Raw genomic sequence first — 144,179 nt, 5'->3', positions numbered from 1 at the left:
ATGCTAGATTCTTCCCTATTTCCAACATTGTCGTGCTTACTTCAAACATGTTTTTACAGTTCTAATCAGAAGGCTGTCCATGGGACAGCAAGGTGACCCAATGGGAATAGGCACTTGTGCCAAACCGGAAGACCTGAGTTTATGCCTGTGATATACACTGTACATTAGTAGACTCCTCCAAGCAGTCGACTAACCAACATGTGTACATGTACCATGGCATGGATGCATGTTCTCTTACACACACAGAATGTAAGTCTGTAAAAGGCGGAAACTACCTTTCCCTGATCTCTTCTAAGAAGCACTTGATGCCCTCATTGCTGCAGGCAGTCTTCTAAGTTAGATGTTGGTCTTGTAAAGCTGGTTATGGGCCCTCGTTACCCTCATTTAATACAGCCAAAGCTCCTAGGCCAAAGTGGCGGTTTAGTCTCTTGATTCCCCAGGAGGAGCCTCAAACACTGTTAAGAGCTTTTGAAAATATCCACCCCCTCAGTAACTGCTGCAGACGGAATTGACAGGCGTTTGGGCCAGCAGCGAGTTGCAGGGCTGCGGCCATGATCCAGGTAAGCACTGCTGAGTTTCCAAGCCTGCCAAGGGCAAGAGGAGAGTAATTCTGGAAATCTTTCAGACACCTTGAAGTCTAGTTTTGTTGACGAGATCTCTGGCTTTGAGTGAAAGTGCCACCTGCTCAGAAGGCTGTACACAGAATGACGTTGGCAGTTAGAAACTCAGGCGAATACTATGGTGGCTGCTGCCTGGATGGGACTAAGAGAATAGAAACAGAGTTGTCTTAAGTCATGGAGACGGGTGAATGTGCCTGGCAAGAACAGGTGGCATTATTATTCATGGCTTGTTTTGCTTTTAAAATCATACTTTAGTTTGCCATATACTTAACAGTCAGCAATACTCTAAAGGAACTAACTGATTTCAACTTCGTGCCAATTTACCTTTTATTTGTTTTCCCTCCTTCGTTTTTGAAGGGCCTTTAAGTTAGAAAAAAAAAAAAAGGCTGTATCAGTTAAAGATGAGGGTTAAGAATTACTTGGCTAGATTTTTCTAACACAGGCTGGTGGCTTCCACATCTTCCCATGCAGGGAAAATGAGTACTCATTTGCCAAAATGGGCCAGGTTTAGAATCTGGGCGTGAAGAATACATACGACTTAGTTCGACACTGAATCAGTTAATCTACCACATTTGCTAGAGTAATTATCCATGATAGCTTAAAAATTGGATGGTGGCCTTACATTTTTTTTTCCCTTAAAATACATCTAAAGGGGTCCATGCAACTCATGGGTGATCAACATGTTAACTTTGACATTGGGACGCTTCCTTTGCTTTTCCAGCCTTAGTTTTCTGTGGGACATAATGCATCAGTATTAAGATGTATAGACCAAAAGGCAGACTATCAAAGCTGGGAATGACTAGTCTGTATAGTCTTACCTTAATAGCAAATTTATATTTGTTGCAACTCATAAACTCTTATCCATTCAAACTCTTGGCCAGTTTCACGACCTTGGTCTAGATGACCCAGTTCAGCCATGCAGTAATATTAGTGGCTTCTGTTGACATTCTTCAACAGAAGCATGTTTCAAAGTGTATCCAGACTTAAAGGTTTATAGTGTAAAATGAACCTCAATATTTTATAAAAATTATAAAATAGAACCAAAGATGAATTTCTCTAGGAGTCACGTGGCCAGTACACAGGGAGCTGGACCTAGAACTGACTGGCCTTGTCTGGTTAATATGTGCAGTGGGACTGTTTCATGTCTTGTAGTCCTCTTTCAAAGGAGATGTTGGGGGCTAGAGATAGGGTTCACTGAAGTTTGGTTCCCAGAACTCACAACCTCCAGTAACTCTAATCCCAGGGGAATCTAGTACTTACTACTGGCTGCCTGGCATATACCACACACATGCACACCCCTCCCTTAAACAAATGAAAGATGTTGGATTTCAGTTTTATTTTCAGCTCTAAGCTGACACTTGAAGAGTTTACTCAGAATTTCTAACTAATCTTAAACTCTAATAACAAGGCCTCCAATTTTCTATTGATATATGTAGATGGTGAACACAAAATAATCATGTCAACCATTATTTTAGAGAATTGTTCTTACATTGTTCTAGGCAGTGGATAATTTTAAAAGTAATTCTGGATGTTTGCCCGGATACTGGGAAAGGGAATAACACTCGAAATGTATATAAGAAATACTCAAGTTAATAAATAAAAAAAAAAAAAGATAAAAAAAAAAAAGTAGTTCTACTTTGAAATGCCTGGATTTCCTTCTCAATGAGCATTTACCAGTTTCATGAAAAGAAGAAAAGCAATATTTGATATCCTTTTTAAAAAGCTAAAATGGAGCACATTTTAAGCAAGAAAGAGTGGGTAGGGCATTCTCTAACCTTAAAAGCCATAGTTCTGATCCAAGCAGGCCAAGATAGTTTCAAGTGTGAGTTGAAAAAAAAAAAAAAAAAAAAAAAAAAAAACCTGATTTTTGAGTCAGTACAGAGAATTCTAACTTTAAAAGAACATGAAATTGTTTTTTTCCCTTTTATTGAATATAGTTCTTTACCACATCTTTTTAAATGTACTTATTATCCTTACTATTATACGTTCATTGGTGTTTTGCCTGCTTGTGTGCCTGTGTTAAGGGTGTCAGAAGCCCTGAAACTAGAGTTACAGACAGGTATGAGCTGCCATAGGGGTGCTGGGAATTAAACCCCAGCCCTCGCCCACCACACCCTCCGAAGTATGTTCTTGATTAGGGTTTCCCTCCCTCAGCTATTCAGTTCCTCCTTACCTCCTCCTAGCCACTCACCCTGTTTCTCTCATTAGAAGGCAAACAGGTTTCTAAGGGTAAAATAAAACATAAGACAGAAAAAAACTAACACATAAGAATTGGACAAAATAACAGAAGGGAGATGGCCCAAGAGAAGGTACAAGAATCAGACCCATTTGTTTGCACTGAGGGATCCCATAAAAACAGTAAACTGGAAACCATAATATACACGTGCAGGCCCTGGGCATGTTCCCAGTCTGATTTCATGAGCTGTGTTTATGTTGATGGAAGAGCTTGCTCTCCTCATGTCCTCCATCCCCTCTGGCTTATATAAACTTGCTCTTACAAGGAGTTCCCTAAGCCTAGCGTCGGGAGGGATTTGATTTAGCACTGAGGAACTCAGTTCTAATAGAGACTGCACTCAATGACTCATAGTGCTCTCATTACTAAATATACTTTAGACCTAGTCTAAATATATTTTAGACTTGGCCAAAAGGCCAAGAAGCAATCAGGTAATTAAGAGACGTATTTTTTTTTTTAAATCCCCAACTTGTTATTTTTAAATACTTTAGGAATATCCAACAAGCTACCCCTTCCTACCCACCATCTAAGAACTACAAGAAACTCCTTTCAAATACAAGTCTGGCCATACATAATATTACCCTCACCGCTATCAGTGACCACTCCTGAGGACATGGTCTTGACTTTGAAGATAATACATTGTTTTGGCACAATTTTCCATCCCACTATGATTTGATGACTGGAGTTTTCGTGGAGAAATGCTGAATTATTACCAATTTTGTCAGGTGAGATGTGTTTTCTTTCCGATAAATATGTCCTTAAAACACCAGCAACTTCTCCGTCCTCCCTTTCTTTTTATGGTAAACCCATCATTGCTTCCATCAAGACTCTTTAGGGTAAGAGTCAGCTTTAACTTAAGGGCTTACGGGATCAACTCATTTTCTCATAGCCTCTCCTGTCTCTAATCTTTTAGCAAATCGTGTTGCCTGTACTTTGTGAGCACTTAATACACAATGGCATAACAAAGCACCAAGTGCAGCCCGGTCACTTTGCTCGGCAAGTCCCAGTGTCCCCCATGCTCCACTCCTGTAAGTCAGAGTCGCGTTCCCTCCACAACCTGTAGCCCCTCATCTGCTTTTGTATCTTTATAGCACTGACTGCCCCCACACCCTCGGCCTGGAAGGTACAGTTTTGTTTACTCCATGATCACTGCTATTTCCAAAATAGATAATCATTTTGCTAATATTTCTGCAGGATTTTGAGACTCTGTCTTTAGCTAAGTCAGGTCATGTACTTGAATCTAGTTGATACAAGCTTCTGAGAGAGGAGCAGTGTACTCTGTAAGACTACAAGAGGAACTTAGCATTTTGCCTTCTTTTCATATTAAACACAGTCACTGTTGCACCGTGACTGAGAGCGCCAGTAGTCCTGGACTTCAGAACCAAGCGGGAACGGCTGGACCCGCTCCCCAACTTCCTAATGAGGCACAATCCCGGCGGCTAAATCGGACTATAACCTTCAGACAGGTAAAAGACAAAGAACATTTTTTATTAATAACTGAACAGGCATTAGTAGAACCGGTAACAAGCACATGTCATATTTATTTGATGCTGTAGAAGTGGGCACACAGTGACTTAAGTTACAAAGGCTTTCACGTAACATCTGTAAGGGAATTCATTTTAAAGTGGTTTTACATGTTAATTACTCTGGATAATTTCTGAACCCTGTTCAGCAGCAAGTCTCCTTTCTTGATGGTCTCTTGGTACTGCCAATTCTTGCTGTCAGGTCTATAAATAAAGTAAAGGGGAAAATGAATTATTTAGCAGCCACACGACTCCATGACAAGAGGTGACCTATTTTACCCCATTCTCAGCAATAACAAACGATAGGTGATAAGGTACCTGTTGGTTTCTACTATTTCATTTACTTTATCGATTTTACAGTGTAGTCTTCCAGCAGCAATAAACCTGGACAGTTCCCTGATTGAGAAAAAGAAAACCCACCATTAGTTTTAGAAAAATGGAACTCTGTCTTACAGGTGAGATCTCATTTCCCTCAAGCCTCAGCTCCCAGACACACAGCAGTGACCTGTTTAAAACTTGTTGCAGTCTTGAGTAAACCTGGTCCTAGAAGTTACAAAAAATAGCACAAGTATAATAAAAGGAAGTGCTCAGAGGAAAATGAGACAGTTAAAGGAATAAACTAGTAAACAAACCCTGCACTGGAAAAGTAGCCAATTTACTGTCCAACACGGTCTGGTTTCTTTCCCTCACTTCTTTATGCTGGCCCAGAACACAGTGAGAAAGAATGCGTGCTCTGAGGCCACTTCTCAGCTCTGAGGCCAAGCTTGCTTCCGCACACCTGCAAGCACCTGGGCTGAGCCTTGCCACCCCCTATTCCTAGTGAGGGCTTAAAGAAACCAAAGGGAGAGCAACTGTAGCCTCAGGTTTCAGGATGCTATGGCAGGATGACGGCTTTCACGGTCCATGTCAGCCAAGGATACAGAAAAACCGACTCATATTCTCTCTCTCTCTCTCTCTCTCTCTCTCTCTCTCTCTCTCTCTCTCTCTCTCTCACACACACACACACACACACACACACACAATTCATTATACAATTTAAAATTTCTTTGAATGTTTTTATAATAAAATGTAATGAAAAAACTAAATGCTACACGAGAGAATGATCAGATTTAAATGAAAACAACTTAATTTTAGCTGTCACTTTTCTATTCTGCATTGTGAACAAACCATCAACATTTATCACACAGACATCTTCAACCACAATAAAATTGTGCTACTGTACAACCCAGCAGTTACCTAGGATTCCTTACTGTGCAAGACACAGGATGTAACCCTGTTGCTCTCATGGTGGAGACCCTCCAATGGCATCCCATACCACACAGACTCAACATCTAAGCTCTATACTATGTACTATAAGGCCCCAAGTCTTGCTATTCCTCATCTGTGGCACAGCCAGGCTGGAATCCAGCTCCTGCCCGCATCTAAGTTTGTTCCCATCCTTAAGCTGTTTTGACTACTTTTCCTTCTCTGCAAATGGAGCTCTTCACATGGCTGACAATATTCAAGCAGAGCAAGCTTCCCTCCTCGGGCGTGCTATATCTAGGCAGACAGTCCCACTGTCTACACTCCTCTCCACACTCCTCTAGTGCTTACTTGAAGTGCAGAGACATCTACAAGAGCACCAATCAGGAACAGAGTTTGTCCAATCAGTGATTCCAGTGTTCTAGTCCCACATTTTGTCACCAACCTGACAAAAATTAACTCCACTGTTATTAGAGGAAATGCCATAAATATAAATTATAACTCCAACATTATCAGATACCACTAAATATAAAATCTGCAGCCCCAATAACTGGTGCAGTCACTCAAGCAGAGTACTCCCATGCCACGCTTTGCTCGTCTCACTGGAAACTGTCCTGAGGAAGGCAGACAAGGAGGCTCCTGTAAAATAATACTTTAGAAATTTTCTTCCCTAAAATTGAGGGAAGCCGTGTAAATTCAGAAAAGGTTGAAAACATACATTAAAAGGCAGTTCGGATGCATAAATCTGTTACTTACTGGTCGATGAATTCCACACCCACACCAAATGCTTCTGCCATATAGCCAAGGGTTAATGACCTATATGACTCCAGCAGCTGGCTGTATGCATGGATCCGCATTTCTCTCACATAGTATCGGTAATGAGGCGCAAAAAGCCAGTCCTTTTTCATCTCCTGCTCTACGACCGCTACAATAAATAAGATGACAAGTCACTACCCTCTCCCACCCAAGACATGAACCCCAGGAGCTCTGAACTCTACATACTGCTGTTCTCTCACCAGCAACGGACAGCAGCAAAGACAGGGTGACAATGAACTGTCACCAGATCATGGCATAGCAACTGGGGAGCATTTTATATAATGAAGCAAAATTCTGTGACTTTCATTTACAATTATAATAAACAGAAAGGACAGTGATAAAGACAAAAGCAAAGTCACAAAGAGTGATAAAGCCTAGTATAAGACAAGTTTAAGGACGAGTTGTTAAAGAGGCTTCTGTAGCAACGGGAGTAAGTTGACAACAATTGAAGAGTAAAGTATATTAGGATATTAATGAGCTATCAGGAATATAAATTATCTCACTAAATACTATATGCTTCTGCTCTGGATACTAAAGCATGATGCAAGATCAATAGTCCTATGAAGAAGAAGGCTGAAGAAGCTTGGGAAGCCCTCCCTGGGGCAGTGGGCAGGAAAGAATTCTGAGAAACTGACTCAGCAGAGAGCATTATTAGACAGCAATGTTAATAGCACAGTCCCAAGGCAGGATAAGAAGTGCAGAAAGGGAGACTGCAAATCTCCCAGGGCAGAGACGAGCGGAACAAGGGACGTGGGCACTGTGTTTACGAGGGTGACGACAGGTGCGAACGTGCGGGACGCTGCTCCAGTGGATCTGCCCAGCAGACTGAGGAGGCATCAGGCACGGCCCTAGCACCCGATGAAGGGTTAGCACTGCAACTAGGAATCTCGGCTGCACACTTTACTCCAGATATGTTACCCAAAAGACAAGAGACAAGGCACAGAAAACCAAAAGCACTCAGTCACTGAGAGGTCTCATGGAAGGGAAGGCCCACAGAAATCCTAAGTGTGTTGTAATAGAGCAGAGCAAACCAGACTGAAAAGTGAGGGGTGTCCAGTAACCGTGAGACAGGGGGAAAGGGAGCACGCCACCACTAAGCTGATGGCTACACTCGCACCAACAATAAAGCACATGTGACCAATAAAATCCCCTTTTGCTTCCCGAACTGCCAAGTTATAAAAATGTGGAGATGGGCTCTTTCAAGTACTATAAACTGGTACAATGTTCCTAGGGGCAGCATGGTCAAGATGTACTGATATTTATGCAAAGTTCAATGTCTTAGACTAAGAGTTCTGTCCGCATGTTCAAAACAGGATGACTTACAAAGCTGACCTGAAATCTCAGGAACTTTCTATCAGAGGATAATAAACTCAGGGACACAGTACACTAAGCATCCCTTAACAACTGGAAGCTCTAAGGAGCTCCACTTGATTGAAAACTATGTACTTAGTCCACAAGCTACTTACGGCCAATAGACTGCACAGCCCACTGCTGGCATAGGACATAAAAAGCCTCTTCATGCTACAGTGTGACGAGAAAAAGCAGCTTGGAGGAAAGAGTATGAAATCTACCCATAATATGTAGATGTCACTAGGTACTTTCTGAATGCCTCTGAAGGACATCCAGAGTCTTGGTGACTGCTGCCCGAAGAGAAACACTTGCGACACCACCTTAGCTAAAGCTGTTTCCTGGTCTACAGGATCCTGTTAGAAAGTTGTCTAGTGTGTACCTAACTGTTTTTAGTTGTTAGGGTATTAAGTACCAGGAAGGACTGTGTAAATAAAGGTCTGAAAGATCGTGAGAGACAACGCTTTTCATTTGGGGTTACACTCAATTTCTAGAAACAGTCACACACTATCTGGCAGGAGTCTATTCTCATTTCAGCTGAGGTGTTTTAAACACATTAGTCTATGAATACTTATAGATCAATCTCACAAAAACCAGCAAGCCTTATATGGCTCAGGAGTGCAAATGAAAGATAAGAATGTTCCATTTCAAACACTTGGGAAGCGTACAGATTTATTAAATCTAAAATCTTCACTCAGAACTATAAATAAAACTATATATGAATATATATTATGAATATATATATATATTATGAATAAAAGGTTGACGGTAAGAAGAGGTGAGTGGAAAGAGCTAAATACCTCACACTCAGTGGCTACTGAAGCCACTCACTCGATCTCACTGGGAAGACAACACCGCCCTACAAGACAGCAGCATCACTTGCCCTCCTATTCTCTACAAAGACCTCTCTAAACAGTAAGTGTTTTCAATCTGTAACAGAAATAAGCGAAGACATCAGTGCATGTTAGGTGCCTGAACAAGTTGTAGGGAAATAATCTGGGAAGGGTGCCTCCTATCATCTTAGTAATCTAGTCACAAGGAGCAAACCAAACAGCCAGGAGGGAACACAGTTCTCATAAAGAGAGCAAATTGGTGTCCACCGGGCTCTGTAAACTATCCATGAAGGAACACAAGCATTTTCTACAGATTAGGTTTTCTTTTTTTTTTTTTTTTTTTTTTTTTTTGGTTCTTTTTTTCGGAGCTGGGGACCGAACCCAGGGCCTTGCGCTTCCTAGGCAAGCGCTCTACCACTGAGCTAAATCCCCAACCCTCCAGATTAGGTTTTCAATTCACACCTAAAAGAAAAACCTTTGAATGCAGGGATGGTTTATTCCCAACATCCTTCACTACACAACTAATTCTAAACTATCTGCTCAAGGTTGGGCAAACACCACATCAAAGGACCAGACAAGACATATTTTCTAGGCTTTGCTAACCACATACCTCTTTGCCACACGTTCCTTTTCTCTTGTTTTAGGCTCTACTTTCAAAAACACAAAACTCAAGCCAGTGAGATAGCTCAGCAGGTAAAGGCATCCACTGCTAAGCCTGATGACCTGAGTCTAATCCCCAGGATTCACATGATAGAAGAGAAGCTACCCTGAAAGCTGTCCTTATGACTTTCACATTTGGGGATTTATAAAATACACCAAGTTTGCTGACCTTGACCAAGCACAACAGGAGAACCTAAGTGAAGACCTGCAGTTCTCAAGCCACTGCATCTCTTACACGTGAGAACCCACAGGACCAGAAGAGGAAGTCAGGAAATCAGTCCTTACCTAACGACTGGAAGAAAACGGAGTAACGGCATTCATAGAGAGAAAACAGATACTGCCGAACTGCCGGGAGACTGTGCAACACTTCAAGAATCTCTGCCCCTTTGATGACCTGGGTATTAAAGCAGAACAGAACAAATCAATCAAACAACAAATGAACACTGCAGTGATGTTTGTATGTTTAAGTTAGGAAAGCATAAAACAGACTTTAAAAGGATACTGAGGATGCCTTTACCTTTTCTCTGAGATCTGGTCTTTCTAAGGCAATCATACTGACATAAACAGTGTAAGTCACAAATGTCTTGTAATCCATGAGCTCATAGGACGTAAATGTAGAAACGGTGTCAAGAAAGAGCTCTGCTGCCTGTTTGAAGTCACGGATAGCCACACAATACAAGCCTTGATACACTTTCAGCCTGTTTCGCCGGTCCCAGTCTCCGCCTTCCTCTATAAGGCTAGCAAATAACACAAGAAACAGGTGAAGCCAATTCTTAGCTATTTTAGAGTATTTAATTCAGTAAGCATGTCAACTATTTGACCAAATGCCACAGTTTTAAGCAAAACAAAAATGGGGAAACGTGGGCCTACCAACTTACTATTAACAGCCCATAACCTCCAGGGTCACACCCACTGCTAACTGTACCTTTTGGCCTTTTCTGTGTTTCGAGTGATGAGGTCATTATCCATATAAAAGAGTCCAATCCTTAGGAGATAGAATACAATATCTAGTCGGTGACCCAGGGCCACAGTCTTATCATATGTCTTGCGAAAGGCTGTCAGAGCTCCCTCCTGTCAAATTTAAATACACAATTTAGCAAAGCCATCAGCTTCCTGGATTTTCCTGAGAGTGGTTGTCGACATAGGAAGTAGAACTGAAGTAAGATGGCAGTGAAGCGATCGCTGCTGTGCTTGGGGTAAAGACCAAGGGCGTTTCTTTAGCTGAGGAAGGTGTAACCAATGCCTAGGGTATACTTCATTCTGAGAACAATGTATGAAAAGCACATAACAGACAATGTGTTTCTGAGAACAATATATGAAAAGCACATAACAGACAATGTGTTTCTGCCTGTAACAATCAACACTACACCCAAGTGAGCCCACTATAAATTCTGAATCATTTTAAGAGGTTCGCGCCACTGGTTAGACCGCTGATTAGACGCATATGAGATCTCATCTCAACTGAGATAGAGTGATTCCGCTGCTTTGCAAGAACACGGATAAAAACACGTTTATACTTGGTGCTTCTTCAGACCATGACTGGTTAGTGTGCTTCACAATTACTAGTCACACTTCATAAAGGAAACGTGTAAAAGGAATTGTCAGAACAGCAGCAGGTGTGCCTGGTAGCCAGACCCAGGAACGGAATGCTGTTCCTTACCAAGGAACCAACCAGGGATTTGGGGAGAAATGGATGACTGCAAGTTTGCAGAGTGAAGTTAAAATGGTAAGTGAATTTATGCCATCATGTATCAAAAATAAAGGGAATCATGAGATTGAATTAAAAGATAACAAGACTGTCTTAAAGGGATCTCCACAAACATCTGCAATGAACTAAGCATCAAAAAATGGATAAATATAAGTAACAATAAAACCACTGCAACCATTAGAAACAGTCAATAAGAGATAAAAACTGAATTTTCTCTCGGGGAGAATGCTGTGAGCCAACACAGAAGGAATATAGCATCAACACGTAAGCACAGCCACCCAATGCTGACTAAGCCACACTGAGTAAATCCAAGACCTGAGCCAAAACCTTCAAGCCACTCAGGCACATATATACTGACTACTCTTCAAAGCAAACCATACTCATACTACTGTTCAGGGGTTTTCCCCTCTATTTCTAAGTTTCTAAAATGACCACTACTAAATTTAAAATAAAAAAGTTGTAAATTAAAAAACAACAGTATCCGGTTGAAGCCCTTCCTTGGGCGCGCAGTTCCAAGCTCTTTCCCTGCATCTTTACCCAGCATCAGGTAGAAGCACGTCACCCACCTCACCTGAGGAGACTGAAGCTGCAGTACTGACGCTGACTGTTCAGGCTGGCATATGGCCCAGGCCATCTGAACCAAGAGCTCACACTGTTTTAAATACTGGAACGCAGAACTAATGGCCACACACAGGAAAATAAATATTCACTCTCCCAGCAATTTCACCTCACAGACTGAACAGTATCCTAAAGAAACACTAGTGTATATGGGCAGTGATGGCCCACGCCTTTAGATCCCAGAGCTTGGGAGGTAGAGGTGAGCAGATCTGTGTGTGTTTGAGGCCAGCCTGGTCTACAGAGATAGTTCCAAGACAGCCAAGACTACACAAAGAAACCCTGTCTCAAAACACACAGAAAAGGAAAAAACAAAAACAAACAAAACAAAAAAACAAAAAAACAAAAGACCAAGGAACAAACCACTATGGTATATACACAAGGAGACATAGGAACATGTTTTTCATCACAGCGACATGTTTAAGAAAAGCCAACTGTTATAGCTGTTAAAGCAAATCCAGCTGAAGCAATCTGTGCACCACGACCAGCTGAACAGACAAGCTACTCAGACAGCGCATGGGGCAGCAGGGAGCCGAAACGTTAACAACGTTCTCCCAGATGCAATGACAGAGGCACGGAAGAGGAGGATTCGTGGACCACACAGTGATCTCATGCACACAAACACACATTCACTGCTCGTATCCCACAGGACATACATACACCAGTGCATAACTGCACAATGAAAGAGCTATGTGAGTTGATTATTTCTCAGGGTATAGAACACAAGAAAGCCAAACATCTGCAGCCCCCGAATGATAAGTATCACTAGTGTAAAATCTTTTAGATTGATTTTATGAATATACTGCCTAAACATGTGTCTGCATGATGATGCTTGCCTGGAGGGGCCAGCAGAGGTCAGAAGGGGTATGGGATCCCCCAGAACTGGAATTAAGGGAGCTGTAAACTGGTATTTGGAGGCTGTGAATCAAACCTGGGTCCTCTTTGCGAGCAACCAACACGCTCAACCCCTGAGCCATCGCTCTAGCCTCCTACCGTAAACCTTTTAAGATGTACAGTAAATGCTTCCCTACCAAATAAATGAACTACTGAGAATGACCCCAATGTTGTAAACAGAGGGGCAAAACCTCTGTGCCCTTGTTTTGTTCTGGAGAAATATTATGTGTATGTGTGTCTGGGGGCACGTGTACATGAATGCACATGCTCTTGGATGCTAGAGGCACCAGACATCTGGGAGCTGCTGTTGTGAACTTCTTGATGCGGGTGGTAGGAACTAAATTCATGTCCTCTCCAAGATGACCTGCAGTATGTGCTCTTAAACCACAGAGCCTCATAGGCATGTTTTTAATGACGCAGAAATGAAGACTAATACACACCTTGCTACTGTTAAGAGCAGGGAATTGGATGTTGCAGCATTAGCCTGTATCTACTGTCTTTGTACTGACTCTTGAATACAGGTGAATATGATTATCCTTCTATTTATCCATGGAGATATTACTCATTTGCACTGAGGTACAACATGAGTCTGTACCTGCAGAAAAGAGGGAGCAACTCTCATCTCCACTGATCCTGTCACCTATCCAGAGAGGACAGAGCACCTCCACAGACCCTGTCACCTATCCAGAGTGGACAGAGCATCTCCACTGACCCTGTCACCTATCCAGAGAGGACAGAGCACCTCCACTGACCTTGTCACCTATCCAGAGAGGACAGAGCATCTCCACTGACCCTGTCACCTATCCAGAGAGGACAGAGCATCTCCACAGACCCTGTCACCTATCCAGAGAGGACAGAGCATCTCCACTGACCTTGTCACCTATCTGACAGAGGTACTCTGCTTTTGCCATCATTGCATCTCGAATTTCACTTTCTCCCAGATTCTTCTCTGCATCCTCCAACTCCTCATCCAGACGTTTCAACTCTTCCTCGTTTGCTTTCTTCATTTTACTGAGGAGATCCATGTCCATCTGCCAGTCGAGGGATTTACACAAGGCTTCATAATAAGGAGCCATATCTAAAAGCCATAAATCACGCACCATGAGGTCACTTGTTAGGGTCAGCTTGCTTTTTTCCCCACCCCATCAAAAGTCAGCTAGCAGGCGCCTACCAACTGTGGGCCTGGAGAGCACAGCTAAGGTTTTGGAGCTAGGAGACCTGCTTGAGAACCAATCTTTACAGGGCTGAACACTACTAAGGCCACAGGAGGGGAATCCTTAGTTTGCTCTGGTAGGCTCCTGTTCCAAAGGAATCCTCACGTCACGGAAAGGACACTTACTAGACGTGTACTGATAGGGACAGAACCCTAACTGCCCCTTGGCAGAGAGTGAAACACTGACAGACATACTGTCAAGACCCTTTGCTGGGAGTCTAAGCGCCACAAGCATCCGAGGCTTCCCGGAACAGCTCGCGGCGAGGAAGAACCCACTAAGACAAGTCCCTCTCGGCTCCAGGAGGGCTCCCTAGGGCTCTCCAAAAAGCCCCAACGGGACGCCCAGCCAGGCACCCGGTCCGCCCCAGCCTAGGCCGCTGACTCGGCGCTCGCGGGCCTCACTGTTTTCCCGGACGGCGGCCATCAGCTCCTCGCGCACCGCCGTGTCCCCGCGGTGCTCCGGCAGGCTAAGCAGAAAGCGCAGCTGCGCGATGCGCAGATCCGGGTTCTTGGGCAGACCCTCTTCCTCTAGGTTTTCTAGCGGCATGGTCACGGTACAAGAGCAAGCTGAGAAAACTGAGAGTAGTCCTGGGCCACCAGCGGAAGCAGGAGGAGTCGTCGCAAGCACCCACAGCCGCCAGCCTGACTTCCGGTCGCGTCTCTGTCTCCGCCGCCTGCAGCGTCCCCTGCTGGACACCGGCGGGAACACCTGGCGCTGTCTGAGCTTGTTACATTTGCAACTTAGAGGATCTGGAAATGCACTAACAGTTTGAAAATACAATACGGATGAGAAAAATCAATAATCATAATCATAATCATAATCATCATCATCATCATCATCATCATCATCATAATAATAATAATAATAATAATAATAATAATAATAAAAACAGTTGTCCAGGGCCATCTTTGTTTTAATACTCTTGAACTAGGGTGGAATTCTTTTGGTACGGATTGTAGGCAAGCAAACTGGGACATAAAGAGGTTTGAAAAAGTGACCGGCTAAGGTTACATAACAGCTACATGGCAAGGCCTGTGTAAAACCTATTTTATTTACCTTTAAAATCCACAGTCTTGCCTGTTCTAAGAAAACCCCATGTTTCCTAGTATTAATTCAATGATTTACATTATTTATTTTTGTGTACACAAGTTGGAGAAGTCTTCAGAGTGGGTAGTAGTTATATAAACTCTACTGTGGTGTAACAATGAGAAATGTCCACCTGAGGGACAGTATTTGAACACATGATCTCCGTTGGTGGTGCTGTTTGGACACATTAAGGAACCGTCAGAAGGTATAAGCCCTGCTGTAGGAAGTAACTCACTGGTGAGAGGCTTTGAGAACTTCTGGCCTCACCCCATTTCCGACTGTCTGTTCTCTCTGTGTGGTGGAAGATGTGGTCGGCCATGTTCTTGTTCCAGCCTACTGTTTCCATGCCTGTTAAGGGCTCTGAGAAAATGCAAGCTCACTGTTAAGGGCTCTGAGAAAATGCAAGCCAAACAAACCTCAGAAGCCGCTTTGGTCATGGCATTTTATCACAGCAAGAAAAAGAACTAATCCATCCACTGCACGGACTTGTTCTCCTCTGCTTTAATTAGGCCCTGCAATTGTGAGGACTGTAAAGGGACTATTCTAAGAAAATCTCACCCACGGGAACTTAAAACCAGGATTTTCATCTCAGATGTTGAATTGCACATCAAAGCACAGACTTCTCCTAGATGTTTACCTTTGAACACAAGCTGAGCTTTTTTCTGTAGCAGATCTCCTGTGCTGGCCTAAAACTCTTCGGGGTTCTGAAATATGATGTCCCATGAAGGATATGCGGATCCAGGAGTCCCACTCTATGTGATGGCTACCGTGTGTCTGATTTGGGAGAGTACAACCCAAAGACATTCTGGAATTGGTGCTGAGGGGGTAATCTCTTTTAGGTTATCAGAATGTTATAACTTTGTATGAATACTGGTCATCAATCTGCACAAGGGAGGTTCTGTAGAGAGCATCCTAAGACATTCGTGAATGGGTTTAGGTCAGGAGGAACCAGAGCTTTAAATCAAGCCCAGTATAGAGATATTTCAAGACTGGGTTCATACTATGTATGGAATATGGATAAAATTGTACCCAAAAATCCACTTGTAAGCAAAATATGTTTATGAAGCCTGAATTCTTAGTTCCAAGAAGCATATTGTGAATAGCCATACCTTTAGCAAAGAAATTCAAGCTTCCACTTTCTACCAAGATCCATCTTGCCAGGCGTTCTCATGTATGCCTTTAGTCCTAGCAACTGGGAAGCAGACGCAGGCAAATTTCTAAGTCTGAGGACAGCCTGGTCTTCATGATGTGTTTCGGGCCATCCAGGGCAAAAGAGTGAGACCCTGACTTTAAAAACAAATTCTGTCTAACAACAATGTCTAGCCAACATCAACTTTTAGTGAGCCTTTTTTATTTACTTTGTGTATAAGTCTGAAGTTCACAGACATAGGGAGAAATCAGAAGGAAGGCCTTAGCTTTGCAGTGCATATGACAGCCCCTACCTGTTTATTAGGTCTACACTCTCAGAGCCCTGTGGCGTGAACCATGGTCTCCCTTCCAAGTAGCAACAGCAGTAGTGACGGAGAACGGAATGGACCCAATCTCGTCCAAAGTATTTGTGCTGGTCACCTCTGACACTGTGATAAAATGCTTGAGGAAGGAAGAAACGGAAAATACTTTTCCTGGCCTGTGATACAGGTATGACTTCAAAAGAATACCACAGTGACTCGATACATTCATCTTTTCTATGGTGGTTTGAAAGAAAATATCCTCCACAGGAACATAGGAAGTAGCACTATAAGGAGGTGTGGCCTTGGAGGGGGTGTGGTCTTGGGGGAGGTGTGGTCTTGGGGGGAGGTGTGGCCTTGGTGGAGGTGTGGCTTTGTCGGAGGAGGTGGACTTAGAAACTAGTTTCACTTCTGCTGCCTGTTGATCCAGATATAGAACGCTCAGCTCCTTCTCCAGCATCCTGTCTGCATGCACACTACCGTGACAATAATGGACTAAACCTCTGAGACTGTAAGCCAGCCGCAATTAAATGTTTCTCTTTATAAGAGTTGCCGTGGTCATGGTGTTTCTTCATAGCAATAGAAACCGTAAATAAAACAGCTTCTAGTACCTCATTCAACTATGAAGTCAGGGCATTAACAAATTGATGGAGTTAGCACCCTTGTGATTCAATCACTTCTCAGCTGCACCAGCAGCCGGGGACCAAGCCTTTTAAAACACGAGCTTTCATAAAGCATGTCGTATCCAAAGGGTAACTACCAAATGCATTGCCTTTATCTTGGGGTCCTAATAGTTTGAGATCTCTCTGACAAAAACTGTGATTGGGCATAGCCATCAAAGTTTCCTCTCCTATTTAGTTGTTTGTTTACAGTGTATGAGTTCTCTGTCCGTACACCTGCATGCCAAAAGAGAGCATCACATTCCTTAATGGGTGGATGTGAGCCACCACATGGTTGCTAGAAATGAACTCGGGACCTCCGGGAGAGCATCCAGTGCTCCTAACTGCTGAGCCATTTCACCAGCCCCCAATTTCCTCGACTTTAATCTAAGGCGCTTTGATTTCTTGCCTGGCAGAAAGACCCACGGTAAGCATAAAAGAACTCTGGTGCCTTAGAGAGTGGTGGCTAAGAGAAGCAGGGACAAATGGAAAAGTATGTAGGGACCAAGTCATTTTCCACACATTCTACATGCAGCTCAACAGCCCAAGCTCCAGGGACTCTGTGAGATCATGAAGACAAACTGCTCTGACCACGGCAGATCTCCCTAGGGGAGAGCTTTGTTTATAAGGTCACCTCCTCCAAGTACACACTTGCTACTGCACGGAGCTCTTCATCTCCTTGGTGACCTGGCTCTTCATGAGTTTTGATGTTCTCTTGGTACTGATTTGGGTTGGCACCTGAGTCCCCAAGTGTACCCAATAGGAAACTTCACCAGGTGCCTGCTTTTGCAAATTATTTTTTCTTGCATATTTTATGTATTTACATTTCAAATGTTACCCCTTCCCCCCTCTCTTGTACCCCCTCCTCCTTCCCCTTACTTCTATGAGGAGTATCCCACTCCCACCCACCCACTCCCAACTCAACACCCTGGCAGTCCCCTACACTGGGGAAATGAGCCTTCACAAGACCAAGGGCCGCTCCTCCCATTGATGCCAGACAATGCCGTCCTCTGCAACATATGTGGCTGGAGCCGTGGGTCCCTCCATGTGTACTCATTGGTTGGTGGTTTAGTCCCTGGAAGCTCTGGTGGGGTCTGGTTGGTTGATATTGTTGTTCTTCCTATGGAGTTGCAAACCCCTTCAGCTCCTTCAGTCTTTTCTCTAACTCCTCCATTGGGGTCCCCTTGTTCAGTCCAATGGTTAGCTGCAACCATCCTCATCTGGCAGAGCCTCTCAGGAGATACCCATATCTGGCTCCTGTCAGCAAGCACTTCTTGGCATCAGCAATAGTAACTGGGTTTGGTGGCTGCATATGGGATGGATCCCCAGGTAGGGCAGTCTCTGGACGACCCTTTCTTCAGTCCCTGCTCCACTCTTTGTCCTTGTGTTTCCTCCTGTGAGGATTTTGTTCTCCCTTCTAAGAAGGACTGAAGCATCCACATTTTGGTCTTCCTTCTTCTTGAGCGTCATATGATCTGCAAATTTTTTCTTAGGTATTCCAAGCTTTTGGGCTAATATCCACTTATCAGTGAGTGCATACCGTGTGTGTGTGTAAATTATTTTCATTGTTGCTATTCATGTGCCACCTTCTGTTTACAATAAATCATATATATGACCCCAAAATAATCTCGGGTCTTCCTATCTGTGTAGGTTCAGTCCATGTGGCATCTCCATAGCACTCAAAAGAACTATAGGTGAAAATAGCTGCCTGGTTTAATTTTACAGAATATGATTCCAGATGAAGAAGGGAGAAGAGGGAGGAGACGGAAGGGAAGAGGGGAGGGGGATTAAAAAAAAAAAGAAGGGAGAATAGCATATCCCAGCTATATGTAGTCAGTAGCCTTCACGTGTAGAACCTAAATATTTTACCTCAGTCTTCTCTGCTTGTGTGGAGGGGAAATGAATCTGTAGAAAGAGTAATGATTCTGAGAAATGCTTCCAATACCCCAGACATTTTTTAATGCATAACGAATTGACTTAAGTAGTTAGCACTGTGGTGTGTGTATGTGTGCTCATATTCATGTGGCTGCATCATATGCTGACGAATGCGAATGTAAATGCTGGAAGTCTGCCTCACATGTTGTTCCTCCGGCTGTAAACCATCCACCATGTTCTATGAGACAGTCTCTCATTGCCCTGGAGATTACCAATTAGGTTGAGCTGTATAGGCCAGAGCACCCAGGACCTGTTTGTTTCTGCTTCTTAAATGTTGGCCTTACACGTGTGTGCTGCCATACCCTGCTTTCATATGTGGGTTCTGAAGCTCACACTCTGGCTGTTGTACTTGCAAGGCAATACCTATTGAGCTTCCTCCTTAGCCTGTGGTTAACAACTTGAGTCTGGAGCTGAGATGTGTATTACACATCCACGTATTTGTTAAGCAAACTTATTTATAACGTAGCTATTATGTGCTTGCATTTTGCTCGTTAGAAAAATTACCAAAATGAGTAAACATGCTGCTGGGAGGCTCATTCACATGTGATCAGTATATGTAAGAGATAAATGTCTTAATGATGGCGCCACTGTTGCCTAGGTCAGACCTATTGCTTGCCCCTGGTGTCTGCCGACAGCACACTCTCAGTTCTTTTGACTTCCTGATCCAGAAGAGCGAGGACAAGAGTCAGCTTGCCTATGTTCTAATTATTTCACTTATAATTTCCTCTGGCAGTTTCAAACCTTCGGGTCTTATATTCACTACTTTGATCTGTTTGAGTTGATTTTGAACATGGTAAAAGATACATGTCTAGTTTCGTTCTTACACATTTTTTCCAAGAACATTTTTTAGAAGAGGCTGTCTTTTTATGATGAATGCCTTTGACAACTTTTTAAAAAACATCAGTGGTTGCAACTGTGTGAATTTTCTTCAGGGTCCTATATTTTACTCCATTAGATTACATATATGATTTATGCCAGTTTCTATTGCTTTTTCCTATGGGTCTGTAGTATCGTTTATGGACATATTTTGATATGAGGTTTCTCATTAGGATTTCTTTGACTATGTATAGCCCTTAGTATTTCTGCCTATATTTTACTTTTCTATTAGAAATGTCGTTGAAATATTGAAGGATTCATTCTGTGCTTTGCCCAAAGAAAAGTAAGGATCCAAGACCATCTTTTCATGAGAAATTTAGTATCTTTCATTTCTTCATTCCTCAAGAGTCACCAACAAAAGTTTTATTTTTTTTTCTGGCTGTTGTACTGAAAAACAATTTGGAGTAAGGAAACCTGGGTTTAAGTCTTAGCTTCTTCATTTTTGAAGTCTGTTGGGCTAGGCCGGGGATAGCTTTTCCAAGTATTTAGTTTCCAAGTCTGTAGAATGAAGATCATAAATCCTTGCTTCTGCCTGTCTTGGTGTGGCCATGAAGACCAGGCAGGCGTGAACGTTTCTGATGGTCTGGAAAGTCTGTGTCGTCAATTTCCACTGATTCTGAGATAGCAGAGGAAACAAATGTTCTCCAGATGAAACGACCGAGCTGGAGACTGCCTTTGCAGGTGAGAAATTAGCTACAGCAATCTATCTAAGATTAAAAATGTTCTTGCAGGAATAGAAACATTATGGAGTACCTCTACATTGTAAGTTTTATGCTTTAAATTATTCTCAAAATAGCAACATGACTAAGTGCTTTTAATGAAGTTGAGGCACAAGATTAGCTGCCAAAATTCATAGAGTTCAATTATGGATTTGAACCCAGGCCTATATCCCTAATTTCTTTTAACTGTCTCAGCTGTTTAGGATGTACTGTGCATCCGGAAATCTCTCCAGGAGACTTTCCACTTACATCTGTAATTGTTCAGATAACAGGTGAAACAGTATCTTTTTTAAAAGATTTATTATATATATTATACATACACACACACACACACACACACACACACACACACTGTAGCTATCTTCAGACACACCAGAAGAGGGCATCAGATCTCATTGCAGATGGTTGTGAGCCACCATGTGGTTACTGGGATTTGAACTCAGGACCTTTGGAAGAGCAGTCAGTGCTCTTAACCACTGAGCCATCTCTCCAGCCCGTGAACAGTATTTTTAAAGAACTTTTCTAAGTAGATTTTCCACATGATATTTCATGACTTCCTTCTGTTCTGGGAAGTCTGCTTGACCAACATGTAGAAGATGGAACAATTTTGTGTCACTGGGCAACCATCTGTGGTTTGGTGAAAACTCATTGGAGTGGCTGCTTGTTTGCTGTACATCTATAGTCAAACTTTCCAAGCCATAGATTTAAATACACTCTTTGTTTTGTTGAAGGCCTGTGTTGGCTAAAGACAGAGAGACTGTAAAAGCATTGCCAGGTACCCTGAGTGAGTAACCACTCTACTGCTTCACCTGCTTGCCCTTTTGTCTTTGTTTTAAAGCCAAGTTGTGTTTGTGTAGAAAGTAATTGTTTCTTAGAAACATGATAATTATCAATGTAGTGTATAATGACACTGCTTCCTATAATTTTACATTTTTGTTACATCCTGCTCTTTGTAAATATTCTCAACACTTTATAATAAAACATATTTTATATCAAAAAGTGATATTGGATGGAAATTATCAATTATTTTGGATAATGTGGATATTTCATTAACATTTTATTATTTTTATTATACTATATAGGACATAATACATAATGTGTAATACAATATTATATATTATTATATGAACATTTTATTATTAATTATTCCAGTTCATGAATAAGCAAGGTCTTTCCATCTTTTCATATCTTCTTCAATTTAATTTTTAAAATAATACTTGTATTTTCCTTTAAATTTCATCCAAAGTATTTTGGCTACATTTATTCCTAACTCCTTCCACATGCTCCCTTTCTTCCATGTCCACCACAATCAAAGAGATAGAATCAATAAATTAAAAAATAAAAGTTAAAAAAGCCCAGGCCCCTCATGAGTCCATACAGAATTATATCACCTTCACAGAGCTAATACTAATATTCCTCACATTTTTCCACAAAATAGAAAAGGAATACTCAAAATTCCTTTTGTGAAGGCAGTATTACCCTGATCCCAAAACCAGACAGCTTCAATAAGGCGAAAGTTATCAACCATTGAATATAAATGCAAAACTGTTCAATAAAATACTTTCAAACAGAATCCAAGAATATGCTAAGTTCTGACCCTTACTGACCCTCAAACCATTTCCACATTCAAAGGCCTACCTGCAAATCAGAAGCTCATGCACTACCTGTCCCTGGCCTTGCTTCAGTCATGAAGCTTTTTCATAAGCCCAGCCTAAGGCAGTCTAGATTCCCAAATCAGACACATAACCAAAGGAAGAAGTACACATGCCCAAGTCATATCCCCATAACACAACATAAAATATCAAGACTATATATCCACTCAAACCTGCTGATCCCATAAAGATGGTCTTCAATGATAATTATGCAAATGAACTCCAAGACTCAGATTTAAAATACTAAATAAATTTCATAAAATAATTCAAGGAATTTAATGAACACAATCCAAAAAAATGGCCCAATGAACTTATACATCGTAACAAATGCCTGGGCAATGTTCAAGAAAACAAAAATATTATAGTTAAAACACTAAATATACAGAACAAAAATAAGGTACTGAAAAAACAGAAACATAAGGAACAAAGGAAAACCCATCAGAATACCTCTGATTTCTCACTGGAAAGATTGGAAAGCAGAAAAGTCTGGAGCAATGCATTTCAAGTTGTTGAAGACCAAGGATGTCAACTTAGACTACAGAACCCACCAAAATTATCTGTCACAGTTGAATGAGAACAAAAAACTTTCTGTAATGTGAAAGGGTTAAAAGAAGCATTACTTGCGCTTCTCACCAAAGAATCTTCCTTTGAAGCCTGAGAACATTACGGAAAGACATAACTGGTTGTAACCTCATTGGCTTCTTTGTGGGTTCTTTTCTTCCACCCTTGTCCATGCTTTTTCCATTCTTTCGATTCCCTAACACTAGATGGGAGATTTTAAAAAAAATAGAAAGACAGGGGGGTGACCTTATTGTTAGAGTATTTCTTGGTGATTAGGGGCATCGAGTTTCTTGGGGGCAAGTTTGAGCTTCACTGTCAGGATATCTAATTTCTTCTTCTTTCTTCTTTGTGCATAATTACTTAACAAACCATGACCAACAACAAACAACAGCAAATAACCAATTACCAACAACCCACGTTGTCTTTCAGGGCCCTAGAGTTTATATACTCTCTGAAAAGTCCTCGGAGTTCCAAAAGTCACACAATTGTAGAAACATTCTTCAACCAGTGAAGATCATGGTTCTGGCATGAAGCAAACCATAGTCAACTGCTGTGGAAAATCTGAAGCAGCCCCATACTCAACACGTGGATTTAAAGTAAAAACACATTCTTACAATATTTCTGTGTTTTGTAAAGAACCCCAAACTCTAAAATTGTCGCTAAACTTCCCCTCTTCTGTTTTAAACCATTAATTGTGCTAATGTAGTGGGAAATTATAAACAGAAGAAATTATTTTAAATGTCTCTCTTGGATCTAAATTCATTGGTCCAATAGCAACCATTGACATATCACCTGCATTCCCCTAGGCCCTCTTTCTGGTTTATATTTAGAAAAAAATAATTAGTTTTAGAGATGCCTAAAACTTGCTCACCATTTTGTTGCAAATGACCATATTTCCCAACTAAAATCAAAGCACCAAGCGTTTTGGGATCTGAAACCTTTAGTAACTTGGTCACAGTCTTTTTGCAAATAATTGAATTTCCTACAATTGAAGCTCTGGGCATTTTGATATTGAAGACGTCTAGCTGTAGCTTGATCTAAGATATTTGCATGGTACAAGTTATAACCAATATCGGTCATATCCCTTATCCCCTTGTCCATAAGGCATGCCAACACCTTTAATGATCTAATAACTTTTTTACATTTGATAATGAATTTTCAAACATCAAGGTTTCTACCAACATATCTTTAGTCAAGATCTGATACAGTTTCATTCACAGGTGAGACTAATGTTTGCCTACACACACTGGGACCTGTGCTGCACAGAGGGCCTTACCCCTTGTGATGGTTTGTATATGTTTGGCCCAGTAAGTATCACTATTTGGAAGTATATCCTTGTTGGGGTAGATGTGTCATTGGAGGTGTGAGTCCTAGCTACCTAGAAGTGAATATTCTGCTAGCAACCTTCAGAGGAAGATGTAGAACTCTCAGCTCCTCCTGCACCATGCCTGCCTGGATGCTGCCACGTTCCCACCTTGATGATAATGGACTGAACCTCTGAACCAGACAGCCCCAATTAAATGCTGTTCTTTATAAAACTTGTCTTGGTCATGGTGTCTGCTCACAGCAGTAAAATCCTTACTAAGACAGAAGTTGGTACCAGGAGTTGGGTATTGCTGTGATAGACATGACCATGCTTTTGTTTGGAAGAATGTGGATTTGGGGACTTTGGATTTGGAAAACAGTGGGATGCTTTAAATGGGTCTTAATGGGCTATCCCATTAAGAAAAACTTTGTTATTGAGAGTGATTTGAATTGTGAAGACATAGCCCAAGAGGTTTCAGTGGAGAATTTCAATATTTGGCCTGCAGACTGTTTCTGTGGTATTTTGGTAAAGAATGTGACTACTTTTTGCCCTTGTCTGAAGCGTCTGCCTGAGGCTAAGGTGAAGAGACTCAGATTAACCGCATTGACAAAGGAAGCCTAAGAAATACCCATCATAGATTTTGTTCTCTGGTTAAGTCTCATGAAGAACATTTTAAACAAGCATAGCAAGCTGAGAAAGAAAAAAATATATAAAAATATATGGTTTGAGTATTAAAAGGATACCAGGAAATGAAATGGAACTGAATCCTATGCTCCAGGAGAGAACAATTTAAGAGAATAGAATGTTGGGGCAAGATCTTACCCAGCTAAGATCCAGGCATGGTGTCATACGCCTTTATCCTAGCATTACAGGATACAGAGCCATGCAGATCTCTGACTTCAGGTCAATCTACAGAGCAAGTTTCAAGAAAGCCAACTGTAGACAGAGAGGGAGTCGGAAAAGAGAAAGGTGGTAAAAGAATAAGGGGAGCCATGTTCCAGTTCCAGCAAGCAGCAGAGCATGACAGCTTCAGCCACATGGCTCTGGCTTTAGAGAGAAAAATAGAAGGGACTTCCGGGACAATTAATGCTGGTTAGCTGGAGCTAAGAAATTAGCACTTAAGAAGAGACCAGTGTCACTGAGGTGAAATCTTCTGGGAAGTGTTTTCTGAAAGCAGAAAGAAGCTGTGTTCCAGAGATAGCCAAGGTTACACCTCATGCTGCAGTTAGCTGTACTTGGTAGTGTGTAAGAGTCACCCAGATGATACTGGTTTTGAAGGCATGAAGGGGTCATGAAGAGCAGCTGAGGCTGGGCACTGTGAGAGGCCATGGAAGGCCATTGGTGAAGGTGCAGCCTCGGTTGCAGTTGATGGCCCAGGATGGACGGGGTCATGCAAAGGAGTTGAGGCTTGGCACCATGAAGAGAGCCTGTGAGAGTCTATTGTTGATGCCTAGTCGCAATTGAGACCCCAGTATATTGGAGATGTCCGTACCATGGGATGATCACCAAGAGCAGCAGCAGCAGTAGAGTGGATCAATTTCCGCTTAGAGCGCTACAGAGGGCAGAGCTGGAGAAGTGATGCCGGCCCTTTGGAGGAGTCCAGAAGAGCATGTGTGGATCCCAGGCATTAGAACAAGAAGCTGTAACATTAAAGTTGCCTTGGAGACTCCAGGATTTTCAAGATGTCAGAGTCATAGTATAACACGTGAGGAAAGCCGCTAACAGGGAGTGGAGCCAGCCCAGGAAAAGAAGTTTGTTGCAGCCAACACAGATGAAAAAGGAGTGGAGATCTGAAGACCGCTTTGACGTCAGCCAAGAGATGCAGAGTTTGGAGTGCACCCAACTGGCTTCTTGTCTTGCCTTGGGGGTTAGAGTTAAGTGGTTGCATGAATCTCAGAAGTGACTTTGAATTTTGGACTTTTGACATTGTTGAGACTTCTATAGACTATGGGGACTTTGGAAGTTGGACTAAATGTACTTTTTTATTATGCTATGGCTAGGTATGCTTCCCACCCCCATACACTCATGTTTGAACAAGCCTATGGAGGCCAGGGAGTGGAATGTGATGGTTTGTATATGCTTGGCCCAGGGAGTGGCACTATTTACAGGTGTGGCCTTGTTAGAGTAGATGTGTCACTGTGGGAGTGGGCTTTAATAACCTAGTCCTAGCTGCCTAGAAGTGAATATTCTGCTAGCAGCCTTCAGAGGAAGATGTAGAGCTCTCAGCTTCTCCTGTACGGTGCCTGCCTGGATGCTGTCCTGTTCCCACCTTTATGATAATGAACTGATCCTTTGAACCAGTAAGCCAGTTCCAATTAAATGCTTTATAAGACTTGCCTTGGTCATGGTGTCTGTTCACAGCAGTAAAACCCTAACTAACACACCCCTCCAGGATACAGGACCCCCAGATGCTCAGAGCAGATAGTTCCTGATGTATATGCCATTTTCCAGTAATGATCTTTACAACTGGAACTTGAAGAACCCTCCATTTTCAGAAAGAAAGAAAGCTTTCACAGGTCTTCTAGATTCAATATTGCTGGCTCACTTGCCCACCTGGGATGATTGTTAGCAGTTGCTCCAGGTTCTGTTCATGACAGAGGAGAGAGAGAGCATTGTGGGAACCACCACAATTGGTTCCAGGAGCCAATGAACTGCCCACTCAAGTCCAGGCTGATCTTGATCAGCCTTTCCTTTGACTTGACCTGACTGGGATCTTAACACTGCTGAAGGTCTACTGCCAGATTCTGATGGGGGTTGGAGGGACTCTTAGAGGCTACCAGATAGTTCACAAATTTATCTAAGGTGAGTCAGGTGATGCAGAGAAAGAATGAGAGCCCCAAGGAATACCTAAAAAGACTTTTTGTAGCCTATAGGACCTACACTCTGTGACCCAGAAGCCAAAGAGCACAAGTCAACTGAGAACATGGCTTTTGTTAACTGACATACATCAGAAGCTTTAGCACCTGGATGGCTTGCCGGGTAAGCAACTGACCAAGTTAGTAGCCATGGCTGAGAAGGTTTTCAACAACCAGAAGACTCGTGAGGATTGACAGAACAGAGGACTAGCGAAGGTGCTATTAGATGGCATGAGCTACAGCTGTTCTGATAAAAGAGAGCTGAAAAACCTAGCTTGTGGAAGGAACAAAATTAAGCCAGCCTCCATTGAAGGAAAAACCTGTCCTCTATTAGAGAGGGAACAATGCACCTATTGCAAGGGAAAAGACCATTAGAAGAATAAGTGCCCTAAGAAAAATCAAAGAGAGAGCCAAAGGTTATGGAATTGGAAAAGCTAGATCACTGAGGGTGTCAGAGCTCAACTTCTCTTCCATGAGCCCTGGGTAATCATAAAGGTAGAGGGGAAAACCATAGATTTTCTGGTGGACATAGGGGTAAAACATTCTGTTTTGAACCAACTGCTGTGGCCATTGACAAATTAAAAAACATGGGTGCAAGGGGCAACCATCACTAAGCCCTATACATGGACTACCCAAAGAAAGGTGGACTTGGGAGAGGAATGGGTAACTCACTCATTTATGACCATCCCTGGGTGTCTTTATCCCCTACAGGAAAGAGACCTCCTCTCCAAAATGGGAGCCTAAATCCATTTTGTACCAGTGGGAGTGAAGTGTTAGATAAGAATGGCTCCATCCATGTTTTGACCTTGGCCCTAGATGAGGAATACAAACTATTACCTCAATCCAACCCATCTCCAAGCCTGTTACTCTGGAGGTCCCTAGCATAGTCCCCAAAGTCTTGGCAGAAAAAATCCAATAGGACTCGCCAAACATTGGACCCCAGTTCTAGTTCAATTAAAAGCTGGAACTACCCCAGCCAAAATCAGGCAATATCCAATGCCCAGAGAAGCCAGAAGAGGGATCTGCCTCACATTAATCAGCTCACAAAGGAAGGGATTTTGATTCCTTGCCAATCAGCATGGAATACTCCCAACTTTCTGGTCAAGAAGCCACATTCTAATGACCATCAGCCTGTGCAGGATTCATGGGAGGCAAATCATAGGATGAAAGACATCCATCCCACCATTCCTAGCCCATACACCCTACTGAGCACCCTCCCTTCTGAGCACACAATGTATACTGTGCTTCACCTGAAGGATGCGTTCTTCAACTTGACCCTGGCACCCAAAAGCCAGCCTCTATTTGCTTTTGAATGGCAAGACTTGGAGAGAGGCTTCAGTGGAAAACTGACTTGGACATGCCTGCCTCAAGGATTCAAGAACTCACCCACTCTCTTTGACTAGGAATTGCATGAGGACTCGAGTGAGTACTGGTGAGCCCACCCCCAAATAACAGTGCTCTAGTATGTAGATGACATCCTGATTTCAGCCTCCTACTTGGAGACATGTCAGGGGGTCACATGAGACCTGCTACAGGAGCTGAGTCAACTTGGCTACTGAGTATCTGCTAAGAAGGCTCAGTTTTATCAACTTGAGATCATCTATTTGGGCTACATACTTAAGGGGATCCAGTTCAGACACCTGGAAGCAAACTATCCTTAGCATTCCAGTTCCATCAACTTGAAGGCAAGTACGGGAATTTCTGGGACCTGCTGGGTTTTGTAGACTTTGGGTGCCAGGGTTCACTGAGATGGCCAAACAATTATATGAGGCCACCAAGGGCCATGAAGACAAAATAGAATGAATCCATGAGATGGACATGACTTTTAAGACTCTAGGAAAAGCCTTATTGGAGGCTCTAGCCTTCGCCTTCCTGAACATTCACAAACCTTTCCACCTGTATGTGGGTCAGAGAAATAGGATAGCAAAGCGGGTGCTCACCCAAACTTTGAGACCATGGAAAAGACCTCTGACTTAATTATCTAAGAAGCTGGACTCAGTAGTCCAAGGATGGCCAGCCTATATCTGGATTATAGCTGCCACTGCCCTACTAGTCACAGATGCTGATAAAGTAACCGTGGCACAGGAACTTGTTATCACTACTCCCCATGTTATTGAGGGGACCCTCAAGATTCCACCCAGCCAATGGCTGTCCAATTCCAGACTGGTGCACTTTCAGGCTCTACTTTTGAATCATCCCTGCATAGATATAACCCATCATCTGCTCTAAACACAGCCACCCTACTACTTGACCCATCCTCAGATGTGCAGCATGATTGTTCTGTAGTTCTAAGCACATCCAGAACACCATGTCAGACTTGACTGATATACCCTGGCCAGACACAGAATGTATCTGCTTCAAGGATGGGAGCAGCTTCATCCTGAATGGAATCAGGTCTGCAGGGGCGGTGGTAATAGACTGGTACTCTGCTATTTGGGCAAATGCTCTGCTGCCGGGAACTTCAGCCTGGAAAACTGAACTAAAGACCCTAAAACTGGCAAAAGGAGCCATAGCTAACATTTACACTGACAGCAAATAGGATTATTAACTGCTGAAGGAAAAACCATCAAAAATAAGGAAGGAATACTTGCTGTATTGGAGACATTATGACTTCCTCTCAAAGTGGCCATAATTCATTGCCCTGGGCATCAGAAATGGACATCAGAAATAGTCAGAGGGAACAGGCTAGCTGATAAAGCCAAAAGGGAGGCCACCCAAGCTTCCACTGCCAATGTCCTTTCGGCTTTGCTGCCCCCTGCACTCCCAGCCATCCCTGAATATACTAATGGGATTTTGAAGACAAATGACATCAGGCAAAATGCCAAAGAATTTACAGAAGAGACAGATGGTTGCTCACCTCTGAAGGCTGCACCATCCTACCCAAGGAGTTGGCTAAGCCACTCATCCATCAGATTCATCAAGCTTCACACCTGGTCACCGAAAAATGAAGGAACTGCTGTAAGGGACAAGGTACAAAATATTTGACTGAGGGCACTTGGTTGATCAAGTAATCTCAGACTGTGCCACCTGGCAGGCTGTGAACGCCTCAGGTCCCACCCAGTCAAGGAGCTGCTCCAGGAACCAGAATCTGGGGGTCAACAGCGAGGAGCTAATTGGGAAATAGATTATACAGAAATAAAACTAGGAACATATGGATACAAGTTTTTGCTAGTTTTTATAGATATATTTTTAGGATTGGTAGAAGTCTACCCTACAAAGGAGACTGAAAATGGAGTGGCGAAGAAGCGTCTGGAAGACATCATATCCAGGTATGGTTTGTCTACCCTGCTTGCATCTGACAATGGACCAGCATTCATCTCTCAGGTAACTTGATCTCCGGCACAGGTTCTGGGGACCAATTAGAAATTATAGTGTGCATACAGATCCCAGAGTTCATGGCAAGTAGAGAGGATAAATCATACTCCAAAGGAGGACTTGAGTAAATTAACCCTTGAAACTGGTGATAACTGGGCTTCTTCCTTACATAGGGCTAGGAATACCCCCTATACTTTAGGTCTCCCCTGTTTTGAGATCGTATATAAGAGGCCCCCTTCCATGCTGCCTAACCTTCAAACTGATATCTTAGCTGAATATGACCAATATATGGTTTTAAAAGTCCTTGGAAGCCCTCCATAGGGTTCAGAAATAACTCTGGCCTTCCTATATATCAATAAAAACATACTGAAGAAGAAATCAATGAAATTATCCCATGTACAACACACACACACACACACACACACACACACACACACACACACACAAATAATAAATAATTTAACCAAGGAAATGAAAGACTTCTATGACAAACTTCTACAGTAAAAACATGAAGACACACAAAAAAAATTGAGGAAGTGCTTTCTAGCTGGCACCCAAACCTCGCTGATCCTGGACCACAGCTCCCTGCTCCCAAACCCCGTGGGAGAGAGAGCTGATCACCCAGACAGGTGGGTACTCCTGAGCCTGCAGGGCAGGAGAGCCTGCCACTTCTGTCCACCTTTGCCCACATCCCTAGCCCAAGAGGGAACTGCATAGTGCCTATGGACACAGGAAGATAGGAGCAGTCAACCTGCAGGAGCCCTGTGATCCAGACGGTGCCGGGATCTGAACTGAACCAAACAGCTCCCTGCACCCATATCCCGTGGTGGGGCAGAGCTAGACCTTCAGAGGGGCAGACACTCCTGGGAAGCCAGAGGAGACTACTCTCTGCCCACATTCCTGACTCAAGAGGAAAACTCTTTGTGCCATCTGTGCTCCCCAACCCCCGTGCATAGGTACTTAGAAGAAGTAGGGTCAGGACCCTTCTGGTTCCTGCCCACAGGGACAGCTAAAAGCCAGTGGACAGGAATGACTACACGCCTGAAAGCAGAACACTGTTACAATAACTGGCTGAAAGAAAACAGGAAAACAGGTCTACAGCAGTCCTGACACACAGGCCTACAGGATGGTCAAGTCACTGTCAGAAACAGCAAGACAAGCTAAAACCAGAGACAAACTGATGGCGAGAGGCAAACACAGGAACCCAAGCAACAGAAAAGAAGACTACTTGGCATCATCAGAGCCCAATTCTCCCACCAAAGCAAACACTGGATATCCAAACACGCCAGAAAAGCAAGATTTGGATTTAAAAGCACATCTCATGATGATGATAGAGAACTTTGAGAAGGACATAAATAACTCCCTTAAGGAAATACAGGACAACACAAGTAAACAACTAGAAGCCCTTAAAGAGGAAACACAAAAGTCCCTTAAGAACTACTGGAAAAAACAACAAAACAGGAGAAGGAAATGAACAAAACCATCCAGGAGTTAAAAGGAGAAATAGAAACAAAAAAGAAAGCACAAAGGGAGACAACTGTAGAGATAGAAAACCTAGGGAAAAGATCAGGAGTCACAGACGCAAGCATCACCAACAGAATACAAGAGATAGAAGACAGAATCTCAGAAGATTACATAGAAAACATCGCCACAACTGTCAAAGATAATGGAAAATGGAAAAAGCTCCTAGCCCAAACATACAGGAAGTCCAATACACAATGAGAAGATCAAACCTAAGGATAATAGGTATAGAAGAGAGTGAAGTCTCACAAATTAAAGGGCCAGTAAATATCTTCTACAAAATCATAGAAGAAAACTTCCCTAACCTAAAGAAAGAGATGCCCATAAACCTACAAGAAGCCTACAGAACTCCAAATAGATTGGACCAAAAATGAAACTCCTCCCATCACATAATAGTCAAAACACCAAATGTACAAAACAAAGAAAGAATATTAAAAGCAGTAAGGGAAAAAGGTCAAGTAACATATAAAGGCAGACCTATCAGAATTACACTGGACTTTTTACCAGAGACTATGAAAGCCAGAAGATCCTGGACAGAGGTCACACAGACCCTAAGAGAACACAAATGCCAGCCCAGGTTACTATATCCAGCAAAACTCTCAATTAACATAGATGGAGAAACCAAGATATTCCATGACAAAACCAAATTTACACAATATCTTTCTACAAATCCAGTCCTACAAAAGATAATAAATGGCAAAGCCCAACCAAAGGAGGCAAGCTACACCCTAGAAAAAACAAGAAACTAATCTTTTTGCAATAAAACAAAGTGAAGAGAAGCACACAAACATAATCTCAACTCCATATATGAAGATAACAGGAAACAACAATCACTATTCCTTAATATCTCTCAACATCAATGGACTCAATACCCCAATAAAAAGACACAGATTAACAAACTGAATACATAATGAGGACCCAGCATTTTGCTGCCTACAGGAAACACACCTCAGAGACAAATACAGACACTACCTCAGAGTAAAAGGCTGGAAAACCACGTTCCAATCAAATGGTCTGAAGAAGCAAGCTGGAGTAGCTATTCTGATATCAAATGAAACAGATTTTCAATCAAAAGTTATCAAAAAAGATAAGGAAGGACACTTCATATTCATCAAAGGAAAAGTCGACCAAGATGAACTCTCAATCCTAAATATCTATGCTCCAAATACAAGGGCACCTACATACATAAAAGAAACCTTACTAAAGCTCAAACCACACATTGCACCACACACAATAGTAGTAGGAGATTTCAACGCCCCACTCTCATCAATGGACAGATCATGGAAACAGAAATTAAACAGAGACATAGACAGACTAACAGAAGTCAGGAACCAAATAGACTTAACAGATATTTATAGAACATTCTATCCTAAAACAAAAGGATATACCTTCTTCTTACCACCTCACGGTACTTTCTCCAAAATTGACCAGATAATCGGTCACAAATCAGGCCTCAACAGGTACAGAAAGATAGAAATAATCCCATGCATCCTATCAAACCACCACGGGCTAAGGCTGGTTTTCAATAACAATAAGGAAAGAATGCCCACATATACATGCAAGTTGAACAGTGCTCTACTCAATGATAACCTGGTCAAGGAAGAAATAAAGTAAGAATTTAAAGACTTCTTAGAATTTAATGAAAATGAAGGCACAACATACCCAAACTTATGGGACACAATGAAAGCTGTGCTAAGAGGAAAACTCATAGCTCTGAGTGCCTGCAGAAAGAAACAGGAGAGAGCATATGTCAGCAGCTTGACAGCATACCTAAAAGCTCTAGAACAAAAAGAAGCAAACATACCCAGGAGGAGTAGAAGGCAGGAAATAATCAAACTCAGAGGTGAAATCAACCAAGTAGAAACAAAAAGGACTATACAAAGAATCACCAGAACCAAAAGTTGGTTCTTTGAAAAAGTCAACAAGATAGATAAACCCTTAGCCAGACTAACCAGAGGGCACAGAGAGTGTGTCCATATTAACAAAATTCAGAAATGAAAGGGGAGACATAACAACAGAATCAGAGGAAATTAAAAAAATCATCAGATCATACTACAAAATCCTATATTCAGCAAAACTTGAAAATCTGGAGGAAATAGACAAATACCAGGTACCAAAGTTAAATCAGGAACAGATAAACCATTTAAACAATCCCATAACTCCTAAAGAAATAGAAGCAGTCATTAAAAGTCTCCCAACCTAAAAGAACCCAGGTCCAGATGGGTTCAGTGCAGAATTCTATCAGACCTTCATAGAAGACCTCATACCAATACTATCCAAACAATTCCATGAAATTGAAACAGGCTGAGCACTCCGAATTCCTTCTATGAAGTCACAATTACTCTTATACCTAAACCATACAAAGACCCAACAAAGAAAGAGAACCAATTTCCCTTATTGACGCAAAAATACTCAATAAAACTCTTGCAAACCGAATCCAAGAACACATCAAAACAATCATCCACCATGATCAAGTAGGCTTCATCCCAGGTATTCAGGGATGGTTTAATATACAGAAAACCATCAATGTAATCCACTATATAAACAAATTGTAAGGTAAAAAGCACATGATTATTTCATTAGATGCTGAGAAAGCATTTGAGAAAATTCAACACCCCTTCTTGATAAAAGTCCTGGAAAGAACAGGAATTCAAGATGATATGATAGTATATTTAAGTGACCCCAAAAGTTCTACCAGAGAACCACTAAACCTGATAAACACCTTCAGCAAAGTGGCTGGGTGTAAAATTAACTCAAACAAATCAGTAGCCTTCCTCTACACAAAAGATAAACACGCTGAAAAAGAAATTAAGGAAATGACACCCTTCATAATAGTTCCAAATAATATAAAATACCTTGGTGTGACTTTAACCAAGCAAGTGAAAGGTCTGTATTACAAGAACTTCAAGTCTCTGAAGAAAGAAATTGAAGAAGATCTCAGAAAATGGAAAGATCTCCCATGCTCATGGATTGGCAGAATTAATATAGTAAAAATGGCCATTTTACCAAAAGCAGTCTACAGATTCAATGTAATCCCCATCAAAATTCCAATCCAATTCTTCAGAGAGTTAGACAGAACAATTTGCAAATTCAGTTAGAATAACAAAATACCCAGGATAACTAAAACTATCCTCAACAATAAAAGGACTTCCGGGGGAATCACCATCCCTGAACTCAAGCAGTATTACAGAGCAATAGTGATAAAAACTGTATGGTATTGGTACAGAGACAGGCAGATAGACCAGTGGAATAGAGTTGAAGACCGAGAAGTGAACCCACACACCTATGGGCACTTGATTTTTGACAAAGGAGCCAAAACCATCCAATGGAAAAAAAGATAGCATTTTCAGCAAATGGTGCTCATTCAACTGGAGGTCAGCACATAAAAGAATGCAAATTGATCCATTCTTATTACCCTGTACAAAGCTTAAGTCCAAGTGGATCAAGGACTTCCATATCAAACCAGATACACTCAAACTAACAGAAGAAAAAGTGAGGAAGAATCTGGAACACATGGGCACTGGAGAAAATTTCCTGAACAAAACAACAATGGCTCATCCTCTAAGATCAAGAATCGACAAATGGGATCTCATAAAGCTACAAAGCTTCTCTAAGGCAAAGGACACTTTCATTAGGACAAACGGCAACCAACAGATTGGGAAAAGGTCTTTTCCAATCCTACAACTGATACAGGGCTTATATCCAAAATACACAAAGAACTCACGAAGTTAGTCTGCAGGGAAACAAATAACCCTATTAAAAATGGGGTTCACAGCTAAATAAAGAATTCACAGCTGAGGAATGCTCAATGGTTGAGAAACACCTAAAGAAATGTTCAACATGTTTAGTCATAAGGAAATGCAAATCAAAACATCCCTGAGATTTCACCTCACACCAGTGAGAATAGCTAAGATCAAATACTCCAGCAACAGCAGATGCTGGTATGGATGTGGAGAAAGAGGAACACTCCTCCATTGTTGGTGGGGTTGTAGACTGGTACAACCATCCTGGAAATCAGTCTGGAGGTTCCTTAGAAAACTGGACATTGCACTACCTGAGGACCCAGCTATACCTCTCTTGGGCATATACGCAAAAGATGCCCCAACATATAACAAAGACACGTGCTCCACTATGTTCATAGCAGCCTTATTTATAATAGCCAGAAGCTGGAAAGAACCCAGATGCCCTTCAACAGAGGAATGGATACAGAACAGGTGGTATATCTATACAAAGGAATATTACTCAGCTATCAAAAACAATGACTTCATGAAATTCATAAGCAAATGGAATGAACTAGAAAATATCATCCTGAGTGAGGTAAGCCAATCACAGAAAAACACACATGGTATGCACTCATTGATAAGTGTATATTAGCCCAAATGCTCAAATTACCCAAGATGCCCAGACCACATGAAACTCAAGAATGATCAAAATGCAGAGGCTTTGCTCCTTCTTTAAAAGGGGAACAAGAATACCCATAGGAGGGGATAGGGAGGCAAAGTTTAGACCAGAGACTGAAGGAACAGCCATTCAGGGCCTGCCCCACATGTGCCCCATATATATACAGTCACCAAACTAGATAAGATGGATGAAGCTCATAAGTGCATCAAAACAACCCTGGAATAATACAAGTACAGGAGCCGGATGTAGATCTCTCCTGAGAGACACAGCCAGAATAGACAAATACAGGGGCTAATGCTAGCAACAAACCACTGAACTGAGAACGGGACCCCCGTTGTTGGAATCAGAGAAAGGACTGAAAGTGCTGAAGGCCTTGAGACCCCATACGAACAACAATGCCAACCAAGCAGAGTTTCCAAGGACTAAGCCACTATCCAAAAACTATACATGGACTGACCCTGGACTCTGACCTCATAGGTAGCAATGAATATCCTAGTAAGAGCACCAGTGGAAGGGGAAGCACTTGGTCCTGCCCAGGCTGGACCCCCAGTGAACAGGATTGTTGAGGGGAGGGCGGTAATGGGGGGAGGGTAGGGAGGGGAACACCCACATAGAAGAGGAGGGAGAGGGGTTAGGGGGATGCTGGCCTGGAAACCGGGAAAGGGAATAACATTTGAAATGTAAACAAGAAATACCCAACTTAATAAAGATGGGGGAAAAAAAGAAAGAAAGAAACAGGTGATAAAAACAGAAAAGAAATTGAGGAAGACACTGGAAGATGAAAAGATCTCCCATGCTTCTGGATTAGATTAATCAATACCATGGAAATGGGCCTTGCTGCAAAAGGTAATCTACAGATTTAATACAGTGGCAATTTGATCCAGCAGATATTCTTAGCAGACACTGAGACAAATCTTCAAAATAATATGGAAACCCCAAAGAACAAGGATAGCCAAAACAATCCTGGAGCCATAGTAATAAAAACAGCATGGTAGTGTCATAAAAGCAGACCCATACTTTAATGGGGTAGAATGGAGGTCTCAGATATAGGTCCTCAAAACCAAAGATACTTGATTTTTAACAAAGAAGCAAAATACATGCATTGAAGAAAATATAGCACCTTCAGCAAATGTTGAGGGAAATCTTGGACAACAACAGTGTAATGAAAATTATGGAATATCGATTTATTTAAAAAACAGAAATTTTATTAAAAAATATGCTTCTGTTTTCATTCCAGATGTGTGGTTATGGGGCTGCTGCAGACTGCCCACAGCAGCTGTTATTTGCCTTGTGCTCCAGCAGGGTCATGATTTTGTCTGCAGCAGATAATTTCTGCGATTGTGTGATGATTGGAATTCTGGGGACTTTTCTTTTTTTACTGGGTTTCCATTTTATTCTGGAAATACACACACACACACACACACACACACACACACACACATATTTAAATAAGCAAAAATGATGTGTATGAGTGTTTTGCCTGCATATACATCTGACTGCCCTTTGTGTGTCTGGTACCCTGGGAAGTCAGAATTGGGTGTCAGATCCCCTGGGATGGGAGGTAAGATGGTTGTGAGCCACCATGTAGGTGCGGGGTTTCAACGCCAACCCTCTGTAAGAGCGTGTGCTCTTAGCTGAGTCCTCTCTCCGGACTCCTGAGGAGAATGAATGGGTAAGTCGTTAGTGACAGGACACGATCAGCCTTACATCTCAGAATGTGTACGGACACGGGACTGAGGGGCAGCATATTCAAAGCAAGAAGGCAGGGAGAAAATTTGCAAGAATATAGTCTCTGAATGTCCAGGAAACAAAATGGAAGGGGGAAGGGACAGGACTGGATGTGGTAGGAGATTAAGACTCGAATCTCCTTCATCTTTAAGCACTTCATAGCTCAAATACTACAAAACACAGCAGTGGCCATTAAGAAAACATTTTTGTGGGGTGTGGTGGTGCACAGTTTTAATCTTGGCACTCGCTTTAAACCCAGAGGCAGAGGCCGGCTGATCTCTGTGAGTTTGAGGCCAGCCTGGTCTGCAAAGCAAGTTCCAGGACAGCTAGGGCTACACAGAGAAACTCTGTCTCAAACAAATAAACCAAATGAAAAAAAAACAAAATAATAAAAATAAACGAAACAAAAAGAAGACACTTTTTGACATAGGATTGACTCCCGTTAACTCATAGTTCTGACACCTTTTCCTTTTATTTCTTGTTACAATTTTCTCCTTTAGCTTTAAATCCCATTTATTTAGCCTGGGGTGGGGTGCACACACCTAGAATCATGTATGAAGCGCAGAGGACAGCTGGCAGGGTCGAGTTCTATCCGTCCACTCCTGTAGCTCCTGGGGGTTGAACTGTGGTTGACAGAGTCAGCAGCAAGCGGTTTGGCCTCTGAGCCACCCCTCTGCTTCTCTTCTGGGGACTTTTTAGATCGTCTATAAATGCTAGGCCCCTGAGAGAGTTGCTTGGTTTGTTGTTGTTTGGTTGCTGTTGGTTGAGGCTTGTTAAGTGGTCATGCACAAAGAAACAAGAAGAAATTAAATACCCTGACACTGAATATTAAACTTGCCTTAAGGAACTTACGGAACTTCATCAGCGGGAAGTAGTCTAATGATAATGTCACCTCTTGTCAACTTTTATCTTAGTTGAGGTTTTCATTGCTGGGAAGAGACATGGTCAAGGCAACTCTTATAAGAGCAACATTTAATTGGGGCTGCCTTACAGGTTCAGAGGTTCAGTCCATTATTATCAAGAAAGGAGCGTGGCAGCGTCCAGGCAGGCATGGTACAAGAGTTGTAAAGTGTTCTATATCATCATCTCAAGGCTGCTAGGAGGAGACTGACTTCCAGAAAGCTAGAAGGAAGGTCCCAAAGCCTACCCCCACTATGACACACTTCCTCTAACAACGGCACACCCACTCCAACAAGCTCACACCTTCTAATAGTGCTGTTCCCTGGGCCAAGCATACTCAAACCACAACCCCCTCTATCATTTTTTCCTCTTCCATAAACTGTTAAAGAATTGAAAGGGTGGAAGAAAGGGGGTGGAGAAGGGTAGAAGAATGATCTCACACAGTAGCCGAATTCCTGCTACATCACAGAATGAATCCATCAAGAGGAATGAAACCAAACCTCGGTATCATACTTTGTACAGACTTCAACTGGACCAGAGTCATTTTGACATCTTTAAGGATATCTTGCTTTGGATCATAGACATTCACTTTCTTGGTTTCTGCAGTCACCCAGATCATATACTCACATCTGAAGATTTAGAGCTCAGAACCACTGATATCTTGGTAGCCATTAATATCTGTTGGAGAACTCTGCTATTGAAGTTGTGGTCCAACATGCTCAGATGGCTCTCAGAGCTTGTTGTAAAATGTAGGACTCGGGCTGGAGAGATGACTCAGCGGTTAAGAGCACCGACTGCTCTTCCAGAGGACCTGAGTTCAAATCCCAGCAACCACATGGTGGCTCACGACCATCTGTAATGAGATCTGATGCCCTCTTCTGGTGTATCTGAAGACAGTTACAGTGCACCCACATACATTAAATAAATAAATAAATAAATAAATAAATAAATAAATAACTGTAAGACTCACTTTCTCAGGGAGGCATCCCTTTCTCTACCTGGTCTTGGTTGGAGGGTGTCTCTGAGCACAGATGCCTGACCTTTGGAGGATGACCCTGTGCAGTGTTCTCTAAAAATGCTGCATAACTTGGCATACAAGTTTTGCTCTAACTTCCTGCCCATATGATAATTAGGTGCTGTGTTACAACCAATCAGCCCTTTCGACTCATACTCCTAAGAGACTTTATATATCCTTTCTCTGGAAAAGTAGTGTAGAGTTGTCTCACTGAAACTGTCTCTGAAAGTCCTTTGGTCATACTCATAGCCATATGAACCCTACTTGCTGATTCTGCTCCCTTATCTCTTGTGGGCTGGTAGCCATTGACCCTTGAGAAGAAGGGACACCCACAAATATCTGTCTAACTGGATGTAGGGTTTGTTCAGCAGGGAGAAAACCTTGTCTGATACTGGAAACCTATGGCAAGTGAGGACAATGCACTGTATATCTAACAGCCTGAATATTAATAGTGATCTGCAAAATAATCATGAAACAACACAGAAAGCATTTCTTATCATACTGCCCTGAGTAGAGTCATCAGAAAGATCTTTCTTTGAGTCATGAGAGGCATGCTTCTATGAGAGTTGGTCAGTGTCAGAAGAACTGGGAAACCAGGACTCCTTGACAGCAAAGGGTGCTGTTCCATTGGTCCTGAGAGGGCAAGGATCTGGAATCTTGAGAAAACATTCAAATAGGCAAGAATTGAAAAGGAGGTCCATGCTCCAAATTAATTTATGACCTTAGAAAAGTCATAACTGAAAACTAAGCATTAAAAAGAGCCTATAAGAATGCTATAATATGAGCACCCCACGAGCGAACCTGAGCCTCGGGACCACAGGTAAGACCAAATTTTCTGCTGCAAGAAAGCTGCCTGGTGAGCTTGGGACACGGAAGCAGAATTTCTCTAGGAGGCACGGTCTGTGTTTACCGGAAGTCCCACACCCGCGGATCCCGGCCCGCAGCAGCTCTCTGCTCCCAGACCCGGTGAGAGAGAGACCCAACCGCCTGGTCAGGTGGGCACTCCTGAGGCTGCAGAGCGGAAGAGACCACCAACACTGCTCACCCCTGCCCACATCCCTGGCCCAAGAGGAAACTGTATAAGGCCTCTGGGCTCCCGTGGGGGAGGGCCCAGGAGCGGCAGGACACCAGCCTGAGACACCGCCGGAACCTGAAAGAAACAGACCGGATAAACAGTTCTCTGCACCCAAATCCCGTGGGAGGGAGAGCTAAACCTTCAGAGAGGCAGACAAGCCTGGGAAACCAGAAGAGACTGCTCCCTGCACACACATCTCGGACGCCAGAGGAAAAAGCCAAAGACCATCTGGAACCCTGGTGCACTGAAGCTCCCGGAAGGGGCGGCACAGGTCTTCCTGGTTGCTGCCGCTGCAGAGAGCCCGTGGGCAGCACCCCATGAGCGAACCTGAGCCTCGGGACCACAGGTAAGACCAAATTTTCTGCTGCAAGAAAGCTGCCTGGTGAACTCAAGACACAGGCCCACAGGAACAGCTGAAGACCTATAGAGAGGAAAAACTACACGCCCGAAAGCAGAACACACTGTCCCCATAACTGACTGAAAGAGAGGAAAACAGGTCTACAGCACTCCTGACACACAGGCTTATAGGTCAGTCTAGCCACTGTCAGAAATAGCAGAACAAAGTAACACTAGAGATAATCTGATGGCGAGAGGCAAGCGCAGGAACCCAAGCAACAGAAACCAAGACTGCATGCCATCCTCGGAGCCCAATTCTCCCACCAAAACAAACATGGAATATCCAAACACACCAGAAAAGCAAGATCTAGTTTCAAAATCATATTTGATCATGATGCTGGAGGACTTCAAGAAAGACATGAACACACTTAGGTAAACACAGGAAATCATTAATAAACAAGTAGAAGCCTACAGAGAGGAATGGCAAAAATCCCTGAAAGAATTCCAGGAAAACACAATCAAACAGATGAAGGAATTAAAAATGGAAATAGAAGCAATCAAGAAAGAACACATGGAAACAACCCTGGATATAGAAAACCAAAAGAAGAGACAAGGAGCTGTAGATACAAGCTTCACCAACAGAATACAAGAGATGGAAGAGAGAATCTCAGGAGCAGAAGATTCCATAGAAATCATTGACTCAACTGTCAAAGATAATGTAAAGCGGAAAAAGCTACTGGTCCAAAACATACAGGAAATCCAGGACTCAATGAGAAGATCAAACCTAAGGATAATAGGTATAGAAGAGAGTGAAGACTCCCAGCTCAAAGGACCAGTAAATATCTTCAACAAAATCATAGAAGAAAACTTCCCTAACCTAAAAAAAGAGATACCCATAGGCATACAAGAAGCCTACAGAACTCCAAATAGATTGGACCAGAAAAGAAACACCTCCCGTCACATAATTGTCAAAACACCAAACGCACAAAATAAAGAAAGAATATTAAAAGCAGTAAGGGAAAAAGGTCAAGTAACATATAAAGGGAGACCTATCAGAATCACACCAGACTTCTCGCCAGAAACTATGAAGGCCAGAAGATCCTGGACTCATGTCATACAGACCCTAAGAGAACACAAATGCCAGCCCAGGTTACTGTATCCAGCAAAACTCTCAATTAACATTGATGGAGAAACCAAGATATTCCATGACAAAACCAAATTTACACAATATCTTTCTACAAATCCAGCACTACAAAGGATAATAAATGGTAAAGCCCAACATAAGGAGGCAAGCTATACCCTAGAAGAAGCAAGAAACTAATCGTCTTGGCAACAAAACAAAGAGAATGAAAGCACACAAACATAACCTCACTTCCAAATATGAATATAACGGGAAGCAATAATCACTATTCCTTAATATCTCTCAATATCAATGGCCTCAACTCCCCAATAAAAAGACATAGATTAACAAACTGGATACGCAACGAGGACCCTGCATTCTGCTGCCTACAGGAAACACACCTCAGAGACAAAGACAGACACTACCTCAGAGTGAAAGGCTGGAAAACAACTTTCCAAGCAAATGGTCAGAAGAAGCAAGCTGGAGTAGCCATTCTAATATCAAATAAAATCAATTTCCAACTAAAAGTCATCAAAAAAGATAAGGAAGGACACTTCATATTCATCAAAGGAAAAATCCACCAAGATGAACTCTCAATCCTAAATATCTATGCCCCAAATACAAGGGCACCTACATACGTAAAAGAAACCTTACTAAAGCTCAAAACACACATTGCACCTCACACAATAATAGTGGGAGATTTCAACACCCCACTCTCATCAATGGACAGATCATGGAATCAGAAATTAAACAGTGATGTCGACAGACTAAGAGAAGTCATGAGCCAAATGGACTTAACGGATATTTATAGAACATTCTATCCTAAAGCAAAAGGATATACCTTCTTCTCAGCTCCTCATGGTACTTTCTCCAAAATTGACCATATAATCGGTCAAAAAACGGGCCTCAACAGGTACAGAAAGATAGAAATAATCCCATGCGTGCTATCGGACCACCACGGCCTAAAACTGGTCTTCAATAACAATAAGGGAAGAATGCCCACATATACGTGGAAATTGAACAATGCTCTACTCAATGATAACCTGGTCAAGGAAGAAATAAAGAAAGAAATTAAAAACTTTTTAGAATTTAATGAAAATGAAGATACAACATACTCAAACTTATGGGACACAATGAAAGCTGTGCTAAGAGGAAAACTCATAGCGCTGAGTGCCTGCAGAAAGAAACAGGAAAGAGCATATGTCAGCAGCTTGACAGCACACCTAAAAGCTCTAGAACAAAAAGAAGCAAATACACCCAGGAGGAGTAGAAGGCAGGAAATAATCAAACTCAGAGCTGAAATCAACCAAGTAGAAACAAAAAGGACCATAGAAAGAATCAACAGGACCAAAAGTTGGTTCTTTGAGAAAATCAACAAGATAGATAAACCCTTAGCCAGACTAACGAGAGGACACAGAGAGTGCGTCCAAATTAACAAAATCAGAAATGAAAAGGGAGACATAACTACAGATTCAGAGGAAATTCAAAAAATCATCAGATCTTACTATAAAAACCTATATTCAACAAAATTTGAAAATCTCCAGGAAATGGACAATTTCCTAGACAGATACCAGGTATCAAAGTTAAATCAGGAACAGATAAACCAGTTAAACAACCCCATAACTCCTAAGGAAATAGAAGCAGTCATTAAAGGTCTCCCAACCAAAAAGAGCCCAGGTCCAGATGGGTTTAGTGCAGAATTCTATCAAACCTTCATAGAAGACCTCATACCAATATTATCCAAACTATTCCACAAAATTGAAACAGATGGAGCCCTACCGAATTCCTTCTACGAATCTACAATTACTCTTATACCTAAACCACACAAAGACACAACAAAGAAAGAGAACTTCAGACCAATTTCCCTTATGAATATCGACGCAAAAATACTCAATAAAATTCTGGCAAACCGAATTCAAGAGCACATCAAAACAATCATCCACCATGATCAAGTAGGCTTCATCCCAGGCATGCAGGGATGGTTTAATATACGGAAAACCATCAACGTGATCCATTATATAAACAAACTGAAAGAACAGAACCACATGATCATTTCATTAGATGCTGAGAAAGCATTTGACAAAATTCAACACCCCTTCATGATAAAAGTCCTGGAAAGAATAGGAATTCAAGGCCCATACCTAAACATAGTAAAAGCCATATACAGCAAACCAGTTGCTAACATTAAACTAAATGGAGAGAAACTTGAAGCAATCCCACTAAAATCAGGGACTAGACAAGGCTGCCCACTCTCTCCCTACTTATTCAATATAGTTCTTGAAGTTCTAGCCAGAGCAATCAGACAACAAAAGGAGATCAAAGGGATACAGATCGGAAAAGAAGAGGTCAAAATATCACTATTTGCAGATAATATGATAGTATATTTAAGTGATCCCAAAAGTTCCACCAGAGAACTACTAAAGCTGATAAACAACTTCAGCAAAGTGGCTGGGTATAAAATTAACTCAAATAAATCAGTTGCCTTCCTCTATACAAAAGAGAAACAAGCCGAGAAAGAAATTAGGGAAACGACACCCTTCATAATAGACCCAAATAATATAAAGTACCTCGGTGTGACTTTAACCAAGCAAGTAAAAGATCTGTACAATAAGAACTTCAAGACACTGAAGAAAGAAATTGAAGAAGACCTCAGAAGATGGAAAGATCTCCCATGCTCATGGATTGGCAGGATTAATATAGTAAAAATGGCCATTTTACCAAAAGCAATCTACAGATTCAATGCAATCCCCATCAAAATACCAATCCAATTCTTCAAAGAGTTAGACAGAACAATTTGCAAATTCATCTGGAATAACAAAAAACCCAGGATAGCTAAAGCTATCCTCAACAATAAAAGGACTTCAGGGGGAATCACTATCCCTGAACTCAAGCAGTATTACAGAGCAATAGTGATAAAAACTGCATGGTATTGGTACAGAGACAGACAGATAGACCAATGGAATAGAATTGAAGACCCAGAAATGAACCCACACACCTATGGTCACTTGATTTTTGACAAAGGAGCCAAAACCATCCAATGGAAAAAAGATAGCATTTTCAGCAAATGGTGCTGGTTCAACTGGAGGGCAACATGTAGAAGAATGCAGATCGATCCATGCTTATCACCCTGTACAAAGCTTAAGTCGAAGTGGATCAAGGACCTCCACATCAAACCAGACACACTCAAACTAATAGAAGAAAAACTAGGGAAGCATCTGGAACACATGGGCACTGGAAAAAATTTCCTGAACAAAACACCAATGGCTTATGCTCTAAGATCAAGAATTGACAAATGGGATCTCATAAAACTGCAAAGCTTCTGTAAGGCAAAGGACACTGTGGTTAGGACAAAACGGCAACCAACAGATTGGGAAAAGATCTTTACCAACCCTACAACAGATAGAGGCCTTATATCCAAAATATACAAAGAACTCAAGAAGTTAGACCGCAGGGAAACAAATAACCCTATTAAAAAATGGGGTTCAGAGCTAAACAAAGAATTCACAGCTGAGGAATACCGAATGGCTGAGAAACACCTAAAGAAATGTTCAACATCTTTAGTCATAAGGGAAATGCAAATCAAAACAACCCTGAGATTTCACCTCACACCAGTGCGATTGGCTAAGATCAAAAACTCAGGTGACAGCAGATGCTGGCGAGGTTGTGGAGAAAGAGGAACACTCCTCCATTGTTGGTGGGATTGCAGACTGGTAAAACCATTCTGGAAATCAGTCTGGTGGTTCCTCAGAAAATTGGACATTGAACTGCCTGAGGATCCAGCTATACCTCTCTTGGGCATATACCCAAAAGATGCCTCAACATATAAAAGAGACACGTGCTCCACTATGTTCATCGCAGCCTTATTTATAATAGCCAGAAACTGGAAAGAACCCAGATGCCCTTCAACAGAGGAATGGATACAGAAAATGTGGTACATCTACACAATGGAATACTACTCAGCTATCAAAAACAACGAGTTTATGAAATTCGTAGGCAAATGGTTGGAACTGGAAAATATCATCCTGAGTGAACTAACCCAATCACAGAAAGACATACATGGTATGCACTCATTGATAAGTGGCTATTAGCCCAAATGCTTGAATTACCCTAGATCCCTAGAACAAACGAAACTCAAGACGGATGATCAAAATGTGAATGCTTCACTCCTTCTTTAAATGAGGAAAAAGAATACCCTTGGCAGGGAAGGGAGAGGCAAAGATTAAAACAGAGACTGAAGGAACACCCATTCAGAGCCTGCCCCACATTTGGCCCATACATATACAGCCACCCAATTGGACTAGATGGATGAAGCAAAGAAGTGCAGACCGACAGGAGCCGGATGTAGATCGCTCCTGAGAGACACAGCCAGAATACAGCAAATACAGAGGCAAATGCCAGCAGCAAACCACTGAACTGAGAATAGGTCCCCTATTGAAGGAATCAGAGAAAGAACTGGAAGAGCTTGAAGGGGCTCGAGACCCCAAAAGTACAACAATGCCAAGCAACCAGAGCTTCCAGGGACTAAACCACTACCTAAAGACTATACATGGACTGACCCTGGACTCTGACCCCATAGGTAGCAATGAATATCCTAGTAAGAGCACCAGTGGAAGGGGAAGCCCTGGGTCCTGCTAAGACTGAACCCCCAGTGAACTAGTCTATGGGGGGAGGGCGGCAATGGTGGGAGGGTTGGGAGGGGAACACCCATAAGGAAGGGGAGGGGGGAGAGGGATGTTTGCCCGGAAACCGGGAAAGGGAATAACACTCGAAATGTATATAAGAAATACTCAAGTTAATAAAAAATAAAAAAAAAAGAATGCTATAATATAATTTTTTATTTTTACATAGATTCTTCAACACCCTATCTACATTTTCTTCATGTGGCTCCCCTTGAACACTACCAGTGATGTGTTGAGCTGAAAACAATGCTAAGTTTTCTCTGGAGGTGTGTTCACCTATGTGTTAAAAGGAATATACATGAAAGGAGAAATAGCAGGTCATATGTAAACACCCCGTTGACAATGTCAGGCTCTTGGTACTATGATGATGTAAATAAGAAATATAGATTTATTTTTTATGTACATGTACCATAAAGTTAATTGGAATTATATCTTGCTGTAATATGACTCATCATAGTTGTCCAGGAATTAAAAATAAAAAAAAAACCTCAAATCTCCAAGGAAGTTCCAGTCTGCCTTAAATGCTAATTCCTTAATGCCTAATAGGCGTTTGATCTTTCTGATTTGCTCTCTGTTGCTTCTCTCTTTGGGTTGGTGTTCTACAGTTCTGCATTCTTGTATCATTGCCAGGTTACGATTCTTCCATTCTCCCCTAGATATTAGGGGCCAGAGTAGGGAAGAGGAGAGTAAAAGGCTGCCAACATGTATCAGAGCTACTGCTGATTTAACGTTAGCACACCTTCTCCATTCTTTAGTGATTCTTCTATGAACAAATTACACTTTTCACTTTCATTTTTTAAAAAAGATTTATTTATCTTATGTATGCAAGTACACTGTCACTCTCTTCAGACACACCAGAAGAGGACATCAGATCCCATTACAGATGGTTGTGAGCCACCATGTGGTTGCTGGGAATTGAACTCAGGACCTCTGGAAAAGCAGAGCAGTCAGTGCTCTTAACCTGGGAACCAGTTCTCCAGCCCTAATTAGCTCATTTGTACTAGAATACAAAATTCTAAGATTTTCATGGTCCTAGACACTGAAGTTTGATAAGTCTTATTTCTTCTGGCATACCTAAAGGGTTTGCAGTGCAGTTACTGACAGTTAGATCACAGGAAGCACATCTTACGCACTGGAGCTCAAGTTCTCCTATGGTGGTTGAGAGGAAAAACATAGGCTGATCTAAAATCCCATGTAGCTTTCCACAGCTACAATTACTTAAACTACATAGTCCTTTGAGAGGACTTTTAGCGGTTAGGACTTATACTGGAGTATGAAACACCTCTACACAAAGTCAAATAACTAGTCACCTCAATTTGAAAAGGCTATTTCCTTTAACATTCTTGGTTCAAAAGGCCCATTACCTTGGTAAGAAGAAAACTATCAGAATACACAGCAGGGTATTTTATGTTTTAAATGTACTATTTCTCCTTTGAAGGTTAAATAATGCTTGTCGATAAGATACATGGACAATAGACAACAGTTTAAAAAATGTATGCATATTTTATTACAAGACTAAGACCTGGAACTGAGAAACCCAATGAGAGACAAAGTGGTCACTTAACGTTGTGTAGATTTGAGCAGAGGGATGTTTTAAGTGTCCAGAGTAAAGATGAAGCACTATAAAGATGTGTGGAGAATGTGTACCGTAAGAGCTGTTGTCACTATGAAGGTAGATGTCCAGGTATCAACACTTGGGAGGTGCCTGTATGGGTCACAGCAAACCCTTGCCAGGAGGTGGAGATGGCAGGGTCACAACAAACCCTTGCTAGGAGGTGGAGATGACGGGGCCACAGCAAACCCTTGCCAGGAGGTGGAGATGGCAGGGTCACAGCAAACCCTTTGCCTTTGTAATGCAGATGCATGCAAATTTCTTCTTAAGAAGAGACAGCAATTAGAGCTTTTCCTGTCATTGGAAGTCTGCAGCATCTGAAAAACTTGAAATCTGACAAGAAACATTTGGGGTGGGACATTTTACTCTCTCCAAATAGACCACCTGTTTCTTCTCTGTACAAGCCGATACAGAAACTAATTTGGAACATAAATTACAAAATATAACACTAATATATCTCCAATGAGGGAAGCTAAAACTTATTTCATTTTCTTCCAGTTACTTTCCCTGTCCAATAAATATTGGCTACAGTGTCATTAGCTAAATATTCATAAACCCGAGCATAGTTTTATGAACCAACTTTTGACATGCCCAGGTCCACCCTACTTCCTAAACTTCCACAGTTCTTTGAAGATGGCTTCCCATGACTTATTGGGTAAAATATATTACACTGGCATGGCTTCTAGAAAACTTGACTTAACTTTTCATGTGGACACTAGTCTTCATTTGAGATAGCCCTGGGAAGAAGGCACATCACCTATGTCTGTGAGGACTGGCCCTCTGTGCATTGATTTTCTCCTGGTGGTGTAAAACAGGGTTTGGGTATGGTGCTCTCATTCCCCAAAGCAGCATTGTTCATGGTCATTGCCTTCTTGCATTGGTGGGAGTCCAGCTAGTTTTTGTGATCGTCCTTACCAACAGTCAATGGCAGAAGTAGCTGTCAAGATGGGCAATTCTACAGTTACTAGCTTTTGTTTTAGCATTCTTTACCAGAACTGATTCCTTGAGATGTTTTTGAAACAGCTCCCAACAGTATGTGGCCCTAGGAAAGGAGGCCTGATATGAAATGAAAACCAGCCTGAAATATCTATTTTTAAAATAAAATTTTATTTACTATTATTTGGGGCTATTAGCCTCAATAATCAAAGCCAATTAATGAATTGTCTTTGTATGACTACACACACACACACACACAGACACACACACACAGACACACACACACAAACACACACACACCGACACACACACACAGACACACACACACACACACACACCCTACCGGTTCTCTTCTATAAGGAACCCTACCGAATATAAATATATACCAGGATTGATATATAGCTATCATCCATTAGTGTTCTCCATACTCTCTCATTTATTAGGATTATCACCTTATTTCCTAGATTGGACATTACAGTGCAGTGGTAATTTTACATATATGTGTATGTATATGTGTGTGTGTGCATATGATTTTGTGCTCCTATAAACAATCTAAAAACTACAAATGAGCAAAGCATATATTTGTCTTTCTATGACTGGCTTACTTTACTTAGTATGTGTACTGACTGGTTTTGTGTGTCAACTTGACACAAGCTGGAGTTATCACAGAAAAAGCAGCCTCAGGTGTGGAACTGCCTTCATGAGACCCAGCTGTAAAGCATTTTCTCAATTAGTGATCAAGTTGGGAGGACCCAGACCATTGTGGGTGGTGCCATCCCTGGGCTGGTGGTCTTGGACTCTATAAGAAAGCAAGCTGAGCAAGCCAGGGGAAGCAAGCCAGTAAGAAACATCCCTCCATGGCCTCTGCATCAGCTCCTGCTTCCTGACCTGCTTTAGTTTGAGTCCTGACTTCCTTTGGTGATGAACAGCAATGTGGAAGTGTAAGCTGAATAAACCCTTTCCTCCCCAACTTGCTTCTTGGTCATGATGTTTGTGGAGGAATAGAAACCCTGACTAAGACAGTATGATTATCTTATTCTGCATTCCTTATTCCTAAAACAACATAACTTCATTTTCCTAAATAGATTTAAAAAATTCCATTGTGTCTATCCCATGTTTTTTTTTCCATTCGTCTGCTGTGGATGCTGGTTGGCTCCATAGTTTAACTGCTATGAACAGTGCTGCAGTAAACTAGTATACAAGTATCACATCAGCGTAGAGGTGTCTACCCAATAGGATATACATGGGTAATATGGTACACCTATTGATTTTTTGAGAAACTTCGACACTGACTTCCATAATGGCTGGCCAACTTTACAGTCCACCTGTGGTGTGTTTTCAGCTAGTCTTAAGTTTCAAATTGAAGTACATACATTTCTCCATATGGAGTCTCCCCAAGGCCACTTCTCTTTTGGAAGGTGGTTAACTGTACTCAAACAGGGTCAGCTCTGCCTCCCAAACTAGCCAGTCAGGTCAGCATAGGACTCAGAGAAGACGGCTCAGTTTGACTAACTTTGTATCTAATCCCCAGCAGCATTTTCAGTACAATGGGCAGTCTGTCTCTATATAGCTCTCCCACTATTGTCAGAGCAGATGGGCATCACTAGACACAACTTGAATTCTGTCCAACAGGCAGGAGTCAAAGCCCAACACTATACCAGACAGAGTTGATCCAAGAGGATGGGAAGGTAGATTTTATGACTGGATCCATTCTACATATTTTTCCCAGCCCTTAATTACTAAAACAGAGATGATATTAGTTTGTCTCCAAAAAGGATTTTCTAGTTGTAACTTACAAATGTAAAGCTGAGTTATATTTTTCTTATTTTACATTAAATCTAGTGAAAAAGATAGTCCTATGGAGAAAAAAATGTTCTAGCCAACATTTCTCTGGAAGTGGAAAGAAGGCGGCATTACTTCTCTTATCACTAACATCTACACTGAGAGTCCAAGAATGACAGTGATTTAGACAAGACCCTGGGACACAATTGTAGAATTGCTCTTGTATGAACTATTTCTTCCTCAAATATATGTTGCTACATACCTGTCTTAGTTAGGGTCTTACTTCTATGAACAGAGACTATGCACAAGGCAAGTCTTACAAAGAACAACATTTAATTGGGTCTGGCTTACAGGTTCAATGGTTCACTCCATTATCATCAAGGCAGGAACATGGTGGCATCCAGGCAGGCCTGGTACAGCTGGAGCTAAGAGTTCTATGTCTTCATCTGAAGGCTGCTAGTGGAAGACTGTCTCCCAGGCACCTAACTAGCACAGGGGTCTTAAAGCCCATACCCACAGTGACACCTCTACTCCAACAAGGCTACACCTACTCCAACAAGGCCACACCTCCAAGGGTCAAACATACAATCACAATACCCCAATATAATGAATAAGAAATCCAATAGAACCCTTGCTCTGCAGTACTTTGGTCTTTGAATTGCCATATACATGTGGTTCTTTTTTGCACATTCAACTTTAGATAAGGCAATTGTTACTCTGGAAAGAGATGTCTGAATATTATAAATTGCATTGTTGAGTGTCTGTAGGTATTCCCTGTGGCACTTTATAACATGTTGTCATTTGAATGTTGACATTTATAAGTGTTTCACAGGTTCTTATAAGGTCACTGAAGGTTGATATGTAATATTAGGCACACAATTTGGGACCTCCATGTACACGAATGGCAATGTGAGAATTCCCAAGAGTCAGTTATGGAAACAAAAAAGGAGAAAACCAGTGGCACTAATGGATGGGAAGCTAGCATCATCTAGACACAAAATGTTGTCATGGCTGCTTATCTTTGATGGAAACATTGCTGATGCATCTTTTCATGGAACTGGCTTTTGAAATTGCTTCAGCATAATCCATCCACATTATCCATGCTTTATCCCAGACAGGCAGAAGTGTGTTAGCTTCTAATTAATTCCTTTCCATACCACAGGTCCCTCTATGTCTTGCTATCACCCTCTTCAAAGCCCCTGCCACATCTCTGTTCCTCAGACTGTAAATAACAGGGTTGAGCAAGGGGGTGAGGATGGTATAAAAGGCTGAGAAGATTTTGTCCTTGAGTGGGGTGTGATAGGCTTGGGGAAGCATATAGGTGTACAAAGCAGCCCCATAAAACAATGTTACCACAATCACATGTGATGAGCAGGTGGCAAAGGCCTTCTTCCTCCCTTCTTCAGACTTTATCTGATGTACTGTGACCAGTATCTGGGCATAGGATGTGATCACCACAGAGAAGGGGACCAACAGCATCACCACACAGCAGATGTACATCACCATTTCATATATGGCTTTGTCACCACAGGCCAGCCTCAGCATCGTAGGAGCCTCGCAGAAAAAGTGGTTGATCTTGTGGGATGCACAGAACGGGAGACTCATGGTGATGGGTGTGAGGAGGAAACTGTCCAAAGCCCCACCGAACCAAGAGCTGGCCAAAATAAACCAGCACACCCTCCGACTCATGAGGACAGGATAACGGAGAGGATTGCAGATGGCCACATAGCGGTCATAGGCCATAAGTCCCAGCAGGAAGAACTCGGCCCCTACAAAGCCCATGTATAGAAAGTACTGGGCTGTACAGGCAGCGAAAGAGATGATCCCTTTGCCTACAATGTAATCAATCAATATCTTAGGTACAATAGTGGAAATATACATCATGTCGATGATGGAGAGGTGGCTGAGGAGGAAATACATGGGGGTGTGAAGATGAGGGTCTATGTGAATGAGAAAGATCATGACTCCATTGGACACTAAGGCCAGGAAGAACACGGCACAAATAACACTGAAGAGGAATCCCGAGGCTTTGTGAGTAAAGAGCCCCACAAAGGTGAAGTCACTGGGGATGGTTTTGTTTCCATCCATGTGTTTATATCTGAGCTGCAAGTACAAAGAGAGAAGGAGGAGTTAAATGAAAATTCCAAAGGTAAGAGTAATCATTACAAATGTATGAGATCCTTAAATTAAACTTCTTTGTCTGATGCCAAGTGCTGTCTGGGAAGTCCATTGTAACTTCCCTTTTGGCCATATCTTCTTGTTGAAGAGTAACCTGAAAGTCAGGGCTCCTGGCATGAAATTGAGTGGATATTTGATAAACAGTTCTTTATGCAAAATAAGTTTGATTATTATTGCATAGTATTTGGGTCCTATAGAGATGGCTTCTCCTCCTCCTCTTCCTCCTCCTCCTTCTCTTCCTTCTTCCCCTTCTTGACTACAATATGATTGCTTAAAATATGTATTCAACAGCAAAACAAAAGTGTTAAATTAATTTTATACAGCCAAGTAACTTAGAACAATATTTGATCAGATTGTGAATTCTCTTCACAGTTTAAAAACGTGCCAATCCAAGGCTGGAAATTAATTTGGCTCAGCAGATAAGGAAGGTCACCATGAAGCTTGATAACCCAAATTTGAGCAGTAGAACTCATGATGGAAGGAGAGAACTGACTCCTGAAAGTTGTCTTCTGATGTCCATATGCATGCCATGATACCCCCATATATGATAGATAGATAGATAAATAAATAAATAAATGTAATAATATTTTTAAAAGAAATATAAAAAACTTTGCCAATTCCACTAGAAATAACTATGAAGCTGTGGACTCTATTGAAAACTATAATAAGTTGTAGTGAGTGGGATAAAAATATCACTCATTATTGACCATGTTAGCCAATTTCTCATTAATATACTGCTATATCTTGTTTTTGCACTGATACAATTGCAATAATTTTGCTTATATTGTAGTAGACATCAGAGAGTGTTTTCTTGCACTTTAATATCTCCTTGGAAGATAAACACTGAAAGCAGTAGCAGAGGAGGGAAATATGTTTGGCTAGTGCTAATAAGAGCTACAGTGGAAACATCACAGACAGTAAAAGAGGATGGACATAAAACTCCCGTTAGTAGACTTGAATTTGGGCTTTTACTACAGAATAGAAGACAGTAGTATACCCTTAAGCATAACAGAGCTCAGACTATTGAAGAAACAAAAGTCAACTCAGGAAGAGAACCGACTTTGAGGGAGGAGCTGAGGGCTAAGCTCAGTGGTAGGGCATTTACTTAGTATGCATGAGGCCCTGGGTCCATCTTAGCACCGTATTAAACAAATAAACAACTGTGCAATAGATGGTGAGGGCTAGGTAGTCAGTTTCTCAAAGTAAGTGGGCCAGAGCATGGAGAACAAATTAATTTTTAAGTATTACCAATGGAATGAATTGCAGTTCAATAATTACGTAACACCACATTTTAACATATTTACAGAACATTTAACATTTTGTCTGGATCTTTTAAGAAATTCCCCCCTTTCAACATTTGTGCTATTTATCATCACCATATTTATCATCAACGTCATTATTACTTTAACATTTCTCTTAACCTTTAAGGTTTGCAAGAGGAAAACATACATCTAGGTCTGACAGCCACAGTTCCGGCTGTGCCTTTGACCACCAGTCTCCTTAAACATCTGGGACACTTTTGCTCTCAAAAGTGATTTATTCTTGATTTATTGAGCCAATCATAAGCTCTAGAGAAGGTGATGTGACAAAAAGCTTGAAGGTTCTTCCAGTTGGGGAGCACACAGGGTCCCCGGAAGGATGAGCATCAATGTGAATGAAAGACTCACTGAGGGAAAGGACGAAAACCAAAGCATTCTGTAGACTGGATACAAATTCGGTATGACAAAACACAGGCAACGAGAGCGAAAATGTATTGGAATATTTCAAATTAAAGACCTCCATGATAGGGTTGTTCTTCAGTGACAGTTTGATATGTACAAGACTTTTGGCTCCACTCTATCCCCAGTAATTAATAATAATAATGATAATGATAATAATAATAATAATAATAATAATAATAAACAAAGAACAATCATCTGAAGGACAAAGAAAGCAATCAACAACGGAGAAACCATTTATAAGACAGAAAAAACTTTGAAAAATGTCACAATAAAACTTCACTTTTTTGTACTAAAAATGAAAATAAATTTTAATTTTTTAAAATATTTATTTATTTATTTTAGTGCATATGAGTGCTCTATCTGCATATACACCTGCATGCCAGAGGAGGGCATCAGATCACATTATAGATGGTTGTGAGCCACTATGTGTTTGTTGGGAATTAAACTCAGAACCTCCGGAACAGCAGCTACTGCTCTTACACTAAGCCATCTTGCCAACTTCGAAATATTTTTTTAAGACAGTAAACTAATCAAAGTTGAGGACAGATGTTTAAACTATTTCTTTACATTTTTTGAAATTAGAATATAATGATAACATTTCCCTCTTCCCTTTCCTCCCTCTGTAATCTCCCATACATCCCACTGTCTGTCTGTGTATTTATTTATATATAAATATATGTGTTTATATATTTTAGACATATATATATTTCTAAATATAACATGCTCAGTCCATATAATGTAACTCGAATGGATGTTTTCAGGGATGACCTTTGCTCCTGGATAACAATTGGTGTGCACTTCCCTGGAGAAGACCACCTCTCTAACTCCAAGCTTTTCTCAGGTGCTTATAGGTAATTTTTCTGTTTTTTTTTGTCTTTTTGTTTGTTTATTTCAAAACAGCATCTCACTATGAAGGTCTAGTTATCCTAGAGCTCACTATGTAGATAAGGCTGACCTTAAACTCAGAGATCTACCTGCCTCTGCCTCTGCCTCTGCCTCTGCCTCTGCCTCTGCCTCTGCCTCTGCCTCTGCCTCTGCCTCTGCCTCTGCCTCTGCCTCTGCCTCTGCCTCTGCCTCTGCCTCTGCCTCCTGAGTGCTGCAATTAAAGGTGTGCACCACCATACCCTATCCACGTGTAGTTCTTTGTGTAGGATTGGGGACAAAAATACTTTTAAAGACAAATCATACATGACTTTCAGAGGCCTGGGATATGACCTTGGTTGCAGAGCGTGTGTCTAGCTTAACAAATAATGTTCTCATTGCTGTGGATAAATAACGAAGAAGATGCAACATAAAGGAAAGGGTAATTTCCATGCATCTCTAAGGATGCAGCTCATCATGTCTGTGAAGGCATGGCTGTAAGTGATAGATTTCAGCTGTGGTGGAAAGTACTCGTTCACACCTGGGCACATCAGGAAACACAGATGGTACAGACATACAAGCCAGATTATACATCTCATAGCCTGACTCCCAGATGTGCCCACCTTGCAAAAATTCCACAAATCCTACCCCTACAAACATCTGGAGACTAAGTATTTAAACACACGTTTTGGGGAATATTTTATATCCAAACACTTCATGCATATGGCCCTGGATTTTATCCACAGCACCACAAAAAGCATTCACAAAATGCTCAGTATCATCAGGGAAATTTAAATCAAAACCATGATGCGGTCTCATCGCCAGTTATAATGGCTAGTGTCATAACGACAGCTACCTTCCCATATTCACTGCAGCACAGTCTTGCAGTGTATGAAACTCACCTAACTGTCCAAATAGGAAAGAGTGAGTAAGGATACAGGCATACAGGATATGTGTACACACACACACACACACACACACACACACACACACACACACACACCAGAATACAGCAGCTAGGACATAACTTGGATGAAGTGACATTAACTTACACATGCTTTTTCTCATATGCAGAACCTAAAATTATTGACACCCTAGAAGTTCAGAGTAGATAGATCTAGTGGATAGCAAGGACAAGGAAAGGGTCAAGGGTGTGGAGATTGGTCACCTTCGTATAGAAAGTAGAGTTGTATATGAAGAACAAGTTTTGTGATTATGTCAGGACAACCAAGGTGAACAAGAGTTTATTGTGCAAAGTACCTGGAAAAGAAGAATTCGATGTTCTCATCACACACACACAAGTATGTACAAGTGGATGGGGGACATTTGCAGAAATGATAATGGTAATTTTTAAGGTTTTTTCACTACACTACACATATACACACCAACCTATCGCTCTGTACTGAAGTGCAAGTAACACGTGCTACATGTATCCTAATGAGTTTGAGAGGAATCGGGAGGCGTAGTAAGAGTTGAGGGTGAAAAAGGAAGAGGTAGAAATGATGTACATGTAGTACTCATAGAGGTATACGATGTACATGTAGTACTCATATAGGAAACTTGACAAATAGACTTAAGTTAAAAATATGCAACAGACATTCATGGGCTTTAAGGTAAATGCAGAAGCTGATGTTGGTCTGTGCAGGCCCATTAAAGGGACCGTGTTCACCAGTGCAGTTCACCTCATCTCAAGTCGCTAGAGTCTGGATTTGCATCGCTGCTTGGTACTCACTATGGGTTGCTATGGAACCAGACCTGTGGGAGAGAGAACCTCCCACCTTCATCACCTGTTGAGAGACGGAATGCCACCAGTACGGCAGGACTAAAAAAAGATGGAGGGTAAGAGTAGATACATGGGTACAGGGATGCTTGGACACTCAAGTGTTCAGTCAGGCTAACTTGTGTACATCCTAAAAGCCAGTTTCTACTGGACAAACTTTATCGTGGCATTCACTTGCACTGTCATGCAAAAGACATTGGATAAAGGGCCATCACACATGGCACTGTGGCCTCCCTGTGGTGGTTTTGGGTGGGGGGAGGTGGGTCCTGTGGCTGAGGGCTGGGGTGGGTGGGTATCACCTGTCTTTGAGACTTACTCCATCTCCAAGGACTCCATTCAGACCTCCCTGATGTTCACAATGGGTGGATTTGGCACTGCCCTCCGCAAACTTTTTCTTAAGTAAGTCACTTGTCAAGATAGCATACACACTATCCATCCCAGTAAAAGGAACCTCCTCACTCAAAATGAAATCAATGGATAAATAAATGAATAAAATAAAAAATATTTCTTTGAAATGAGGATAAGATTTACCCAAATTTCTCCATGCTAATAATGATTGGAAAAAATGATTTAAGAAAAATAAACAATTAAACCATAGATAATGCAAGAACAATGTATATATATGGAAATATGTTAGGTTTATATAAATATAAATGCAAATTCCAATGAAGCTGTTTATGTGTTCATGAGCATGTGTATATATGACATGCATGCATGTTAAATATTGGTACAATGTATACACATGCATATATAAATAAAGTCTAAAAATGCTATCCAGTTTGGAAGACATGGGATTTTTTTTTAAATAATGAAATTATGATCCTTTCAATTTACTACTTGAGATAACTATTTAAAATATCCCTAAGATTAAAGTTAGAGCTTTTGTCTCTCATCTTGTGAAAAACAAAGAAATCAACTAAAACGAATTAAAGACTTAGATATGAAAGTCTGAAGGTTTGGAGTTACCTGGAGGAAACTTCAACATGTAGTTACAAGGCTCTGCAGTTGTCCAGTAGCCCAGAAAATCACAAGTCAAAACAACACACCACATTAAATTAAAAACACTGCGCAATGGAAGATACAAGTGAAGACAGCTTCCAAACAGAAGACTTCGCAAGCTACCCATTTACTGCGTATCAACAAGCAGAACAAACACAGAACTCAGAAAACCAAGCACCAAGACGCCAAATCATCCAATCAATAAATGGTCGAATGAAGAAATAGTTCTCAAAGGAAGTAAAAATTATCAACTGACACATTTTAAAGATGTTTAACACCTTTACCCATCAGGGAAACACAATGATATTACACTGAGATCCATTTTACTCTATGTCTATCATCAAGAAAAATTAAAAATTAAGAACACAGGAACTGGTAAACCTCAGGAAACAAGATACCCTTGTCTTAAATTATTGTAGCCACCTTAGAAATCATTCTGGAAGTTCCTTACAAAACTGACAGTCGAAATACAAAATGAGCCAGCTATATTATTGCTCTGTCCTTACACATATCAAAGCCAGATATACATGGCAAAGATATTCTTACCTGTGTTTTAACCCTACTGGTTATAAGAGCAAAGTCACAGAATGAACTTCAGTGTTAATCATTGGTTGGATGGGTAGAAAATACGGTACATAGGAAGAAACCTCCATTTTTATCCATTCTGGTGAGCCAGCAACCCAAGACCCAAGAAAGTGGTCTACCACAGAGAGGCGTTTTCTAGCTCCCCCAGTGGAGTTTTGTCAGCCAGAATGTAGAATGAATTTGCAGGAAACAAAGTTGGAGCTGCAAAGCGTGGTAAATGAAACAGTTCAGATCCAGGAAGGCAAGCACTGAGTGCGTCCCTTTTCATATGCCGGATACAGTGGGGTGGAGAAGCAGAAAACGAGGTCATCTATGCAAGAGGGGGGAGAGGAGCAAACGGTGAAAGAAGGGAAAGGAGGGGAGCGTTATAACGGGAGTGGTCGGAAACCAAACAGGGAAATAATGAAACTAACAGAGGTTAGGAATCAAATGGAACTAACAGATAACTACAGAACATTTCACCCCAACACAAAAGAATAGACCTTCTCATCAGCACCTCCTAGAACCTTCTGGGAAGAAGCAAAGAAATTATTGACTTTCAAGAATTCAACGAAAATGAAGGCACAACATACTCAAACTCATGGGACACAATGAGAACAGTGTTAAAAGGAGAGTTCATAGCATTTAGTGCCTACATAAAGAAATTGGAGAGCTCTCATGCTATTTATAACCATCCACAACTATGAAACGATCTCACATATGAATATTGTCTCACCTCAGCAGTTCACTAATATCTACACATATACAAACCTGTCTGTATATGTCCACTGCCCTCTTCTCTACAACTTTCTGCAGTAATTGTTGGGTAAAGATTAAGTCTTGAATGCAGTTCATAGGTTGGTAAGAGATCTGGTCACAGGGCTTTGGGCTCTCCAGTGATTTCAATCACTGATGCTTGGCTTTTGGGAAACAAACTGACTGAGGAGCTCTCTGCTCACAACAGTCTCCCCATCTCCTCACCTCATCTGTCTGAGCAGTTTCAGGTCTTGACTGCTCTATGTGTATTTCAGGAAGCCATCCCGGGGAGCATAACTGCTCCACGTGTTTCATCATATGCCAGCAAGCTCATTTCAACGGTACCAACAAAGTGTCATTGCAATAACAGCACAAACTGAAATAGCTGGTACAGCTACTAAAACTTGGAGACATCTAAAGCTAAAAGCTAATAAAATTGCAGTCTTAAACGCCAACAGAAATTCTTCTAGGAAATTATAAAATGATTCTAAAATGCAGTCTGAAGAATACTAATTGTTTTCTCCCCTCTGGGAGGATCTAAAAACATAACTACAACCCACAAAATGCAACAAAATGACAGAAACTAACAACTGGACAGAAAAAGAGGGTCTAGAAATAATTATCAAACCTGCCAAAGAAACTATACAAAATCCCCATAATTGATATGTTGATTTTTCTTCACATGCGTAACTCAAAAATCATTTGACAGATTCTACAATATGTAGATGGAAAAAAATTTGAAGCTTCACGGTGGAGAATAGGACTTTTACATACTAAAATCTTTAGACAAAGTGGGTCAAAATGTAAAAGTAAAAATACATATTTAAAAACAAATTTTGTATACTGTTCAAATCTCTTTAGCAAAGTATACTATTTTAATGGAAGTGTGTGTGTGTGTGTGTAAGCCAACAAGTTTCACATTGCCAAACTATCAACAGAATATTTCTATGCAATATAGCAAAGTGACAAAGAACATATGCATATTTGAATCTATGCATATGGGTACATGTCTGTACATGTTCATGTGTGAATTACAGCATCATTTATGAGTTTCAAGTTGAGCTGCGTCACACATTGCTACTGTGAGTTTAAACGAACAATTTTGTGAGACTGGCAAAATGTGTTAAAGTCATTTAAAGATCATCTATCTATGCTTTAGCTGCTTTTAGGACTTTAGTCTAAAGCATAAACTGCATAACATAAAGCCAAGGCACAGGTATAGGTGAAAATAATCAACAAACCTTTAAAATTCATAGTGAAAATAAATTCAAACTATTTTAAGTAGTATTTCAAGTTTACTAAATTAAGCATTGTTCAATCTTCATTGAACTTACCAATGATAATGGTGGTTTGTTGATTTGTAGACATGCACACAGTATGTCTGAGCAAGAAACAGGTCTGTAACTGTATAAAAAATAACAATTTTCTGCATTCGCCCTAACAGGTGTTAAGTTGGAATAGGGAAAAAAATGAGCCATGTGTCAGAAATGAGACTCAGAAACTCCACTGGGATGAACAGAGATGGAATGGCTAGGAATACACTTTCTCAAAGCATGCTGGGCCAATTTACTTAGTTGAATGATATTAACTATATGTTATGCTTTGAATCCTAATAAAACTAGAAGCTGCTGTTTGACAGTGGTTGTGAGGACACTGCCCACTTCTTTATAGCGCTCTGACTTCTGTCCAAGAGAAATCCTCATTGCCCCTGTCCCCAGGATATGTCTTTATATTTCTTCTACAAGTCATATTGATGTCCCGAGTTACTGACTCCACGTTTATATACCTTTAAATGCATTGTGTTTGATGACGCAGTCCTCTTTAAATGGTCTCTACATCCACAGTCTTTAGCCAGTCAATACACTGATCACTTTTAGAATTTAATGACTCTATAGGCAATCAATTTCCACCCCTGACTTGATACTCTTAAATGAGAGAACAAGGGCCTAAAGATGTGAATGTTTACCTTGTTCTTTATGAGCTCACCTCACAGAAAGAACTAACCGGAGTCTGAAAAAAGACCTTGAGATCAGAAAGAAAGCTGACAGCAGTAATCAGAGGCAGGAAAAACGCGCCGCTCATTTGCTCTCCTCTAACTCCATGGGGTAAGTCGAGCCTGTGGTTTCAGTGCAGTATAACTGATGACATCTGACCAACCTATACCATATCACAGTGGGAGGGCTTCTATTCTCCAGATCCACTTCTTGGTGTATCCTGAATGGGTCAAAAGCAATAAATAAAACCTGTCCCCATTATAGCAGCTGGCAGTATCACAAAGCCTGCAAGGTGATCCATCCTCTGTCCAGTCCAGCTACTGTGTACTGAAGTCAGGTTTGTCTCTCAGACAGGCGAATTCTTCATTTGGCACATAGAGTGCCAGAACGTTTGAAAAATTTCCCATCTTTCTACTGTTATGTTCTACTGTAGACTGTAGATATTTCACTCTTATTAGAAGTGTATCTGAGTGAGCTAGAAATTCACTTCTGTGTTTGAGAGCTAGGCTTTGGACTGAAGATTTTACTGTATTGTATCCAAACAAACAATTTATCTCCGTACTCCTGGATATGCTATGTCTGGTTCCGACCCAGCTTCGGCAAAGTGAGTATCATTGTTACGTCAACAGAAAAGACCTTACTTCACAGCTCTATCCAATGGGATTATATTCTTCTCTCGCCAGTGTCTCTGTGTGTCAAACTTAGAGAAAGTCCATATCACTTCAAAGAGTACAGATTATCTGAATGATCTCAAATGGGCAATCTATCTTACCCATAGTTCTACCTAGACATGATCCAAGGCAGATGTGTGACCTCGCAATCAAAATGGAGGTGAAGGATGATGACAACACTGAATCACTTTTAGGTATAAGATAGTTCGAAAGAGAAATATTGTTTAAAGCTAAAGCAGTTATGATAAACTTCAGAAGACATATGAAATTGAAAAGATAAAAGAACCCCCCCTTTCTCTCTCTCTCTCTCTCTCTCTCTCTCTGACACACACACACACACACACACACACACACACACACACACACACACACACGATAATGATGATCTAGCTGAAATGAACATCAAGGAAGGAGAGGGTTACTTAGATCTGTGAAGATGGCCACTCACCTGAGCCATTAGCTTTCACTTGATCACCACACAAGGTCGGGGCACACAGCATTAGGCAACCAAGGAAAGGAAAGTTTAAATAACTTAGAAAATGTCATCATAATAAGCCTGAAATGTCTCCCAGGAGAAAAACGTCTGAGAATCCAGTGGGTATCAATTAAACTGCCCCAGCCTGAAAGCAGACCCTTCACTCACTATGTCAGATAGCAAGTAGAGAATGGGCGCTGAAGCAGCTGACTGGGCCATCTTCCCTTCAGCTGTTTCATGTTCAATTAACAGCTTGAGGATAACTGTTTACTAGACGTTTCCTCATAAGAATCCTTATGTCTCTCATTTCTCTAGAGTTTAACTTAGTGGTGTTTGGAGTGTTGCCAAGCAGAAGAAGCAGTTCCTGTGTTTAGTTGGTCATATTAGTTAGGACTCTAGTGCCCCCGTTTTCCTCTTCTATGAAGTAGCTTCCCAATGACATCATTCAGTAACTAAATACAAATAAGTAAAGTTTTTTTTTTTTAACAGACATTAGATGGGTAGTGCGGGGCTCTTTTCAAACACGTTTGATACACTTCATGCCTTCCCCTCATAGCCACCTCTTATGCCCACCTCTCGTGCCTACCCCTCATGCTGCACCTCAGTCCCACTCCTCCCGCCTGTCTCTCATGCCACATTTGTTTCACCACTTCTCTTCCCATTCACACTAGGCTCCCCTGCTCCCGTGGACAGTTTCAATCCAATTTAACGTCATCAATGCCCATACGATTTTATATATTTATAAATCCTAGGACCCCAGAAGGAGAGAAAATGTGATATTTGTCTTTTTTGAGACTGACTGAATTCACTTAATATAGCTATTTCCAGTTGGGTCCATTTCCCCATAAATGGCACAATTTCATTCTTATGAGAAAAAAAAAATCAGTCTTACACACATACCACATTCTCATGATTGTGACTCTGTTACTGGGTGATTTGTAGCATTTTGAAGCCTTCCATGTTGACTCAGATTGGCTGGACTAGCTGACACTATTCACTAGAGTGTAAGGTCCCTTTATCCATATCCCAACCAGCACTCGTCACTTTGTCTTCTTTCCTTTCCTTTTTTTCTTTTATTGGATTTTGCATTTACATTTTAAAGGTTATCTCCTTTCCAGGTTTCCCCTCCAGAAACCCTCTTTCCCATCCTCCCTATCCCTGCTTCTATGAGGGTGCTCCCTCACCCATCCACTCCCCCTGACACTCTCAGACACTGGGGCATCGAGTCTTGACAGGACCAAGGGCCTCTCCTCCCATTGATGCCCCACAAGGTCATCCTTTGCTACATATGCAGATGGAGTCATAGGTCCATCCCTGTGTTCTCTTGGGATGGTGGTTTAAGTCCCTGGGAGCTCTGGGGTGTCTGGTTAGTTGATGTTGTTGTTGTTCTTATGGGGATGCAAACCCCTTCAGCTCTCCTTCACTCCTTTCTCTCACTCCTCCATTGGGGACACTGTTCTCAGTTCAATGGTTGCCTGCTAGCACACACCGCAATTTGTCAGGTTCTGGCAGAGTCTCTCAGAAGGCAGCTATATCAGGCTCCTGTCAACATGCACTTCTTGGCATCTACAATATTGTCTGGGTTTGGTGTCTGTATATGGGATGGATCCCCCAGATGGGGCAGTCTCTGGATCCTTCAGTCTTTCCTTCAGTCTCTGCTCCATACTTTGTCACAATATTTCCTCCTGTGGGTATTTTTATTCTCTTCTCAGAAGGTCTGAAGCATCCACACTTTCCTTCTTGAGCTTCATGTGGTTCATGAATTGTATTTTGGATATTGCGAGCTTTGGGCTAGTATCTACTTATCTGTGAGTATATACTGTGTGTGTTCTTTTGTGATTGGGTTACCTCACACAGGATGATCTTTTCTAGTTCAATCCATCTGCCTATGAATTTCATGAAGTCATTGTTTTTAATAGCTGAGTAGTACTCCATTGTGTAAATGTAACACATTTTCAGTATCCATTCCTCTATTGAAGGACATTTGGGTTCTTTCCAGCTTCTGGCTATTATAAATAAGGCTGCTATGAATATAGTGGAGCATGTGTTCTTGCTATATGTTGGAGCATCTTTTGGGTATATGCCCAGAAGTGGTATAGCTGGATCCTCAGGTAGTACTATGTCCAATTTTCTGAGGAACCTCCAGACTGATTTCCAGAGTGGTTGCACCAGCTTGCAATTTCACCAACAATGAAGGAGTGTTCTTTCTCCACATCTTCGCCAGCATCTGCTGTCACCTGAGTTTTTGATCTTAGCCATTCTGACTGGTGTGAGGTGGAATCTCAGAATTGTTTTGATTTGCATTTCCCTGATGACTAAGGATGTTAATGAGGGACATTCTCAATGAGATGAGATATAATCTCATTGTAGTCTTTGAATTTCTCTAATGGCCAGTGAGGTTGAACATTACTTTCATGTGTTTATTGAACATTTGTATTTCATCTTTTGAAACTAGTCTGCTGATGTCGTTAACCCATTTTTCATCAGTTCAACAGAGACAATGAGCAGTCTTCTAAGAAAACAGACCAGGCCACTTTTTGTTTAATAGTTGAACTAAAGTGACAATTCAGAACAAATTGTTAAAAAAAACACTTTACCCTTAATTGAGAGTTCATATTCCATAAAGAATATACAATTTTACAGTCAGTTTTTAAAAAATATTTATGTATATTATGTATTATGTATGTATATATATGTATGTTTTATGTGCATGCACATTTGTATGCTAAGACGAGAGCATCAGATCCCTACAGTTATAGCCAGGTGTAAGCTGACATGTGGTGCTGGGAATTGAACTCAGGACCTTTGCAATGGTAGCCAGTATGCTTAACCCCCGAGCCATCTCCCTGAGTCATCTCTCCAGGTCTACAAAGTAGTTTTCCCTTTTTCTTTTTAAAGGTAGTAAGTAATTTTGTAATAACTGAAGACTAAGGGAACTCCTCTTCATGTGGGGTCCCATTGAACAAACAGAAACCTTTGGAGAAGTAAATTTGTTAAAGAGATGTGCCAGGAGGGGCTTCATATGTCAGGACTTTTCTCTCCCCTTGTCGACTAAGAAGAAATCCAGAAAGTCCGTGTTTTAGTTAAAGAACTAATGGTAACCACCAAGGGGACATGGTGTCTATGCAAAACCAGACAGTTTTCACCTAAAAGAGGATAAGAGATAATTTATTTTGAGGATAAATATAAGTGACTTTTGGCTGGGAAAAGTGTTCCAATGTTGTAACTATTTGACATTTTAAAAAATATCAATACCATAATATCATAGATCAAAAGGCACTTTTGAAATATACTAGTCCAACAGTAAGTAACTGAACCCCAACTGAAGAAATCCCAGCTATAAGATAAGCAGTAGGAGGCAGAGAAAAGGCTGAAACTTCTTTTTTTTTCATTTTTTTTTATTAACTTGAGTATTTCTTATATACATTTTCAGTGTTATTCCCTTTCCCGGTTTCCGGGCAAACATCCCCCTCCCCCCTCCCCTTCCTTATGGGTGTTCCCCTCCCAACCCTCCCCCCATTGCCGCCCTCCCCCCATAGACTAGTTCACTGGGGGTTCAGTCTTAGCAGGACCCAGGGCTTCCCCTTCCACTGGTAAGGCTGAAACTTCTTATCCTCCCATATCTATCTTCCCAGTTTTATTCAATTCTTGGACCTGAACCCAGGAGTTTACACATATTAAGCAAGCCACTCACCAACTAAGCTATATTTCCAACTGCCTGTACTTTATTATTGAAAAGGAAATTTTAGGAAGTGAATAGTAGAAAGCCAAACATAACAGAATTGAAGGAATGAAGTAAACTAACATATATACAAGAAGTTCACGTGGATACCATACAAATATCATGTAATTAATAAAACATTTAAGTCAGGATACAAGTTCATATTTTCTTGAACAAGAAAGTTCATATTTTCAATGGATTGGAAAATTTCTTGATTGCTGATAATTGCTCTAGTTCCAAGAGGTAGATGTTTTAAGTAGACTTCTTGTTTGGAAGCAATATTATTCACTGAGAATTGCACATGTGTGTACATAACCTGGAGTAAGTGCACAAACAAAAAAGCAAAAACCACCACAGGAGGGGAGAGCGTTAGCGAGGATATGAGCAGAATACAGGTACTATGAAAACAGAAATGAAAGATGGGGTTTTAGTTGGGGATGGGGAATAGTAGAAAATAGGGAGGGGGAGGGAAGAGTGATACTAAGGGTATTTGAAAAGGCCAAAGGGAATTATATCATTTTATGTTACCTAAAGTTATGTATAATATATATGTGTATATATATATTGTACTTATATATATGTACAATACACATGGATGCATATGGACTTGTGCATGCATGTGCATGTGCGCGCGCATGCGCGCGCACACACACAGACACACAGACACACACACACACACACACACACACACACACACACACACACACACACCAGAACAAAGATGCAATTATTTGTTTAATTACAACTTCAACTGAACATGCACATGGCTATGAATTAATGTGTCTTATGGACAGTGGTAAATATTAAGGCTATAGCAAGTTGATTGGTCAAAAATCTTGGGGGCTGGGGATTTAGCTCAGTGGTAGAGCGCTTACCTAGGAAGCGCAAGGCCCTGGGTTCGGTCCCCAGCTCCAAAAAAAAAAAAAAAAATCTTAAGCTGTATTTGCTAAAAGCGGTAGCTGAATTTGTTAAGGAAGTATTGTAGAAGGAAATCATCCAGGGTATTCACAAGGGTCACTTGTACATGCACATCCCATTGCTTTATACTATGTGTCTGTTTTTGCCAGCAGAACACTATGTCTGATTGTCATAGGAACTTTTGGCCATCCTGATCAGTTTCCTTACATAGATGTTCAGTTAAGTTTATTATAGTAACCTTCTTTGTGGCTTAGGACCTGTTCCCTTAAAATTGGTATTAAAGTTCTGGTAACTAAGCCCCAAAGGAAAAAAAAAAGGAAACAAAAATTCTATCCATCGATCCAGAGGTGGAAGAACTACCACTGCCCTATTTTCCTGGAAGAACGGTGACCCCGTCATGGGCATCAGCTTCATCCTAGGAAACTTTTCCTTTTCTTTCCCTACAGTGTCTCCCTGGCACACCTGCAGTGGCTCTAATTATTCTCTTTGTTCCCTGAATATTCCCAACGTCACTTAAACCTTCATGGTCCCCCCTCCTCTATGTTCCTAGACTCACAAGGGTCTTTTTCAGCCAAAGGGTCCGAGAATCCCTAAACCTTACTTATTATATATGTTCCCTTCTGGACCAGTAACCTGTACAACTGGAGCTCACAGTCACTCCCTTCTTTGAGAAGCCTCACACACCCTTCTCTGTTTTAAAGACTTTTTAATACCCATAACACTGCTTGGCATGCTTGCCAACAGTTACTGGCCATTGAGTTCACATTGGAAGAAAGGGACTGAATAAAATTGGAAACCAAAAAAGTGGCACTGGGTCAGAAAGATCTCTGACTGATAATGCTGCATACTGAGAGTGTGTTTCCATCCAACATAATGGCACTGGGGTCCTGGCCAAGGAAATGAAGTGTTAGACATCTATTGCCAGGTTTTCTGGCTAAACTCTGAGCAGCCCACAAACCTGTCAGAGGTCAGTAAGGTCACAAAGGGGACTCAGTGCATCCTCCTGTATCCCTATAGTGCCCCCTAGAGGCTTATCATGCCTATACCCTCATAGACCCAGATGCATTGGAGAATCAGCTAGTATTCCACATTGCTCTTGCCACTCACTTGGCCCCAGATATTAGAAGTTACAAAATTTAGAGGGATTTGAAGTATGACTAGGTTTCAGTGTCTGAAGGTAGCTCATAATGTGTTTAATAACAGAAATAATTGAAAGCCAAATGGACAAGAGACTTACCAAGGCCATAGTGGCATTCTTATGAGAAAGTTTGAGTAATAAACAAGTCTGGTGCAACAGGCAAGAAGGGGGCCAGGAGACAAGCAAGCCACAACAGAGAAAGGCCAATGTCCCTACTGTATGGAAAAGGAAAAAGGAAGTTGGAAAGGTAAGTACTCTAATTGGAAGTATAAGGCCCTGTAAGAACTATAGCTTTAAAAGTGACATCAACCATACTTCTACACTTTAAGTCCCCAGGAGTCTAAGGTAATACTTAAAGTTGACAAGGAAGCAATTGACTACTTAATAGACACTAGGTTGACATTTTCATTCTTTAAGAATCCCCTAGGCCAACTGACTGATCAAAAGATTGTAGTCCAAAGTGCAACAAAAACTCCCTTACCATCTCTAGACTACCACCCATTCCATTGGCCTAGAGAAGGGGACAATAACTCATATGTTATTGGTCATGTCTGATTGCAGCTATCCCCTGCTGTAATGAGACCTCTTGCTTAAACTGAAAGGTACTGTCATCTCGAATAGCGAGACACACTTAGACTTCCAGATAAAAAAATGCAGATAGATAAATAAATAGATATAAAGATAGATGGATGGATAGATAGATGGATGGATGGATGGATAGATAGATAGATAGATAGATAGATAGATAGATAGATAGATAGATAGAGATGTGTCTTGTCATCTGTCAAAAGAATATCTTTTGGCTGAAAGTCTTGCTCCAAATCAAAAATACAGATGGACTTTCTCAGATTTTTAGCAAAGATTCCCAAGGATATGGGTAGAAACTAAGCCCCTAGAACTGGCCCAACAGTGAGTTCCTATAATTGTTCAACTAACCAGTTCAGTTACCCCTGTCAGATAAAAAAAAACAGGAACTATATTCCATATTACTGGCTTAGAGAGACAGGTATCCTGGTGCCCTGCCAGTCTCCCTGGAATACATTCCTCCTGTCTATGCTCTGATTACATACTATAGTGGTTAATTGTTAATCTGCTCTGGCTTCCAGTGAGTGACTGTGCTTCCAGCCACCTACCAGAGTTCTCTGGATTCACGAATGAAAAGACACAGACACAGACATGGACAGACACACACACACACACACACACACACACACACACACACACACACACACGTCAGCTTAATTTTGATATGCATTGACCAGTTCAATGGTTGGTCACTTCCATTGTACATACTCTCCTCCCGAGTTAACACCTTCTAAATCTATATTTTATCTTTGCTACCCTAGACACAAGGGGCCCCTTTCCCAGATTCTTACACGTCAGCAGGTCTTTAAGTCTCATTCCTCTGCTTCCCTATCATGGTGATTCCTTCCTATGCCTGTCTCATGGTGGAATCCTTCTTTATCTCCCCCATGTTTCTTGTCCAGGAATCCTGAAAGTCCTCCCTCTTTCACTCTACCCAGTCATTGTCTTTGTCTCTTTATTGATTAATCAAAAACCAATGGGAGATAGGGATCCTCAGCAACTGGACATGTAGATTCCCATCAGATTTGGGGAGCCAAACTAAGGCAAAGCATTAGAACCAATCCCTAACAATAGACCAGTTCAAGATCTGAGGGAAGTGAATAAGAGACTTGAGATTATCTACTCCACAGTTCCAAGCCCATATACTCATGAGTAGGATCCTCCAGGAAAACAGGGGTAGACTGTCCTGGACCAGAAAGATACATTGTTTCTTCTCCCATTGGCAGAGGTGATAAAACCTAGTTTTACTTTTAAATGACAGAATCAAAGGAAGGTTAAAGTAGGCAATGTATTTAGACCAGGTTCTCCCAAGGATTTAAAAATTCTCCAGCTCTGTGATGAGAGACGTTTTGATCTGACCTCCTGTCAGAAGTTTCCCAGAACCATCCTCTTACAATGTGTTCATGACCTCCTCCTAGTTTCTGAACCTGAACTAGATTGTAAAGGGGTCACTGAGGGACTGCTGCAAGAGGTTTGTACCTATGGAATATCAGATAAGGAAGTCCAACTTTGTATATCAGAGGCTACATATCTTGGCTAGCAATTGAGGGGAGGCAAAGGAGCTTGTCTTGGAGAAGGATTGCTGTTGCCACCTTTCACATCCCAACTACAAAGACTAAGAGACAGCTTGTAGAGTTCCTCAGTGTGGTTAGGTATTGCGTCCCCTAGATCCCAGGGTTTGTAGAAATAGCAAAGCCTCTATACACCAGCACTGAGCTCCTAATCTGGGCTGAGACTAAACAAAAGGTGTTTTAGGCTTTAAAGACATCTGACTTTGGCTCCAGCCCTAGTACTTCAAGATGTCTCAAACCTTTTCATCTGTTTGTCCATGAAGTAAATTGTATTGCAAAAGCTGTTTAAACACAAACTTTAGGTTCATGAAAATGCTCTGTGTCATACCTGTCCAAGCTTTTGGGCCCTGAAGCCTCGGGGTGGCCCAGTTGTCTAAGAGCTGTAATGGCTACCACTATTTTATTAAAAGAAGCAGAGAAGTTAACTCTGGGTCAGTATTTATACTCATAGCACCTTATGCAGTTGGAGCCCTCCTCCAAGGAACGTCAGAATGCTGGCTGTTTAATTTTCATATGACCCAGTACCATGCCCTACTACTGGACAATCCTAGGGTCCAATTTGAGCAACCAATTGTGATTGATCCTGCTGTGTTCTTGCTGATGATGAGCCCTAGATGCTCATCTGTGATTTGTCTTGAGGTAGCAACCATGGTCAAGAGGTTCTATCTAGACCTAATGAATAACTTCCTAAAAGATTCTGATGCAGTGCTCTACAGTGATGGGACCATGCACACATGGACTTTACTGGTTATTATAACTGAAATGATTTGGACCCAAACTTTAGGGCCATGTACCTTGGCCCAGAGAACAGAACTGATCACTCTCACCCTGACTGTCAGATAGGGAAAAGGAAAGTCTATCACTATATACATGGACAGTTACTATGCTTTTGCTACTGCACACATCCATGGTATAATCTGTAGGGAAAGTGGGCTCCTCACTTCTGGGGGGAAAAGGATATTAAAAACAAAGAGGAAGTCTTGGTTATCCTACAGGCTATTTGGATTCCCCCATGAGTTGACATCCTAGACAACGAGATGACTCTCTTAAGACAAGAGTTAGCCAGAACACTGACCTGGCTGCCCAAAAAGTGGCCCCAAGACCAGCAGAGCCTACTGATATTCTGGTGACATCCCTTGATGCAGTTTTGCCCAGGATTCCATGGTTTAACCAAGAGGAAATAAAGGATGCAAAAAGAAGGAATGGATGGGGTTGGGGATTTAGCTCAGTGGTAGAACGCTTGCCTAGGAAGCGCAAGGCCCTGGGTTCAGTCCCCAGCTCCGAAAAAAAGAACCAAAAAAAAAAAAAAAAAAAAAAAGGAATGGATAGCTTGAATCCACAGGTTGGCCGTGGACACCAGAATGTCAAAAATATTGAAAGGGAAGTTAACCAACCTTCACTAGGCTACTTTGCTGGGCCCAGAAAATTTTCTGAGGTGTTCAGACCAATGTATATAATACCTAAACAGGACTGCCAGGTATAAAATGTCTAAGTCATATGACTGGTTAATACTCAATAAATGCAAATCAAAGAGCCTTTACTCAAAGGGATATCCGTATGATGGGTCAACACTCTTGTGAATTATGGAAAACAGACATCACCAAAATCTAGCCTGTAAGGGGAGGATAATAGTACTTGCTAATTTTTATAGATATCTTTTCTGGGTGTGTAGAAGCTTTCCCCACTGGACTGAAACTATTCAAATAGTAGATAAAAAGCCCTTCCAGGAACTGGTCCTCCAATTCTGCCACTCCCTAGGAATGGTGTCAGACAATAGCTCAGATATCATAGCTAAAACCTCTCAACCAGCAGTAAAAGATTTATGCATAGATTGGAAACTTCGTTGTGCATACAGACCTCAGAATTATGGGGCAGTGGAAATAATGAACAGGATATTAGAGGAAACACTAGAAAAACTCTCATTAGAGTCTGGTAAAGGGTAGATAAACCTTCTTCTCAATTTGAGCCTCTCGGGTTTCATATAGGGAGGGATTCATCTTTCTAATACATTTGGAAGACCTTCCCCATTGATTCCCAGGCTCAGAGAACATCAGTTGGTAGAAATCTTAACCATTTCCTTCTCATCATATAGGTCTTCCATTTTCCATAAAGTCTATTCACTGCACTATCTGATTGACCCAGTAGAGCTCTGAGTCTACCCACCAATTTCCCCTTGTTTGAGACTGACGATAGTGATATTGCATGGCTCAATTTGGAAAGGACATACAGAGTGATTTGTTTCCACTCCTACAGCTGTGAGTTTAGGTGGCTTTATACTAAAAATTCAGCACATACAGGTTAAGAATGCAGAAGGCACAGATCACAGTGCTAAATGGACAGCCTTACGAACTTATGGATACACTTAAATAGAAGTTTTATCAGACCTCAGACCCTTCTATTCCCTGCTTGTCCTCCTGAGTCTCATGTTTGTTATAAATATAGAATCAGGGTCCAGCCACCAAAGCCTCATGCCTGCACCTGGGAACTCAGGAAGGTAGATATTTGAGAAGTGATAGCTAATATGACTATAGTCCAACAACCCATATTCCATGTTGACCTCTGCTCATTGATGCCTACTTTAAGTATCTGGTTGTATCAGAGATAATGTGGGAGTTTATCTTTTGAAGTAGGAACACAAAGTTTACAATTTGTATTCGCCCTGCATCTGGGCCTTCTATGTTGGCAATAATAAAGGAGTGTTCATTGCAAAATTTGGGACAGTAAAACAAAGGCTTCCTGAAGATACATGGATGAACACAGAGAAAGAAAGTCCCCTCTCAAGGAATACACAATAAGAAAATGCAATCCAATGGTCATAAAATTAAAGGTCTGGAAGAAAGACAGACCCTCTGGGAAATGGGGAAAATATTAGAAATTGGCCTGTATATCACAAGAATGGACCCCCGTAACAGACTTATTATCCAGAAGAACCTTCCACCCATCTAGGTCCCTAGACCTTTGGGTTCTAATAAAGATCTCCTACTCATGACAAGGTCCTTGCCAACTCTCCCCTTGTAAAGCACTTGACTTCTTATCAAACAGAGAAATCTCTAGCATTGACAGGAGGAGGTGCTGAATGGTTTCCCTCTGTATCACAGGGGAGGCTCCTGGAAAGAACACCTCAGCATCTAGTCAATTTGGGGAGAGTTAGGTAGGCCAGGGCAGTTCCCAGTGACACCAGCAGCGGTACCTTCTTTGGACATTCTCTTGTATCCTAAAGAACCCTAGCACCTTCTGTGATGTCACCAGTGTTGTGGTGACACCAACTGCCTGTGGAGTATTCCTTCAGTATCTGTAGGTTTCAGCAATGTACAGATTGTTGAGGCTGATCAGGCTACTTGAAAGACAGAATGAAGAATGCAGGAAGACAAGAGGGAGGCAGAAGGAAACTGGCCTTCAGTCTTGGTTTTAAAAAAGAAGAAATAAATGGCCCAGGGGAATGTGCCGTGAGTCCTGGGCAGGAGATGGGAAGCTTCCTGGAGGAGGTGGGACTGAGCTGCCCCTTCACACCCTTCACACCCTTCACACCTTATCTTCTAGATCCACTGTCCTATCCTTCCTTCATTGTGCATCTCTCCTCTCCCTCTCCCTCTCCCTCCCCCCCTCTCTCTTTCTCTGTGTGTATGTGTGTGTGTGTGAGTGTGTGTGTGTTTTCATGCAAATTTAGGGACACATTGCTATTAAAATTCTGTGTGAACCTGTTCAAAAAAACTATAAACTATGAATGGGGCAGAGTCAGAATGTTATACCCACAAGGTACCCTTCCAAAAAGAATTACATGCACTTGAAAGCAAGGATATGAAGGAAATGCCCTGGAATGTCTACATTATCTCTGTGAACTGTGCCATTTTTCTCCTGGCATTTGAGGCCAGACTTCAGGGCTCTGAAGCTAAGCTGTACGCTGTGGAGCTGTGAATGAGCTCTCTGAATAGAGGGAGAAGCTATCAGCTGACCACTGAAATACTTCTCTTCCTGTCAAGACATGGGAGAGTTGATTTTCACAGAAGGGGAGCCTGAAATCTGAACTCTGAGAACCAGCTACACAAAATTTCATATGTCAGTTCACTTCCAGAATACCAAAAAGGTGCCAAGGGTTGCAGATGAAGCATGGTGTCCTTTGTCAGCTGGATCTCAGAGTATTTGGAAAACCATTCAACCTCTTCTCTAAGGGAGATCAGTGTTATAAGAGGCAGGCAGATAGATGAGTTGGTTCTGTATGTTTTTGTCTAGGCTACAGTAACCAAATTTTCCAGGCTGAGGTTTGATCATGGAAGTGTGAAGTTTCATAACTGTAAAGGCCAGCTGAGGAGTGTTGACACACCTGAGAGCAGAGGTAAGAACACCACGTCTGCTCTGAGGTACCTGAGCACTCTGGACATAAGAACCTAGGAGCAGACTGGGACAAGATCCTTCCAGTTTCTGCCTGCACCCAGAGGTAACCTTTTGACACAGCTCTCTGTACCCAGATCCTGCCAGGAGAAAGCCAGTCTCCAGGTATGCTGACACACAGGCTTATAGAGGGGTCAAGTCACTGTCAGAGACAGCAAGACCAGCTAACACCAGAGATAAGCAGATGGGAAGTGGCAAGGGTAAGAAGCAAAGCAACAGAAACAAAGGCTACATGGCATATCAGAACCTAGTTCCCCTACTACAGCAAGCCCTGGATACTCCAACACACCAGAAAAGCAAGATTTTAATTTGAGAATCACAAGTCATGATGATGTTAGAGGTCTTTAAGGACATAAATAACTCCATTAAAGAAATAGAGGACAACACAAGAAAATAGGTAGAAGCCCTTAAAAAGGAAACACGAAAATCCCTTAAAGAAGTACAGGAAAACACAACCAAGAGGTGAAGGAATTGAACAGAACCATCCCAGATCTAAAAATTGAAATAGAAACAAAGAAATCACAAAGGGAGATAGAAAATCTAGGAAAGAGGTCAGGAATCATAGCAAGCATTATCAACAAAATACAAGAGATTGAAGAGAGAATCTCAGGGGCAGAAGATACCACAGAAAACATTGACACAACAGTCAAAGAAATGCAAAACGCAGAAAGTTCCTAACCCAAAACACCCAGGAAATCCAGGACACAATGAGAAGAACAAACCTATGAATAATAGGTATAGAAGAGAGTGAGGATTCCCTACTTAAAGGACCAATAAATACCTTCAAAAATTATAGAAGAAAACTTCCCTAATCTAAAGAAAGAGATGCACATAAACATACAAGAAGCCTACAGAACTCCAAATAGATTGGACCAGAAGAGAAATTCCTCCCATCACATAATAGTCAAAATATCAAATGCACTAAACAAAGAAAGAATATTAAATGCAGTAAGGGGAAAAAGTCAAGTAACACAAAAAGGCAAGCCTATCAGAATTACGCCAGACTTCTCACCAGAGACTATGAAAGCCAGAAGATCCTGGGCAAATGTCATACAGACCCTAAGGAGAACACAAATGCCAGCCCAGGTTACTATATCCAGCAAAACTCTAAATTAGCATAGATGGAGAAACCAAAATATTCCATGACAAAACCAAATTTATAGAATATCTTTCCACAAATCCAGCCCTACAAAGGATATTAGATGGATAACTCCAACATAAGGAGGGAAACTACACTCTAGAAAAATCAAGAAATCTCCTTGGAACAAAACCAAAAGAAGAGAGACAAACAAAAATAATTCCACCTCTAACAACATAAATAACAAGAAACAATAGCACTATTCCTTAGTATCTCTTAAGATCAATGGACTCAATTCCCCTAAAAAAGACATAGAGTAACAGAGTGGATAAGTAAAGAGGCCCCAGCATTTGGGTGCATACAGGAAAATACACCTCAGAGTAAAGGGCTGGAAAACAATTTTTCCAAAGAAATGGTCCCAAGAAACAAGCCAGAGTTCAAAATTCTATGTATCTATTTTTTTATTCTAATATCGAATAAAAGTGACTTTCAACCAAAAGTTAGCAAAAAAGGTAAGGAAGGGCACTTCATATTCATCAAAGGAAAATCTACCAAGATGAACTCTCAATCCTGAATACCTATGCTCCAAATTCAGGAGCACCTACATTCATTAAAAAAACTTACTAAATCTCAAAGCACACATGTCAGCTCACACAACAATACTGGGAGACTTCAACAGACCAATAGACAGATCATGGAAACAGAAACTAAACAGAGACCTAGAGAAACTAACAGAAGGTATGAACAAAATAGACTTAACAGATATTTATAGAACATTTCATCCTAAAACAAAAGAATATACCTTCTTCTCAGCACCTCATTGTACCTTCTCCAAAATTGAGCATAAAATTAGTCGCAAAACATTCTTCATTAGATACAAGAATATTGAAATAATAGTGCATTCTATCAGATCACTACGGACTAAGGTTGTTTTTCAATAACAAACAAAAACATCAGAGAGGCCACATATACATGAAATGATATGTGGTCTACTCAATGATAACTTGGTCAAGGAAGACATAAAGAAATTAAAGGCCTTTTAGAATTTAATGAAAATGAAAGCACAACATACCTAAATTTATGGAAACAATGAAAGCAGTTCTAAGAGGAACACTCACAGCTCTGAGTGCTTCCAAAGAGAAACTGGAGAGAGCATACACTAGCAGTTTGACAGTACATCTAAAAGCTCTAGAACAAAAAGAAGCAAATATACCCAAGAGGAGTAGAAATTATCAAACTCAGGGCTGAAATCAACCAAGTAGAAACAAAACGAACTATACAAAGAATCAACAAAACCAAGAGTTGGTTCTTTGATAAAATCAACAAGATAGATAAACCCTTAGCCAGACTAACCAGAGGGCACAGAAAGAGTGTCCAAATTAACAAAATCAGTAACAAAAAGGGAGACATAACAACAGAAATTGAGAAAATTTTAAAAAATCATCAGATCCTAGTACACAGGCCTATACTCAAGAAAGCGGGAAAATCTGGATGAAATGACAATTTTCTAGACAGATACCAGGTATCAAAGTTAAATTGTGACTGGATAAACCATCTTAACAGTCCCACAACTCTTAAAGAAATAGAAACAAGTCATTAAAAGTCTCCCAACCCAAAAGGCCAGGACCAGATGGCCTGAGTGCAGAATTCTATCAGACCTTCATAGAAGACCTAATACCAATACTGTCCAAACTATTCCACAAAATACAAACAGATGGAGCACTACCCAATTCCTTCTATGAAGCCACAATTACTCTTATACCTAAACCATACAAAGACCCAACAAAGAGAATGTAAGACCAATTTCCCCCATGAATATCAATATAAAAAATTCTCACAAACCAAATCCAATAACACATCAAAATGATCATCCATCATGATCAAGGACCCTTCATCCAAGGGATAAAGGGATGGTTCAATATACGTAAACCCATCAATGTAATCCACTATATAAACAAACTCAAAGAAAAAAAACCACATGATCATCTCATTAGATGATGAGAAAGCATTTGACAAAATTCAATATCTCTTTATGTTAAAAGTCTTGGAGAGATCAGGAACAAGAACCATATCTAAACTTAGTAAAAGCAATATACAGAAACCAGTAGCCAACATCAACCTAAATGGAGAGAACCTTGAAGCAATTCCACTTAAGTCAGGGACTAGACAACACTGCCCACTCTCTCCCTACCTATTCAACAGTACTTGAAGTCCTAGTCAGAGCAATCAGAACAGAAAAGGAGGTCAAAAGGATACAAATTGGAAAGGAAGAAGTCAAAACATCACTATTTGCAGATGATAAGATAGTACACTTAAGTGTCCCCAGAGAACTCCTCCAGCTGATAAGCAACTTCAGCAAAGTGGCTGGATATAAAATTAATTCAAAATAATCAGTAGCCTTCCTCTACTCAAAGGATAAACAGACTGAGAAAGAAATTAGGGAAATGACACCCTTCACAATAGTAAGAAATAATATAAATTCTTTGGTGTGATTCTAACCAAGCAAGTGAAAGATTTGTATGATAAAAACTTCAAGTCTCTGAAGAAAGAAAGTTGAGAAGATCTCAGAATATGGAAAGATCTTCCATGCTCATGGATTGGCAGGATTAATATTGTAAAAATGGCCATCTTGTCAAAGGAGTCTACAGATTTAATGCAATGCACATCAAAATTCCAACTCAACTCTTCATAGAGTTTGAAGGAGCAATTTGCAAATTCATTTGGAATAACAAAAAATGCAGGATAGCAAAAACTATCCTCAACAGTAAGAGAACTTCTGGGGAAATCATCATCCCTGACCTCAAGCAGTATTACAGAGGAATAGTGATAAAAACTGTATGATATTGGTATAGAGACAGGCAGGTAGATCAGTGAAATGAAGACTCAGAAATGAACCCACGTACCTATGGTCACTTGATTTTTGACAAAGAAGCTAAAACCATCCAGTGGAAAAAAGATAGCATTTTCAACAAATGGTGCTGGTTCCACTGGAGGTCAGCATGTAGAAGAATGCAAATTGATCTATTCTTATCACCTTGTACAAAGCTCAAGTCTAAGTGGATCAATGACCTCCACATAAAATCAGATATACTCAAACTAATAGAAGAAAAAGTGAAGAAGAGTCTTTATCACATGGGCCCTGGGGACATTTTCCTGAACAAAACACCAATGACTTATGCTCTAAGATCAAGAATCGACAAATGGGACCCTATAAAACTGCAAGGCTTCTGTAAGGTAAAAGACACTGTAATTAGAACAAAATGGTAACCAACAGAAAAAGATCCTTACCAATTCTAGATGTGACAGATTGCTAATATCCAGCATAAACAAAGAACTCAAGAAGTTAGACTCCGGAGAATCAAATAAACCTATTAAAATGGGATACAGAGCTAAACAAAGAAATCTCAGCTGAGGAATATCAAATGGCTGAGAAGTACCTAAAGAAATGTTCAACATCTTTAGTCATCAGGGAAATGCAAACCAAAACAACCCTGAGATTCCACCTCATACCTGTCAGAATGGCTAAGATAAAAAACTCAGGTGACAGCAGATGCTGGTGAGGATGTGGAGAAAGAGGAACACTCCTCCATTGTTGGTGGGATTGCAAACTTGTACAACCTTTCTGGAAATCAGTCTGGAAATTCCTCAGAAAACTGGACATAGTACTACTTGAGGACCTAGCTATAGCACTCTTGAGTATATATCCAAATGATGCTCCAACATATAACAAAGACACATGTTCCACTATGTTCATAGCAGCCTTATTTATAATAGCCAGAAACTGGAAAGTACCCAGATGTCCCTCAACATAAGAATGGATCAGAAAGTGTCGTACATTTCCACAGTGGAGTACTACTCAGCTATTAAAAGCAACAACTTCATGAAATTCATAGGCAAGTGGATTGAACTAGAAAATAACATCCTGAGTGAGGTAACCCAATCACAAAAGAACACACATGGTATGTACTCGCAGATAAGTAGATATTAGCCCAAAGCTTGCAATATCCAAAATACAATTCACGAACCACATGAAGCTCAAGCAGAAGGATCACCAAATTGTGGATGCTTCAGTTGTTCTTAGACGGAGGAACAAAAATATTCACAGGAGGAAATATGGAGACAAAATTTGGAGCAGAGAGTGGAGGAATGGCCTTTCCTAGCCTGCCCCACCTGGAGATCCAGCCCATACATATACAGCCACCAAACCCAGACACTATTGTGGATGCCAAGAAGTGCATGTTGACAGGAGTCTGATATAGCTGTCTCCTGAGAGGCTCTGACAGAACAGGACAAATACAGAGGCAGATGCTCACAGCCCACCAATAAACTGAGAACCAATGAATTGGAGGAGTTAGAGAAAGAATTGAAGGAGCTGAAGGGTTTTGCAACCCCATTAGAATAATACCAACCAATCAGAGCTCCCTGGGACTAAACCACCATCCAAAGAGTACACATGGACAGACCCATGGCTCCAGCTTCATATGTAGCAGAGGATGGTTTTGTTGGGCACCAGTAGGAGGAGAAGCCTTTGGTCCCTCCAAGACTCTATGCCCCAGTGTAGGGGAATGTCATGGCTGGGAGGTTGGACGGGGTGGGTGGATGGGTGGGGGACTGCCTTCATAGAAGAAAGGGAGGGTAGGATGGAGGTTTATGGACAGGAAACTGGGAAAGGGAATAACATTTGAAATGTAAATATACCCCCCCCAAAAAGGCCAAGCTGTCTAAAGTCCCAAATGATGCAACTGGACCCAAGCCTTTCTTAGTTGCTGGTATTTGCAGGCGATCTTCTTTCTATAACTCACATCCTAGATTCACAACTTTATCTCTGGCTTCATGTTTTGGCACAAAACATATTCTCTCTCTCTCTCTCTCTCTCTCTCTCTCTCTCTCTCTCTCCCTCTCTCCCTCTCTCCCTCCCCCCTCTCTGTCTTCTCCTTGCCTCCCCAATGTGTTTGTGTGTGTGTGTGTGTATTTGTGTATTCCTCTCTCCAACCTTTATGTCCATAAAGACTCATTTCATATCAGTTTATGAACATGATTTTCTTTTAAACTCTCATTTGGCCTCTACTTGCTGGTGTCTATAAGACCCTATCTAGAAATAGGTTTGACATCCAACTCTACTGGATTAGAACTCGACATCTGAAAAGACACAGATCACCATCATCAGACTTAGGGTCCGAGGAAAATGCTTTGGATAAAAATATTCAGAGATCTGGAAAATATGCATTCCAGGTTGACAATGGCCTGTCTCCTCTTTCCAGGGACTGTCAGGATAAACAGGAAGACAGGTGAGGTGAGACTTAGTCAAGCAGTGTGGTGGGAGAACTCTGAGTCTCTTCCCTTGTCTGCTGCTTCCCTGCCCTTGTGGTTTGCTAATGGATGTTGTCCCCCAAACTAGTAGTGTCACCTTTTCTATTTATTCATTGATTTACTAATTAATTTATTTAATGTATATATAAGTACATTGTACCTGTCTTCAGACACACCACAAGAGGGCATCAGATCCCACATCGGATCCCACTACAAATAGTTATGAACCCCCATGTGGTTGCTGGGAATTGCACTCAGCACCTCAGGAAGAGAGCAGTCAATGCTCTTAACTACTGAGCCTTTTCTCTTTGAAATTGTTTATTAATTTGTCACCTTATCAAGAGCATGTCAGTTGTCACACATGACTCTGGACCAGGGAATCTGGCTTTTGTTCCCTGGTTGAAGCACCTAGCACTGATATACGTGTTCTAGCCCATGGCTGTGTGCCCTTTCATTGGCAATGTTTTGTTTGTGTTTGTATTTTTATCTACTCATGATACTTCTCCATAACCCAAGCTGACCTTTTGCTTGCCATTATTCTTTTCTAAGCCCCCTGATGAAAGGTTTGGAATATGTTTTGTATTGTGGTAGCACGATGTGGTAGGAGGGGATGCCTTAGCGGGCTCATGCTGCAGCATCCCTCTTTGAGGTAACAGGCATATAATGGGTCAAGTATAAAATTAAGTTTATTTTGGGGCATGAAGAGGAGGGTCAAGAAGGGAGTAGAGGCAAAGAACTTGATAGGGGACCGAAAGGGACAGAAAGAGGAGAGAGAAACGCATGGGGCAGAGGTGATAGGGAGAAAGAGGGACAGAGAGAGGAGAGGAGAGGAGAGGAGAGGAGAGGAGAGGAGAGGAGAGGAGAGGAGAGGAGAGGAGAGGAGAGGAGAGGAGAGGAGGGAGAGGGAGAGGGAGAGGGAGAGGGAGAGGGAGAGGGAGAGGGAGAGGGAGAGAGACAGAGACAGAGACAGAGACAGAGAGACAGAGAGACAGAGAGAGAGACAGAGAAAGAGAAAGAGAGAGAGTTTAAGAGGTGAAACAGTCCTTTTATAGCATCCAGGCTCCTATCTGGCTGTTGCTAGGTAATAACTGTTGGGCAGAGCCTAGAAGAAATGCTAACAATATGCCTCCAGTGAGCATTTGCTTTTGATGTCTTAGGGACTGAATTTGTTGACACAGTGCTCAGCTGTCTCCAGCTTGACCAGTGAATAGCTTACCACATGTTCATTAGTGAGACCCATATGACCCTTGTGGGGACAGTGACATGATTCCTACTCTTGGGACAGGGCCCAGCTGTGACCCTCCATGAATGTCGATGGCTGTTGTGGGCATAAGACTTATTTGTATAATAATGTACGTATTTTTGGACCCATTAGCAACAGAGGGCTCTTTTCCTCAGATGAACATTATCCCTGTTAACATTAATGACTCCATGATAATTAGAAACAGCAGAGTCTAGTAGTTGAAGGTATGTCCATGTCTCAGAAAAATGGTAAACACTGGGACCTTCAGGACGACCCTTAAGGCTTTGGGATAGAGCTTTAAATACATGAGTTTGAAAATACATAATTTCTTAATTATGCAAAAATTAAGGATGCAATATGAATTATATGAGAGGTTTTGTGAATCTAAAGGAACAAAAGCAGCTGCACCATGCGCCAACTTACTAGAAAATCACTTAGGAAGGAGATAAAATGATTCAGGGAGTGGCAATTGTAGGAGATACCACCCACCTAAATTTGTTTGCGGATGCTTACAAAGACAGACAGATTCCTAAGTTCAGCATCACATAAGGGCAGAGGAAGGCTAGGCTCAGGTGTGGTATAAATGGTAATTTCTGGGTAGGGTCCCAACCAATCTAGGTTTTGCTCTGTGCTTAACGGGCGCTGGCCTATCTGTGAATTCCTTTTTGCAACGTTAAAATAAAATGAATGCTTGTTGTCTCCTAAGAATCAAGGGCTGGGGTGCTCAGATGCTGATTCACAATATAATCAAAAGAAAACCTGAAGTGAATGACTGAGTTGATGTGTAAATAAAATCCTGGGTTTGCATGAGATGAGCTAGCAGAAAGCAGTAGAAGTTCTTTAGAATTTTCTCTACCGGAAGCTAAACTGTCTATAGACCTCTGAAGAGCAAACACAGCTCTTCAAGAATTTTTTTCTAACAGATTTCTGACTTTGTTGAAAGAGCCAATAATTTGTTTATTTGTTTGTTTATTCTCTCTCTCTCTCTCTCTCTCTCTCTCTCAGAATTATGAAAAGCACAACTATGTATTTAAGAGAAATTAGGGAACATGCCTTGTTTGGCAGGGCTGTATTGGGCATTAATTTATATTTTTTAATTGAATATTTTATTTATTTACATTTCAAATGTTATCCCTTTTCCTGGTTTCCCCTCTGCAAATCCCCTATCACATCCCTTCTCACCCTGCTTCTATGAGAGTGCACCCCCAGCTCCCACCCTCTCCTGCCGCACTGGTAGCACTAGCATTTCTTTGCATTGGGGCATCAAGCCTTCACAGGACTAAGGGCCTCTCCTCCCACTGATGCCAGATAGGCGCCTTCAGTTCCTTCAGTTCTTCCGCTAACTCCTCCGTTGTGGTCCCTGTGACCAGTCTGATGTTTGGCTTTGAGCATCTGCATCAGTATTGGTCAAGATTTGGCAGAGTCTCTCAGGAGACAGCTGTATCAGGCTCCTGTTAGCAAAGCACTTCTTGGCATCAGTAATAGTGTCTGTATTTGGTGTCTGCTTGTGGGAAGGATCCCCAGGTGGGGCAGTCTCTGGATGGCCTTTCCTTCAGTCTCTGTCCCACTCTTTGTCACTGTATTTCCTTTAGGCAGGAGCAATTCTGGGTTAAAATTTTGGAGATGAGTGGGTGGCCCTATTCCTCAAATGGGGAGCCATGCCTAACCTCTGGATATGGTCTCCACAGGTTCTCCCTCCCCTTTGTTTGGTATTTCAGCTAATGTCATCCCTGTGGGGGTCCTGGGAGGCTCTTGCTTTCCTGGCATCTGGGGTTTTTTGGTTGCTACCCCCAGTTCCCCATGCCCCATTGCTACACACCTTTGTTCAGCTTTTCTGGCTTTCGTCAGAAACCTTTGAGCTATCCAGATAGCTTTTAGAATATTTACTAGCAGAGAGAGCTGTTTTACTAAGCAGAGACTTTTTTTTAAAATAACAAGAAAAATCTATCAGGGGCAGAGGAGAAAACACATACACACACACACACACACACACACACACACACACACACACACGGGGGGGAGAGTGAGAGAGAGAGAGAGAAAGAGAGGGGGGGGAGAGAGAGAGAGAGAAGAGAGAGAGAGTGTGTGTCCAGAAGCCATCTCATCAAAACCTAGCCTCCCATGATGCTTGGACCCACAATTTGATTTCAATCCCAATTTGACTTCAGTCGGGGTACTTCCTTCTCTCAGAAACCCTCTCTAAGCATAGGCTGGTCCTTGGCACTTCACTAACAGCTCCATGGCTGGAGCAAGCTCTGTTGAGGCTCTGGGGGAAATTGTCTTCACTATATACATGGTTTCTCTTTGTCATTGATTCCTCCTCACAGGCTCTAACAGTCTCAGGATCTTCCCCAAGTGCTTGCACAGTTCAAGGTAATCGTCATCCCCTCCTCTCATCATCCTGAATATCTCAGCTTTACTTATCTGATTGTGTATGAATCTTAAGGAGCAAAGATCATTCCTTCACAGTGTTTGGAAAGTCAGCACTCAACTTCGCATGGGTAAGAATAAAACATGAAAAAAAAAATGGAATCTCTGTAAGGGTTCAAAAATCAGTGAGGGAAGACCCCAGACTCAGATAGTGGGTAAAAACAAAGAGCATGTATTCTGCAGAAACATCCAACATGCAAGGATTACCATTGTTCAGAATAGCAAGGGAGATAGAGACATTTGATACCTCTTATAACAGAACTGCTTAATTGCATCTGAGATAACCAGTAGACCTCTAGAATTTAGGGCACGTTCCAAGGGGTTACAGAAACCATTAACTGAAGGTCATAAAGAAGATATACACCGCAGGATCCCAGGTGCAAAAACAGGAGATAAGGCATTGACTGGGTTTTTCTAAACAAAACTTTAACTTTGTCTTAAACTTTCCATGACCCGGTAAGATAGTAACAAATAGTGAGTTAAGCCAGATAATTATTCCTAGTGCATATGCATGTAGACCTATGTGCAGACTCAAAGTGGGCTATTCACCATGTGAACACAGGCTCTGAGAGTCTTACAAGTACGGGAGAACAAAGGGTAGAGATATGTCCCCTTCCCCTTTTCCCCCTGTACTTCAACACAGAGCCACTTCCCTAAAGGTTGCTTTCTCTAGCTTCCTGCTGTCACTTTGAGGTGGTAATCAGAGGCTGCTTCTTCCAGCCTTAAGGCAACTCAGATGGATTAGCTGTGAGAGCAAGTACCTTAGCAAGTAGCTTGTGGCCTAAATTCTGTGTGTACATGAGATATGAAAATGAACTCCATCTCTAGCTTTGGCAGGTGCTGAAGGGTTTCCCTCTGTGTCCCAGGAGATGCTCCTAGAAAGGGCATGTCAGCATATAGTCAATTTGTGGATAGCTAGTTAGCAGGTAGGTAGAGAGCATGTTAATAAGAAATAAGAGCAGGACTGTGTTGTAAGTTACAGTGAGGAGCTCACAGCTCACTGTCAGCTCTCCAGCTCATATCAGTTCTGTGTGTAGCAGATAAGGTGAAGCATTGTGCAATGATATAATGCTACAGAGGGACCACCCATTGTAGCTAATAAACGCAGAGGCTTACAGCAGGCAGCCAAAGATTCTGATGCTGTACCATGAAGACCTTCATGCTGTCTGGCTTTCTCTCCAGACCCCATGGAATGCTAGAGAACGACCACCCTTTGTAGCTAAAGAAGAGGCTCACAGCAGGCAGGCAGAGACCCTGATACTGTCGCAGTAAAGACTGTCTCTGGTTCTCCAACCAGAGGACAACTGACTGCTACCCTAGCTGCATAGAGATAAGAGGATCCAGAGAAAAGAGCTGCCACCTGAGACACCTGAGACGTCCAAGCAATGGACAGACTTTGAGCCTTGCCTGTGAGCCTCTCTGCCACTTGCTTCTGCGTCCGGTACCCATTGTGTATGCTGTGAGTTGATGCTTGACGTTGAGCTAGAGAGTCTTGCTTATGAGCGTGCCTCTTGCTTCTGAGTCAGGCACCCCACGCAGGTGTTATGAACTGATGCTTGTCATTATAGTGAATAAACCTTGAGATCAAGTGTTATCTGGATTCTTGTCTTTCCTTCCCAGCCTCAAGCTGGGTATGACTTGAGACAGTAGGCCAGGACACTTCCCAGTGACAGCAGCAGCAGTTCCTTCTTTGGACATTCTCTTGTATCCTGAAGAACCTTAGCACCTTCTGTGATGTCACCAGTGTCATGGTGACACCAACTGCCTGTGGAGTATTCCTTCAGGGTCGATAAGGTTCACCAATGTAGATATTGTTGACACTGATTAGGATATTTGAGAGAGAGAGAATGGAGAGTGCAGGAGTGAAGGAGCAGAAAGAAACTGGCCTTCCAGGTATGGGGATCAGGAGCTGGGAGCCTCTGGGAACAACTGGATTTCCATGCTTGTGATGGTTCCTGAAAGTTAGAAATTCTAGATCATTAGTTTGTCTGTCCCAAAAGCCAGGAGCTGAGAAGGACACAGATGTGCTGGGAGCTCCTGGCTTTTACTCTTACTGTGGAGTGCACAAAGGTTATCTGGAAGATGGGGTGGGAGAGACTTCTGTGGCGACCCGGCTCAAGCCAGGCCATTACTATACTTCATCCCCATTGGATTCCTTTGGTGCAGTAGCTGTCTAACAGTAGTAACCAGGAGAGAAAAATGGTTCTGGCCAAGATCATATAATATCAAGTTTACAACAGAATTCCTCTGACTGCGTTCTCTGACAGTGGTCCCCTTAGATTTCTGAATCAGCAGTTATGATTGGCAGTCAGTTTTCTAGTGTGGCAAAGAAGCATTGGAGTCAGTCAGTCAGGGCAGGGTTCACCCGTAGACATGTTCTCAAAGCTGATCAGGCTATTTGGGAAAGAGAATGGAGAATGTGGGGAATCCACACAGAGGCTGAAGGAAGATGGCCTTTGGACTTTGGACTTTGGAATTTTAAGCAGCGTTAGGACTGTTAAAGTCTCTGGGGAATTTTAGAGACGACAAAGTACACTGTAAATTATATCATGGTCATGAGCTTTTGGGGATGATGAAATGTTATAACATCAAAGTGATATATTTGCATGTCAAGTTGACAGAGAGATTTGTGACACATCATATTGATTGTAAGCTTGGCAGGATTTGTTATCAGGGAGACATCCTTGGAATGTCTGAGAAGTGTTATCTGGACTGACTTGGTTCGGGTAGGATAATCCACTTTAACTTCCAGACTGAATGAAGAGAAGTGATCTGACCACCAGCATTCATGTATCTTTTAGTCCTGGAAATCAGCCTTCTACTTCTGAATGATACCTTCTCCAACATAATGGGCTACATCCACTCATACAACAACCAACATTAACCCTTTCTTTCTTGAGCTGCTCTGACCAAATATTTTATTACAGTAACCATTTCTATAACCCCCAAGCTGTAATGTGTGAGTATGCCATTCAAATAGAAAGGTTTGTTTTGGATCTAACTGTTACTTTGAGAGCTCAATAGCACTTCTAGTGTTCTTGCCTCAGCGAAGCAATTTCTTGTAAGTGAAACTTAAGAAAATAATCCTAAAATTTTAATTACTCAAGAAATGTTAGCTTATATAAAATTAGTATTGATAGAACTCAATTAGGTGAAAATTTTTTATTATAACAACCATGATGTGAAGTCAAGAAAGGAAAATATATGTGATAAATGTAAAGCTTTTTTTAAAAAAGGAAGAAACAAATGGTCCTGAGAAAGCTGCCATGAGTACAGGGGATACAGGGATTCCAGTAGGAGATCAGCTTGAGCTGAGACTCTGAGGAGTGTGGCTTAGGCACTGAGAGCTTCCGTGAAGCAAGAGGTCTATCATGCTTCTCTGTTTTTCTAAAAGCTTGACCCCATCCTGACATCTTTGAGTTTTCCTGGATTATCAGTGAAGACAGGTTTGTGAATCTGGTGATCATGTGTAACTTTAATTTTTTTTCAAATCATATTTTGATGGTGGCTCTTAAATGCTTCAGGGAAGTAAAGATCAGTGAAGATCAGCAAAGATGTGAGACCCACAAGCATTGCACAGCTAGCTGTACCAGCAAATCAAACTCTCTCTCCATTACTCCATGGAGTTCTACTCATACCCTCCAAACATCACTTGTCCTCCCAATGCCTTGAGTCGGCATGTGTCTTCGTCATGTGCATCCAACCATCGTGACAAATGGAGCTCAACCTCGAACTTATCTTTCAGCACAATGTCCTTTCATGTGTTTGTTTTAGCAAAATTTCCTCTCTCCTGTGTCTGCTTCCGTGAAACATTTCTTTGCAAGTCTGCCTTAGTCTCGTACCTGTGTCTACTTCAGGAAAACACTTCTTCATGTTTTTGCCACACCAAAACACCATCTAACACAACTGACTCTCCAAAAAAAAAAAAACCTTAAGTTTTCACTTTGACCATGTTCTGCCCTAGTGTGGTTTATTCATTAACATGAATCTGAATGATTTGGCAAGTAACTTTGGCGTCCTTATACTACCTGACAGCTCATACACAGTATCAATTTTTTCTTGGCTTCTGAAAGCACATGACTGAAGACTGTGAAGCCAAACCACATCCTGTGCAGCTCTGGGTAAGTCTGAGAAGGTTGTCTCCAGGGTCAGTTTGTACAGGGAGGCAGAAGAAACCAGCTAATTGTGGGACAGCCACCTCCCTATAGACAGATGGGAGAGTTGACATCCCCAGGGTGGCAGACTAAGGACTGGGCTTTCAGAACCAGCTAGGGCAGTCTTGTGTTGAATTACTTGTCTAACACCCTTCAGTGTGTCAGGTTTGGGCTTAGAGAAAGTAGCATGTAGGGCATTCCCTGGCCTTTTACTTCTAGAATTTGGCATTCCAGAGATAGCTAATTATCTAGCATTATCTTGTCAGTGTGATACAACATCTGAAAAGACACCGTGCACCCCACATCACTCATTTATTTTGGGGTCCACCAAGTACACTTCTGAAGCCATATTTCAGAATCCTGGAGAATTTACAATCCAGGGCTGTCAGTAAATTTAAAAGGGTGAGGTAGGGCTCAGGTAAAGAGCTGAGGGAAAGGAGCCCCAAGAATCTGTTCTCTTGTGCCCTTTGCCTGCCCTTCTCATACTTGCGATATTGTCCTTAAAGCTGTCTGAGTCACCTTTCCTAAGGGCATATGTGTTGTCACAAGTGGCTGCAGGTCAAGAAATTTGGCTTCTGTGTATCCGAGGGTGAAGCATCATATCAGTGACACAGCATATACTCTCTCCACAAGTGTGGCACGTTGGATTTTCCCACTGAGAATGCCTTTACGTACCCCTGGCTAGCCTTTCATTAGCCAATCATCTTTCCCTAAACCCAAGTGCAGAAATGCACCATCACTCTTTCTGTGTTTGCTCTTGGTGTCTGAGGACTCATCTGGGGAGCACCAGTCCGTATGTATCTCTAGCCTGACCTATCAATAGGTCATCACACCTTTGCCAACATCCTGATGGCTGCAATGCATTCTGCTGAAGTATTTGGGGAACATTGATCATTGTTTATAGGACTTAGCTATGTTCTGACAGAACACCCACAATCCCCATTACCCCACCACATTGTAACAGCTGTGTCTCTACCTTGATATTCACTTCAGGGGACTGATCTTTCTTCCTCATAATCCTGACTTAATTTTCCACATTTGTTTATCATTGTATTGATTAGAGATCTTAAGGAGGGGCAGAGCCATTCCTGAGCTGTGTTTGAAAATTGAGTCTTCACTATCATCCATATATGAAGGAGTAAAAATATTCTAATGAACCACAGAGATCTCTCTGGCTTTGGAAGGGAGAGTGGTAAATGGTGTTCTTTGTGTCTCAGGGAAGTGGCCTAGAAAGGGAAGTTTGGATTCTGGTATTTGGTGAAGAGCTAGTTAGTAAGTAGAGTGGACTGCACTATACAATGTCCTCCTGGGCATTCTACTGTATCCTGGAGAGCCCTTGGTGTTCTGTGTGATGTCACCAGTATTGTGGCAACAGCAAATGTTCTTGGGGTGTTCAGTCAGTGCCTAAAGGTTTTGCCCAAAGACATGTTGGCAAGGCTGAGCAGGCTATTTGGCAAAGAAAATGGAAAGTATGGAGAGACCAGTGAGGGTCAGAAAGAAGTTGGCCTTCAGTCTTGGTGTAGAAGATCACAAAATAAATGGTCCTGGGGAGGCACAGTGAGTCCTGGGCAGGGAGTGATGAGCGTCATGGAGGAGGTGGGCGTCAGCTGGGTCTTCCAGGAGAGCAGCTTAAGTACTGGAGCCTTTGAGTCACTAAAGAGAAGACCCAGAAAAAAAAAAGATTTCTGACGGTTAGTTTGTCAGAGAGCCAGAAATTGACAGAGCTGCTGTGCTGGGAGCTCCTCAATTTCATTCTGGCAAAGAAACCACCAGGAGGATCAGGGAGATTAACAAAGTGTCTCTCTCAGGTTAGGGTATTGAAGCACTTCATCCTCCCATGGGTATCTCCTGCCAAGATCTGAGAGGGATACTCCCCTGGGCATGTATCAAGGTCTCAGACAGTCAGACACTTTGGTCCTGAACAAGAGACTCCAGGACTTACCTGAATGGCATCAGATATGAGCTGACCTTGTCCTCTAAATATTCATGTCTGGGACAGCGTATACCTTCCAGGGCCAGCAGGACTGAAGTAGAAAGTGAGGCACATGTCTAGTCACATTGATTGGGCCAGGGGCATGGCTTATAGGCACAGCTTGGAGCAAGCTGCTCTGCTCTTTGAGGGTTTTCCTGTGTCTCTAGCATTCACTATTTCTCAGGCTTCTTCCTGGGACTCAGCGTGGTCTCTCCTGGCCCTGTGGTCTGAGACAAAGGTCCAGGGACAGGGGAAGCAGTGTGTGAGCTCTCAGTCATAGTATGAGGAACAGGGCAGTAGTATGTGAGCTCTCCTCATGCATTTTAAGAGGCCTTGACGGGTACTGAATGTGGGAGATGCTAGGTGCTGTGGGTTTGTGGTGAATCTTTGTAATTCCCAGCAAGTGCTGGCGGTCTGATTGCTCCTGGAAGCAGGAGGAAGGGTCAGATCTCATTTGGTGCCTCTCAGTGACTGAGAGTCTGGAGCTCCTCACTGCTCCTCTCTGGTCTTGTTCTGAGACAATACCACATCTATTTCTTTAGGATTCTAAGTGTGTGTGTGTGTGTGTGTGTGTGTGTGTGTGTGTGTGTGTGTCCTAGTATCCTTCAGATAGTCAGGAGTCGGTGATAGAGCCTGTCTTAGAGTTTTCAGGTGATGTCAGCAGTGAGTCTGTGGAGCCCCACTTTGATCAGTGCAGCATTTGGCCCCTGTCCTCACTTTGGTGGCATATTGGAGTCTCCTGGGGAGTTTATAAAGCCTTTTTCTCTAGAAAGGCTGGTTAAGAATCCCTGATCTGAAGACAAGAGAGACGTCATCAGAGTTTTCTGGTGGGCCCAGGCCTGTGGCAGACTCCTGGAAGCTTCGTGAAGAGCTAGTTTGTTCCTTCAAGCCCAGGGAGGAAGTTTATACAGCCCAGATCCCTCCTTTTGGTCCCCTTACCTCCACTGGCCTGGGACCAGGATAATAAGTTTAATAAGTACCAGGAAGATCCTGGATTGGGCTTCTGGGCTGGAGCAGTCCAGCAGGCAGTCATAATTCATGTGATCCTTGAGGCTTGTGTTCATAGGGTTTTTTCTTCTGGGGCCAAGCCCTACCACAGGCTGAATTTTGAATTTGAGAGTTGAACCTGAAGCATCAGAAGGTGATGTCTGACATGTATAAATTACCCAAGGAGTTATAGAGGCCTTGGACAAGCACAAGGAGCTAATTAGAGGAGACAGAATCCTACTGGGGAGTGACTGGCTTGTCTGGGAGTCTTGGCAGAAACTGTTTCAGTCCTATTTTCTTTGAACTGAAATGAGGGCTCTGGTTCTACCCTGTCCACCTTCCTTGTGGCTGTCAGACTTTGTACAAGAGCTGGTGTGTTCCTACAAGCATTATCCTGCCCAATTCAGCAGTCTCTAAATAGAAAAAGATTTGCATCATGAGGGGAATATCAATCAGCCTGTGGTCTCTGGGGTTCTGACAGGAGATTTACAGAACTGGGTTCCATGGGACTCATAGATGGGTTGGTCTTCTGTCCTCTCTCAGAAGGGGTTTGCCATCTCTCCACTGATGGACAGATAAGCACAGCTGGGGGACACTTCCTGCTTTTGGAGGTACATGGATACATTTTGGTGTCAGGGTTTTTAGAAGTACTTTGAGTATCTCTGTAATTTGGCTGTTCTCTGGATTTAGGCTGCCCCTGGGTAATGCTGACATGGCTACTGTAGACTCCAGTTTGAGGCTATCTGGGGACCAGGGTCCTTGCAGGGAATGATGGTACTTGGAGAAGTGGGAGACAGAGGAAGGCAAATTTTTTTTGGTTGTAGTTCAGCATCCTTCATAGCCTGATTGAGTACACTCAGCTGACGCGTACAGTCAACCTATTCCAGAATGAGAACAGGAAACTGCTAGGTGAACAGATTGCACTGCAAGTGCTCTGTGAGGAGGCCCGTGAGAAGTGCTATGGCTCTGTGTCAAGCAGTACCAGGTAGGCTGAGACGTGAGAGGCAGGCTGCCCCCCTGTCCAACCATAAACATAGAGATGCCCATGTAACCACCAGCTTATCCAGGCATTCACCTATGCCTCGTCCAACTATTCATCTCTGTGATTGTTGACAGGCATTTTTGGGAGCTTAGCCTCTTTCAAGACACTGGAGGATTGGCAGCACACCCTCCTGCCGTGCTAGAAGCTGCAGTCCATTGAGGGAGATGAGGATCATACATCACACCCCTACATACCATTATGTCCGAGGGGTGCTATGTGGGGGACCACTTAGGGAGTAGCACAGAGCTTTGAGTGATGAAGTCAGAGCCTGGAGCTCATTTGGTTTGCAGGGGTCATGTGAGATCACAGGTAGGAAGCAACTTGCAAGGATGAGAGCCTAGTGGAAAGGCCAAATGAGCAGTTTCTTATTCTCATCCTTTTAGGTGCATGCAGCCTTTCTCCTGCTGATTCCCTGCATCCCGAGGTGGTCTCTTTACCCTGCCCAGATCTTGGATAACACTGACAGAAACTGAGTAGCAGCTTGTCAGTCGTGCTTTCTGTGAGTGCTGCTGGAGAATTCTTTCCAGGGATATGGGAAGGGTTTCTGACAGGGTGGAGATTTGAGGCTTCAAGAAAAAGAAAAATTCTAACTACCTCAACATGGTCTGACCAAGCAGTATACTCTCTAGTCAGTTTTAGTCCTGAAAGGCTGGTTAGCAGAGTTGTGAGCCTCTCCTGAAATATTGGTGTGCACTGTCTAAATTCAACTGTTCCTCCAGCATGGTGGATTCCTCATTGCTTTCTGCTCACTTAGATTTCTGTAGTGTGTGTGTGTGTGTGTGTGTGTGTGTGTGTGTGTGTGTGTGTGTGTGTGTGTGTGTGTGTTTGCATGTCTGTGCCAACCTGTATCTTGGTGGAATTGTTGGGAGGCCAGATAACGACATTCAGTGTTTTCATGCTTCTTATTTCCTTGAGCTCAGGTCTCAATGAGCTAGATGGCCAGCAATCTTTGGATCTCCTGTCCCTCATAGGTGGTACTCCCTGTCTCCTGTCTTGTTTTGTCCCAACTAATTGCTACAAGTTTCAGTTACTCAAAGAAAGGAAGAACATGATGGTTTTCCTTCATATATATGTCTTGCTCTGGTGCTTCTGTGCAGGACTCAGGGTAGGTTTAGTGAGGGGACTATGATGGGTCAACTTGGACCTTGCTGGAGGCTTTTTTTTGAAACCCTCTTTCTTGGGAAGTTGGTCTGGTGTGCTCCAGCTTTGCTGTGCAGAGTTCGTAACTTACCTGTAGGATCCTGGAAGAGGAAATAAGTACAGGCCAGGGCAGCAGAGTCTGGCTGAATCTTAGAGCCTTGTACACAGCATAGGTTCTACTACCTTAGTATGTAGCAGGAAATGTGCTATCACACAGTTACCTTTTCTCTGGTGTGTGTTGTGTTGTGTGTGTGTGTGTGTGTGTGTTAATGTATGTGTGTGCCTATGCATGTGTGGACAGTAGGGTGTGTGTATGTCTGAGTGTGTGTGTGTTAAGGGGTCCATGTGCCCGGGTGTGAGTGAGCATGTGTTGCCTATATGTATAGAGATGTATGATTTTGTAGGTGATTATGGTATGGATGTTTGTATGTACAAATGTGTGTGTGTGTGTGTGTGTGTGTGTGTGTGTGCACATGTGTCATGGATTGAATGTGCTTGGCCCAGGGAAGAGCACTATTTGGAGGTGTGGCCTTGTTGGAATAGGTGTGTCACTGTAGGCATGAGCTTTAAATCCCTTATCCTAGCTGTCTGGAAGTCAGTCTTCCACTAGCAGCCTTCAGATGAAGATGTAGAACTTTCAGCTCTGTCTGCACCATGCCTAGATGTTGTCATGCTCTCACCTTGATGATAATGGACTGAACCTATGAACCTGTAAGCCAGGATTAAATGTTGTCTTTTATAAGACTTGCCTTGATCATGGTGCTTTCTCTAGCAGTAAAACCCTAACTAAGCAGAAGCTGGTACTGGGAGTACAGACTGGACCAAGAGGCTTCAGTGGAGAAGAATTTCAGAATGTGGCTGAAAGTGGTTTTTTTTTGGGGGGGGTTTGGTATTTTGGTAAAGAATGTGGCTGCTTCTGAAGGGTCTACATTTAATCCTAGGAGACAAAGCCAAACAGATCTCTGAGTTCAAGGCCAGCCTGGGTCAAAACAGGTTCTAGGTGAAGAAGAGCTTAAATTCAGGCATGGCGATACACACCTTTAATCCCAGCATTAGAGGAGACAGAGCCATGCAGATCTCTGACTTCAGGTCAATCTACAGAGCAAGTTCCAAGAAAGCCAAGTTTAGGCAGAGAGGGAGTCGGAAAAGAGAAAGATGGTAAAAGAATAAGGGGAGCCATGTTCCAGCTCCAGCAAACAGCAGAAAATGGCAGCTTTGGCCATGTGCTCTGGCTTTAAGGGTAAAAATAGAAGGGACTTCTGGGAAAATTGATGCTGGTCAGCTGGAGCTAAGAAATTAGCTGTGATTCAGAAGAGACCAGCATCACTGAGGTGAAATCTTTTAGAAACTGTTTTCTGAGAGCACAAAGAAACTGTGTTCCAGAGATAGCCAAGGTTACACCTTATGCTGCAGCTAGACATACTTGGTAATGTGTAAGAGTCACCCAGACAGTATTGGTCTTGAAGGCATGAAGGGGTCATGAAGAGCAGCTGAGGCTTGGCACTGTGAGAGGCAATGCAAGGCCTTTGGTGAAGGTGCAGCCTCAATTGCAGTTGATGGCTCAGTACTGAAGGGGTCATACAAAGGATTTGAGGCTTGACACCATGAAGAGAATCTATTGGTAATGCCTAGTTACAGTTGAATAACCCAGTGTATTGGAGAGATCAGTACCATGGGATGATCACCAAGAATAGCAGCAGCAGAGGAGTGGATCAACCTGTGCTACAGAGGGCAGAGCTGCAGAAGTGACTTAGTCCTTTGGAGGAGCCCAGAAGATTATGTGTGGATCCCAGACATTGGAACAAGAAGCTGTAACATTGAAGCTGCCTTGGAGGCCCCAAGATGTTCAAGATGCCAAAGTCATAGTATATCACCTGAGGAATGCTGCTAACAAGCAATGGAACCAGCCCAGGAAAAGAAGTTTGTTGCAGTCAACAGAGATGAAAAAAAAGTTGGAGATCTGGAAACTGCTTTGCCTTGTAGATGCAGAATCTGGAGTTTGTCAGCTAGTTTCCTGTCTTGATTTGGGGATTACAGTTGAATGATCAAATGGATACTGTTATAGACCATGGGGACTTTGGAAGTTGGACTAAATGTACTTTTTTATTATGCTATGGCCATGTATGGCCCCCATAGACTCATGTATTTTAACAAGCCTATGGAGGCCAGAAAGTGGAATGTGATGGTTTGTATATGCTTGGTCCAGGGAGTGGCACTATTTAGAAGTGTGGCCTTGTTAGAGTATGTGTGTCACTGTGGGAGTGGGCTTTAAGACCCTCATCCTAGCAGCCTGGAAGTCAGTTTTCCACTAGCAGCCTTCAGATGTAGATCTCTCATCTACATCTGCACCATGCTTGCCTAGATGCTACCATGCTCCCACTGTGATGATAATGAACTGAACCTCTGAACCGTAAGCCAGCCCAAATTAAATGTTGTCCTATATAAGACTTCTCTTGGTCATGGTGTCTGCTCACAGTAGTAAAACCCTAACTAAGACAGCATGCCTGCACTTGTGTGCTTCTGCATATATGTATATGCTTTCTTGCTCATGAAACATTTTAAACAACGATAGAGACCAACTTTAGTGGGAAAGGACTCTATCAGCTCATTTTGCATCCACCAAACACTGAACATAGCAAGCCATCTTCCCACATGCCACCTAGTGCCCTAGAACAAAAGGACACAAAAACTGCTGTAAACTCAGATATTTAAGTGTTTGTAGAGGCAAAAATATTTATCTGCAAAGAAATTCTTTGGAGGAAATCAAAGGAATGTGGTACATGGAGGTGAGGAGAAGGCTGCTGTGTCAAATACTTTTGCCTGAGAGTCAAAGAGGCTAGCGAAGGGTCCATGTCCTGAGTAGGGACTGCCCACTAGGAGGTCAGGTGGCACACTCTGTCTTCTCAGCATCCCAGGTTGTTTTCTTCATGGCCTGCTACCATTTTCTTTCCAGCTTCTCCTAACATTGGCTCAGTTAACCTTGGCCTTGGAGTTTGGTCTGGATTTTATTCTTCAAGAGATTGAGTTGCCTGGGGTTGCATCTCAGTACAGCAGATGTCTCATAGGTCACCTGTGAGAACTGGGATGTCTCAGACAGCCTCTTTAGGCTCTTGATCGTCTAAAGCACTCGCCCTGTGTTCTGTCTGTAGCACTCTGTAACTGCTGTTATTAAAAATCGTTCTATCAGTCTGAAAGAGGGTTGAGAGAAATAAAGACCTTCAGATATTGCTGGTGGCATAAAATGGGATAGTCATGTGAAAAGCATGTAGAACTCTTCAGAAAGCTGAACTGCAGTCCCCTTTGACCCAGCGATTCCAGAACAAGAAGTAGGTGTCTACAATGCTACTATCAGGGTTGTAGTGGTCCTCAGAGCAGTTCTGAAGAAGAAACTATCCAGATGTCCATCAGCCAAGGAGTGAAAACGTACAATGTGGTGAAGTCCTTCCATGGACTGGTACTTACTGTGCAAGCATTTGGCCTTAAGCTAGCTTCTGTTCCTCAGAAAAATTCCTGACACAATCACCTTACAGGGAGAAAAGTTTTACTTCGTCTCCTTGTTGTGGAGATTTTCTAGTTGCCTAGGCTCATTGCTTTGGACCCAAAGTCAGGCAGGTTATGGTAACGAGAGCTCCTTTAGAAGAAGCTGCTCATCTTGGAGCAACTGAGAAACAGTGAGCAGGAGTAAGAGGCTGGTCCATCATCATCGAATGGTCTTGTGCTAGATACAACTCCTAGTCTGCACAGCCTTGGGGACTTGCTAAGCAGTCTTGACAAACAGGTCAAGACCCCTGGGAAACTAAACATGCTACTGCGATCCTGTGTGCTTGTATGTGGGCATACATGTACTTGTGTCCAGGAGCTTGTGTGTGGGTATGCATTGTATCACTGCACTGAGAACACAATCTTCTAATGAATAGGAGCAGGATGGATTGGAGGGAAGGCCCCAGGACCTGCTGCAGCAGGAAGAACTGGTCATCCAGCACGGGACTCGGCAGCAAAGGTGCAGCATCACTCCCATGTCTCTGTGATGAGGTTAGAGCCTAGGGTAGGAGAACGTAGTGGAGCCAAGTGGGTTCCCTGTACCTGTATCTCTCTCCTCTTTGGGTTTCTGGCCAACTACATGGCTCTCAAAGAATACCACAGGGGATTGTTCTGGTGCAGTCAACAAGAACTTCTGCCCATGAAACAATAGGTTTGATCCTTAGAGTTTCTGGGGACTGTGTCCTCCTTCCTCCCTTTTTAGCTATCTGATATGATCTGAGCATTTTGTCTCTTAGGTCTCATCACAAATTCTTCTATGGGTAGTCCCAAACTTAGCAGGGAGCATTATTTGTGGAAGACAGTGAGTCCTTCTGCCAGTTTTTCCTTCAGGAAGACCACCTTTAGAGATCAGTTCCTCTAAGGAGCCTGGTATAACTGTCCCCTGAGAGGCTCTGCCACAGCCTGACCAATACAGATGTGAATGCATGCAGCCAAACATTGGACTGAGTACAAGGATCCCAATGGAGGAGTTAGGGCAAGGGCTGAAGGAGCTGAAGGGTTTGCAACCCCATAGGAAGAACAACAATATCAACCAACCAGACTCCCCAGAGCTCCCAGAGACTAAACCACTAACCAAATATGGTACGGAGGACCCTTGGCTCTAGCTGAATATGTAGCAGAGGATGGCCTTATCAGGCACCACTGGGAGGGGAGCCCCTTAGTCCTGTAGAGGTTCAATGACCCAGTGTAGGGGAACACTAGGGTGCTGAGGTAGGAGTGGGTGGGCAGATATGGGAGCACCTCATAGAAGCAGGAGAAGGGGATAGGATATTTGTGGGGGGGGACTGGGAAGGGGATAACATTTGAAATGTAAATAAAATAAACAATTTTAAAAGAAAAGAACTTGTATTTGTATGTAGCACACCTCTGGTGATTGCAGGCTCTCTGCAGCGTCCATCAGTTTTCTGTGAGATAGTTTCTCTGGTTATAAGCAAGCTTTGGGGTTAACGAGTTGAACCAAGGCAATTTTCTCATCGTAGGTATAAGAGAAACCTTCATTGCAGTGCTGTGCATGCTCCACAGAGGTTCTTCACTTAGTTTACTAGTTTGCTCACATATCTTTTGGACTGTGGCATCGACATTGCTACACTGTTTTTCTTTTCTTTATTCAAGATGATATATCAAGACTGTTGGCGAAATAGTTCTTTTTTATTCTAGTCCACTTTAAACACAATAGATCCCACTGTATATGAGGAAGTGTTTCTTCCAGGTGAGTGGGTGATGCTTATGAAGCTCCCCTGAGTCACATGACTCCTGAGACTGACCATGTGTCAGAGAGTTAAGTAAGTGAAGGAAATAATCCTGAGGGTCCACAGACTGGTGCTGTCAAACTAGGAGTAAAAAGAATCTCCTTTTATGAATGATGGAGAGATGTACACACAGAACATTGATATAGATTGAGGGCTTATTCAGTCCCATGACAGCAGTGATTAGCTGGTGAGATGGCTTAGCTAGTAAACGAACTTGTTTCCAACTCTACAAAGCTGAGCTCATTCCCTAGGACTCACATGGTCAAAGGAAAGAACAAACCGTCCACAAATTATCCTCTGATTTTCATGGAGCTGGGGATGCCAGGTCTTGACCCACAGAAACCAAGACAACTTGTTTCCCCTTCCTCATTCATGTTAGAATCCCTCCACCTGATGCATTCATGTAAATATATTGCTGGATATTTCATTTCAGAGATTTCTTTTCCTATTTCAATTTTGTTGTCAAAAAGCTATAGAAACTAAGAAGACCTGCGTCAGAGCATCTCATGAAAGACAGGTTAAGGGAGTGTGGCCATTGGGAATTTGTAACTGAGCTGAGACTCGTATAAGGTCCAAACAGCTCTAGAGGTCTTTTCTATGTGTCTAGTGTATTAGTCAGGGGTCTGAGGAACCCTGAATCCTAGGAGGCCAAACTCCACCTTAGAACAAGCTCCATTTCAGACTTAGGTCTGACCTCAGCCTGAACTCAGTTACTAGAAAAACTAAAACGGTTCCAAGGATCTCTCCACCCCTAGATGGAGCCAATGAAGTCTTAGGAATAAAGTACCAAAAATTCCAGACATCGCAGAAAGATTGCCCAAGCCTACCTAGCTCACTACTAGCCAACGATGTGCTATGTAGTGTTAACTGTCAACCAACCATATATGACCAAGTTGGAAAGTTCCTAATCCTGCTGTAACCACAATTACACAATTAGGTGCTGGGGGCTGCAAGGGACTTCTGTGCTAACTCAGTGTGTGGGAGGCGTCTGAGGGTCTGGGCTAGAGCTTTTATAAAGACTCTTTGCTTTTCCATGTAAAGTTGACTCTTGGTGGTCTTTGAGGACCCTTGGAACTGGGCATAATAGTTCCCTAACAGAATTTATAGATTGAATCTTTGTATACAGAAAATAAATTTATTAGAATGAGTTACAGGCTGTGGTCCAGCTAATTCAACAATAGCTGGCTATTAATGGAAACAGTTCAGTAGTTTCTTAATGCAGAAGGCTGGATGTCTCAGACAGTCTTCAGTATTGCTGGAATCCTGAAGAAGTGGGCTCTAACAACAGTGAAGAAATAGACTTGCTCGCAAGGTGAGTGGACGCAGGCAAAAAGTGAGATTCTGTTCCTCCATGTTTTTATAGACTTCCAGCAGAAGGCATTGTCCAGGTTATCTCTAAATTAAAGTTAGAGTTAAAGGTATGATTTCCTAACTCAAAGATCAATTTAGAGGTAGATATTCCTACTTCAGATTAAGCAGAATTTCTTCACAGATGTGCCCTTTATTTTGGGGTTTTAGTCAATCCCAGATGAAGTCAAGTTGAAAAGCAAGAATAGCCATCACAGTTGTATCCCCCTCTTCAATAAGATCTTAAGCAAATGGTACACAAAAAGATCAGAAGGCAGGAATGGCTGTCATCAAAACATATGTCTGGGTTAGGTCCAGATCTCATGGTCATGAGTGGCTCTTTTATGGCCATGGAATTGCTCAAATAGGACTAAATACCAACCCCTCCCCCTCTCTCTTGGAGGAGGTAGAGTAGTTAGAAACCCTTTTGGAAAATCTTGTCTTTCTCTACTATTGGAAATTTTAAATTCAAATAATTTTGTCTGGTAGCAATTGTGTCTGGAAAGGGCTCCAACAGAGGGGAAATGGGTAGCCTTTAAAGACAGGAAAATGGGCCTAATGCAGCAAACACCCTGGACCTGTCAGAGTGGCATTTCCCAGCCCATGTGAATTTGTACTTGATCATGTTGTGCTCAGTTCATGAATGCTGAGAAGGAAACAAAACAAAACACAAACAAACAACAACAACAAAAAACAAACCTTACTTCCTAGAGCAGGAGGATTCCAGGAAGACCACTGTAGGCTTTCCATTGTAAACAGTCAGTACCATCCAATTGTTTTCAAAGTAAAAACTTTATTATATGAATTGAAGTTTCTCTTTGGGGCAGAGAAGCAGGTTTTGGGGGCAGCAACACCAGGAAACAGGGACAAATCATAGTGCAGAGCTCACCACTGACACTGCCATGGGGAAAGACAACAATGTAGAGAATACTGGCATCAGACAATGGGCCTGGTGCTGCTTTAGAAGCTTGTAACATCTGTGTCCCTGAAAAGGGGATATAGCCTTTGACAGATCATGGCAAAATGGATTCCTCCATTCCTATACAACTCAAGCTTTGGCATCCAATTTAGCAACTCTGGTTTCTATTTGGGACCTAGCCTCTGTAGCCTCTGATGGGAACTGATCTTTTTTTTTTTTTATTAACTTGAGTATTTCTTCTTCTTTTTTTTATTAACTTGAGTATTTCTTATATACATTTCGAGTGTTATTCCCTTTCGCGGTTTCCGGGCAAACATCCCGCTCCCCCTCCCCTTCCCTATGGGTGTTCCCCTCCCAACCCTCCCCCCATTGCCGCCCTCCCCCCAACAGTCTAGTTCACTGGGGGTTCAGTCTTAGCAGGACTCAGGGCTTCCCCTTCCACTGGTGATCTTACTAGAATATTCATTGCTACCTATGAGGTCAGAGTCCAGGGTCAGTCCATGTATAGTCTTTAGGTAGTGGCTTAGTCACTGGAAGCTCTGGTTGCTTGGCATTGTTGTACATATGGGGTCTCGAGCCCCTTCAAGCTCTTCCAGTTCTTTCTCTGATTCCTTCAACGGGGGTCCTATTCTCAGTTCAGTGGTTTGCTGCTGGCATTCGCCTCTGTATTTGCTGTATTCTGGCTGTGTCTCTCAGGAGAGATCTACATCCGGCTCCTGTCGGCATGCACTTCTTTGCTTCATCCATCTTGTCTAATTGGATGGCTGCATATGTGTGGGCCACATGTGGGAAAGGCTCTGAATGGGTGTTCCTTCAGTCTCTGTTTTAATCTTTGCCTCTCTATTCTCTGCCAAGGGTATTCTTGTTTCCTCTTTTAAAGAAGGAGTGAAGCATTCACATTTTGATCATCCGTCTTGAGTTTCATTTGTTCTAGGCATCTAGGGTAATTCAAGCATTTAGGCTAATAGCCACTTATCAATGAGTGCATACCATGTGTGTTTTTCTGTGATTGGGTTACCTCACTCAGGTTGATATTTTCCAGTTCCAACCATTTGCCTACGAATTTCATAAGGTCATTGTTTTTGATAGCTGAGTAATATTCCATTGTGTAGATGTACCACATTTTCTGTATCCATTCCTCTGTTGAAGGGCATCTGGGTTCTTTCCAGCTTCTGGCTATTATAAATAAGGCTGCGATGAACATAGTGGAGCACATGTCTTTTTTATATGTTGGGGCATCTTTTGGGTATATGCCCAAGAGAGGTATAGCTGGATCCTCAGGCAGTTCAATGTCCAATTTTCTGAGGAACCTCCAGACTGATTTCCAGAATGGTTGTACCAGTCTGCAATCCCACCAACAATGGAGGAGTGTTCCTCTTTCTCCGCATCCTCGCCAGCATCTGCTGTCATCTGAGTTTTTGATCTTAGCCATTCTCACTGGTGTGAGGTGAAATCTCAGGGTTGTTTTGATTTGCATTTCCCTTATGACTAAAGATGTTGAACATTTCTTTAGGTGTTTCTCAGCCATTCAGCATTCCTCAGCTGTGAATTCTTTGTTTAGCTCTGAACCCCATTTTTAATAGGGTTATTTGTCTCCCTGCGGTCTAACTTCTTGAGTTCTTTGTATATTTTGGATATAAGGCCTCTATCTGTTGTAGGATAGGTAAAGATCTTTTCCCAATGTGTTGGTTGTAGTTTTGTCCTAACCACAGTGTCCTTTGTCTTACAGAAGCTTTGCAGTTTTATGAGATCCCATTTGTCGATTCTTGATCTTAGAGCATAAGCCATTGGTGTTTTGTTCAGGAATTTTTCTCCAGTGCCCATGTGTTCCAGATGCTTCCCTAGTTTTTCTTCTATTAGTTTGAGTGTATCTGGTTTGATGTGGAGGTCCTTGATCCACTTGGACTTAAGCTTTGTACAGGGTGATAAGCATGGATCGATCTGCATTCTTCTACATGTTGACCTCCAGTTGAACCAGCACCATTTGCTGAAAATGCTATCTTTTTTCCATTTGATGGGTTTGGCTCTTTTGTCAAAAATCAAGTGCCCATAGGTGTGTGGGTTCATTTCTGGGTCTTCAGTTCTGTTCCATTGGTCTATCTGTCTGTCTCTGTACCAATACCATGCAGTTTTTATCACTATTGCTCTGTAATACTGCTTGAGTTCAGGGATAGTGATTTCCCCTGAAGTCCTTTTATTGTTGAGGATAGTTTTAGCTATCCTGGGTTTTTTGTTATTCCAGATGAATTTGCAGATGGTTCTGTTTGACTCTTTGAAGAATCAGATTGGTATTTTGATGGGGATTGCATTGAATCTGTAGATTGCTTTTGGTAGAATGGTCATTTTTACTATATTAATCCTGCCAATCCATGAGCATGGGAGATCTTTCCATCTTCTGAGGTCTTCTTCAATTTCTTTCTTCAGAGTCTTGAAGTTCTTATTGTACAGATATTTTACTTGCTTGGTTAAAGTCACACCGAGGTACTTTATATTATTTGGATCTATAATGAAGGGTGTCGTTTCCCTAATTTCTTTCTCGGCTTGTTTCTCTTTTGTGTAGAGGAAGGCTACTGATTTATTTGAGTTAATTTTATACCCAGCCACTTTGCTGAAGTTGTCTATCAGCTTTAGTAGTTCTCTGGTGGAACTTTTGGGATCACTTAAATATACTATCATATCATCTGCAAATAGTGATATTGTAACTTCTTCTTTTCGGATTTGTATCCCCTTGACCTCCTTTTGTTGTCTGATTGCTCTGGCTAGAACTTCAAGAGCTATATTGAATAAGTAGAGAGAGAATGGGCAGCCTTGTCTAGTCCCTGATTTTAGTGGGATTGCTTCAAGTTTCTCTCCATTTAGTTTAATGTTAGCAACTGGTTTGTTGTATATGGCTTTTACTATGTTTAGGTATGGGCCTTGAATTCCTATTCTTTCCAGGACTTTTATCATGAAGGGGTGTTGAATTTTGTCAAATGCTTTCTCAGCATCTAATGAAATGATCATGTGGTTTTGTTCTTTCAGTTTGTTTATATAATGGATCACATTGATGGTTTTCCGTATATTAAACCATCCCTGCATGCCTGGGATGAAGCCTACTTGATCATGGTGGATGATTGTTTTGATGTGCTCTTGGATTCGGTTTGCCAGAATTTTATTGAGTATTTTTGCATCGATATTCATAAGGGAAATTGGTCTGAAGTTCTCTTTCTTTGTTGGGTCTTTGTGTGGTTTAGGTATAAGAGTAATTGTGGCTTCATAGAAGGAATTTGGTAGTGATCCATCTGTTTCAATTTTGTGGAATAGTTTGGATAATATTGGTATGAGGTCTTCTATGAAGGTTTGATAGAATTCTGCATTAAACCCGTCTGGACCTGGGCTCTTTTTGGTTGGGAGACCTTTAATGACTGCTTCTATTTCCTTAGGAGTTATGGGGTTGTTTAACTCGTTTATCTGTTCCTGATTTAACTTCAGTACCTGGTATCTGTCTAGGAAATTGTCCATTTCCTGCCGATTTTCAAGTTTTGTTGCATATAGGTTTTTATACTAAGATCTGATGATTTTTTTAATTTCCTCTGAATCTGTAGTTATGTCTCCCTTTTCATTTCTGATTTTGTTAATTTGGACGCACTCTCTGTGTCCTCTCGTTAGTCTGGCTAAGGGTTTATCTATCTTGTTGATTTTCTCAAAGAACCAACCTTTGGTTCTGTTGATTCTTTCTATGGTCCTTTTTGTTTCTACTTGGTTGATTTCAGCTCTGAGTTTGATTATTTCCTGCCTTCTACTCCTCCTGGGTGTGTTTGCTTCTTTATGTTCTAGAGCTTTTAGGTGTGCTGTCAAGCTGCTGACATATGCTCTTTCCTGTTTCTTTCTGCAGGCATTCAGCACTATGAATTTTCCTCTTAACACAGCTTTCATTGTGTCCCATAAGTTTGGGTATGTTGTACCTTCATTTTCATTAAATTTTAAAAAGTCTTTAATTTCTTTCTTTATTTCTTCCTTGACCAGGTTATCCTTGAGTAGAGCATTGCTCAATTTCCACGTATATATGGGCGTTCTTCCCTTATTGTTATTGAAGACCAGTTTTAGGCCGTGGTGGTCTGATAGCATGCATGGGATTATTTCTATCTTTCTGTACCTATTGAGGCCCGTTTTTTTTTACCAATTATATGGTCAATTTTGGAGAAAGTATCATGAGGAGCTGAGAAGAAGGTATATCCTTTTGCTTTAGGATAGAATGTTCTATAAATATTTGTTAAGTCCATTTGGCTCATGACTTCTCTTAGTCTGTCTACGTCTTTGTTTAATTTCTGTTTCCATGATCTGTCCAGTGATGAGAGTCGGGTGTTGAAATCTCCTACTATTATTGTGTGAGGTGCAATGTGTGTTTTGAGCTTTAGTAAGGTTTCTTTTATGTATGTAGGTGCCCTTGTATTTGGGGCATAGATATTTAGGATTGAGAGTTCATCTTGGTGGATTTTTCCTTTGATGAATATGAAGTGTCCTTCCTTATCTTTTTTGATGACTTTTAGTTTAAAATTGATTTTATTTGATATTAGAATGGCTACTCCAGCTTGCTTCTTCTGACCATTTGCTTGGAAAGTTGTTTTCCAGCCTTTCACTCTGAGTTAGTGTCTGTCTTTGTGTCTGAGGTGTTTTTCCTGTAGGCAGCAGAATGTAGGGTCCTCGTTGCGTATCCAGTTTGTTAATCTATGTCTTTTTATTGGGGAGTTGAGGCCATTGATGTTGAGAGATACTAAGGAATAGTGATTATTGCTTCCTGTTATATTCATATTTGGATATGAGGTTATGTTTGTGTGCTTTTCTTCCCTTTGTTTTGTTGCCAAGACGATTAGTTTCTTGCTTCTTCTAGGGTATAGCTTGCCTCCTTATGCTGGGCTTTACCATTTATTATCCTTTGTAGTGCTGGATTTGTAGAAAGATATTGTGTAAATTTGGTTTTGTCATGGAATATCTTGGTTTCTCCATCTATGTTAATTGAGAGTTTTGCAGGATACAGTAACCTGGGCTGGCATTTGTGTTCTCTTAGGGTCTGTATGACATCTGTCCAGGATCTTCTGGCTTTCATACTTTCTGGTGAAAAGTCTGGTGTGATTCTGATAGGTCTGCCTTTATATGTTACTTGACCTTTTTCCCTTACTGCTTTTAATATTCTTTCTTTATTTTGTGTGTTTGGTGTTTTGACTATTATGTGATGGGAGGTGTTTCTTTTCTTGTCCAATCTATTTGGAGTTCTGTAGGCTTCTTGTATGCCTATGGGTATCTCTTTTTTTTAGGTAAGGGAAGTTTTCTTCTATGATTTTTTTGAAGATATTTACTGGTCCTTTGAGCTGGGAGTCTTCACTCTCTTCTATACCTATTATCCTTAGGTTTGATCTTCTCATTGAGTCCTGGATTTCCTGTATGTTTTGGACCAGTAGCTTTTTCTGCTTTACATTATCTTTGACAGTTGAGTCAATGATTTCTATGGAATCTTCTGCTCCTGAGATTCTCTCTTCCATCTCTTGTATTCTGTTGGTGAAGCTCGTATCTACAGCTCCTTGTCTCTTCCTTTGTTTTTCTATTTCGAGGGTTGTTTCCATGTGTTCTTTCTTGATTGTTTCTATTTACATTTTTAATTCCTTCAACTGTTTTATTGTGTTTTCCTGGAATTCTTTCAGGGATTTTTGTGTCTCCTCTCTATGGGTTTCTACTTGTTTATTTATGTTTTCCTGGAATTCTTTCAGGCATTTTTGCGATTCCTCTCTGTAGGCTTCTACTTGTTCTCTAAGGGAGTTCTTCACGTCTTTCTTGAAGTCCTCCAGCATCATGATCAAATATGATTTTGAAACTAGATCTTGCTTTTCTGGTGTATTTGGATATTCCGTGTTTGCTTTGGTGGGAGAATTGGGCTCTGATGATGCCATGTAGTCTTGGTTTCTGTTGCTTGGGTTCCTGCGCTTGGCTCTCGCCATCAGATTATCTCTAGTGCTACTTTGTTCTGCTATTTCTGAAAGTGGCTAGACTGTCCTATAAGCCTGTGTTTCAGGAGTGCTGTAGACCTGTACCTGTTTTCTTTCAGCCAGTAATGGGGACAGAGTGTTCTGCTTTCGGGCGTGTAGTTTTTCCTATCTATAGGTCTTCAGCTGTTCCTGTGGGCCTGTGTCTTGAGTTCACCAGGAGGTCGCTTGCAGCAGAAAAGTTGGTCTTACCTGTGGTTCTGAGGCTCAAGTTTGCTCGTGGGGTGCTGCCTACAAGCTCTCCGTGGCGGCAGCAACCAGGAAGATCTGCGCCGCTGTTTCCGGGAGCTTCTGTGCACCAGGGTTCCAGTTGGCGTTTGGTGTTTTCCTCTGTCGTCAGAGATGTGTGCAGAGTGCAGTCTCTTCTGGTTCCCCAGGCATGTCTGCTTCTCTGAAGGTTTAGCTCTCCCTCCCACAGGATTTGGGTGCAGAGAACTGTTTATCTGGTCAGTCCCTTCTGGTTCTGGTGGTGTCTCAGATGCAGGGGACCTGCTGCTCCTGGGCCCTCCTCTACGGGGACCCAGAGGCCGTATACAGTTTCCTCTTGGGCCAGGGATGTGAGCTGGGGTGGGCAGTGTTGGTGGTCTCTTCCGCTCTGCAGCCTCAGGAGTGCCCACCTGACCAGGCAGTGAGGTCTCTCTCCCACGGGGTTTGGGAGCAGAGAGCTGCTGCGGGCAGGGATCCGCCGGTTTGGGACTCCCCCTGCTAAATACTAGAAGTGCCCGGTCCTAGAGGAATTTTGCCTCTGTGTGTCCTGAGTTCACCAGGCAGGTCTCTTGCAGCAGAAAAGTTGGTCTTACCTGTGGTCCCGAGGCTCATGTTTGCTCGTGGGGTGCTGCCTACGAGCTCTCCGCGTTGGCAGCAACCAGGAAGATCCCAACACAAATTTTTACAGACTATAAAAAAACACCATTCAACTTCATATGGAGAAACAAAAACCTAGGATAGCTAAAACAATCATGTACAATAAACATACTTCTGGAGGTATAGCCATCCCTGACTTTAAGTTGTACTAAAGAACAATAGTAATAAAAACTATATGGTATTGGCATAGAATAGTCAGGTTAGTGGAATTAATTCAAGGCCCAAAAGTATATGCACATACCTATGAACATTTGATTTTTGACAAAGTAACCAAAATTATACAATAGATAAAATGAAGTATCTTCAACAAATGATGCTAGTTTAATTGGCTGGCTGTACCTAGTAGAACACAAACATTCATATTTTTCACCCTATAAAAAACTCAAGTTCGGGTTGGGGATTTAGCTCAGTGGTAGAGCACTTGCCTAAGCAAGCGCAAGGCCCTGGGTTCGATCCCCAGCTCCGAAAAATAGAAAAGGAAAAAAAAACTCAAGTTCAAGTGGATCAAAGACTTCAACATAAAAGCAGATACACTAAATCTAGTAAGGATTAGCTGGGAACTCATTGGTATAGAAAACAACTTCTTGAATAGAATATCAATACCTTAGGCACTAAGATCAACAATTAATAAATGGGACCTCATGAAACTGAAAGTCTCCTATAAGGCAAAGGACACTGACAATAGGACAATACAGCAACCTACAAAATGGGAAAAGATCTTCACCAATTCTACATCCGATAGAGGACTAATATCTAAAATATATAAAGAAATCAAGAAGCTATACTCCAACAATCAAATAACTCAATTTAAAATTGGGCTACAGAGCTAAACAGAATTCTCAACAGTGGGATCTGAAATGGCTGAGAAGAAATTAAAGTAATGTTCAACATCCTTAGTCATCAGAGAAATATGTTTAAAATGACCCTGAGATTCAATTCTACACCAATCATAGTAGGTAAGATAAAAAACTCAAGGGATAGCACATGCTGACGAGGATGTAGAGAAAGGGGGAACACTCCTCCATTGCTGGTGGGATTTTAAACTCATACAACTTTCTGGAAATCAATCTGGTGGTTTCTCAGAAAATGGAACATAATTCTACCTGGAGACCCAGCTATATCACTCTTTGTCCTATTCTCAAAAGATACTCTACCATATATCAAGGACGGTTACTCAACCATGTTCATAGCAGCTTAATTTGTAAACATCCAAAAACCGTAAACACCCAAGATATCCCTCAACCAAAGAATGGATGAAAAATATCTAGTTCATTTACAACAATGAGTTGTTACTCAGCTATTAAAAACAATGACGTCATGGAATTTACAGGCAAATGGATGGAAGAAGAAAACGGCATCGTGAGTGAGGTAACCTAGAAAGACAAACATGGTATATATTCACTTATAAGCGAATATTAACCTTAACATAAAGGACAACTGGGCTACAATCCACAGATGCAAAGATGCTAAGTAACAAAGAAGGCTCAAGTTGGGATGCATGAATCTCACTGAGAAGGAGAAATAGAGAGACATCATGGGTAGATGTGTAGGACTAGACTTGATGGGGAGAGGTTGTGGGTTGGGGTAGGGAGGGGAACAAGAAGGATTAGGTAGAGGGAGAATAGAGGGACAAGTGTTTACTTCATTTCTTTATGGAATTGTATTTGGGAGTTGAATGGCATATGTATATATAAGATTATATAAGACATAATATTAAAATATATTAAATATAAAGAAATCTAATGCAAATTTATACATAAATTGAAAAGGTAGTTCTAAAAGTCATAAGAACCACAAAAAATAGTTTAAACAATCTAGAGCAAATAGTACTGGATTATCAAATTGCTTGACTTAGATTACATTGCAAAGATGTCGTAATTAAAACATTACAATGTGTCCCTAAAAGATATATTTATGAGTAGAATATAGAGCATTAAATCATGGACCCATATAACAAGTTACTTTATATTCAACAAAAATGCTAAGAATATTTAACAGAGAAAACAAACTCTTCAATAACCAGGAATTTAAATTAGTTTTAAAATTTTACAAATATAGGTACAGGGGTGTTCATTAACAAAGTCAGCAAAGCACCAATTCGAAAGAAATAGATGTCCTTGTATGAATTACAGGAGATAAAGTTCTTAATAAGAGAGTATTTTCTCAAGAGACTTATTATGTTGTGTGCTGGGGACTGTGGCATAAAACTTTTAATGAGTTTGGCAACATTGAGCTCCCAGAGAGTCTTGCTAAATAGCTTCCCAATTATCAAGAATTTAAACTTCATGTTTCCCCTTTATGACTTGTGGTTAATTGGATCCTTAATGTATTAGCTATAGCAAATTGTCCTGAAACAATATGGACCCTTTACTATTATAGTTAAAACATCAAAATTGTATTTGATGCAGTGACTCTGGACAGAGAAATGAGTCTTGTAGCAAGAGAGTTACTTTTTTATGAACCAAACATCAAACTAACCACTAGACAAACTTTACTTTTTATGCATTGATTGGTGATTATATAATAAGTTTTAATATTACATCAACTTCTATTCTCCTAATACAAAGTCATGACATTATACAGTAACTCAAACTCACAAATGCAAAAGAGATGAGACTCATGTAAGACAAATGTTCACTTCAAAATGTTATTCATATATCTAATGTTATAATTAATCTTGTACACATGTAAAGCACATGTTATAAAATTTGCTTCCTCCAAATATGCTAAAAGTATTTAATTATTTTACTTCATGCGGGATAATTTTACATTTATGCATATTTGTTCTTGGTATTCTTTAAGACTGAGAATCTAATTGTACAATTTTGTATTTTATCAATATCAACAATTAAATTAACTATGTGTCTTATAAATTTAGAACAATCTAATAAAATAACTTCTTGTTTTAATCTTAAAATATTTCAAGTGTACAGAAAAAACATAGTCAATATGATGAATATGCTGATGATTAGCACCTAGGCCTGCCTTATGAGACATGTTGATCTTAATTTTTTAAGAAATACATAATTTATGCATAAGCAAGGCTCTTGGGCCTTTAATAATTGCATTTTGCTTTCCTTGGCCTTCTATTATCAAGCCGGTTACCATGAGGTCAACATTAGCTTACTCTCATTATTTTGAGCAGAATAGATTTTTCTCACTCAATTCTTTTAGGCATTTTTCTAAACACCCTCTGCACATACACATACTCTCAGTTTGATTCTGTATTATTCCATAGGGATCTATAGACGATCTATTCAAGTTTGCTATCTTCTCATGAGACTTTTACCTAGCAAGTATCTCAGAAGCCACTTGTCTTAGTGTTTTATTGCTGTAAACAGACACCATGACCCTGGCAATTCTTATAAGGAAACATTTAATTGAGGCTGGCTTACCGATTGAGAGGTTCGATCCTTTATCATTAAGGTGGGAGCATGGTAGCATCCAGGTAGGAATGGTGTAGGAGGAGGTGAGAGTTCTACATCTTGTTCTGAAGGCAAACAGGAGAAGACTGGCTTCCAGAGAGCTAGGATGAGGGCCTTAAAGCTCATGCACAGAACGCACTTCTTCCAACAAGGCCACACCTACTCCAACAAGGCCACACATCCTAATAGTGCCACTCCCTGTGCCACACATATTTAAACAATCACATTCCACTCCCTGGCCTCCATAGGCTGGTTCAAACACATGAGTCTATGGGGACCATATCAAGCCTAATAATAATAATAATAATAATAATAATAATAATAATAATAACAATAATAACAACAATAATAATAATAATAAATACATTTAGTCCAACTTCCAAAGTCATCCATAGTCTATAGCAGTCCCAACAATGTTAAAAGTCCTAAGTTCAAAGTCTCTTCTGAGATTCATCCAATCACTTAACCGTAATCCCCAAAGCAAGAAGGTAAACCAGCTGGGCAAACAGCAAGCTCTGCGTCTCCATATTTGATGTCAAAGCACTAATCACATCTCCAACTCCTTTTTCATCTTTCTTGACTGCAACAAACATCGTTCTCCTGGGCTGGTTCCACTCCCTGTCAGCAGCTGTCCTTGGCAGACATCCTATGGTTCTGGCATCCCAAACATCTTGGGGTCTCAAAGGCAACTTCGATAATACAGCTTCTTGTTCCAATGTCTGGGATCCACACATTATCTTCTGTGCGCCTATAAAGGGCTTGCATCACGTCCCCAAGTCTGCCCTCTGTAGTATATGCTTTGGTTGGCTCCACTCCACTGCTGCTTTTTGGGGTTGGAACTTATTCTATCACCAGCTTTCTATTTTCTAACTCCCTCACTGACTAAGTTTGGCTGTCCTGAAACTTGCTCTGCAAATTGACCTTCAACTCAGAGATCTGCATGTCTCTGTCTCCCGAGATTAAAAGTTAAGTACCACCATGTCCGGACTTAAGATTTTCTTCACCTAGAACTTTCTCTGTCTCAATCTGGCCTTAAGCTTAGAACTCTGCTTGGGTTTGTCTCCTGGGAATAAAGGTGTGTATGACCATGCCTGGACCTAAACTCAGTTCAGTGGGATCTTGCTCCAAAGTCCCACTCCCTTAACCTGTTATCTCCTAGAACATAGGATTCAGCTGCATTCTACTTCCTTGTGCCCCTTTAATACATGAACCATATTTTTTTTATTTTTTCCTTTCTTAGCTTGCTCCTTTTCATTGTAACACTCTTCGTAAGTGTGAACTTTAGGAACCACACAACCAAATTTATACCAGGCTGTCCAATGCAGTTAATCTAAATCTCTTCACCTTAGCCTCCAGCTGACTCTTCAGATAATGGCAAAATGCAGCCACGCTCATCACCAAAACACTACAAAAACAGTCTCTATATCACTTACTAAAAATTGTTCTCCACTGAAACCTCTTGAGCCAGTTCTGCCAAATGGACTTAAGACAGAGTTCCTGTGGGACTCTAAAAGGCAGCCTGGTTCCTGGTAGAGCTAAGGCTAGAAACCCCAGTGACCCTGAAGGGATGGTAGACATTTGGCTAAGCTGCAGCCCTCCATAGATTTGTGATCGTCACATAAGGGCAATGTCCCAAGCCCCTCCACAGGTAGAAGACTGCAGGTCAGGTAGGCTCAAGACAAATCTTCATTATAATGAGGTACCTAACCTTTCCTTCCCAGACTCCTCCCTGCAAAAAGTATTTAATCTCAGGCCCACCCTGAGACATGGGGTATGGATTTCAGCCACACCCGCCACCAAGCCAAGCTCAAACAGGACCAGCCAGAGACCTCTTCCCTTGGCCCTGGGCTAGATCCAGCCTGTGAACCCCCACTCCATTCTCTGCTCTTCCAAGGCTCTCACTGATGCTTGGAAGCCTGAGAGCCTGAGAACCAGATGACCCCTGCCTCCTCGAAGGCCTGGGGACCACGCAGCCAGCTCCAGTTGTTTCCCATGGCTCAGACTGTGCTTCCCCACTATATACTATTGTATTGGAATCAGCTCCTTGGTGGTCTTTTCTGGTTTGTGAGACAGGCAAAACATAGTCTGTTTGTTTGCTTGCATTTGATAACATGTGGGGTTATGGGTCCCGTGTCTGCTTTGCCATAGGGTTCAGCCGCTCATGGAGGCAGGTTTTGGGAAGTTGATAGTACTATCTGCCTGTCTCTGTACCAATACCATACAGTTTTATGACTATTGATCTATAATACTGCTTGAAGTCAGGGATGGTGATTCCTCCGGAAGTTCTTTTATTGTTGAGTATAGGTTTCACTATCCTGGGTTTTTTGTTATTTCAAATGAATTTGCAAATTGCTCTTTCTATCTCTAGAAAGAATTGAGTAGGAATTTTGATGGGGATAACATTGAATCTGAAGATTGCTTAGGCAAAATGGCCATCTTTACTATATTAATCGTGCCAATCCATGAGCATAGAAGATCTTTCCATCTTCTGAGATCTTCCTCAATTTCTTTCTTCAGAGACTTGAAGTTCTTGTCATACAGATCTTTCACTTGCTTTGTTAAAGTCACACCAAGATATTTTATATTATTTGGGTCTATTGTGAAGGGTATCATTTCCTTAATTTCTTTCTCAGCCTGTTTATCCTTTGAATAGAGGAAGGCTACTTATTTGTCTGAGCTAATTTTATATCCCAACACTTTGCTGAAGTTATTTATCAGGTTTAGTAGTTCTCTGCTGGAATTTTGGGGTCACTTATGTATGCTGTCATATCATCTGCAAATAGTGATAATTTGATTTCTTCCCTCCCAATTTGAATCCCTTTGACCTCCTTTCACTGTTTGATTGCTCTGGCTAGGACTTCAAGTACTATATTGAATAACTAGGGAGAGAGTGGGCAGCCTTATCTGGTCCCTGATTTTAGTGGGATTGCTTCAAGTTTCTCTCCATTTAATTTGATGTTAGCTACTGGTTTGCTGTATATTGCTTTCACTATGTTTAGATATGGACCTTGAATTCCTGAACTTTCCAGGACTTTTATCATGAAAGAGTTTTGAATTTTGTCAAATGCTCTCTCAGCATCTAATGGAATGATCATGTCGTTCTTATCTTTGAGTTTGTTTATATAGTGGATTACATTGAGGGATTTTCATGTATTAAATCATCCTTGCATGCCTGGGATGAAGCCTAATTCTTCATGATGGATGATCATTTTGATGTGTTCTTGGATTTGCTTTGCAAGAATTTTATTGAGTATTTTTACATCAATATTCATTAGGGAAATTGGTCTGAAGTTCTCTTTCTTTGTTGGGTCTTTGTGTGGTTTCGGTATAAGAGTAATTGTGGCTTCACAGAAGGAATTCGGTAGTGATCCATCTGTTTCAATTTTGTGGAATAGTTCAGATAGTATTGGTATGAGATGTTCTATGAAGGTCTGATAGAATTCTGCACGTAGGCTCTTTTTGGTTGGGAGATTTTTAATAACAGCTTCTATTTCGTTAGGAGTTATGGGGTTGTTTAGATGGTTTATTTGTTCCTGATTTAACTTTGGTACCTGGTATCAGTCTAGAAAACTGTCCATTCCTCCAGATTTTCCAGTTTGTTGAATATAGGTTTTGTAGTAGGATCTGTTGATTTTTTTTAAAATTTCCTCAGATTCTGCTGTTATATATCCCTTTTCATTTCTGATTTTGTTAATTTGGATACACTCTCTGTGACCTCTGGTTAGTCTGGCTAACGGTTTATCTATCTTATTGATTTTCTAAAAGAACCAGCTCCTGGTTTTGTTGATTCTTTGTATAGTCCTTTTCATTTCTACTTGGTTGATTTCAGCTCTGAGTCAGATTATTTCCTCCCTTCTACTCCTCTTGGGTTTATTTATTTCTTTTTGTTTAGAACTTGAAGGTGTGCTGTCAAGCTTCTGACATATGCTCTCTCCTGTTTCTTTCTGCAGGCACTCAGAGCTATGAGTTTTCCTCTTAGTACCACTTTCATTGTGGCCCATAAGTTTGGGAATGTTGTATCTTCATTTTCATTAAATTCTAAAAAGTCTTTAATTTCTTTCTTTACTTCTTTGACCAAGTTGTCATTGAGTAGAGTATAGTTCAGCTTCCATGTATATGTGGGCTTTCTGTCATTATTGTTGTTACTAAAGACCAGTCTTTGTCTGTGGTGATCTGATAGGACACATGGGATTATTTCTATCTTCCTGTATCTGTTGAGGCCTGTTTTATGACTGATTATATGGTCAATTTGGGAGAAGGTTCCTTGAGGTGCTGAGAAGAAAGTATGTCCTTTTGTTTTAGGATAGAATGTTCTATAAATATCTGTTAAATCCATTTGGTTCATAACTTCTGTAAGTTTCTCTACATCTCTGTTTAATTGCTGTTTCCATGATCTGTCCATTGATGAGAGTGGGCTGTTGAAATCTCCCACTATTATTGTGTAAGGTGCAATGTGTGCTTTGAGCTCTAGTAAGGTTTCTTTTACGTATCTAGGTGCCCTTGTATTTGGAGCATAGATATTCAGGATTAAGAGTTCATCTTGGTGGATTTTTCCTTTGATGAATATGAAGTGTCCTTCCTTATCTTTTTTGATGATTTTGGTTGAAAATCAATTTTATTCGATATTGGAATGGGTACTCCAGCTTGCTTCTTCCGACCATTTGCTTGGAAAGTTGTTTTATAGCCTTTCACTCTGAGGTAGAGTCTGTCTTTGTCTCTGAGGTGTGTTTCCTGTACGCAGCAGAATGCTGGGTCCTCATTGCATATTCGGTTTGTTAATCTGTGTCTTTTTATTGAGGAATTGAGTCCATTGATGTTGAGAGATATTAAAGAATAGTGATTGTTGCTTCCTGTTATATTCATATTTGGATGTGAGATTATGTTTGTGTGCTTTTCTTCTCTTTGTTTTGTTGCAAGACAATTAGTTTCTTGCTTTTTCTAGGGTATAGCTTGCCTCCTCGTGTTGGGCTTTACATTTTATTATCCTTTGTAGGGCTGGATTTGTAGAAAGATATTGTGTAAATTTGGTTTTGCCATGGAATATCTTGGTTTCTCCATCTATGTTAATTGAGAGTTTTGCAGGATACAGTAACCTGGGCTGGCATTTGTGTTCTCTTAGGGTCTGTATGACATCTGTCCAGGATCTTCTGGCTTTCATAGTTTCTGGCGAAAAGTCTGGTGTGATTCTGATAGGTCTGCCTTTATATGTTACTTGACCTTTTTCCCTTACTGCTTTTAATATTCTTTCTTTATTTTGTGCGTTTGGTGTTTTGACTATTATGTGACGGGAGGTGTTTCTTTTCTGGTCCAATCTATTTGGAGTTCTGTAGGCTTCTTGTATGCCTATGGGTATCTCTTTTTTAGGTAAGGGAAGTTTTCTTCTATGATTTTGTTGAAGATATTTACTGTTCCTTTGAGCTGGGAGTCTTCACTCTCTTCTATACCTATTTTCCTTAGGTTTGATCTTCTCATTGAGTCCTGGATTTCCTGTATGTTTTGGACCAGTAGCTTTTTCTGCTTTACATTATCTTTGACAGTTGAATCAATGATTTCTATGGAATCTTCTGCTCCTGAGATTCTCTCTTCCATCTCTTGTATTCTGTTGGTGAAGCTCATATCTACAGCTCCTTGTCTCTTCCTTTGTTTTTCTATATCCAGGGTTGTTTCCATGTGTTCTTTCTTGATTGCTTCTATTTCCATTTTTAATTCCTTCAACTGTTTGATTGTGTTTTCCTGGAATTCTTTCAGGGATTTTTGTGACTCCTCTCTATGGGCTTCTACTTGTTTATTTGTGTTTTCCTGCATTTCTGTAAAGGAGTTCTTTATGTCTTTCTTGAAGTCCTCCATCATCATGATCAAATGTGATTTTAAATCTAGATCTTGCTTTTCTGGTGTGTTTGAATATTCAGTGTTTGCTTTGGTGGGAGAACTGGGCTCTGATGAGGCCATGTAGTCTTGGTTTCTGTTGCTTACCTTTCACCATCATGTTGTCTCTGGTGTTACCTTGTTCTGCTATTTCTGACAGTGGCTAGACTGTCCTATAGGCCTATGTGTCAGGAGTGCTGTAGACCTGTTTTCCTGTTTTCTTTCAGCCAGTTATGGGAACAGAGTGTTCTGATTTCAGGAGTATAGTAGTTCCTGTCTGCTGGTCTTCAGGTGTTCCTGTGGGTGTGTGTCCTGAGTCCACCAGGCAGGTCACTTGGAGCAGAAAAGTTGGTCTGACCTGCGGTCCTGCGGCACAAGTTTCTCGTGGGGGGCTGCTGTTGAGCTCTCCATGAGGGCAGCAACCAGGAGGGCCTGTGCCACCTTTTGCTGGAGCCCCCATGCATCAGGGTCCCAGATGGCATTAGGTGTTTTCCTCTGAAGTCAGAAATGTGGGCAGAGTGTAGCTCTTCTGGCTTCCCAGGTGTGTCTGCTCCTCTGAAGGTTTAGCTCTCCCTCCCACGGGATTTGGGTGCAGAAACCTCTTACTGTTTTTAATATTCTCTTTTGTTTAGTGCATTTGGTGTTGTGACTATTATGTAATGGGAGAAATTTCTTTTCTGGTCCAATCTGTTTGGAGTTTTTAGGCTTATGGGCATCTCTTTCTTTAGGTTAGGGAATTTTTCTTCTATTATTTTGTTGAAGGTCTTTGCTGGTCCTTTAAGTTGGGAATTTTTGCTCTCTTCTGTACCTATTATCCTTAGGTTTGAGCTTTTCATTGTGTCCTGGATTTCCTGGATGTTTTGGGTTGGGAGCTTTTTGTGTTTTCAATTTTCTTTGAGAGTTTGTCCATATTTTCTATGGTATCTTCTGCCCCTGAGATTCTGTCTTCTATCTTTTGTGTGCTTGTGTCTATTACTCCTGATCTCTTTCCTAGGTTTTTTATCTCCACAGTTGTCTCCCCTTGTGATTTCTTTGTTTCTATTTCCATTTTTAGATCCTGGATGATTTTATTCAGTTCCTTATCTTATTAGGTTGTGTTTTCCTGTAATTCTTTAAGGAATTTTTGTGTTTATTCTTTAAGTGCTTCTACCTGTTTACCTGTGTTCACCTATGTTTCTTTCAGGGAGTTATTTATGTCCTTCTTAAAGTCATCTAACATCATGATGAGATGTCATTTTAAATAAGAATCTTTCCTTTCTGGTGCATTGGATTATTCCAGACTTACTGTGGTAGGAGAACTGGGTTTTGAAACTGTCAAGTAGTCTTGGTTTCTGATGCTTATGTTCCTGCATTTGCCTCTTGCCATCTGTTTATCTCTGGCATTAGCTGGTCTTGCTGTCTTTGACAGTGGCTTGACTCTCCTATAAGCCTGTTTGTTAGCACTCTTGGGAGACCAGCTCTCTCCCTGCTGAATCTGGGCGCAGAAGGCTGTGGTTCTGGGTCAGCTTTGGGCACAGGTAGAAACTGGAAGGATACTGTGCTAGACTGCTCCTTGGTTCCTGTGTCCAGAGTGCTCCAGGTGGGTCCCTTGGAGCAGAAGGTAGTCCTACCTGTGCTTTCAGGTGTGTCAACACTTCTGGGAGTCCAGCTCTCTCTCCCTGGGATCCAGGCACTCTATTTAAGTTTTAAAGAGAAAAAAAACTGGCAAATCAAACAATCTATAGTAAAGATCACCCCACGCAATCTACTGTAGGAGGAAAACTCTCTGATGGTGGTTGAGTGAGACACACACACACACACACACACACACACACACACACACACCATATAAACCAAAATTAATAACCACAATATATACATAAAAGACAAGTAAGGTAAGAATGCCTTATGCAAAATGAGGGCCAGAAAATATCTCCAAAAGGCTAATGTGTTAGTTCTGTGTTGGCCATCACTGCTGGACATGGGGCCAGCTTTTATGTGTGGTTTAGAGAACCAATGAGACTCCATGGATGAAAAGTAATGTTTTCTTTGCAGGTCATTGTCAATAGCAGAGAGCTTCTTGATTATAGTCATTTCATTCTCTCAGCACTGGAACCCCATCTCATTCGACCTATTCCTCAGGTTCTGTGAGTTCACATTGACTGTTCTACTGTGTCAGAAAGAGCCTAGTTTCTTGGTGTTATCCATTCCCTCTGCCTCTTACTATCTTCTCCCTTCTTCTACATAGTTCCCCGAGTCCTGAGATTGGGGGTGGATTAAATGGAGACATTTCATTTAGGAATAAGTGTTCCAAGGACTCTCACTGTACCTTTCCCACTTGTGAGTCTCTGTATTTGTTGCAATCTACTGTAGGAGGAAAACTCTCTGATGGTGGTTGAGTGAGACACACACACACACACACACACACACACACACACACACATATACATATATATATGGCATGCATTCTTATGCAACAAATATGATAAAAGAAAAAGAAGGTATCAACTTGAGAGTGGAAAGGCTTGGGAGGAGTTCAAGAGAGTAGACCTGGGAAGGACTAAGGAAAGAAAAGAGCTGGAAGAAGTGATATAATTCCATTTTAATTGGAAACATCAAAAACTGAAATAGTAAGATAGGTGTTAGGGGAAAAGAGGAGCAAGAAGAGCTCCAAGTTCCAAAGGACCAAAATCAATCCAGACAACTGTATCATCATGATTGAACAGTTTATCATGATTGAAAAAGGCATAAAAATTCCATAATAAAGGCAGATCGAAATAATTTATGATAAATAAATAATAAATATCTTACAAAAGATATTAAATGAAACCCTTCATACTGATAAACAACACAAACATATCAAAAAGGGGAAAGAGGTTAGTAATACTGATTATTAATGCTATCAATCTCCATTTAAAGGACAGGATAAAAGTTTGAATTAAGAAGAAAAATCCATTAGTTTGCTGCTTCCAAAAGGCTATACCTCATCTTCAAAGAAAGACTCTAGATTAGGGTAAAAAAATCCAAAAAAAAATTATAAGGATATATCTTTAAAACATATACTTCATTAAACTGGAAAAAATCTATAAGAATCATTTTTAAAAGAATTCTCATAGAATCAATTTCTAGATGCACATGCCCTATCAGAATTAAATCGAGATAAATACAAGCAACTTAGTCCTACAGAAAACATATCCACATGGCTAAAATGATCTAGGCACATGTGGATATAGTGATGAATTATCACAGATCTTCAAAGAAGAACTAAAACACATGCTTCTCAAACTTTTCCATAAGAGAGGGAGGCTCACTAACAGTTATGTTTTTAATAGCCTAGTATTATCTTTATACCAAAACCAGATAAAATCACAACAGGATCAGTTTTCTGTTGAACATACATGCAAATATTTTCAACAAACTACTTGCAAACTGAGTATAAGAAACCATAAATAGCATTCCCAAAATAAGACATTCATTCAAGTTGGCTTTATTCCAAAGATATAAGGGTGGTTCAATTCTTATAAATCATCAAATGTAATGCATCCTATAAATTGTCTCATGAACAAATATTATCCACAATAGATGCAGAAAGAGATTTTAGAAAGCACAATATGCCTTCATGAAAAAGCCCTGAAAGAAATTGGAAGTAGAAGAAACATGTCACAACATGATAAAGTTAATCTATGACAACCCTAAAGCTAACAATATACTAAGTACAGAAATGAGTAAATAGACAGAGGTGTCTGCTTTTACTAATCTTTCAATATGGTACTGAGGGCGTTAGAGAAACACATAAAATGGATGCAAGACAAAACAAAGAAATTGAAATATTATTATTTGCAGATAATAGGATTTGTACATAAAAGATCTTAGAGATTTTACTAGAAACTGATACGACTGATAAACCCAAAGATTGAAGTGACAGAGTAATTTATTATGGACCTTTGAAATATATCCTCAAAGTTGTGATGGTTATTGCAATAAATCTGCAAAATCATTTTTCTGGTATATCATTTTCACAATATTAATTCTGATAGTTTCCTAAACTGTCATGAGAGAGCTTTCTATTGTCTAGTTATATTTTAATTTCCTTTTTCTATGTCTTAAAGCTTTTGTTGTAGGTGCCTGTCAACTATTTGGTTAGGTGTATTCATAGGTACTTAATTTTCTGGAGCTATTATGAATAGAATATTTTGCCCAATTTCTTTCCTTGGAAGTATGTTGCTATCTGTGACCATACGACTCTGAACACACTATCTCTTTCAGAGCTAAACGGGATTGCTCCTGGTTAATAATTGTGTGAGAGTATATTGTTGGTAGATATAAAGTTCCCATTTTTATATTTAAATTTTATTGTGCTACTTTACTTTAAGAGCTTATTAGCAATTTGCAAATTCATTTGAAATAACAAAAAATCCAGGAGAGGGAAAACTATCCTCAACAATAAAAGAACTTCTGGGGGAAATCACCATCCCTGAACTAAAGCTGTATTACTGAACAATAGTGATAAAAACTGTATGGTATTGGTACAGAGACAGGCAGGTAGATCAGAGGAATAGAATTGAAGACCCAAAAGTGGACCCACACACCTCTGGTCACTTGATCTTTGACAAAGAAGGTAAAACCAACCAATGGAAAAAAGGTAGCATTTTCAACAAATGGTGCTGGTTCAACTGGAGGTCAGCATGTAAAAGAATGCAAATGTAGAGGGCCGCAATAAAATTCGCCACCACTAGATGGCGCTGGCTTCCACTGCGCCCCACGTGGAAGGCCAGGATAGACTCCGCCATTGCAAGATGGCGCCAGCCTTCGCCGCGCCAGCCGGCCCCCTTTCAGGAAGTTAACTGTGCGCATGTACTAGAGTGCCTTCGTGCCAGGTCTTTGCCCACTCCGGGGCGTGCCTAATGAGATCATGGGTAAAGCAACCAATCAGGTGTGGATGCGCGACACTAGGGGGTTTATAAGCGCACCATGTTGGTGCGGCCGGGGCTTCTCCATAAGATTAGAAATAAAGTTTTACAAGGATTTCTGAATGTCCGCGTGCTTCTTGCCGGCGGGAGGTCGCGCGTGGGACATGCAAATCAATCCATTCTTATCATCCTGTACAAAGCTTAAGTCCAAGTGGATCAAGGACCTCCACATCAAACCAGATACACTCAAACTAATAGAAGAAAAAGTGGGGGAAGAGCCTCAAACACATGTGCACTGGGTAAACTTTCCTGAACAAAACACCAAGGGCTTATGTTTTAAGACCAAGAAGCAACAAATGGGACCTCATAAAAGTACAAAGCTTCTGTAAGGCAAAGAACACTGTCATTAGGACAAAACAGCAACCAACAGATTGGGAAAAGATCTTTACCAATTTTACCTCTGATAGAGGGCTAATATCCAACATATACAAAAAACTCAAAAAGGTAGACTCCAGAGAATCAAATAGCCCTATTAAAAATGGGGTGCAGAGCTAAACTAAGAATTCTCAGCTAAGGAATCCCAAATGGCTCAGAAGTACCTAAAGAAATGTTCAGTGTCCTTAGTCATCAGGGAACTGCAAATCAAAACAACCCTGAGATTCCACCTCACACCAGTCAGAATGACTAAGATCAAAAACTCAGGTGACAACAAATGCTGGTGAGGATGTGGAGATAGAGGAACCCTCCTCCATTGTTGGTGGAACTGCTACAACCACTCTGGAAATCAGAAAATTGGACATAGTACTACCTCAGGACCCAGCTATACCACTCCTGGGCATATACCCAAATGATGCTCCAATATACAACAAAGACATATGCTCCACTATGTTCATAGCAGCCTTATTTATAATAGCCAAAAGCTGGAAAGAACCCAGATGCTCTTCAACAGAGGAATGGATACAAAAAAATGTGGTACATCTATACAATGGAGTACTACTCAGCTATCAAAACAATGACTTCATGAAATACAAGCAAATGGATGGAACTCGAAAATATCCTCCTGAATGAGATAACCCAGTCACACACACACACACACACACACACACACACACACACACACACACACACACACATACACACACATGATATGCACTCACTGATAAGCAGATATTAGCGCAAAAGTTCGAATTCCTGAAGATACAATCCACAGACCATATGAAGCTCAAGAAGAAGGATAACCAAAGTGCAGATGCCTTGGTCCTTCTTTAAAGTGGAAACAAAAATATTCGTAGGAGGGGATATGGAGACAAAATTTGGAGCAGAGACTGATGTAGTGGCCATTCAGAGCCTGTTTCCTCCTGGGGATCCAGCTGATACATCTATTATATATGATATGTACATATATATATACATAATATATATATATATATATATATATATTGGCTATCTCCCGAGAAGATTAGCCAAAGCAAGACAAATACAGAGGTGAATGCTAGCAGTAAACCATCTAACTGAGAATGGAATCCCCATTGGAAGAGTTAGCAAAAGGATTGAAGGAGATAAAGGGGCTTGTAACCCCATAAGAAACACAATTCCAACCAACCAGAGCCCTCAGTGACTAAACCACTACCCAAAGAGTACACGTGGACAGACCCATGGCTCTAGCTGCAAATGTAGCAGAGGATGGCCTTGTTGGGCACCAACGGGAGGAGAAGCCCTTGGTCCTGCTAAGGCTGGACCCCTCCCACCCACCCAGTGTAGGGGAATGTCATGGTGGGAAGGCAGGAATGGAGGATGGTTGGAGAGTTGGGGAGTTGGAGTACCATCACAGAAGAATGGGGACGGGGGATGGTATATGGGACTTTTGGATGGGAAACCAGGAAAGGGAATAACATTGGAAATGTAAACAGAAAAATCCAAGAAAAAAAATAAAAGAGTTTATGGGGTCTAAGAATTAGTTTTGTAGTATATACTACAAGTTATTTTTAAAATATAGAATCATGTTGTCTGCAAATAGGAACAGTTCTGTGCCTTTTCTAATTTTTTAAAAAAATTTAAAATCTTTTAAAAATGTTTATTTATTAATAAGAGTGCACTGTAGCTGTCATCAGACACACGAGTAATGTGCATCAGATCCCATTACAGATAGTTGTGAGCCACCATGTGGTTGCTGGGTATTGCTCATTGAAAGAGCCGTCGGTGCTCTTTACTTCTGCTCTACCTCCCCAGCTCTGCCTTTTCTATTTTTAAGCTTTATTTTTTTAAACCTAAAGTCTTTCTCTTGTCTAATTTTTACACTGAGATTTAAAACACTATACTGAATAAAGAAAGACGATGGGCATCCTGGTCTCATTACTGATTTTAGAGGAAATGCTCTCAGTTTCTCTCCATTTAGTATAAATTTGACTGTAGGTTTGTTTCATATAGCTTTATTATTCTGAGAATCCCAGAAGTCTATGGAAACACAAAATACTGCACATAGCTAAAACAAGCTCAAAGAGTAAGATCATAGCTCTAGGTATTTCTATACCTGAAATCTAAGTATGTGACAGAGCTATACAGGTACCATTAGAGCAACAAATCCACAACCATGGATTTGGACATGAAAATTTCTGGTTTATTTGGAGACTTAGTTGTGTCATGTGACAATTTTCTGGAAACTGTCTTATGAGAGGAAATATTTGTTGAAGCAGACATCTGGGAGGATGTTCTGCTGAGAAGAAACACATGCTATTTCTTCTTTTCTTTTTGGAAGCAGGCTGGAAAAGGGACATGTGATACTTTGCTAGAGCAAATTGTTGAGAGAACATATGCTATCTGGCAAGGGTACAAGTCTAACCCAACAGACAGTGATGATGCTTAATGGTATTGGTTCGTCTTGCCACTCTTAGCTACTCTTTGTTCAGCTGTGCTAATGCTGATCCTCACTGACTGTGCTGTATGGTATTGGTTCACCTTGCCATCTTTGCTCATTATCATTTTCATGACTTCATACAGACTTCTGCAGCTTCTTGCCATTTCTTCCAACTCAGGATGATTGGCAGAATCTCGTGGTTTCATGAATGGTGTTTGCAAGTAGATTGAGCTACCACTGTTGATTTGTGTGAACTGAAATGTTAATATCTTGGCAATGCAGGCTGGATTTGCTCCAAAGAGCTATTTCTAAACACGTCTACATCCTCCTTTGCCCTATTAACCTTCCGTTTTCACTACCTTTGGTGGGTATTGGGCTAGAAGGGAGGTTAAATCATTTAATTGCATTTATTACAGCAGGTTTAAAAAATATAAGCCTACAGTATACTTTTTGTCTACTCTAACATTTATTCCATAGATGAACTGCTGGAGCATGTGGATGGGGTCCATCCTGCAGATTCTCATCTACTAGATCTCCATGATACAGGACAACAGCAGGATATCTGGAGGAGTCACAGTGAGGTTCCAGTATTGATGTGTAGTAGAGGCCAGAGGGATCATATCAGACCAACGGTTCATTGTAGTGAACATTTTTAAGCAAAGAATTGTGGACATCATTATTTTTTAGGGGATTCAACATCCTTAGTCATCAGAGAAATGTAAACTAAAGCTTGAGATATCACTAAACTCCAGTTAGGTGACTATCATTGAGATGTCTGACAAGTGTTAATGAGGATGAGAAGAAAGAGTAGCTTATAATCATTGCTTGCACAGGTGAAAATTAAGGAAGTTAGTATAGAAATCAGCTTAGAGTTCCTCAAAAAGAAATAGAACTAAAATATGACCCATTCTACCATTCTACTTCTGGGCATATACCCCTAACCTACCATAAAGATATTTGCACATTTCTATTTATTGATGCCATTTTTACTATAGGAAAGAATTAGAATGAACCTAAATATCTATCAGTAGGTACATAATGAAAAACTGATACATAAAATATGATATTCCTCATCTGTAAAGAAAAATAAAATCGTGAAAACTGATGGAAAGTATAGTATTAAGTGAGGTCACCAAAACTCAGAAAGAAAACCAACATGTTCTTCCTCATATGTGGATCTTAATTTATATGTGTTATACTTAAACAGCTACAGATATTAGTATACTATAAAATTTAGAAAACAGAACAAGAAAGGATAATATTAGGTTATGGAGGAGAGAATGCAGGCAAAACCACATGAGTAATGAAAGAGGGTATATAAAACAGTTCTTCAGTTTCACCTCTCTTTTCTATGGTTGATAAATCCATACAAATGTATTTATTGTGAGAGTGAGAAACTTTCCTTGGATCCAGAGTGATCACTGCAATAGTGTTCGCTGAATGTGTAGAGTTTGGGGCTAAGCAAGGGTTCTTGCGCCTGCTTTAATCTAATTGTGTGACAGTTTTATTTATGCTTCATTACAATAAAGTGACTTTTATAAAAAATAATAAAGTGGTGTGATACTAGGAAACTAATACTCAATAATCAGGAGCGTTTCCTTATTTCAATAACTAACATTCTAAGGAAGAGATCATGCAGATAATTCCATTAACATGGGACTCAAAACACTGGGGAGTAAGTCTAACTAATGAAGTCAACTATCTTTACCATGATAAACTTAATTTCTAGAGAAATTGAGGAAGATACTACAATGTGAAAAGACTTGTCATATTGATAGAATAGAAGAATCAATATGGAGAAATTGTCTATCTTACCAAAACAATCTACTTATTCAATGCAATTCTCACTGAAGTAAATCTTTGTTTTGATATCTAACATATTTTTTATGATATTGGTTGCACCAGAGTTTGGTTCATACATGTTTTAGACTCTAATATCTTCTTGGTTATTTGTTCCTCTCATTATAATGAACTATCCACTTTCATCTCTTCTGATTAACTTTACTTTGAAGTTTATTTTGTTAGTCAGATAGAGATACTTGCTTGCCCCCTTATCCAATTTAGTTAGAATATTTTTTCTATCCTTTCATTTGTTGATGGTGACTATTTTAAAAAATGAGTTTCATGAATGCAATAAATTGCTTTTAATTTATTTTTCTTAATGTATTTAACTAACTTCTAGCTTTTGATTGGGGAATTGAAGACGCTAATATTTAAAGTTATTATTGAAAAGTGTGTATTGAGTGCTGTTCCGGTACAGAGTCATGCTCATGTCTGTCTTTAATGCTCTCTTCAGTGTCTACAGAACCCTCTTTCCTTCCTTTGCAGTTATCTGACTGTCAGAAGTTCACCATGTCTATTCTCAGGATCTATGCCAGAGAAATCGTTGACTCTCGTGGGAATCCCACTGTTGAAGTGGATCTCTATACCGCAAAAGGTCTCTTCCGAGGTGCGGTGCCCAGTGGTGCACCCACTGGCATCTACGAGGCCCTAGAACTCTGAAACAATGATAAGACCCTCTTCATGGGGAAGGGTGTCTCAAAGGCTGTTGAGCACATCAATAACATTATTGTACCTGCTCCAGTTAGCAAGAAACTGAATGTTGTGGAGCAAGAGAAGATTGACCAGCTGATGAGCAAGAAGGACAGCACCAAGAATAAGACTAAATTTGGTGCAAATGCCATTCTGGGAGTGTCCCTGGCTGTCTACAAGCTAGTTCCGTGGAAAAGGGGGTGCCCTTTTACTGTCACATTGATGACTTGGCCTGCAACCCTGAAGTCATCCTGCGGGTCCCAGCTTTCAATGTGATCAATGGCAGTTCTCACACTGGCAACAAGATGGCCATGCAAGAGTCCATGATCTTGCCTGTGGGTGCATCCTGTTTCCAGGAAGCCATGCACATTGGAGCAGAGTTTACCACAACCTGAAGAAGGTCTTCAGGGAGAAGTACGGGAAAGATACCACCAGTGAGGGTGATGAGGATGGATTTGCACCTAACATCCTAGAGAATAAAGAAGCACTGGAGATGCTCAGAAATGCAATTTCAAAGGCCAGCTACACTGAACAGGTTGTCATCGGCATGGATGTGGCTGCCTCCAAGTTCTACAGGGCTGGCAAATATGACCTGAACTTCAATTGTCCAGATGACTTCGGCTGGTACATCACATCCGACCAGCTGGCTGGCCTCTATTAATCCTTCATCATAAGTCCAGTGGTGTCCATTGAAGACCCCTTTAACCAGGACAACTAGAATGCTTGGCAGAAGTTCACAGCTAGTGCAGGCATCCAGGTGTTGGGGGATGACCTCACGGTGACCAACCTTAAGCAGATTGCCAAGGCCATGAAAAACAGAAAAGATGATTCCAATCCATCAACTCAGTCAGTGGATTCAGGTGTCCTTTAAGCATTACGCTATGCAAGAAGCCAAACAGCAGTTTGTCAAATATGATAAGAGCACTGATGGTACTGTGACATGGGATGAGTACTGATGTACGGCTGTGTGATTGACTTTGATGAGAACACTGCTCTGGGTGGTTCAGAGGAGGAGTCTTTGTAGGCTGCTTCATCTAAAGGATAAGAAACTATTAGAAAAAGCTACCAAGGATTCTGGTCCTGGTCTGAGTCTTGAAGAGTTTTTTGCATTTGAACACCCTGAAGAAGTTGATTATATAACGGAGTCATTCAAGAGGCTTTGGAAGAATATGGTTTGGGTTTGTTAGTTTGGAAGAATTTCTTGGCGATTACAGGTGGGATCCAACTGCAAATGAAGACCCAGAATGGATACTTGTAGAAAAGGGCAGATTAGTGAATACTTATGACAAAGTTAACGACGGCCAGCTTGATCCCCAATAGCTATTGTGGGGTGGTGCCCAATAACCAGGGCACTGCAAAAGAAGAAGTTATTCATCTGATAGATGAGATGGATTTGAATAATGGCAAAAATGCTCTCTGAAGAAGAGATTCTAAAAAATGAAGCCACGGATTATGGCAGACAGCTCCGTGATGGCTATTTCTATCATGATGAGCTTTAACTCATAAGTGTCCCAAGAAGGATGGGGCCCTTTGTAGTTTGCTACCAGATTTACTTTTATGATAAAATATGGATGTTGTATTTTACACTCCTAAGTCTTACTACATCAGATGATCTAGATGTAGGTTATAACTTTTGGCCTTTTAGAAGAAAAACATAACAAAAACTTTTCATTTATTTCAAGACATATTGAAGGAGGAAAACATTAATATTGTGTCATATGACCACGCAGTCTTTCCTAAGTACTCCATCTATGTAGTGCTGTGTTGTGGAATGTTTGAGCTCTGTCTCCATACTTGAACACCTGGAGGACTTTAGACATGTCTAAACAATAGTATTTAAGTAACACATGATGAAGCTGTCATTTTTTTGTTCTTGTACTAGTAGACTTTTGAAACTGACAAAGGACAATGTGTTTAGGTTTAGTGTTATATCTTCAAACCTTCAGGAGGACTTAAACCTCACATCGATGTCGAGAAATTCTGCTTAATTTTAAAATGGTTTCTAAAATGGGTTTTGTCATATGAAACAGAACTTTATATTTTTGCATATGTATAGATAATAATTATATTTAATGTATAAATGTAGCAATATGGCAAGTGGAAATTGACATTGTCCAGAACTCCACTCTTGATTGATTAAAAATGAACTGTCCTATCTTTACAAAAAAAATCAAACAAACAAAAAATCCAAGCAAGCAAACAAACAAACAAAAAACAAAAAACAAAAATCAATCCATGTTGTATCTGGCTATGCACTGGCACCAGTGTTCTTGGTCTGTTACCAGCCTGGTACATAGCCTGAGACCAAGACCGGCTGTGAGCATGCTCTTGCCAACTAGTGCTCCATTGCAGTTACCTCTCCCTTGGAGCTGAGCTCGGTCCTTGCTCTGGCTGAATTCTGTCCAGCTATGTTCTTTCCTCAGGCTCACCTGAGTCAACTTGAATGGAAGACACCAGACAATCTTAGTCTAGAATCAACAGATAACACAACTGCTGGGCACAGAATCTATCTTCCTAAACTCCAAATATTTTATGTTGGAAATCTTCCAGCGGCAGAATCTGCCACCAGATCTAACAGTTCCTGGTCTATATCTTGCTCTTCTCATTCTCACCTCACCATACAAAAAATGTTATCTCAGTGTGGGGATAAATCCCAATGGTACAGTACTTGACAAGGCCCTGGGTATGGTCCTCAGCTCTGAAAAAAAAAGACAAAATAACAAAAAGGCTGTCTCTTCCTCCTACATCCCTTCTTCCTTTCTTAGACCCAGAAGACACACCTCCTTTTCACCCAGCAATTGGCTTCTTGTCAACTTTATTATCCAAACAATTTGGGGAAAATCACCCTACATCTCTCTGTCCAATAAAAAAACAAACTCTTCTCTCAGACATGATTGAAAAAAATCACAAGTAAATTACATAGTATGAGGTACAAATGACATTCAGTCTGTTAATCTGTCAATTTAGATAAAGCACTCTATCATTTATCTTACAATTCTATGCCTGAATTATGTCCTGGTTTTAGCTTCTATACTATCATAAAACCATCTTCTCAAATATATATATTCTCTCAATTCTAAATAGTTTGGGCTTGCTAAAAGACTACAGTTAGTCTTAAATCCTGCCAGAATTCCGAGAGCAACATAAAATTTACCTGGAAAATATAGGAGGAACTAACATAGCTTCCAAAACTGAAACAAATTGTAGAGACAGCTGCCTGTCTACACACCTCCCTGTTTCTCAACACGTTGGAGCATCAGTCTGTGGCTGTTGGGCCCAGGATCATCTGACAGATCTTTGTAATGCAGAATTATGAAGGACTGATTGCTCTGTCTTGGCAGAGATTATCAGTCAACTATTCTGCACAGTGTGTCCTTCTTCTGCACCATAATTTGTCTATAAATGAACAGGCAATTTCTGCCCAATGGTTACCTTGCTATGACGTACAACCTCCCCTGGAGGTAAGATGCTCAGTTTCTTCTTTGAATCCAAGAATTGGGTGCTGTCAGGAGCAGATATGTTAAACAAATGATTAAATAACATTAAATGTCATATTCTATAGATTTCTGATATTTTTGGAAGCTATACAAAGTAATCTGGACTGTTGTCCTTTAACTACTCTCAGCTATTTCTAATTAAAATATCTTGAAAACACTCTTATAATTACATCAAAGCCATTAAGTTGCTATCTGACCCTTAACTCGTGTGCTTAATCTAAAATCAATTTGTAATGGCAGTTATAGAAGAACTGGGTCTAACTGTGTAGTCTTAAACTTTTGTATCAAAAGAAGAAATTCATACCAAGGAAAACCTTAAATCTGTATCCTGATAAATTCTGTACAAATGTAAGAAATTATAACTTCAAATTTGTAACAATTATAAAGATTTCTACCAAATGAGGTTATTCCTTCACAATTCTATTTCCTCCATGTTCAAATTATGACCATTTCTAAATTCCCCAGACAGACAACCTAGAATAACCACCTCCAGGGCTCCAAGCCCAGTTGAGATATTTTTGAACAAGCAGGGAGGGTAGGGAAAGTGGAGAGTTGGGTTATAAATCTCTAATGTCTGTGTTATGACTGGATCTGTCTGAAAATCCATGACATCAAGAGTTCAAGCAGGTCAGTTCAGCATGTATGACAATGAATCTCACCAAAGCTGTATATTCTGCATTATGCAAATCTAAATACAAAAATTAAGTACCATCAGGATATCTGTATGGATTGTTTTAGTCAGTGTTGGGTGTACAGACTAGTTGGGATAAAATTCTGCTTTTTTTTTTTGAACATGTGAAAGACAGTCTTTTTATGGGCCAATTTTAGTGTTAACCAATCATAAGTCCTCATTCATGTCGTGGGAAAGATGGCACAAAGAATCATTACCATTTTTGTTTGATTCTCTTGAATCTAGTTCTTCAGGGCGTCTCCCTTTATCATATCTGATTCATAGAACTCTGGAAGTCGTCCAGAGTCTGATAACCTTTTCTAAAAGCACAAACACAAAGCCCTTTTCCCAAATTAGTATACCCTTTAGCAAGTAACCAAGAAAACATTTAGCTTGATCTCTCTCCCAGAGAAATAATAAAATAACCACCAAACTCAGACTCACACCCATCTTGATAATTAAACAATTTAAAACAAGTGAAGAAAATTAAATACTTTCTGAGTCTATCTTAAGCCTTTTCTAATCTGTCAAACCAAGATTTTTAACCTGAACTTCTCGTGGAGCCCAGTGAGTACCCTGTAAGACTTTAGAACATTTTATCTCTATAACAATTAAAATTTAAAACAATTAAATCAAACATCTATTAACACCTGCTTACAGGAAGCAGGCAGCTTTTACTTATGCTCTCTGCCTGGAACTACTGTATTTTTCCCTGCACTAGTACTGAACCATGGGCAGAATCCCTCATGTGACTTAGGCAAAATCTGTACCATATTCTATCTTTAAAAACAACTGGGGTTGGGGATTTAGCTCAGTGGTAGAGCGCTTGCCTAGGAAGCGCAAGGCCCTGGGTTCGGTCCCCAGCTCCGAAAAAAAGAACCAAAATAAATAAATAAATAAATAAATAAATAAATAAATAAATAAATAAATAATAAATAAATAAATAAAACAACTGAATCGAACTTGCAAGCAGCTTTACTTATATTCTTTCTATTTACATCTGGGTACTCAGAACCTGAACTGGGTCTATCCCTGTATTTCTTTGTTTAGAATTGCACACACTGGACTTTCGTTTTATGGCTGTGCCTGGAGCTGAACCACTCCCACAGCCCTCTGTACTCAAATCCTGGGGAGTGGGGGGAGAGCTGGACCCTCAAAGTGCAGACAATCCTGAGAGCTCAGAGGAGACAACTGCTTCTGCCCACATTCTTGACCCAAGAGGAATCGGCCTAGTGCCCTTGTGCCCTCTGGGCACAGGAACCTAGGAGCAAAGAGAGGCAGGACCCCTCCAGTTTCTGCCTGCACTGAAAGTCAAAGCCAGTTGACAGGCGCACCTACAGACCTGAGAGCAAAGGAAAACAACCCACCTGGAGGTTTTAGGTCACACAAACCCGGGAGCAGCTCTCTGTTCCCAGATCCAGCTGAAAGGAAACAGGTCTATAGGAGTTTGATTATTTCCTGCCATCTACTCATCTTGGATGTATTTGCTGCTCTTTGTTCTAGAGCTTTTGGGTGTGCTGTCAAACTGCTAATGTATGCTCTCTCCAGATTCTTTTGGAGGCACTCAGAGCTCTGAGTTTTCCTCTTGGCACTGCTTTCATTGTGTTCCATAAGTTTGGGTATGTTGTGCCTATATTTTCACTAAAAATTTTTCCAAAAAGTATTTAATTTTTTTTTATTTCTTCCTTGACCAAGTAACCATTGAGTAGAGTGTTGTTCAACTTCCAAGTATATGTGGGTTTTCTCCTGTTATTGTTGTTACTGAAGACCAGCCTTAGTCCATGGTAATCTGATAGGATGCATGGGATTATTTCAATCTTCTTGTATCTGTGGAGGCCTATTTTGTGACTGATTATATGATCAATTTTGGAGAAACTGACACGAGGTTCTGATAAGAAGGTATATTCTTTTGTTTTAGGATGAAATGTTCTATAAATACCTGCTAAATCCATTTGGTTCATAACTTCTGTTAGTTTCTCTATGTCTCTGTTTAGTTTCTGTTTCCATGATCTGTCCATTGATGAGAGTGGGCTGTTGAAATCTCCCACTAGTATTGTGTGAGGTGCAATGTGTGCTTTGAGCTTTAGTAAGGTTTCTTTTAGGAATGTAGGGTCCTTGTTTTTGGAGCATAGATAGTAATGATTGAGAGTTCATCCCGGTGGATTTTTCCTTTGATGAATGTGAAGTGTCCTTCCTTACCTCTTTTGATGACTTTTGGTTGAAAGTCGATTTTACTCAATACTTAAATAACTACTCCAGCTTGTTTCTTGATATTGTTTGCTTAGAAAATTGTTTTCCAGCCTTTAACTCTGAGGTAATGTCTGTCTTTGTCTCTGAGGTATGTTTCCTGTATGCAGCAAAATGCTGGGTCCTCTTTATGTATTCAGTCTGTTAGTCTATGTCTTTTTATTGGAGGAACTGAGTCCATTGATGTTAAGAGAAATTAAGGAATAGTGATTGTTGTTTCCTGGGTTTTTTTGTTAGAGGTGGAATTATGTTTGTGTGATTATCTTCTTTTAGTTTTGTTGCAAGGAGATTACTTTCTTGCTTTTTCTAGGGTGTAGTTTCCCTCCTTGTGTTGGAGTTTTCCATCTAGTATCCTTTGTAGGACTGGATTTGTAGAAAGATACTGTATAAATTTGGTTTTATCATGAAATATCTTGGTTTCTCCATCAATGTTAATTGAGCATTTGCTAAATATAGTAGGCTGGGCTGGCATTTATTTTCTCTTACGATCTGTATGATATCTGCCCGGGCTCTTCTGGCTTTCATAGTCTCTGGTAAGAAGTCTCCATGTAATTCTTATAGGTCTGCTTTACATATTACTTGACTTTTGTCCCTCACGGTTTTTTTTCTTTTTTGTTTTTGTTTTTTTTTTTTTTTGTTTTTTTTTTGTTTTTTTTTTTGTTTTTTTTTTTTTATTAACTTGAGTATTTCTTATATACATTTCGAGTGTTATTCCCTTTCCCGGTTTCCGGGCAAACATCCCCCTCCCCCCTCCCCTTCCTTATGGGTGTTCCCCTCCCAACCCTCCCCCCATTGCCGCCCTCCCCCCATAGACTAGTTCACTGGGGGTTCAGTCTTAGCAGGACCCAGGGCTTCCCCTTCCACTGGTGCTCTTACTAGGATATTCATTGCTACCTATGGGGTCAGAGTCCAGGGTCAGTCCATGTATAGTCTTTAGGTAGTGGCTTAGTCCCTGGAAGCTCTGGTTGCTTGGCATTGTTGTACTTTTGGGGTCTCGAGCCCCTTCAAGCTCTTCCAGTTCTTTCTCTGATTCCTTCAATAGGGGACCTATTCTCAGTTCAGTGGTTTGCTGCTGGCATTCGCCTCTGTATTTGCTGTATTCTGCCTGTGTCTCTCAGGAGCGATCTACATCCGGCTCCTGTCGGTCTGCACTTCTTTCCTTCATCCATCTTGTCTAATTGGGTGGCTGTATATGTATGGGCCACATGTGGGGCAGGCTCTAAATGGGTGTTCCTTCAGTCTCTGTTTTAATCTTTGCCTCTCCCTTCCCTGCCAAGGGTATTCTTTTTCCTTATTTAAAGAAGGAGTGAAGCATTCACATTTTGATCATCCGTCTTGAGTTTCATTTGTTCTAGGGATCTAGGGTAATTCAAGCATTTGGGCTAATAGCCACTTATCAATGAGTGCATACCATGTATGTCTTTCTGTGAGTGGGTTAGCTCACTCAGGATGATATTTTCCAGTTCCAACCATTTGCCTACGAATTTCATAAACTCGTTGTTTTTGATAGCTGAGTAATATTCCATTGTGTAGATGTACCACATTTTCTGTATCCATTCCTCTGTTGAAGGGCATCTGGGTTCTTTCCAGCTTCTGGCTATTATAAATAAGGCTGCGATGAACATAGTGGAGCACGTGTCTCTTTTATATGTTGAGGCATCTTTTGGGTATATGCCCAAGAGAGGTATAGCTGGATCCTCAGGCAGTTCAATGTCCAATTTTCTGAGGAACCTCCAGACTGATTTCCAGAATGGTTTTACCCGTCTGCAATCCCACCAACAATGGAGGAGTGTTCCTCTTTCTCCACATCCTCGCCAGCATCTGCTGTCACCTGAGTTTTTGATCTTAGCCAATTGCACTGGTGTGAGGTGAAATCTCAGGGTTGTTTTGATTTGCATTTCCCTTATGACTAAAGATGTTGAACATTTCTTTAGGTGTTTCTCAGCCATTCGGCATTCCTCAGCTGTGAATTCTTTGTTTAGCTCTGAACCCCATTTTTTAATAGGGTTATTTGTTTCCCTGCGGTCTAACTTCTTGAGTTCTTTGTATATTTTGGATATAAGGCCTCTATCTGTTGTAGGATTGGTAAAGATCTTTTCCCAATCTGTTGGTTGCCGTTTTGTCCTAACCACAGTGTCCTTTGCCTTACAGAAGCTTTGCAGTTTTATGAGATCCCATTTGTCGATTCTTGATCTTAGAGCATAAGCCACTGGTGTTTTGTTCAGGAAATTTTTTCCAGTGCCCATGTGTTCCAGATGTTTCCCTAGTTTTTCTTCTATTAGTTTGAGTGTGTCTGGTTTGATGTGGAGGTCCTTGATCCACTTGGACTTAAGCTTTGTACAGGGTGATGAGCATGGATCGATCTGCATTCTTCTACATGTTGCCCTCCAGTTGAACCAGCACCATTTGCTGAAAATGCTATCTTTTTTCCATTGGATGGTTTTGGCTCCTTTGTCAAAAATCAAGTGACCATAGGTGTGTGGGTTCATTTCTGCGTCTTCAATTCTATTCCATTGGTCTATCTGTCTGTCCCTGCACCAATACCATGCAGTTTTTATCACTATTGCTCTGTAATACTGCTTGAGTTCAGGGATAGTGATTCCCCCTGAAGTCCTTTTATTGTTGAGGATAGCTTTAGCTATCCTGGGTTTTTTGTTATTCCAGATGAATTTGCAAATTGTTCTGTCTAACTCTTTGAAGAATTGGGTTGGTATTTTGATGGGGATTGCATTGAATCTGTAGATTGCTTTTGGTAAAATGGCCATTTTTACTATATTAATCCTGCCAATCCATGAGCATGGGAGATCTTTCCATCTTCTGAGGTCTTCTTCAATTTCTTTCCTCAGTGTCTTGAAGTTCTTATTGTACAGATCTTTTACTTGCTTGGTTAAAGTCACACCGAGGTACTTTATATTATTTGGGTCTATTATGAAGGGTGTCGTTTCCCTAATTTCTTTCTCGGCTTGTTTCTCTTTTGTATAGAGGAAGGCAACTGATTTATTTGAGTTAATTTTATACCCAGCCACTTTGCTGAAGTTGTTTATCAGCTTTAGTAGTTCTCTGGTGGAACTTTTGGGATCACTTAAATATACTATCATGTCATCTGCAAATAGTGATATTTTGACCTCTTCTTTTCCGATCTGTATCCCTTTGATCTCCTTTTGTTGTCTGATTGCTCTGGCTAGAACTTCAAGAACTATATTGAATAAGTAGGGAGAGAGTGGGCAGCCTTGTCTAGTCCCTGATTTTAGTGGGATTGCTTCAAGTTTCTCTCCATTTAGTTTAATGTTAGCAACTGGTTTGCTGTATATGGCTTTTACTATGTTTAGGTATGGGCCTTGAATTCCTATTCTCTCCAGGACTTTTATCATGAAGGGGTGTTGAATTTTGTCAAATGCTTTCTCAGCATCTAATGAAATGATCATGTGGTTTTGTTCTTTCAGTTTGTTTATATAATGGATCACGTTGATGGTTTTCCATATATTAAACCATCCCTGCATGCCTGGGATGAAGCCTACTTGATCATGGTGGATGATTGTTTTGATGTGCTCTTGAATTCGTTTTGCCAGAATTTTATTGAGTATTTTTGCGTCGATATTCATAAGGGAAATTGGTCTGAAGTTCTCTTTCTTTGTTGTGTCTTTGTGTGGTTTAGGTATAAGAGTAATTGTGGCTTCGTAGAAGGAATTCGGTAGGGCTCCATCTGTTTCAATTTTGTGGAATAGTTTTTATAATATTGGTATGAGGTCTTCTATGAAGGTTTGATAGAATTCTGCACTAAACCCGTCTGGACCTGGGCTCTTTTTGGTTGGGAGACCTTTAATGACTGCTTCTATTTCCTTAGGAGTTATGGGGTTGTTTAACTGGTTTATCTGTTCCTGATTTAACTTCGATACCTGGTATCTGTCTAGGAAATTGTCCATTTCCTGAAGATTTTCAAATTTTGTTGAATATAGGTTTTTATAGTAAGATCTGATGATTTTTTGAATTTCCTCTGAATCTGTAGTTATGTCTCCCTTTTCATTTCTGATTTTGTTAATTTGGACGCACTCTCTGTGTCCTCTCGTTAGTCTGGCTAAGGGTTTATCTATCTTGTTGATTTTCTCAAAGAACCAACTTTTGGTTCTGTTGATTCTTTCTATGGTCCTTTTTGTTTCTACTTGGTTGATTTCAGCTCTGAGTTTGATTATTTCCTGCCTTCTACTCCTCCTGGGTGTATTTGCTTCTTTTTGTTCTAGAGCTTTTAGGTGTGCTGTCAAGCTGCTGACATATGCTCTTTCCTGTTTCTTTCTGCAGGCACTCAGCGCTATGAGTTTTCCTCTTAGCACAGCTTTCATTGTGTCCCATAAGTTTGGGTATGTTGTATCTTCATTTTCATTAAATTCTAAAAAGTTTTTAATTTCTTTCTTTATTTCTTCCTTGACCAGGTTATCATTGAGTAGAGCATTGTTCAATTTCCACGTATATGTGGGCATTCTTCCCTTATTGTTATTGAAGACCAGTTTTAGGCCGTGGTGGTCCGATAGCACGCATGGGATTATTTCTATCTTTCTGTACCTGTTGAGGCCCGTTTTTTGACCAATTATATGGTCAATTTTGGAGAAAGTGCCATGAGGAGCTGAGAAGAAGGTATATCCTTTTGCTTTAGGATAGAATGTTCTATCAATATCTGTTGAGTCCATTTGGCTCATGACTTCTCTTAGTCTGTCGACATCACTGTTTAATTTCTGTTTCCATGATCTGTCCATTGATGAGAGTGGGGTGTTGAAATCTCCCACTATTATTGTGTGAGGTGCAATGTGTGTTTTGAGCTTTAGTAAGGTTTCTTTTATGTATGTAGGTGCCCTTGTATTTGGGGCATAGATATTTAGGATTGAGAGTTCATCTTGGTGGATTTTTCCTTTGATGAATATGAAGTGTCCTTCCTTATCTTTTTTGATGACTTTTAGTTGGAAATTGATTTTATTTGATATTAGAATGGCTACTCCAGCTTGCTTCTTCTGACCATTTGCTTGGAAAGTTGTTTTCCAGCCTTTCACTCTGAGGTAGTGTCTGTCTTTGTCTCTGAGGTGTGTTTCCTGTAGGCAGCAGAATGCAGGGTCCTCGTTGCGTATCCAGTTTGTTAATCTATGTCTTTTTATTGGGGAGTTGAGGCCATTGATATTGAGAGATATTAAGGAATAGTGATTATTGTTTCCCTTTATATTCATATTTGGATGTGAGGTTATGTTTGTGTGCTTTCATTCTCTTTGTTTTGTTGCCAAGACGATTAGTTTCTTGCTTCTTCTAGGGTATAGCTTGCCTCCTTATGTTGGGCTTTACCATTTATTATCCTTTGTAGTGCTGGATTTGTAGGAAGATATTGTGTAAATTTGGTTTTGTCATGGAATATCTTGGTTTCTCCATCAATGTTAATTGAGAGTTTTGCTGGATACAGTAACCTGGGCTGGCATTTGTGTTCTCTTAGGGTCTGTATGACATCAGTCCAGGATCTTCTGGCCTTCATAGTTTCTGGCGAGAAGTCTGGTGTGATTATGATAGGTCTCCCTTTATATGTTACTTGACCTTTTTCCCTTACTGCTTTTAATATTCTTTCTTTATTTTGTGCGTTTGGTGTTTTGACAATTATGTGACGGGAGGTGTTTCTTTTCTGGTCCAATCTATTTGGAGTTCTGTAGCCTTCTTGTATGTCTATGGGTATCTCTTTTTTTAGGTTAGGGAAGTTTTCTTCTATGATTTTGTTGAAGATATTTACTGGTCCTTTGAGCTGGGAGTCTTCACTCTCTTCTATACCTATTATCCTTAGGTTTGATCTTCTCATTGAGTCCTGGATTTCCTGTATGTTTTGGACCAGTAGCTTTTTCCGCTTTACATTATCTTTGACAGTTGAGTCAATGATTTCTATGGAATCTTCTGCTCCTGAGATTCTCTCTTCCATCTCTTGTATTCTGTTGGTGAAGCTTGTATCTACAGCTCCTTGTCTCTTCTTTTGGTTTTCTATATCCAGGGTTGTTTCCATGTGTTCTTTCTTGATTGCTTCTATTTCCATTTTTAATTCCTTCAACTGTTTGATTGTGTTTTCCTGGAATTCTTTCAGGGATTTTTGTGATTCCTCTCTGTAGGCTTCTACTTGTTTATTAATGTTTTCCTGTGTTTCCCTAAGTGTGTTCATGTCTTTCTTGAAGTCCTCCAGCATCATGATCAAATATGATTTTGAAACTAGATCTTGCTTTTCTGGTGTGTTTGAATATTCCATGTTTGTTTTGGTGGGAGAATTGGGCTCCGATGATGGCATGTAGTCTTGGTTTCTGTTGCTTGGGTTCCTGCGCTTGCCTCTCGCCATCAGATTATCTCTAGTGTTACTTTGTTCTGCTATTTCTGACAGTGGCTAGACTGTCCTATAAGCCTGTGTGTCAGGAGTGCTGTAGACCTGTTTTCCTCTCTTTCAGCCAGTTATGGGGACAGAGTGTTCTGCTTTCGGGCGTGTAGTTTTTCCTCTCTACAGGTCTTCAGCTGTTCCTGTGGGCCTGTGTCTTGAGTTCACCAGGCAGCTTTCTTGCAGCAGAAAATTTGGTCTTACCTGTGGTCCCGAGGCTCAGGTTCGCTCGTGGGGTGCTGCCCAGGGGCTCTCTGCAGCGGCAGCAACCAGGAAGACCTGTGCCGCCCCTTCCGGGAGCTTCAGTGCACCAGGGTTCCAGATGGTCTTTGGCTTTTTCCTCTGGCGTCCGAGATGTGTGTGCAGGGAGCAGTCTCTTCTGGTTTCCCAGGCTTGTCTGCCTCTCTGAAGGTTTAGCTCTCCCTCCCACGGGATTTGGGTGCAGAGAACTGTTTATCCGGTCTGTTTCTTTCCGGTTCCGGTAGTGTCTCAGGCAGGTGTCCTGCTGCTCCTGGGCCCTCCTCCACGGGAGCCCAGAGGCCTTATACAGTTTCCTCTTGGGCCAGGGATGTGGGCAGGGGTGAGCAGTGTTGTTGGTCTCTTCCGCTCTGCAGCCTCAGGAGTGCCCACCTGACCAGGCGGTTGGGTCTCTCTCTCACTGGGTCTGGGAGCAGAGAGCTGCTGCGGGCCGGGATCCGCGGGTGTGGGACTTCCGGTAAACACAGAACGTGCCCGGTCCTAGAGGAATTCTGCTTCCCTGTGTCCCAAGCTCACCAGGCAGCTTTCTTGCAGCAGAAAATTTGGTCTTACCTGTGGTCCCGAGGCTCAGGTTCGCTCGTGGGGTGCTGCCCAGGGGCTCTCTGCAGCGGCAGCAACCAGGAAGACCTGTGCCACCCCTTCCGGGAGCTTCAGTGCACCAGGGTTCCAGATGGTCTTTGGCTTTTTCCTCTGGCGTCTGAGATGTGTGTGCAGGGAGCAGTCTCTTCTGGTTACCCAGGCTTGTCTGCCTCTCTGAAAGTTTAGCTCTCCCTCCCACGGGATTTGGGTGCAGAGAACTGTTTATCCGGTCTGTTTCTTTCCGGTTCCGGTAGTGTCTCAGGCAGGTGTCCTGCTGCTCCTGGGCCCTCCTCCACGGGAGCCCAGAGGCCTTATACAGTTTCCTCTTGGGCCAGGGATGTGGGCAGGGGTGAGCAGTGTTGTTGGTCTCTTCCGCTCTGCAGCCTCAGGAGTGCCCACCTGACCAGGCGGTTGGGTCTCTCTCTCACCGGGTCTGGGAGCAGAGAGCTGCTGCGGGCCGGGATCCGCGGGTGTGGGCGTCCCTCACCGTTTTTTAATATTCTTTCTTTGTTTTGTGCATTTGGTGTTTTGACTATTATGTGACGGGAGGAATTTCTTTTCTCATCCAACCTATTCGGACTTCTGTAGGCTTTTGTATGCTTATGGGCATCTCTTTCTTTAGGTTAGGGAAGTTTTCTTTTATAATTTTGTTGAGGGTATTAATGAGTCTTTAAGTTGGGCACAGAGGGCACTAGGCAGGTTCCTCTTAGGCCAGGAATGTGAGCAAAAGAAATTGTCTCCTCTGAGTTCTCAGGATTGTCTGAACTTCTGCAAGTCCAGTTCTCTCCCCCTTGGGATTTAGGTACAGAGAGCTGTGGGACTGGTTCAGTTCCAGACACAGGCAGAAACCGAAAGGTTCCTGTTACTATTCCTATGGTCCTGTGTTCAGAGGGCACTAGGCAGGTTCCTCTTGGGCCAGGAATATGAGCAGAAATGGTGGTCTCCCCTGAGCTCTCAGGATTGTCCCCACATCTGAGAGTCCAGCTCTGACCCCCATGAGATTTGGGTATAGAGAGCTGTGGGTGCCCCATCTTTTAATTGGGTTATTTGAGTTGTTGGTGTCTGTCTTGAATTCTTTGTAAAATTTGGATATCAGCTGTCCATAAGATGTAGGTTTGGTGACGACCCTTTTTTGTGCCCCGTGTTAGAATAACTCTGACGTGCACATGAAGATGCTACTCTAGACACTGTATAATCTTATTTAATTCTCCATTTTACACAGAGGAAAAGGAAGTAGAAGAACTTAACTGTTTGACAGGTTGGTCACACAGTTAATGGAGTTGCCTTGGCCAGCTACAGACATTATTTCAATGCCTTTCACAGCCCCTGTACTTTATTAATGATTAGAACAAGGAAATGGGTCAACAGGAGAAGAAGATGAGCACAGAGGGGCCACTGAAATGGCAATGTACTTCATGATGGAATTAGTATCCAGAATGATTTTGATAAGCTGGAGCAAATCCTGGCCCAGCAGCTGTGATTTAACAGTGGGACACAGTGGTCTGCACCAGGAGGGAACCAATGACTCATTTAGACAAGTCTAGTCTTCAGAAAAGGGGACGCAGAGTTCAGTCTGGGCGCAACTCAAACCTATGAGGAGATTCGGCAGAATGCAGGCTTTATGGGCCAGGAAGATGCTCTGCCCTGCTG

At 41.3% G+C, this 144,179-nt stretch overlaps 2 protein-coding genes and 1 pseudogene across 2 annotated transcripts; 1 reads left to right on the top strand and 2 right to left on the bottom strand.

The window, feature by feature from the left end:
- Window positions 1–4,320: 4,320 nt before the first annotated feature.
- On the bottom strand, window positions 4,321–14,328 carry Psmd6 (proteasome 26S subunit, non-ATPase 6). Its single transcript, NM_198730.3, has 8 exons — window positions 14,107–14,328; window positions 13,364–13,569; window positions 10,200–10,345; window positions 9,792–10,011; window positions 9,560–9,668; window positions 6,375–6,543; window positions 4,695–4,772; window positions 4,321–4,580 (listed from the first exon to the last, which is right to left on the bottom strand). The coding sequence occupies exons 1-8, from the start codon at window positions 14,249–14,251 to the stop codon at window positions 4,484–4,486; spliced, it is 1,170 nt and encodes a 389-aa protein (NP_942025.1). The 5' UTR covers window positions 14,252–14,328; the 3' UTR covers window positions 4,321–4,483.
- A 38,034-nt stretch (window positions 14,329–52,362) lies between these two features.
- On the bottom strand, window positions 52,363–53,310 carry Or2t6 (olfactory receptor family 2 subfamily T member 6). Its single transcript, NM_001000534.1, has one exon. It carries the CDS (start codon window positions 53,308–53,310, stop codon window positions 52,363–52,365), a length of 948 nt encoding a protein of 315 aa, NP_001000534.1.
- A 21,106-nt stretch (window positions 53,311–74,416) lies between these two features.
- On the top strand, window positions 74,417–131,666 carry Eno1-ps18 (enolase 1, pseudogene 18; annotated as a pseudogene).
- The last annotated feature ends 12,513 nt before the right edge of the window (window positions 131,667–144,179 follow it).

Source organism: Rattus norvegicus, chromosome 15, assembly GCF_036323735.1.
Source record: "Rattus norvegicus strain BN/NHsdMcwi chromosome 15, GRCr8, whole genome shotgun sequence".
Taxonomy (NCBI): Eukaryota; Metazoa; Chordata; class Mammalia; order Rodentia; family Muridae; genus Rattus; species Rattus norvegicus.
Note: the sequence above shows the minus strand (reverse complement) of the source record. Positions and strands in the feature narration are given on the sequence as shown.

What these genes read in the sequence shown, in the direction of transcription:
- Or2t6 (NM_001000534.1), bottom strand. Translation starts at nt 53,310, where the DNA reads ATGGATGGAAACAAAACCATCCCCAGTGACTTCACCTTTGTGGGGCTC.
- Psmd6 (NM_198730.3), bottom strand. Translation starts at nt 14,251, where the DNA reads ATGCCGCTAGAAAACCTAGAGGAAGAGGGTCTGCCCAAGAACCCGGAT. An exon ending in TCTGTCAGATAGGTGACAAG is followed by an intron (nt 10,346 to 13,363) that starts GTCAGTGGAGAT and finishes TAAATTTGACAG; the next exon opens with GAGGGAGCTCTGACAGCCTT. An exon ending in CGTTTTCTTCCAGTCGTTAG is followed by an intron (nt 6,544 to 9,559) that starts GTAAGGACTGAT and finishes TATTTATTGTAG; the next exon opens with CGGTCGTAGAGCAGGAGATG.